Source organism: Notechis scutatus, chromosome 3 (assembly GCF_049901735.1).
Source record: "Notechis scutatus isolate UNSWTSFEM ecotype Mainland chromosome 3, rNotScu1.2, whole genome shotgun sequence".
NCBI lineage: Eukaryota > Metazoa > Chordata > Lepidosauria > Squamata > Elapidae > Notechis > Notechis scutatus.
In genome coordinates, this window is record NC_142011.1 from 173,775,508 (window position 1) to 173,919,686 (window position 144,179).

The 144,179-nt window shown below is 36.9% G+C and overlaps 3 protein-coding genes and 3 non-coding genes across 11 annotated transcripts; 3 read left to right on the forward strand and 3 right to left on the reverse strand.

Moving 5' to 3' along the window:
* The first annotated feature begins 16,532 nt into the window (after positions 1 to 16,532).
* DNAJC5B (DnaJ heat shock protein family (Hsp40) member C5 beta) lies at positions 16,533 to 29,374 on the forward strand. Its single transcript, XM_026689323.2, has 4 exons — positions 16,533 to 16,662; positions 22,041 to 22,254; positions 25,196 to 25,367; positions 29,283 to 29,374. The coding sequence occupies exons 1-4, from the start codon at positions 16,556 to 16,558 to the stop codon at positions 29,372 to 29,374; spliced, it is 585 nt and encodes a 194-aa protein (XP_026545108.1). The 5' UTR covers positions 16,533 to 16,555.
* Positions 29,375 to 32,674: 3,300 nt separating this feature from the next.
* TRNAY-GUA (transfer RNA tyrosine (anticodon GUA)) lies at positions 32,675 to 32,763 on the reverse strand. The gene is given in 2 exon segments: positions 32,675 to 32,710; positions 32,727 to 32,763. It is a non-coding gene; the product is annotated as a tRNA-Tyr (tRNA).
* A 695-nt stretch (positions 32,764 to 33,458) lies between these two features.
* Positions 33,459 to 33,531, reverse strand: TRNAR-ACG (transfer RNA arginine (anticodon ACG)). Its single transcript has one exon. It is a non-coding gene; the product is annotated as a tRNA-Arg (tRNA).
* A 247-nt stretch (positions 33,532 to 33,778) lies between these two features.
* On the forward strand, positions 33,779 to 33,868 carry TRNAY-GUA (transfer RNA tyrosine (anticodon GUA)). Its single transcript is given in 2 exon segments — positions 33,779 to 33,815; positions 33,833 to 33,868. It is a non-coding gene; the product is annotated as a tRNA-Tyr (tRNA).
* Positions 33,869 to 41,700: 7,832 nt separating this feature from the next.
* Positions 41,701 to 84,862, forward strand: TRIM55 (tripartite motif containing 55). Of its 6 annotated transcripts, none has more exons than XM_087961800.1 (11): positions 41,701 to 42,010; positions 42,565 to 42,737; positions 46,053 to 46,218; positions 48,880 to 48,975; positions 56,851 to 57,084; positions 59,576 to 59,598; positions 59,698 to 59,822; positions 61,907 to 62,124; positions 63,808 to 64,086; positions 67,789 to 67,879; positions 84,166 to 84,862. In XM_087961800.1, exons 1-11 carry the CDS (start codon positions 41,843 to 41,845, stop codon positions 84,174 to 84,176), a joined length of 1,584 nt encoding a protein of 527 aa, XP_087817926.1. In that variant the 5' UTR covers positions 41,701 to 41,842; the 3' UTR covers positions 84,177 to 84,862. The 6 variants fall into 6 exon arrangements, with proteins under 6 accessions (XP_087817926.1, XP_087817924.1, XP_087817925.1 ...); XM_087961799.1 differs by having other exon boundaries at positions 41,725 to 42,010; positions 46,038 to 46,218; XM_087961802.1 differs by having other exon boundaries at positions 41,726 to 42,010; positions 46,038 to 46,218; positions 63,808 to 63,972.
* Positions 84,863 to 89,927: 5,065 nt separating this feature from the next.
* On the reverse strand, positions 89,928 to 91,900 carry CRH (corticotropin releasing hormone). The gene is made up of 2 exons (XM_026689311.2): positions 91,573 to 91,900; positions 89,928 to 91,026 (listed from the first exon to the last, which is right to left on the reverse strand). Exon 2 carries the CDS (start codon positions 91,006 to 91,008, stop codon positions 90,427 to 90,429), a length of 582 nt encoding a protein of 193 aa, XP_026545096.1. The 5' UTR covers positions 91,009 to 91,026; positions 91,573 to 91,900; the 3' UTR covers positions 89,928 to 90,426.
* Between the last annotated feature and the right edge of the window lie 52,279 nt (positions 91,901 to 144,179).

Genomic DNA, 144,179 nt, shown 5'->3' on the forward strand with positions numbered 1-144,179 from the left:
GCAGAAAGGTGGATGGACTCGGTCACAGCCTCATCAGAAGCTCTAAGGATCCAACTGATGACAGATGTGCAGAATATATCTACATAGTTGGTAAGCCTAGACACCAACTGTACAGCACATAATCATTAGTCAATGAACTTATTCCTTTTTTTAAAACGTCACATTAGAGACGTAAACACTTTTTACAAACATCTGAAGTAAAGAAAAATGAAGTCGTTTTAATAGAAAATCACATTTTGTCTTAAATTATGTATGCAGCAACCACCTTTTTAATTTTTATTGACTGTATTTAAATCCAGTGACGTTAATGAATTGATTGATACATAATACCGAATAACTAGGTTATAGTAACTAGAGAATATATTTCCCTCCATGAAAGTTGCTAAGACAGCAATAATAAGTTCTTATGCCTAGATATGCAGTAAGATAAACATTTAGTTCTCTGTTTTTTAACCATGATGTTCGTATTCTGCCTATATTGTAATAGTGCATTTGTAAACAATGCATTCATAAGTTCAAAGCCAGTCTCTGAACCCCCTTGGTTGTTTTAAAAGATCAGTCATGCTATGCAGATTTTTGCATTAATGCAGTTATGAAAATATGAAAATATGGCTGTGTGGATGATGTAAACAATGTCCAAACAACCTCTAAATTAAATTCATGTGTGTTGATGGGAGCTAAATAAATGTAAGGGGGAAAAATTTCTCAGAAGAAAGATAAATAATAGAAGGATTCCAAATTGGTATATCCATTTTATTTTACCTACATCCTGCTTCTGGTGCCAAAAGAAATAACTTAAGAGCCAAAATAGCATAATCACAGGTGTGGAAGGCTTAAAAAAGAAAGGGTGAAACAGAGTTCCAGATTGTTCTTCATGATTTCAGGGCATTCTGACACCACAGCTGACAAGGCTTCTTTCTTCATTTTTAATTTTTCCTTTTCATTTCCTTTTCCCTCCATGCCCAGTTGTGCACCTGCTAGCTAGGCCATATGCAACTTTTATTTTGTAAAATGGGAAGGTGGGGGAGAGAAATACTATAATCAATCATGTAATAGTAAAGGTTTGTGGTAGGAATTCTCTGTGCTCAGATACTTTTATTACCCATATCTAACGGAGAATTATTAAATAAATTAATTGGGCAAATGGATATCTGTAAGTTTGGACGAGACTACTTACTTAATTAGTCTATATTTTGTGCTTCCTGACAAAAGCATTTTTCCTAACTCTGCCATGTATATTTGCAAACATTTGAATGGTAACAACATGAAAAGCCATCATAGCTAAATCTAAATCAGTTAATGTCAATTCCCACAGTTCTGTGACTTGATCTTTAATAAATCTCAGAACTCGACCAAGAGGGAAGGAAGAGGGAAAAGAAGAGAAATAAAGGACTTAAGATTTAAAAAAACATTTAAGAAAGGGAAAAACAAGGTGCAAAATCAATATAAGGATGGTAAACAAAAGGGAAGAGGAATACGACAGAGAAGGGAAGCCAGTAAGGCAGAGGCTAGAAAAAGGGGGGGTAGAAAGGTTTGTTGGGAGAAGAAAGAAAGGGAAAAGGTGGAGAAAAGCTACAAAGTTTTGAAATTAAATGGGAAAAAAGGAATTTTTTTTAGGGATAAAGGATAAGTATAATTTCTTCAAAGAGATTTTGCAAGGTACATAAGATGATATTGTAGTATTGTATTAGAAATAGAAAACTTAAATGGCTTAAGAGTTGATAAGAGATTAAAATGTTGAAATGTTAATAATGATTGGTTTTAAAATATAATATGAGAGGAGATTTAGAATATTGAGCTTTAATTAAAGAGTTTAATAAGATTATGGTATTGATGTTATTATAAAATTTTCATTATAGTATTTGTTTTTAATATTTAGATCTATTGTTTAACTATGTATTTAATTATTTTGGATGTATTACTTAGTTAGAATGTACCAAGCAAAATCGGATTGGGTATTTCAAAGATTAATTTGATTAATTTAGTGGGGAGATAGAAAGGCATCATACTCTGATTAGTGATTTCAGGAGAAATTTCTTTTTTTTTTTTTAAAGGAATGAGACAAAGGTACAATAAAGAATGGACAAAAAATACAAATATAATGACTCAAATTAAGATGATTAATTAAGATAGAATTAAAAAGAATGAAATATGGGGAGAAGTTAATATAGAAGATTTAGAATGGTAAATAAAATAAGTAATGATATGTAAGATGAGTATGAATACAGTTGAAGTCCATGAAGAAAGAAATACCTGGGTCCAAGTTACTTTCCAAAAAGATTCTTTTTTATGTTTTGTGTGTTGTGTATATATGTTTTTTTTGGGGGGGGAGAATTAATGAAACCTTGCAGAAATATAGAATGAGAATAATGGTAACTAAGTCAGAAAGAAATAGATGAAATGATAATAATAAAATGGAATAAGAGTAAAGAGAATGAAAGAGAAAATGGATAAGAGGTTTTTGTATGTTTATATGGAAATGGTTTAAAACAGAATTATAGTTTATCTGACTTGTTAAATTTATAATGGAAAAAGGGTTAAATATATAATGACGACTTGTGTGTTTTGAAAAAAACTAATAAAACTTGTTTAAAAAAAAAAGAAAGGGAAGGATGACAGTAAAAGGAAAGGGGAGGATTGTATTTCATTTTCATTTTCTTATCAAAGTTAAACAGTAGCTTTTTTTAATTTAAATATTTAGCAATCTACCTAATTGCTCAATAGGAATAATACAGACAAATAAATATATTAGGCTCTCTGTGTCCATGTTCTGGGTACTCTACACTGTATTCCTAACCTTTTTGCCCTCTTATTGGAGTTGGCTTTAAGAAAAAGGGACAATTCTTCCATTTTACCCAAAATCCAAATGAAAACGTGTGTGTGTGTGTGTGTGTGTGTGTGTATTTGAATGCTTAATATTTGATCCAATCTTCTTTATTTTATACTAGGTTACAGATAACAGTTACAGCCTTTGCTTCTGTTAACTAAATAGGAAGTTCAAAAATACAAAGTAGGCCAAATCATGAACTATATATTAGCTACCTGTATCTTTATGGCTCTCTAACTGCATGATTTATCAAGAATAAAGCATTTTCTTTGGAAATGAGCCAAAACTCAGATTATTTTTATTGGTTAATGAAGTTGCAATAACAATATCTCAAGCTAGTAGATAGCCACAATTATAGTTCTTTCATTTTCTGGTTATTTATTGTTACTTTATAATTATTTGATAGACTTTCCTTTTAAATAGCAGTCCATAATAGTCAGTTGTTGTTGTTGCTACTATCATTTTGGTGATTGATCAGTCTCTAATCCAAATTTTCTACCCAACATCCCAATCAGATCTCTCTTCCTATTGTGACAAGATTAAATGTGGAAAATTTTTCTTAAATAATTTTCATACTTATTCTGATAGTCATAGCAATACACATACATACACAAATATACGAAATATGGACAAGAAAAATGGCTATATGACTAGTAAATTTAAAGCAGCACAATAGTCAACAGAAATCTGGAAATATAAACAGATCATTATCAAGCGAGCCATTTCCAGATTGCATTATTTTAAGTATTGCTTCATTTTTAATTTAAGTGAAGGCTTGAAATACCTAGGATCAATTGATGAGGAAACATTACATGGTTAAAAGAGTGAAGAAGTAAGGGCGTGGGAATGTGTGAAGAACTGCTTCCCCCTTCCTTGGACGGAAGTGAATAATCAGCCCTCCCCAGCATTCTTAGTAAGTGAATTGGAGAAAGAAGGGGGATCAGTATTCTTTCTTTTGTTATAAATGGCAGGATATAGAGAGAGGAGCAGATAAGTTCTTTTTAGTCCCATTTCTCTGATCCCACAAAGTAATTACTTTGTAAGATCTGAGCATTGACACTAGAAGATTGATGGATCTTCCATTGCTTATAAATAATACCAAAATAAGTCTTCTCATCCCATAGTCTGCTTCATTGGCAAAGCAGAATAGAGGTGGGGAGTATACTTAACACTTCTCTAAGTCAGCATGTGTTCTGCTAGTTCCTGCACTGGAAAGCAGCTCTTTACTGTTGCCAGAAGGAAGACAAAGATGGCATCATGTGAACATGTACTTTGAAAATGCTGAGTGGGGCATATTTGTGTCATAGTCAACGGGTTGTGTCCTAAGTCAATTGGACCAAACTACATGTTATGTATGTTCATTTAAATAAGAGGATGGATCATTGCACTGGTGGCAAGATATTACCATCAGAATTATCATTTTGATAATCAAAATGATATCAATTGATATCATCAATTATCAATTATCAACATCAATTGATATTATTATCAATTATCACTCCCAGTATTTTTTTTAGATTTTAATTTTCCTTCAGTAAACTGGTGTTGTCCTGATGCAGAAGAATTAGGTGGTATTTGATATGCAGTCGATATCTGCTATATATTATTTAATGGTTTTCCATTTCTTGCAAATCACTGTGACTCAACATAATACAAGTTGAATTCCAGATTATAACATTTTTAAAACAATTATTGTTTTACAAACAGGTAACAAATGTAATCTGCAACTCTTACACTGCAAAACATATGGACTACACAACTCAATCAGGGCAAAACAATAGACTCAATCTACATAGACTTCTGTAAAGCCTTTGATTCAGTGGTACACGACAAACTACTACTAAAACTAAAATCTTATGGTATCTCTGGACAACTGCATAACTGGATAGAAGCATTCCTGTCAAACACACAACAAATGGTCAAAATTGGGAGTGTCCTATCAAATTCTGTACCTGTCAATAGTGGTGTCCCCAAGGCAGTGTTCTAGGACAAACTCTCTTCATACTCTACGTAGCTTTTTCTCTGGTAATATCACACTACTAACTAGAGCATGCAAAACATTTGCTAGACCAATACTCGAATACAGCTCATCAGTCTGGAACCCACATCACGTATTTGATATTCACACAATTGAGAAAGTCCAGAAATATTTCACAAGAAGAGTTCTCCACTCCTCTACTTGTTGCAGAATACCTTATGCCACCAGACTTGAAATTCTAGACCTAGAAAACCTTGAATTACGCCGTCTTCAGTCTGATCTAAGTATGGTATATAAAATCATACATTGCAATGACCTACTTGTCAATGAATACTTCAGCTTCAACCATAACAACACAAGAGCACACAATAGATACAAATTCAAGGTTAACCGCACCAAACTTGATTGCAGGAAATACGACTTCAGCAACAGAGTGGTCAATGTCTGGAATATTCTACCTGACTCTGTGGTTTCTTCCCCAAACCCCAAAAACTTTAACCTTAGACTGTCTACTATTGACCTCACCCCCTTCCTAAGAGGTCTGTAGGGGGCGTGCATAAGCGCACCAACGTGCCTACCATCCCTGTCCTATTGTTTCTTTTATTTTTCTTATATGTACCCATTTCATGTGTTCATAACTATGTATATACTTATACCTATTATCTTGTAACCAATTGACAAATCAAAATAAATAAATAAAATAAAAAATAAATAAATATTCAAAGACAAATATAAAATAACTATACTGAAAATACTAAGGCCATAATTTCCTACTCTGGCTGGATATTCAGGGGGTTGTATTGCCAACGTGTAAAATACACAATACTGGGAAAGATCACCTGACATTTTTGCCTTAAAAATCAACCTCATAGAATAAAACATCACTTCTGTGAATACAGAATAACACTATCAAAAATTAGACCTATTAAACTCAATAGATCTTTGTTCTGGATAAATAGATTCTGGCTTGTTATATATTAGAGTTGAAGCTACACTTGATGAAATTAAGTACATGCAATGTGCACAAGTAATTCAAATTACTATTGAGTGCCCTAGGAATTAACATACTTTAAACAAAGGGGGCAAAAGTACAAACTCAAAATTAGTTCATCCTAATTCATGGTGACTTCAGAGATGTTTCCATATAGCTTTCTTTGCAATAATACAGCAGCAATTACTGATCTCTTTTTTCCAAGATATTACTTGACTTTCCAGTCTAGGTCACAGTTCTGATATTTTCTGATGATCCTGCACCTAAGCAGGTCCAATGCTACCCAACTTTTTCAGGACCAGCAAAAGGCAGCATTTAGCTGGGCTTTAAAATGAGCTGCAGTTATAAAAGAATAAACGCATGTTTATGAATATATACGTCAAAGTCTGAAGTCTGGTACAGAAAGGGGGATATGACTCAGAGCAGAGTTCAGTTCTTGTAAATAATTTCTAATTTACTAGTTTGTGAGCATGATTAAATAGCATATTAACTGGAAGGCATCAAATATTGAGTTAATGGTTGTATATCAAATAATGCAAAACTTTAAAATGGATAGAGTGAAGGAATCTGAAGAGCTGTTGAGGTTTACTCAAGATCAAAGTAATTTATTTTTGTTAATTTGGAATTTTATCGCTGAAATTTAAGGAAGGAAACATCCTCAGCACACTCAGTGGAAAATGTTGCTAATAAAGACCAGTGTGGTTAATGACACAATACAATCTAAAATGATTCATTTCCATTTTTATTTTGCATCTTAAACATCCTAAGAAATACAATCAATTTAACATTGATAAGATTTATTTGCTCTTTTTTTAAGTTTTTTTCTTATTAAATATTATAATTATAAAAGTAAAAACAAATACAAAGTAAAAGAAGGTGCAAGAGGAAAAAATAGGAAAGACATAAATAGTACAAATTTTGCCATTTTTCCTACAGAGGTTCAATAGGCTCAATTTCCAAATAAGCATGCATAAGCACCGTAAAATATTTTCTATGGGAAACAACTGTATTAGAGACATTTCTCAGAAAAATCTAATATTTTTTTCAGAAGTCACTTATGGTTTAAACTACAATTTGTGTCCCATGAGTGAAAAATCGTTCATCCACAAAAGGCTTATGATTCAATGCAGCATTTCCCAATATTTTTTTCTATTTCCCCTGTCCCTTTAAGTGACCATGTTCCCCAAAATCTGGCCCAGAGTAGTGTATCAAAATCCATAAGTTTTTCAGTTTCATCCCTGGATTTCTGATCAAAATAAAACATGTTTGTACATTTAAAAACACATACAGGATTTAGCCTACTTAGTAAGAATATTGTAATGTTCTTGAACTTTACTGGTGAGGTGTATCTTCAGGTTTCTTTCGTCCACATTAACTTACCCTTCTATTAAGTGCAAGAGATGTGCAGGAGATGGAATGTTTATTTTCATTATATATTTCTAAGAAGTACTATCCTTTTTTTTCTCTCCAGGTAGTGTAGTTGAGAACTCTATAAATCTCAGTTGCATTAGAAAATGCTTCAGTGGGACTCAAATTTTTTTACTACCGGTTCTGTGGGCGTGGCTTGGTGGGCAGGGGAAGGCTACTGTAAAATCTCCAGTCAGAGGTGGTATTTGCCGGTTCTCTGAACTACTCAAAATTTCTGCTACCGGTTCTCCAGAACTTGTCAGAACCTGCTGAATATCACTTCTGCTTCAGATATGCTTACAGATATTTTCTCTTTGAATTTTCTAGAGAATGAAACAGGAACATCATAAATTATTTGAAGAGGTTGAAAAATTAAATCTCAATTAAAAATAAAAGTAATTGAAATGTCTCACTATTCCTTAGAATATTTAAGGTTCTAACCCAAAAATCTGGTTTAAAGTGCTTCTCTGATCTAACAAGTTGCTAGAAAAGTATGGATTTGCTACAGGGCAGTCTATAAAACAAAACTGACAAATCAATGATAGAAAATGACATAGAATAAATAAAAAGATATTCTAAGGTACCTAGATTATTCAAAAAATCTAAAACATCAGAATAGAAAGACAAATTGATGTGTCTGTGGGCTAGAAGAAAATTAGAAAAATAATAACATGATAATTCTGATGGTAAATGAGATTTATGAGCTCTATCCCACCTTTAAATTTCTAGCTCTCCTGATGGAAGAGCTTGTCAGAAATTACTGCAACACTTCACTGAAAGGCTTCAGAAAATTGGAATTTCACACTGAAAGAATTCTGCTGTAAATTAGTAATCTGAAGTTTACTAATCAGAAACAAGTAAATTACGTTTCTCCAAACTTTTCTTATTCCTGTTGGATGGTTCTGTAAAGATATTTTCATAGAAAGTTGCTAAAGAAAGGGAACACAAAAAACACACAAAACAATTAAACAATAATTACTTGAAATTTTCTTAGCTAATAAATATTTCTGTTCTTCTGATGGAAGACTGTATAAAGTATGTCTTTAAACATAAAAGTACTATGAATCTATACTGTATTTTACACATCTAAAGTAGAGTGGTAGTCAAAAATGTGACTTCTCAGTAGACCCATATCTTACAAAACTAAAGATCAGAATATACTATTAAAAGGCTTCCATTTTGGGCCAATGAATGTGTTTGTTTTATCCTTCCAATAACTAACTTTTGAAGGATTTTTTCCTCACAGTTTTTAAAAATTTAGAAAGTGGTTTTAATTCTGGGAAGACACCTAGATAAAGGAGGAACAAATCATATATAAGTGTTCATATAACTTTGGGGGATTCTAAATCTTAAGGAAAAGTATTGTTCATATTCAATTCAATGTCCTGTTTCTTCTGCAATAAATCAAAAATAATATAGATGAAGGAATCGTTTCAATTTCAGAAAGTGCCCCCAAATACTTTCACTTTCAGTGATGATATCATACAACCCACTGACTAGCGGAATGCTTGTCAGAGAATTAGGATAAGCCACTGGATGTGGTGCAGGCTATATTCATCTTAGAACTAGAGACCAGAAGATCAGGAAGCACATATCCACCCACAGATCACCATAAGCCAAAGAATCCATCAAGCACTAGGACCAAATTCCAACCAGGCCATCAGAAATAAATACATGTTTTTCTGGGTTCCGGATGAAAAATACAGAATTTGTTTAAAGAACAGATTTCTTTGGAAGTAAGGACTTTCTTAGGAAATAATCCTGCTTGCAATAACTTTCTTCTGAGGGATTTATGGTTGATGGAACATGATAGAGACCGGAGAATGTTGGCTTTATTAATGATGAAATATTTACAGGCCATTATTAATCTGTTTAGACATCATTAAATTGTATTTTTATACATCAGTTTTTATTTGCAGTTAATTGGCATATTCTCACTGTAACTTGTTTCAGGTCAGTCACATTTAGATGTTAACTTTGTTATTATTACAAGTTTTATATTGGAAGCTATCTTGAAGGCTCCTGTGAAAAGGCAGAGTGATAGAGAAAACAAATAAAAATGACTTAATTATATGCATTGTGTTATCTGTTATGAGTTGGACTGTCTTTCTCATTTCTTAATGAATGTGATCATAAGCTCATCACACACATAGACAATTACACATCTTGATACTTGAATTATCCACCTGTATCACCTGATGTCTGTTGTTTGCTATAGTTTGACACCAGAGGGCGCTGCCAGCTTACAGAATGTAGAATTTATTCTGACTAACAATTGCCAGAACATCTTTTAATTTTCTTGAAACATCATTCAATATACCTCAAACCAGAGATTCCCAGAAACAATATTTACAGAATTTTAATTATACTAAAAACCGTTAGAAGATTATTTAATTCAACTAATGATATGTAAATACTATAGAAATTTTGAGAAAAAGCTAGAAGATTATAGTGACAATCTGCTGTCCTCAATACTATAATGTTAAATGAATAAATCAGTGGATTAACAAATAGCCATCAGAAGGAAACAGACAATTAACAAAACTAAGTTGGGTAGAAATGATAAGATAGAGATAGCATTTGATTTCTTACTTGTAAATGGCTCGTGTGATCTGCTGGAGTGGGTGGGAGTGTGTGGGGGGGTGATTTTTCCCTCCAGATTTTGTTCTATTGTACTTTATTAATTTACTTGATTCTTTTTGTTAGTTTTTATTGTTTGTTTGTTTGTTTGTTTTAAATATGGTTTTACATTCTATAAGCCGCCTCAAGTCGCCATGGGTGAATAGGCGGTAATAATAATAATAATAATAATAATAATAATAATAATAATAATAATAATAATCTGACTTTTCAGTTATAAAACTAGAAGGCAAAGTTGATTTAACTCCTTAGATGAGAATATGCCATTTTATAAACTTCCTTTACAATTTTACCTTCATATGAACATTTTACAGATTATTTTATCGCACATGTGGGAACAGTCCTTCAGAAGAAAAACAACACTAAGGCAGCTGTGGTTTGTTTGTTTTTTCTGTGTTCACTGTCATATTGTAGAGCTGTTTAACAAACAGGGTTAATAATAACATTACACACTGTTCCTTATACAGGTCAGCTGACTTGTGTGGTCCTGTCCAAACTGCAACAAGATACACATTTTGGCTGTCTGGCTCCATAGAACAAAACAATTTTCTTTTTTATTTTCATTTCGGCTGCAATATGATGTACCAGCCAAAAGTGGGTGAGGAGGGTTTTTTTTTTTATTATCAAAACTTGGTGACTACATGTGCAGACATTGGTAATGAGAGTGGTGGCTCTATAGAGAGGCAAGGAAAGGAGAACACTAGGAAGATCAGGGGACAGGTGAACCAGTAGGAGATGCCATGCTGAGACATTGGTGGTAGTGGCTCAAAGAAAGTGCTAGAAGGAAGTGGGAGCCAGGAGGCCAGCACATAGGCCATGTGAAAGAGAAGAGAAAGTGTGTTCCAGTTCTGTCCAGAAATAATGGTATGTGGGAATGACTTTGGGAGGCAGGAGGAAGAGCTGCAGCTTAAACAATCATCATGCAAATAATATCTTAGTTCTCAGAAGGAAAGCAGGAAGCATCTCAGAAGAGATTGTTTCTAGTTTTCTGGAAAGAAAAAAGAAAGGGAAAAATGTCCTCACATATGCAAGATGCTATTATTGTAAACTTACAATAAAAATACTGTTAGTTTTCATAGTTTGTGCATCTTGTCTGGACTGGCTTGAAGGATTGATGTCCACTTGCTCTATAAAAATCACTCTTGAATCTCTGAAGATTTTATTTTGGCTAAACTCCAGAATTAAAACATTCCATGTTTTGTTTCTGTTAAATGTCAGCCAATCAAAATGGTTCAGCAGAATTTCAGAAAACTGATGGTTTCTTTCAGGCTCAAAAGAAAACATATTTGCTATTTTATGCACATTCCTAGCAAATAATGATCAATAAGTTTATTTTCTTAGATTTATCCAATAATATTGTATAACTGGACAGAGTATTGGCCTTCCAGATCATTGCTTCAAAATGCCCATGGCCTGTATAAATTGTTAGTTCTATCATTTCTGTTAGAGATGAATGCTTTAATTGAAATTGTATAAACAAACAAAGTGGGTAACATGAAAATCTGAAAGGATTCAAAATGAATCCAACTGGTGCAATAGGGTGGCTGGTTTCTGTTATGTAGCGTTGTAGCCAGGAGTGAGATTCAACCAGTGTAACTACCAGTTCGGTAGTTACAATGTGCACGCACATCGTAAGCTGTGCTGCCCAGACAGCTTAGCAGCACTGTGCGCAGGTGCGCAGCATTTGAAAAAGCACTTTTTCTCTGCTTTTTCAACTGCAGCTTTGCCACGCAAAGCAGCTGAGGTTGAAAAAGCAGGAAGTAAAACACAGGTAAGAGCCCAGGTGGGTGGGTGGGTGGGCCAAAACAGCAGCAGACACAGAACCAGTTCTGTGTCTGCTGCTCTTCAGAGCTACTGGTTCTACAGAGCCGGACAGAACCAGTAGAATCCCACCCCTGGTTGTAGCCCTTGAATTAAGGCTCCATAACTGATTAAGCAGCTAGCAACTCTCATTTCTTCACTTTGTATTTTGGTTTTGAAAGACTTAGGGCTGTTCCTCACCTTCCCCTAACCACATCTAACACAAAACCTATCACAATAGCCACTTTTTATTGCCTATCCTTATGATGTTGCTTTTATACCATCCCGTTAAAAAAATCATTCTTTCACTTATACCCCGATCCACTTTTTGCTATGAATATAATCTGATATGCTTCATTGCCCATTTTATTGGACACACTGGATCACTACAACCGTGCCCCCTCACCTCTGTGTCATGGGCCTTGACCTTTCCTGGCTTGAGAGATGAGAATCCTGGCTTTTGCAGAGGTAAGGCCCATGTGAAGCCTGACCACATCTTTCCGTAGGGCATTTGAAACATGGGTGAAATAGTTATTCTTTTCAGGTTTAATTCTGTGTGAGGAAAGATTTTGAGTTAAACTGGGAAAGAGAACTGAGGTTCATATTGCTAATTCCGTCGCTACTGGAAACATTCCATATTTTCCTGACTAAAGGCTTCATAGGGCCATTTTTACAGTTTTTGTTACTTCCTTTATTTCTGAGAACTTGAGCCTGAACCCTACAGCTGTAACCCGGATTAGCCAGTTCCCTGAGAAATAGTATTATGCATTTTGTGACTCCTGTTGCTGTTTATACAGGGCACCATCCTTTTGTAATCGCACGCCAATTTCGCTGGAACAAAGTGCCACTGGAATCACAATTGTTGTTATGCGTGGGTAAGTCACCACTGCATTTTTTTCTATTGCTGTCCACCAATTAGTCCTGGATGCTGCCAGTCAGAAGAGCCTTGGCTGTTAATTACCAGCACTTCCATTCCCTCACAGCCTTTATTGAGCATACAGTCACGTCCTCCTGTTTTACCCACACCTTTTATCTCTTAGCCAAGATAGTTTTGAACATTCGAGCACAGAAGTGCATTGGATCCATGCTTAGAAATAGCCTTAGAAGGTCAAGATACAAACAAGTGTTTGCACCAAGAAGGGATAAAGCAGTAAGTTTCCTGATTCTCCCTCTGCCTCTCCCTTGTCCCACGTTCCACCTCTGTTAATCAGGGTATTTTTTAAATAATGGTTTTAGTTGTATTTTAGAAGAACACTAGTCGCTGATCAAATATAGCCAAGTTAGCCAACTGGTACATGGGCTTCAAGAAGCATCAGGACAACTCCCTCTTGCTTCATGTGTACCCCCACTTAGCCACCTGTTAGTTAAACAATTTAACAGGAGGCTAAATCCACTATTTGAAGCATAAGTCTCATTTCAGCCCATCTTGCTCCATCTCACATTAGGAAGACAGTAAGTGGTTGATCTTTCTGCTGATAGATAATATGTGGTGAGGCGGGAAACCAAGCTTTAAAAAGCACCATTCTGTTCCCTTAACTTCCAAACATATACTATAGTTCAGCACAGTTTATTAATCTAATGTGATTGTTCTAAGATTCAATGGTGATTCTTAAGTAGTATTCTGTTTCAAGCACTTGGACCAGAATGAATGGATCAGGATATCTCATACTTCTAAAGACTCCTGCAATTGTTCTGATAATATGTAACAGAAGCTTAATAACAATTACCAGTTAAGAATTGTTACCCTACCTTTGGATGTAGAAACATCTTACTCATAGTACTGAAAGTAAAAAATATATATCTTTAGATGCATCACTTAAAAGATCTGAACACTACTCAGAAACTGTGGTTGTTAAGCAGTCTGGAAATGAAATAAATAAATATTACAGAGATTTGGAGTTCTACAGCTAACCTTATTTGAGCATCCTTACTGAAATTAAAGTCCAATTAGAGATCATATCCCATTCATGAGATGTGAAAACATGTCAACAGGATTCTGTTATCTCCTAAATGTTCTGGGCAGAAAGATCTTCTTCCCTATTGTTTGTTTGTTTTAAATTTTTAATTCTTTAAGAAAACTTCATTGCTTATAGATATTACAAAGAAACATTGATTAATTCTCAAATAAGCTCAACAATACTGATGGAGGCAAAGCAAAGCAGAGCTGAGAATGAAGCATAAGACTGGGATGCCATGATCTCTCTGGTATCACTGACTATTGTGCTATAGCAACCTGTGCACTCATTAATCTTTAATTCACCTTTTCACTAGCCTACAGAAGGGACAACCAATGGAATATTGGAGCAACAAAAAGTAACCAGATGCCACTAACCTCCATTGGTGAAGGAAGAAAAACAGCTTCTTTCTGTAGAAGCTTTTCAAATACAGAGGTGTTTAGCTTTCCATTGCATTTTGCATTTCATTTTTGTCTAATTATTGTTTAAAACTGATTCTTTTATATTTTAAAAATGACCACTATAGTAACTTGCTAATTCAGGGCATTAATATATATATTGTACATATACAAGACTTCTGTTTCAGAAGCAGGTATGTTTTCTCCCTTTTTCTAGAACTTACCTCTTTTGTATTTAGTAGAAACAAATAGTAATATGCTTATAAAATGTAGTAAGTTTGGAATTTTGGAAATATTTTAACTGTGCCTATGAATGTTTGCATTTGTTTTAGAACTATACGCACAAATCAAGGTACGTTCTACGCAGATATACAAATAAGATGCTATTTATTCCAGTTTTAGTAATAAGGCTTAATATTTTGTACATGAGATTATTTTATTTATTTCCCATTTATTTTGATGTGATGTAGAATAGTAAATGTAGAATTCTTATTACAGTTGATATTGCATGTAAGATTAGGAATCCTTGTATGTAGTCTTGGGAGTAATGACAATGGACTCTGATTCTCTTCAGCATAAACTTAAAAATGGATTAGGATATGTGTATAAATACAGTACCACTGAATTTATCATCAAAATAATTTAAACATAGTTATCTCTTCCCCAAATTAAATGATATATATATAGCTTTACTGCATTATTGCCCATAATTAACAATCTGTGTTTTAATAGATGGATGGATTCTAACTAGACAAATAACTGCAGGCTGCTTGAAACTAATAAAACCAGTGTGAGATTGAAGCTGTGATATTCAGTGCCATGCAAGTTTAACTGGAGAGAAGTTCCACAGAGGTTTAGTAGACCTATCTTCCGTGATTGTTGTCTTTCCATGTAATTCTATGCATTCTTAGCCAGAAGAAACTATCAAATTCACTATGACTTATTTTTGTGTAGATGTACACAATGTTGCAATTGTGCATAAAATAACCTATGCATCTTTTTGTTATTGTTATACCAACTTGATTCAACCATAAAATTAATTTCTGACTGCATTCTTAATTTTCTATCATTTTTGTGTTTGGAATAAAATCTATTGGTTTCAGAAACTCAGATTATGTCAAAAAAAATAGGGAAACACTATGTTAAATAAAGCAGTAATTATACAACTGTCATAGGCAGTTTTATATAAAGTACAATGAATAATACTGTCTTTAAAAGTATCTATCTGATTTTTACTGTTGTGTGTTGCAGAACCTGTTTTCTCTAATTTCATTGATAGCAACTCTAGCCCCCATGTTACTCAATTAGCATATTGCAGATACATTATTCTTAATTAACAGCACGCAGTGAAGCCAGAAACTTAATAATTAAGAGACCTGAAATGACCATTCGTCTTTATGATAGGAAAAAAACTGATACTCATTTCTCTTAATGATGTCTTTCAATGTTATTTCTCTTGAGACATTAACTTCCTCTGGATAAAATCAGTATCAATAAAGCATGTGCAATTTTATGTTTGTATATTTGTTTCAAAAATGCTGTTGGGAAAAGAAATGTTAAATGTAAAACAATATATTTACCACTAAAATGGAGAGACTTTTCTCAAGTTATTATGAATATAAGTTGTAATATTTATTGATTTCAAAAGACAGTAGTAGATAGCATGACATGAGGCTTTACTGTTTGAATATCACAACAAAAATTGATTTATTACAATCTGAATATCTAATGTAACATAACCCATTAAAAATTTATAAACTGAAACATGATTCTGCTTTTCGCTGACTAATAAAAGAAAGAAAAGGCAAGGCATTGAATGTATGTGTAATGGAGATATTTCCAGTGCCCAACTTTTATCTTTAAAATCAATTAATGGGGCAATTCCCTAAAGTGAAACACAAGCACAACTTTGCAAAGGACTGGTTGTAAACCTGTGAGATCACATTGTTATCAGCTGCTTCTGGCATCCAGTGCTAATATCCTAAGAATATATGGCTTGAGTTTTAAGCATAAAATCATAGGCTACATGCCTGTCCTGACTGCAGGGATAAATAAGTAAATTAGCAAGCACGCAAGCAGCCATATCTCAGATTATTGCTCAGGTTATACTTCTAAATCAGTAACTTTCCAATCTTAAAATCAAGACAATCATACTTCTTTGGTACCACTAATGGGATTCAGCAATTAATTCCTTAAATGTCAAAAATAAATGAGATGAAAGATAAAATTAGGAAATATCTTTCAAACTTCGCAGCAACGCATGGATGGAAAGGAAGAGCTAACCTGTTCATGCCATAGCAACGGAATGAGTCAGAAACTGGGCGGAGCTACTGTGTTTATGGAATGGTTCAAAACCAAACCGTTGCCTATATTGCTGCACACACTTAAGAGCCAGGTGGCTTGCCACATTGTACACTGATCATCTATGTTCCACCAGTCGAGGCATAAGAAATAGAATATGAGATATGGAGCCCTTTCAGAGTTTCCTTAACCAATAATAAACATTTCTTCTTGGATATCCTTTTTTCACATTAGAGTTCTTGAAAATGCATTGATAAGATGGCTGAGCAAAGACAGAGAAATTTATCTACATCAGGAGAAGCACTCTATGAACTCCTGGGTCTTGAAAAAGGGGCATCTCATGACGAAATCAAGAAAAGTTACAGGTATTTATGAAAATCTAACATACTTGATAAGTACCCACAAGTTTACCTACCCATTCACATTTGTTTATATCTATTCTAAAACATATCAATACCTTCTTTTACCTCAACCATTTCCAGAGGTACTCAGATTATTTTGTCTAGTGTTTGAGGGTTGAAGCTCAAGGGCTGAATGTGAATTGACTGCTTTAAGGGCTGGACATGCTTAAATATTTCATTTTAGGACAATGGATTATAATAGTATCAGTTATGTTTCAAATGAAAACAAAAACAAAATGGCTATTGATGCTATGATAACTCGCCTTTGTTATGAAAACAGTGTTGCAAATGAAAAATCTTAATGTAAACACTGAATTTGCCACTTTTATAAGACCGAAGATTAAAGTTGTGCAAATTTAATTCAAATAATGCATCAACTAATATTTGCATTATATAAATATATATCTAAGAATGAATTTTTAACAATTCCTAATTAAGAAATATTGAAGAGTTAACATGAAATTGTATTCATAATATAAACGCATCATTATGTGAAGCTTACATTAATTCTACAAATGATTAAAATATATTTTCACCTTAAACATTTCTTAAATTATTTATATTTACCTCAATAAATACATCAGTCTTCTTACAATTTGAATGTTATAATGTGTAGGAGATAAATTAATGATAACAATATTTTGTTTATTAAGTAATAATCCAAGAATATGGGATTCAAATCATTTAGAAATTTAAACTTTTAAATGGTTTGAACCTAAAACTATTTTGCACCAAAAATTAATAGATAGCACTGGGAAGGATTTAAAAAACCCAAGAATTCTTGAGTACCAGTTCTTCACCTTCAGAATGACTAGATGTAATGTACATATAAGATAAAATCACAGGACACCAGCCAAAAGCAAGGTCCACTGTTAAAAGCATGGTACCAAAATATTTTCTTTTCACAGCTCTCAATGGACTGAAGTGGGATATTGGGTAGTTTACAGTGCAACACAATGTGGCAACCAGACTATTGGCTTAGTCTGATTCATCAAATATATCACCACATTAAGGCTAAATGTTTTGGTTTTTTTTTAAACTGGATGCAGGTACTGCATTTTAGGAAGGGCGTTGATAAAATGCAAAATGTCCTGAGGAAAACAAGCTAGACGATAAGGATCAGGAAGGGGGGTGGGAAATGTGGAATGCATAGGGCTGCTCCAGGATGCAGATGTTTAAATAGAGACAGAATAAATTATGTTATGAATACTGTAGCAATGGGTTCCTCCACCAAATGAAATTATCTCCAGGTTGCTTCTAACCCTTACTTTCCATGATTCTGTGTGCAAGTAATCCATTCCCTCAAGTCACTACACAGGCTTGGCATAAAACACAAGCTGGTGCCATTTCTTAATAATACAACCTCTATAACCCTCTGCTGCATTAAAACAACATATACTTTACCTGTTCAAAATTGAAATCTTATGGCACCTTCAGGGTTTTTTGTTGCTTTGGCTGGGAATTAACAGAGTTCTCTTGCTTCTGGAACAGTTTCTGAAAATTTAGGACTCCAATAATGGCTACTGGTTTTCCTTGTTGGCTACCAATCAGATGTATCCTTGAAACTGGTAACCATATCTGAATGCTCAATGTTGTTTTTCCATGTGGAAGAGAAGAAAAAGTTTCTCTAATCCCGTAAGGGGAGAGTTGTCATGGAAGAATGCAAAGTGAACTGAATTTCATTTTGCCCTGTACATGAATAGTGATAATTTACATAACAATCTATGGCAAAACTGACAGTGGTGTTTTATCCATCTTTATTAGCAATTATGGTAAAAACAAAGGCTGCTTCTGAATAAAGTGGAAATATCAAAGGGATTCACACTTAATGGAATTGCTGTAAATACTTGCAAGACAAAATGATGAGTCAGACTCTTGGATTTCATTTAATTGATCCTTTAACTTATGTTAATTTGCTTCATGAATCTAAAAACCTGCTGCTGAAGTAAGCACTTGACAATGCAGTATAATAATCATAGAATACCTGACTTCAAATTTCCTATTGTTATTAGTTAGCTTGGTGCTTGCCAGAACATAACCATCTATGTTTTAAATGTCATAAACATGGTGCCACTACATGCTTCTTTTTCATTTTGTTATCATTTTATCTGCAAAACAGTTAACATGTTTTCCCATTAAGACTTGACCTGCTTTGAGTTAGAGAACACTGCTAAGGCACATTGACCCACAGAGGATGCAAAAAGGAAACAACTAATTTGTATAAATGTCCTGTACCCCACAAACGACTTTTCCATTCCCTACTTCCCCTCAGTAGCACAAGTAACTTGGCTAAACTTCCAATCCTAGTGCTGCATGCCAACCCTGATACTCTTTTTCATGAGCCCTGGAGCCCATCTATCTCTCTTACAGAATGTAGTTTCCTTTTATTTTGAGATGGGGACATGAACAATCTGAAGTGTAGATCTAAAATATGAACTTTAAAAATAATCCAATCCTCCCATTTCTACCTACACTGCTCCAGTGGAATATCCTGGTCCTTTTGAATACAAGATACAATTCCATACACTTTGATTTATTGCTTTACCTTCATTGTTCATGAAACCATGAAACACTATCCCCACCCCACCCCTGGATTATCTAATGGTTGCCCAGCACTATATGAAACTAATCAAGAAGTGATCCAGGAAACCTATAGATTCATAAACTAATGACAAATTAGACAAATTCCTTGTGTCTAATCCTCCTCCTCCTCCTCTCCTCTCCTCCTCCTCCTCCTCCTCCTCCTCCTCCTCCTCTTCTTCTTCTTCTTCTTCTTCTTCTTCTTCTTCTTCTTCTTCTTCTTCTTCTTTTCTTTTCTTCTTCTTTTCCTCCTCCTCCTCCTCCTCCTCCTCCTCCTCCTCCTCCTCCTCCTCTTCTTCCTCCTCCTTCCATCTTCTTTCTTCTAATCCTGGATTTTGACACTCTAGGGCAGGGCTGTCAAACTCATGGCCCAAGGGCTGGACATGTCACACTGCCATGCCCACATCCAGTTTAGCAAAGGGAGAAAAAGTTGTGATACATCATGATTGACACCCCTGCTGTAGGGCTTTCCATTCCTGATCTATTTAACAATTTGGAAGGAGCCCAATAAGAACAATTATATCCATTCAGAAATGGACTAGTGAAGTAGTGTTGTCACTGATTTCAAAAACTTCCCAGACTGATTTTTCTAGATAACTAATACCTACTGCAGTTACTGAGTGCTTTTTTCATCCCTCCTCCCCCTCAAATCAAACTCTTCTATAGCCTTTGTTTCATCCCTTAACTTTTCTGCTGCCTCCTATGAGTTCCAGGTTCTGTTAAGCACTCTATCAAGATCAGTGCTGTGTGATTTTTTTTAAAAAAGTAACGAAGTAATATCTAGTTTACAAGTGAACACGCAAGCATAGTTAAGTCTTCTGAGCAACAATGTCAATAATTAAACTGCCTATCTTGGTCGCCTTTGTTAACTGTGGGTATATTGATCATGATCATCATCACCATCATCGTTTTAGCCATTATCTATCCACTGCAGGATGAAGGCCTCTTCTGCATGTTTCCAACCAATATGGTCCTGAGCTTTCTTTTGCCAATTGGGCCCACAATACTTGCTGATGTTATCAATCTTGTTTTAGGTCTCTTTTGTGGACACTTTTTATCAAGTAGGATCCATTCTATGACTGCCTTAGTCCACCTGCCATCAGTACTTCTTGCTATGTGACCAGCCCATTTCCATTTCCATTCTTTTATTTGATAATATCGTATTCAAAATATTTGTAATGTCGTTCATATAAAAATTAAAACTCACAAAAATAACACAATTAGATTCATTTAACATGTTAACATTTCCCTACTCAAGTTTTGAATACACAGATAGTCAGAAGTATTTGAAATAGCATTCCTTCAGAACAATTAGCCACATTCAGTTATAACATTAAAAATGCAAGCATTATTACAATACATTTTAAAACTGCAAGATCCAATCTGGATCTTAAAATACATTTTAAAACTATTTGTATGTGAAGAATTCTTTCAATTCCTGCTGATTTTCCAAGAATGCTTTATTTTTTACACGTGTCCATATTTTGATAATATACAGATACAACAAATCTGATGCTTTTCCAAATGTATCTGATTTAATACATTAACTTTATTTCCAAACTTCTGGATATCTAATTTCTATTTAACATAATATGAAACTCTGAACATGGTTTTTATGGATTTTAAGCACAGTTTTTATGGATTTATTTATACAATGCTATCATGTAATAGTAGTTAATTATGGTGCCCCCACTATAGCTGGCCTCACATGTGATGCTAGGATATAATGCCATTTGTTTGACTTTGTACATTATGTGATTCCCCCCCTCCGCCACAAAAAAAACAACCCTTCATAATTTGAAATATAATTCATTCAAATAAATCCAGTCAGGGAACTGAGACTAGATGTTTTTGTATGTGTGTTTGTGTATGTGTATTTCTCTACTGTGTTGGTCTGAAATTTGTTATTTAACAATTTTTTTTAACAAGATAAAACTTACTATTCTTTTTTTTTACCATGTTAGTATCTCTCTTGCTTTTTTTGTATAGGCAGTTTCTCCAAGTTTGTTATTAAGGCAAAAACTCTGGATAAAATCTATGGCCTCATTCCGAAACGAACTAGAGAGCTAGTGGAGTAGCAGTGTAAATGCCATATTTTTATAAGAGGGAGACTTGTACGAATTTTAACATCAAACTTTATTTGCATAACTAATTTTCGGTGCCATTGAAAGTTCTGAAAGGCTGTGGGAACAAGTTGTTACACCCATGCTTTCAATTTGTTTTGGTCTGCAACAGAATCTTCAAAATATCTGTTATAATGATTGAAAAATGCATTGTTAGATTCAGACAAAATAAAAAAGCAAAATTATTATGTTTAGAGATGAACTATATCAATGCTGTTTTCCATAAGAAATAAAATTTCAGAACAGAATTTTGGTTTTATAAACATATTTTTAAAATTGTAAACATTTCCTTCTCCAACCTTGGGATATCTTTACAATGCCAAATGGAATTTTGGAATAAAAGAAAGGGATGGGCTTGTGATTTTATCAAGACCAACTAAAAATAAAATGACAGTTTGGACAAGTACATTAGAAATAAAATAAAACATAAAAATGAGAAAAAAATGTCAGCTAGAATATTGAACAATTATTTCATGTATAAAGTAACACCATGAAGCTATTATTTCCCCCCTCTATTTACAAGGGATCTAAATCTAACATTAGGAGGATTATACATTCTTCTCAAGAAAGACATTGTCTTGTTTCTAATGTTATCTTCATCTCTTTTTTTGCCCTTCACCCTTTTCTTTTCTATCAAAGGAAACTGGCCCTGAAATATCATCCTGATAAGAACCCGGATAACCCAGAGACTGCAGAAAAATTTAAAGAAATTAACAACGCTCATGCAATATTAACAGATGCGTCCAAAAGAAATATATACGACCAATATGGATCATTAGGGCTGTACATTGCTGAACAGTTTGGTGAAGAAAATGTCAATACATATTTCATGCTTTCTAGTTGGTGGGCAAAAGTAAGTATTTAACTGCAAACCCTGGTAGACCAGAGACTGAAACACCCAGTCATTGGTTTATCATCATCTATTTTGGCCTTTTTATTACAGTTTTCACAGAATTTTCACTTAAGCTTTGCAGAGTTTTAGATCAGTTAATCTAGGAAAGGTTTTAGTCTCAGGAACTTTGATGTCATGGCAGCTTATTAAATGATATATCCGTCTCTTTTATTTGCTAATTAATTATGCTGCGTACACATTTAATTGCCTGAAGACATTAATTATATCTGAAGCTAAAGCTCCAGGTTAATTTTGACTTTTTTCTCAGAAATGACTAAACGAAAATGACTCATTTTTCAAAGAGAAAAGTCTTCTTGGTGTGACAACCAGATAATCAGTTATTAAAGTACAAACCTATCCCTATTTTGGGATATATATGGCGTAGTGTATGCGTAAGTAATAATACGTAACACTATTTATCATTATGGCATACCTTAAGTATCTTGTAAAAGGGCTGGAAAAAGGAAGTAGAAGATTTGAGGAGGACTTTCTGGAACAAAACATAATGGATTGACCCAGGAAAAATTGATCTTGCAATCTGGATGACACTGAAAATCTTACTCATCTTGTTTGTTATGTAATTGTAAAGATTTGGCATTTATACCTATCACATACTTTAGCATTTCCATCACAGTATGACCAAACAAATTAGGCCTCAGGCATCCCAAAAGTGCCAGATTTCACACCTTATGTGTTATTCTCACTGCTATTTCTAGTTATAAGAGCCTTTGGATAAGACAATATTATTAATTTAGCTAGAACATAGACACTCAAGGCTTGCCATTTTGAATAGAGGTGAGTTTATAAAAATATATTTTTATATTTCATTCCTATGATCTAATTTTATAGTATGGCTCTCCTAAGTGTAACTGGCAGCACTTTCACAAAGCATTGTTTTCATTTCTGAGCCCTACCAAAAAAAAAAAAAATTACTCAACTGTCTTAGCTTCTGCAGGTGTTGAGATGCTAAGAACAGGCAGAAAATACATGAATAATCATCACTCCCTGCAGGAGAGTGCAGAAAAGGCAGTTCAACTAATCCTTGCCACCCTAAGCATCACAACACCTGAAATAACAAACTCCCACTCCACACATAAAGGAAGGTTGGAGTTTTTAGTTCTCTCCATCCAGGTTTCTGGTATGTTTTGTGTGTATCTGAAATCTGTAAAAACAAAAGCAGTGATTAATACAGTAATTGCTATGGGGGAATTAAAATTAAAGTTCCTCGTTCATAATTTGAACATGAAGTTCTAAGGAGAGAGAATACCGATTGTGGCCTGAGCTGCTTATTTCTGCAGCTGGGTGAAGGGGAATTCATCACTTGATCCTGAGTTAGAAATGGCTTGAGAATTCATGGCCAGTACTGGACAATTTCTGTTCAATCTCCAGTCTTCCCTTTTGGGAGAAGGTTCTTGAGAAGGTGGCAGGCTTACAACTCCAAAGAAGCTGGGAGCAGCTGATTATTTGGCCCCACTGCAGTTAAACTTCAGGGCAAAATATATACTGATACTGATTGTGTTTGTGCTTATGGGTGACCTCTGGCAGTCTCAGAATAGGGATGGTATATCCACCCTGTTTCTTCTGGATCTTTCAATTTTAGTATAACTGATCATTATATTCTTTTGGACCAGCTGAGACAATAGGGAGAACGGTGCACATTTGTTGGTGGTTCTTCTTTGTACAATGCTGGTTCCAATCAAAATTGGGGGGGGGGGGGGAATCAAGCCAATGGCCACTGATTTATTCCTGTTTAATATTTACATGAAACCATTGGCCAAGGTCGTTCATTAGCAAAGGGTTAAGTACATCAGTACTCAGCATACATCTCTGTCCTTGGCTGCCCAAGTGATATCATTGAGGTACTTTCCCAATGCCTCTAGGCCATGCAGGTATTGATAGAGAAGAGCCAGCTCGAACTCAATGCTGACAAAACCTTAAGTAACTGTAAGTCCCCCATATCTAGTGAGTCTCCATCATTAGTGGTAGGTGGGATTACATTCCTCACACAATCTGTGCACAGGTCCTCCTGGATGTGTGGCTCCTGCTTCAACAGGGAAGACCTTTGCACAATTACATCTTGTGCACCAGTTGCAGCCATTTGTAGATTGAGAGGGACTATTCACAGTGTCTCGTGCCATAGTCACTCCCAATTAAAGAGTTTGTAAGTGCATTTGGAAGTTTCAGTTATTCTGGAATTCAGTGACACATACGGTATTGGGTCTTGAATGGAACATCACATAATGTTACTGCTATATGAGCTGCATTGGCTCCCAATAAGCTTCCAAGGGCAATTCAAAGTGCTAATAGTCATCTTTAACACCCCACATGGCATGGAGTGAAATTATTTGTTGCTTCTTTCCAATAGTTTTTGTCTGCTCACCAAATCAAGCAGACTGAGAATGCTCTGGTTCCTATCTGTAAAGCAGTGTCTTGTGGTGGACTGTAAGAAGCTACTCCCTTATGGAACAGCACGTCTCTGAGATTCGGATGGCCTCTACCGTATTGGCAATAGAATTACTGTATCTCACCTTGTCTTTACAGCAACTAACACGCAGAAGTCAATTTCCTCTGAACCTGCAAGTTCCACTTAGTTTTAAAAAGTGTTAGGGTGACCCTTTAATCAAGCACTCCCACCCTCTTACACACACACACACACACACACCAGAAGCAAGGACAAGCAAGTCACTGATGTCAAAGCCATTGACTTTCTTTCAGCAACAGGGCACATTAGTGCCCATACGGTTTCTTGGGTATCAACACTTCTTTGGTCAACCCTGGAAGACTCCTTTAAAACCATTGTGGTCAACTCATATTTTTTTCCTAAATCAAGCCAGAAAGGTATTTATTTCTCTATTCTGATCTCTCTCTCAATACCTTTCTTTTTCTTTTCTGCTTCTCTAAGGGCCTGTTCACCCTTTGTGGTCTTTTGACTGGGTGCTACTGTTGTTGCTGCCTGTGCTGCTGTTTCAATTGCTGTTGTGGAAAATGCAAGCCCAAGCCCACGGCAGAAGAGCAAGAGTTCTGCATGTCTCCTGAAGATCTGGAAGAGCAAATCAAGACAGACATGGAAAAGGGTACCTGCTATTGTAGACTCATAGATACTGTTTAACCAAAGAAAAAAGAGGGGGAAAAACCCCTTCTTACTTTCTCAAAATAATACCCAAGGGCTTTATTCCAACTGATCAGGTTTGGGTATCTTAATTTGAGAAAGGACATCCTATACAAAGAAGTGTTAATTGAATTCTTCTCAAACTACAGTGCAGGTCACTTTAAAAGCTCAGCAGGTGGTAATTGATTAATATCATGATTTCTTTCTATGTGATTAGTTAATTTCTAGGGTAGAAGTTATAACTACTGTATTATAGAGCACCAAAAGGAGAAGAATATTATTATTTTCAGTGTAAAATGAAGTAGAGTGAAGAAGTATAGCAATGGAAAGGAAGAGTCTGATTTACACAAGAACTTTAGCCATATGCCACCCAGAATTATATGATAGCAAGATGGGTGATAAATGCATTTTATAAATAAAGAAGGGTTATAAATGTATACGGTATATGTTTGAATGTGTGTCTATTAGGTGTGTGTCCGTTTAAAAGATTTATAGACCACTCAAGTCTGCTACAACTCTGCAGGTCACAAATGCAATAATTAAAAAAACAGTAAAAACAAAGAATTATGTCATCAAGAGAAAGTATGGGGGAAAAAAATCAACATTCATTTAATATCACACAGCCATCTATCTACCCACTTCTCTGATTCAGAGCCAGGTGTTAAATGTTCATTTAAATAAGACTAAGTTGGACACAAATTTATTGGGGGGGGGGGGGCAGGCACCATGACCTGTATGAGTGTGTGGGTATAATATATGCAAAGCCTCTGCCCAACTTTTAGCAGTAATAAATATATGAAATAATTAAATAATAATAATCTGACCAGCTTCTCACGCAGAGAAATCAGCCATTAAATGATAGAAATTGAATGCTTGATTTCCTTCTGCTATGAAAGTAAGAATAGAAAGCCACTAGCGATAGACTCAGGGAGAGGACTTGACCACTACAAAGGCACACTAAAAGTTTTCTTCCTCTGTCAAATTTTCCTTCTCTGACTAACTGAGCATAAACAGGACAATGAGCCATTACAGCAATGAGTGGGAGGTTTTAACTAGGCAACAATTCTCAGACTTGTGTTGGTTTAGGTATTATGTTGTTTGAGACTGTTTGTCATACAGGTAGCCCTTGTTTAGTGACCAAATTAGGATCAGCAACTTAGTGTTAAGTGAAGCAGTGCCAACTGGAATTGCATTGGGATCTTATTTCAGTTTTACTTTGGGATGCTGTCTCCCCAGTTCCTATTCTTGTGCCATACATTATTTTCCCAGCTATTTAATAATTGGGTCCCATTTTACTGCCTTCTTACTTATAAAGTTAAAAGTATAGTAACTATCAGTTTTTAAATGTGCAGAATAATTGTTATAATACTAATTTTACTAGCTGCACTGCAAAGGAAACAGGAGATTCAGGATTATTTCAAAAGATAAAGCAGAGTAGAAAATTGATAAATTAATAATGTTTCCTTTATAATGCTAATGTGAGGTTTAGAAGGAAGCATTTAGATGAGAAACATGATAAATAGAATACTACATTTTAAAAAACCCTATTCATAAACAGATTCTGAAATCAGAAATGAATCTTTTTATTTATTTTTTTAAAAAAACTTTATTGATTATACAACTAAAATGTCAAACACTTTTACTCTTTTTAAAAAGAGTAAAATTTCAGGTGCCTGATCTCCTAACCCAACAAACATCAGCAAAACACAAAAAGCCCTTTAAAAGAAAAGTTCAGTCTCTTGTTAACGCTTCCATCAAGTGTGAACCTCAGGGTTTCTTGACTCACAACCACAATTGAGCCCAACATTTCTGTTGTTAAGCAAGACAGTTGTTAAGTGAGTTGCGGCCCATTTTATGATTACATGACCCTAGGACACTGCAACCGTCATAAATATGAAACAAATTTTTGATATGTGACCATGGGGATGCTACAACAGTCATACTTAACAAAATCGGTCATGAGTCACTTTTTTCAGTGCTGTTATAACTTAGAACAGCCATTAAATAATGATTGTAAGTCGAGGACTTCCTGAACGCTATCACATATTCTAATACACTTGGAACCCTGGAGGGAACACCTACAAGCAAATCTATTCAAATATCAAGCTATTTAGTTAGGCATGGTGAAAACGTTGGTGATTTTTATTCTGGAGAATCAGTTTTGTCAACCCTTGTGAATATATAATAGCCAATATGCTTTGAGGAGAGGTGTGTCATTTCAATTGAAAAAACAATGGAAAGAAAATGAATTTTATCCATTGCAAATGTATGGTAGTTGAAACAATATTCTTGATTGAAATATTGAACTCTTTGCAGGGCAGTTGGAAATCTGTTCTTTATCACAGGATTATTTCTTGAATGTGCAAACTGTCCACTGACAATATGCATCCATGTTTTATGCATATATACACTTCTAAAGAATTTTAAATGCCTCACATGGCATTTGAGTTAAAACAAATGAAGCCCAGATGGCAATTTTATTTTATTTCTAAAACTTCCTAGGCTAGAGCTGAGAAACATAGGATTTCAAGGAGACTGGCATAACATTTTGGGGATGATAAAGGCAACAGTTGGTAAGAAAATGAAGTAAAACGGAAACAGCCAGGATTTGGGAAAATGGCATGGGAATCAATCACTGTTTTTAAACTGTGTTAAGCATATTTTGTGAGTCAAACTACAATTTTCCAGTTTCTCACACAAAACTGGGAATCTGTGCCATTATTGTTTGGCAAAGGAATTCAATAGTTCTAGTTAGACTGGAGCACATCATAAATGCCTATTCCACTACTAAATGTCCAAGTTCAAATCCTTCTGAATTCCCAGGAATAGCTTTCTTTTAGATAGGTATATTTTTTAACAGGTGATTCAAACCATAATTGTGAAATCCCTTGTATTTAGTGCTCTCAAACCTTGCCTATTCTGCCTAGTTCTATATTGTTATTTTAAATAACAGTACTTCATCTTCTGTCTAAATAAGCATATAGACAATTTGGAGATAATGCAATTATGTAATGATATTTAGTAGGCTGAAGGATTTTCCTGTACTGTAGAGCATTGGATTTTGAAAGAGGATCGGAATGTGCTAATTGAGTTGGGTAGGAACAAAGAAAGTGGAAGGAATTAAAGAGAAGTCTATCTTGGAAATGGACAAGAAATAAGAAAATAAAAATAAGAATTCTAGCTCTGAAGCTTTTCATTTCTTAAAACTAGATACATTTTCACAATAATATGTAGTTAAAGCACTTGTCAACTGAACAGAGAATGTAAGCATCTGCTTGGATCTTTTTAGTAAGAATTAAACATAGCTGATTTAAGGGGAAACTGGATAAAGAGTGATCTTCTCCAACTTGGTACCCTCCCCAAATGTGTTAAAAAAACACATGGATAAATATGGTAGCTGAAGATAAAGGGGGGTATAGTCCAATATATTTGGAACAGAGGTGGTATTCAGCAGGTTCTGACCAGTTCTGGAGAACCGGTAGCGGAAATTTTGCGTAGTTCGGAGAACCAGCAAATACCACCTCTGACTGGCCCCATCTATTCTCTGCCTCCTGAGTCCCATCTGATTGGCTGGGTCTTCTTTTGTTGCTCTGCACAGGAGAACGGAGCTGGAAACCAGGTTAGTGGGGTGGAGAGGGAATGGGATTTTGCAGTAATCTTCCCCTGCCGTGCCCACCAAGCTATGCCGTGCCCACCAAGCCACACCCACAGAACCAGTAGTAAAAAAAAATTCATTTCATCACTGATATGGAAGGCAGTAGTTGCATCTTATGTAGGAATAATTGTGTATTGCCAAATATGAAGTAATTTCTTACTACCTATAATTGTTAAAAGAATGGAAGACTCTCAAGTATTCAATTCCTGATTCTTGCTGTTTTAGATGGGGAAGCTCCAGTTCTGCTTCAGCCAACAAATGCAACTGAGAAAACCCAGCTTATTGGTGACAGTCATCGCAGCTATCGCACAGAATAATAAATCAGCAGCTCTTAGAATTTGAAGGAATATGAATGACAAGCTTTGGATTGTAAAGTATCATTAGAACATGAAAGACATTAGGACACTCTGCATGCCATGTACCATCAAATTGACTTGAGCCCTAATTCTGAGAAGATGCTCCACCATAATATTGTTTCCAAAACTGTGTTGTCACATGCATGAATGCTACAAGCATAGTAGGAACCAACTATTTTTAAAATACATGCACTTCCAATATTTCTAGAAACAGATGAGACACAACATGCTGTTCTCATAGTATATAAGAAAGTCCCTAATATTCTGGATACTTGCATGCGGTCTCTAGTGAATTTAAAACCATTAAAGTTGTTATAGTAGTGTTTCTTCGGAAGTCCTAGAAGTGTATAAAATGACTGACATCCTTACTTTTCTCTGCAGTGTTACAATTATTTTGATCTTAGTGTGCTTCTTCACCTATATAATTTTTCTTAAAAGCAATACTCCTTTTACTATTCCTTCAGTAGATTGTTTCCCCCAGAGAATACATGTATAAAACAACATATAATGTTAATAGGTTTGTTTTGTCCACGGAGAATTATTGCACAGTTCTGCTACTCTCAGGAATGCAGAAAACTCAGAGTTAGGGAATAAATCAATTTGCATTTGGATATGTTGTAGGTATAAATAATTGAAAAGTTACCGTACCCCTCTTCAGCAACTGAAAAGCCCATGACTTTATTTTTGTTCAATGAATATGTGATTCATTAATACATCAGATTTCGATTTGACATTTTCAAGTTTCCTTGCAAAATACACTACAACCAGAAATCTACACTGCAATAGTTTTTAACTTATTAACTTACCAGGTATAATAACCGAAAACCAATAGAACTGTACACCATATCTGTGTTTCTGATTCCAACTTGAAATCTAACTCTTAGAATTATATTTAAAGGTTAAATTATATATATTTTCAGATAAATGTAGGTAGATTTGAACTTTAAAACAATATTTTGTGCATGCATTTTGGATTTAACTTCTGCATATCAATTATTATCGTTATGCTCTTGTTTAATCAAGGAGAGATTAATAATGGCTGGAAATCTGTCCCCAGTCTTTGGAATGCTATATCTTTTTTTTTTATAAGAAGGACAGTGAAGCAAACTTTTAACAATATGAATTTGTACAGAAATAGTAAGACCAACTTTAAACATCCTACTCCATGGAAAGTGAATTCAGACAACCTCATTTTATAAAACTTAGGTTGTGTATACACAGAAACAGTTTTGAGAATGGTTTAATTGAAAGATTTCAAGCAGAGCTCAGTTTTGTAGTAAAGACTATGTTGTACAGCATGAGATATGAACTGAGTTGTGCTTATGGAAAAGAACAAGTTTTCCAGTTGATGAATGCAAATCCAATCATGGCTGTTGTCCTGTGGGATGCATATTTACTGAGAAATAAAATCTTAATGCATTTCTTGGATTTTACATCCAAACAATCATGGACATAATTAAGCTAGAAAGTTAATATTTTGAAAGAATGACAGAAAAATATAGCAGGAAATAAGTCAGGATATCAAAGACTAGTCTAGTGATGTCTAAATTAACATATAGATGTACAATCTGTACAAGAACAAATGTATTCCATTTTAGATAATCTAAAGTCATACAATATTCATTAGCCATTTGACAACACAGCATTTGCTTTTCGTTACATGGCTAGTAGGACAAGGAATATAAAACAAATCCTGTAAAATGAAAAATGTACAGTATTATGTTAATTACATGTGTAGATATTGTTGGTAGTCAATTCAAAATGTACTTTGTATACTGCATTTCACTTTGTGCTGACCAATATATTACTTGAATAAAAAGTCCATATAAAAGCTAAATATCCACCTTTTTCATGAAAAAAATATTGTTTTTCTAATTTCAGAACAGTATCATTTTCTTCTACTACTACTGTGTCTTTTTAAAAGGGGTTATTTGGCTTTGCAGTGGCACCTGGAAGACTATTCTCCTAAGAAGCCATATATCCAGGATAAAAACAGAAAATAATTTAATTTGAAATGATTGAAATATTAAATACAATTAACTCCACATGTATTTAATAATTTCCCATTTATCACATTAATTTCTGATTCTGCTAAATCTTTGTTTGTTCAGTCTTTCTAAAGTCTAGCCCCCATTTCAATGTTTGTGATCCTCTCCCCACTCCTCCTCTCATTGTTGCCTTTTATGTGGTTTCTATCCTTGCGTGGTGCAATTGCCCAGACTCTCCTATGCAGGTGTTAGATCAGGTTTTCTCCTTTCCTCATTTTCTCTGCCTAACGGAGCACTCTTTTTCCGCTCTATCCGTTCTTCTTCCTTTCAGTATCTCCCTTTTCGTTCTTTTAAAATGAAAACACAGCTCTTTTGTCTGATATTTTGGTTTAAATGTATATTCATTACCTATTTCTCATGAATGGTTTTTTTTTCCCCTCTCCGGATTTCTGTTCCTCTTCCTCTCCCTTCCTAGCCCTCGACTCTGTGGGCGTGGATGTGGAAGCACACACGTGTATCTTCCTCAGGCTTGCCTGCGGTCCGCACAACTGATGCATGGACATGAGCTACCAAAGTACAGGCGATCATAATATTAGTTAGATGCTTAGCAAAATGCTCCTTATCTAAACATTGCATTTTCCTTCAATTCCTAAAGTAACAAAAATGCTCCAACATAAGCTATCTTTTCCCACCATGGATTTTTTGTTTGCTTTGTTAGAAGAACACAGTATTAAATTGCACTGGCTTGAGAAGAGATAGGTGCCACAGCAATGAACTCTTCTGCATGGCACGTATGTAGGAGCTGCTACAACAGATTATCGCCGTCACCCCAAAGAAATATGAAGAATCATGCAAGAACAGTAGCCAGCAGAGAAAGGGATAGAAAGAAGAAATAAATCTAAAACTACTTTATGCCAATAAGGATTCTCGGTTTGTTTATTATTTCAGCTGGGCTTTAATTCACACATATACACACACACACAAGTTTGTGAGTTCCGCGTAATAGCGCACTGTGCTACTACTATAAATTTAGCAATTCGCTGTTTTCCCGAGAAGCTCCTTCTCAAATGAAATCCGTTTGACAGTAAACTTAGTTTTATTAAGTAATGGCAGCAAAAGTGACTTATTATTCCTAACGCCTTTGTGTTTCTTACCGAAATCGTTAGCAAATCCCAAACAAGGTCATAAATTTTTGTTTCCTCAAAGCATGAATGGCAATTTCAAGAAACAGTGACAAAGAAAAAATTATGGAAGAGAATTAAAAAAAAAAACCTCCTTCGAGCCGGAATCGAACCAGCGACCTAAGGATTTCAGTATGAATAACTCTACAGTCCTCCGCTCTACCAGCTGAGCTATCGAAGGGATACAGTGAGACGTTTTTTGTTACTGAGTGTAAAGAGCGTAAAGAGTGTAAAGAGAGTTAAATTGAAAGAACCGGTGAGATCGCAAGATGGCGCTGAAGATTGCGTGCTTCGAAAATGCGCTGGCTTCTTTGGTGAAATCATGGCTTAGTGTTTCTGCAACTCCAAAATGGGAGAGCGTGTCAGGAGACAACTAGGGCCCCGGTCTATGGGGTTCATAAGAAAAAGAGACAAAAATGCGAAGCGTATTTTTAATATCTATTTTTAAAGGAGATAAATGCGCTAGTATCGAAGAGTTTGTAGGAGCTCAAAGCGAAATGGCCGGCTTGCACATCCTATGTTTCTTTATCTGTTTTAGGATCCTTTCAAAATAATTAACAGCTAAAGTCTCTAAACAGAAAACAGAAAATTATAAGTTATTTAATTTATTTTATGCGATTGCAATAGAAAACAGTCTGATTTGAGATATGCCGTTTGTACATGTAAAATATTTTAAAGTAATTCAGGAGTCGACTCCTAGGAAGAAAAAAATCTAAACCCAGTGCACTGTGTTACTAATGATCTGTTACGTTTGTTCTGAACTAGATTCGAGATTTGCCTTACCAGATTTGGAAAAAAAAATATTTCATTGATATTGTTTAATGTTAACATTAACATTAAAGGGCTTTCGTCAAAATAAATGCAAAATAAATCTTCCGAGCCAGGCAGGAGTCGAACCTACAATCTTCTGATCCGTAGTCAGACGCGTTATCCATTGCGCCACTGGCCCTCCGTGAGAAATTGCTTCTTGTAAAAATCTAAAATAATAAAAATGTATTGGTTCAGTGAGCTTTTAGATTTGATTTGAGCTTCTTACATATATCAGATTACACCGGTTGCTGTAAAAATTGATTCCGGAATGTTTCTGTGCTTTATTTATTTTCTGCAAATGCGGTTACAATGATGTAGAAATAGTTAACACAAAGTCCGCTCTATTTTGGCAGCTTATATATCTCTTTCGAAACAGGTTTTTTGTTCCTTCGATAGCTCAGCTGGTAGAGCGGAGGACTGTAGATGAATTGGAAGAGGTTATCCTTAGGTCGCTGGTTCGATTCCGGCTCGAAGGAGGCTTTTTGGGTTTTTTTTCCTATGCACAATGTTATCGGTGGCATATACCTATTGAAGAATATGTTTTGAAACCAATTTAAATTTTATGTTTTAGTGAAAAAAATAAGAAACCATTTCATGTGAAACAAATTCACATCTGCCACCCAACTGGATTAATGAAGAACCATGTCAGATACACAGTTAGAGAAACAAGGAAAATAAAAGGAATGCCTTTTCTATACATTTAATAAGAAACTCTATAACATATTGCAGTATGTTAATACTTTACCTGATTAATCAAAAATATATTGCAGCCTTCATTCCCACTGTTGCTTTAATCATAAATGTAAAAAATGTCTACAGTGTAAAAAAAGTAATTAAAATGGGATGAAACATACAAAGGGGGGAGGAATTAGTCCCTTATTTTCCTACCTGTACAGCCTCTTTAAATTGTTTTATGTTCTGGCTAGTGTCGGCTTTGATTATATCCAGTCACCTTAGTTTGTTGGTAGTTTTTTTCTACGATTGACCATTCCAAGCATAACTGCTTTAGCTGCCAGGCTGATGATTTAGCTTTTCTGCACTCGATTCATGTTCATCATTGTTCTATGACCCAGTACAATTCAATACTTTAATTCTAGATTGCATTCACTGCTTTGATCAATCTATGATCCCACAAAGGCAAATTCTTTGCATGCAGTCAGTCTCTTCACCATAAATTGTTATTTTAATATTTCCATTCTTCACAATGGTCATGAAAGCTTGGTCTTTTTGATGTTCAGTAAGAAGCCAAATTCCCACTTCCTTCTTTAATCCTTTTAACCAGATGTTTCAGACCTTTTTTTGTTTCTGAAAGGAGAGTTGTGTCATCGGCAAGTCAAAGACTGTTTGTGTTTCTTCCCCAAATCTTTTCTCCAATTTTTGATGCTTCGGGTTCTAGCTTTCTCATTATTATTTCCGAATACAGGTTGAATAAGAAAAGTGAAATAATGCAACCTTGTCACACTTCTTTCTCTATCTTGAACCAATCAGTGTCTCCATATAGTGTTCTCACAGTGGCTTCCTGGTCTGTGTACAGCAACTGCATCAAATTGTCTAGATGTGCTGTCACCCCTAGGACTTCTAGGGTTCTCGAGAGCTTGGTCATTGTCAATCAATCATGATAACCAAAGGCTTTCTTTTAGTCAATACAGCAGATGTAGAAATACTTTTGATATTCTTCAAATCTTTCCATGATCCAACACACATTTACAGTATGATCACAAGGGCCATTACCCCATCTGCAGTCATCTTGAACATCTGCTGCTTCCCAGGAGTGGTATTCAAAAATCCCAACAACTGGTTCTCTGCCTGGTTGCTGGGTGGGCGTGGCCATGGTGGAACTTCCGGAAGGGCTGCTTTTCACCTTCCCCAGAGTCCGGAGGCTTCCCTTGGGCCTCTGGGAGGACGAAAACAGCCTCCCCCAGGCTCCGGAGGCCCTCTGGGAGCCGGAAACAGATCCGTTTCCAGACTTCTGGAACTTCCAGGAGGGCCATTTTTCACCCTCCCAGAGCCTCCGTGCGGACCCTGCACTTACCTGCATCCAAAATGGACTGTGTGGAGACACCTGGGAGGGGAGGGGCGGGGTGGGGTGGGTGGGGCCAGCCGGTCAGTTCAACAACCAGGTCTGCAAACCAGATGTAAATTTAACATCTGGTTCGCCTAAACTGGCACGAACTGTCTGTATCCCACCCCTGGTACTTCCCTTTCAATGGACAGTGACAATTGTTGTTGTATAATATTAAGGAAAATCATGCTAACATGAGGGATGAAGGCAATTGTACAATACTTGGAGCAATCCCTGCAGTAGCCTTTTTGGCAATGGAATGAACACTGATCATTTCCAATCCTGTGTTAGTTTCTCTTATTTTCTGTCAGAAGCCTATAATGGTTATGGGTGGCATAGGCCTCAGCAATTTTGCAGGGATAATATCAACACCTGGGGCCTTTTGGTTTGGCAGTTGGTTCACTGCCCACACATGTTCTTCCTTAAAGGATGGTTGGTTTTGTTTCTTCTTTTCTTTCCTCATCATTCTGAGGAGGCAGAACCTCTTTGCTACCATATAGCTCTCCTCTCTATTCTCACTAAAGTATGCCAGCATAAATTGCTCATTCTTAGTAGCTGGTCTCTACTCTGCCTTGTTTAAGGTGTATTGACTGGTGGATTCTGTGTTAATGGAGAAAAAACATCTACCATCCACTTTCCCTAAGATGGACTGATGCTATGGCTGGGGCTAAGGCTGTGCAAAGAGGCAAGCTTTCCCAGAAGGTTAGTCTCACATCTGATGCAAATTCAGAGGTGCAGCATTTGCATGATTGTGTCATTACACACATTTACCCTCCCTTTGTTCCCCACAGTCACCCATGTGTTCTATGACTAAATTTCTCAAAGGTTATTACAAAAATGTAATGTAATATACAGGCATGAAAAATATTTTACAACCATAAAAACATCCTGAAGATTATGTCAGATGGTTCATCTAGTTCAACGTTATGCCTCTAGCAATGACACAACACATAAATCTGGACAGCTTATCAGGAAGGTATAACAGGGCCTGCCAAATCTCCCATGCCATTCATTCTCACATCTGATCAAGTGATATTGCCTGTAGCGATAAAGGCTCAGTTATCATGGCTAATACTGCTGTGCATTTGTTCAAAGGATAATGTGCTCATAGCCTCCATTTGGTTGGCTACACTGGTTCACTGACATTCCTAGTGCTCAAAGAATAAACATAGCCAAATAGTCTCAGTCCAGCTTCCTTAACTTTTCAGGAACCTGACAATTTGATTTTAATAAAACCACACAAGGTCTGAAAATGTTAAAACAGAAATGTTGAGACAGGTTAGAGGCAAAAGACCACTGTGGTGGTTCTATTGTTCACTGATAATAATATTGTTTGTTGCAGAATTTGGCAAATGCATTAACTGAACGTGATTACTTTATTGTTTGAAATAGTAAAATATTTTCTGTAATCTATATTAAGAAAAGGCTCTTCTGGTACTATGTAGTCATGCAATTAAAGGCAACATAGTCATAAAAAATCCCATTACTCCTAGGTCTAGGTCATGTTTCACATCCCTTCTATTTCTCAACCTGAGCAACTTCAAGATGTATGGACTTCAATTCCCAGAATTCCCCAGCCAGAATTTATGGGAATTCTGGGAGTTGAGGTCCATACATTTTAAAGTTGATCAGGTTTTTTTGTTTTGTTTTGTTTTTTAAGAAAAACGCCACATTAAACAATGTCTTCTTGTTGGACCAAGGCTTTTCCCCTTATCTTGGCAGAGCCAGTACTCTGGAATATCCTCCTCCTAGGGAACTGGGTCATTTGGAACCTATTAGCTTTTTATAAGGCTCCTAGGTTTCCTTAGAAGTTTGGACAACTCGGCTAAGAATAGGATTTTGGGATTGGAATGTATCATTTATATTGGGCATCACAGACTATAGTTTTTAAATGTTGAGTTTTTAATTCAATGCCACCCAGAGTCATTTCTGTGAGACTGGCAGCCATATACATTATATACATAAATTTAGAATAAATAAGTAGACAAATAAAATTATGTTTATGTTAATTTCTGAATACTAGCATTTTAATATTAGCATTTTCTTTAAATTCACCATTTTACTACTATCCTGTAGTAGTAAGTCTGGAAGGGCTTACTTTCAACGCTGTGTAAATTTACCATTTTTGTCATACAATAAAAATGCAAAGTACTAAGTAAATAGAAAATGTTTGTGGAATACAGTTTGCTACAGTAAAGCATGGTGGATATTTGGCCTAAAGTTATGATGCAAACTGCTCTTACTTACAATTTTCTGTGATGAAGTATTAGCAAATAACTGCACAGATGGTTTTACCCTAAGATTAGGCCTCACATGCCAGACGTGATCAGGAAAACTGTCATTTTAAAAATAACTTTCAAACAAATGCCAAGTGTTGAGTGATGCATATGTCTAATAAACAGCTAGAAACATAGCAATGCCCAGGGCTGGAACTTAGTCCTGGAAGTGAAATATGGCCATGGAATTATCGCCTAGATTCAGCCAACAATGGCGGCATGCCATCACCATTTTTCTAAGTAACCAGGGATAAGCCTCCAATTTTGGGGTGTATGTGTGTGGGGGAGGAGGGAGGGAGAGAGAGAGAGAGAGAGAGAAGTCCAACTGTGTGTGTATGTATGTATGTATGTATGCATGTATGTACCAAAAATACTATCCAAGCTTATGTACATAGAATATTGCTAAAGAGTTGGTATTGGATGAGAATGATGTTTGTTAGTTTCAGCTTTCTACCCTGCTGTTCATATCTGCTCCAGATTAATTTGCAAACAGTAATATTAACAAGAATAACTCAATAAAAATGCCAAATTTAATTTAAACATTTGGCTGACTGTGATATGAACCACAATAATAATAACTGGGGTGGTAATTGCTGCAGTCCAACAGCATCCAGTTGAAAACAAGCTCTTTCTACACTTGAACAGAAAGGAAATTGCTCAACAGCAGAAGAACAAAATATCAGCTCCTAATTGACAAGATGATTTTGGAATACTGCAAAAGAAGGAAGACCAACTTGAACATAGCTTGGATTAATTAAATGAAGGCACTTGACTCCCTGCCACATGCTGCTGTCTCTGTCCTCTCATGATGCCTGGAGGTTGTAGGGATGTAGATGAGAGACAACAGATTTAGACTGATTGGCTTTGGGTGCATGGAACCTCAGAATCCGAATGTTTCTCATTTTTAGTTCTGGATGGGGTTGCACTACCCTGTTCAAACCCAGTTTGCAACCTACAGGTTCTCCTGACTCACATTATCTTACTCAAAGAGCAGGTGGCAGGCATGATCAGGAGAGCTTTTCCATGGCTCCTATTGTACACCTGGAACATGACTTCATGGGCTCAGTTACTCAAGCCCTGGTCACATCTCTCCTGGACTATTGCAATGCAATCTACAAGTACATGGGGCTACACTTGAAGTCCATTTGGATGCTTCAGCTAGTGCAAAGGGCAGGAACAAGAGCAGTCTTTGGGGCCCTAGAATGGCCTGTATTATACTTCTGCTCTGCAAACTTCACTGGCTACCAGTGCCCTTCCAAGTGCAGTTCAAGATGTTGGTTATGACTCTTAAAGCCCATGATGGCATCGGGCCAGGCTACCTGATGAACCACTTGTCCTGCCAGGACAAGCCCATCCTACTCATGCTGGCAGAGAGGGCCTTCTTCAGATCCTGTCGATTAAAGAACTCTGACTATCAGGATCCAGAAGAAGACCCATTTCTGTGATAGTACCCACTGTTTTTTGGGGGGAAGAAAAATACATATTTACTCAACTCCATTTTTACACATGTCTGAAACAGAATCAATAGGGAGTTTTTAACTTTATCTCAGGAACTCTATTTTCTTCACTGCAATGCTCTAAAAATAATGAGGGTTGTCAAAACTGGACTTTTCTTCATTATTTACCAGTTTCCTTCGGTGTAAAGGTAGCACTCAAGTTACAATCATTCATTCAGCGACCATTTGAAGTTATAACAGCATTGAAAAATGTGATTTGTGACCAGTCCTTGCACATATAACTGCTGCAGCATGCCCATTGTCACATAATCAGAATTCAGGTGCTAGGCAACTGGCATGTATTCACAACAGTTGAAATATTCCAGGGTCATGTGGTCACTATTTACGACATTTCCAGCTGGGTTCCAACAAGCAAAGTCAGTGGGGAAAATTCAGATTTGCCTAACAACTGCCTGATTCACTTAACTGCAGTGATTTACTTAACAATCATGGCAAAAAGGTCATAAAATCAGGTTCAACTTATTTTAACTGCCTTGCTTAATAACAAAAAATCTGGTCTAAATTATGGTCATAAGTCAAGGATTACCTATACCACAGTCCCATCCCCATCCTGGTAAAATAAAGTATGAGATTGTATAATGGCTACTCAGTTGAGATATCCAGCTTTAACTAACTGAACAATCATTGCAAGGACTGTCTCCTTCTCTAGGATTTTTTCTTCTTCTTGTATCTTAAGTGTTGTATAGTTAAACATTTTTTGTAGAGATATTTATATGACTGGGATGCATCTTCCTATAAGTTTATTTATTGCACATTATCTTGAACTTGTGAGATTCACCAGCTTAGAGAAGTCCAAGCAGAGTTCTAAAATTATGGAATTCCATAATAAAATCACCCAATTCATTGGACGGTGTCCTGATTAATAAATATTTTCCCATTGAATAAAATAGCGAATGTGAGCAAAGAAAAAAGAAAAAAACCTATGACTTCATCTACAAAAATTCTCATTAGTCAAGCAGGAAGTTGCAACAAACACATCAGAGAGCTAGGGATTGTTGATACATCCGTTGTCTTGCCTGTCATACACTCTATTTAACCAACTGAAAGTAAATGTCAATTCTTAAAAATAAATGTCAACTCCAGTCAGAATTGAAGAAGCTTCTTGAATGAGAAGTGAAAGTGAATGAGAAGTCTTCAAAGAAAAATAAAAAAATCCAGTTGCCTCTTGATAAGGCCCCTTTGGGTCAATTCTTAATAGAACCATTTTTTCCTAACTACTTCAACTGAATGTCAAACAACATGAAAATATACATGAGGTTACTTTAATTAAGAGTAAGCACTACTAATAATGCCTTCATTTTCTCTTAAAATGCAAGTGATCAAACTACGTATGATGATCATACAATGCTTGTAATCTGTCACCTATTTGAATACTTTCTTTGACCCTGCACTTTTATTTGGAGAAGGCTATCCTAAGACAGGTGATCCTTGTTTAACAACCACTCCTTTAGTGACCATTTAAACTTATGATGGGACTGAATGAATAGTACTCATGACCACTTCTCAAAGTTCTAACCATCGCAGTGACAGGATTGCAATCCGAGCACTGACACTGGGCTTGTCTTTACAACACTGGAGTGTCCTGCAGACACATGATCACTATTTGCAACTTCTTTGCCAGTTTCCTACAAGCATAGCCAATGAGGAACTATAAACAGTGACCAGCTAACATTTTCATTTAACAACCTGTGGTGATTACCTTAACAATAGCAACTGTTGTGCAGGCATGAAATTATGCTTTATGACCCATTGCTTACCAAAGGAAATTCCAGTGCCAATTACTGTGGTTAAGTGAGGTTTACCTGAAATATTTTTGTTCAGTTAAAACTCAGTATCTACAGTATTTCCTTGTGTCACAAGGTGGCTTACAATGGTAAAACCCTGTGCAATTAAATTATATATATACATATACATACACACACACACACACACACACACACACACACATACGTGGAGGAGGATATTTAGGAGGAAAAAGGAATATCTGTAGTTTTGTTATGCACAAAACTTAATACTGAATACCATTTATTTTGCAGCATCTTGTCCTTTCCTTATTGGAATGAAAGCTTTAAAGCAGAGGTCTCCAAACTTGGCAACTTTAAGACTTGTGGGCTTCAAGTTGAAGTCCACAAGTCTTAAAGTTGCCAAGTTTTTTTTTTTGGGGGGGGGGGGGTTGTTTTAAAGAACGATAAGAACAGCTTCCATTCACTTGTGACTTTAACACACTAGTTTTTCCAAAGACAGAGTTGTACATCTGTGGAGACGTTGCTGGCAACTGTCAAAATCTTCCTCCTTTTCCCCTTTCCCTGCCCCCTTCCATTCCAAACACAAGAATGTGGTTCTCTCACTCTTGTAGGCTGTCACCTGTCTAAATCTGTCCTTGTGTCAGAGGCATATATGGAGAAAGTGAGTCTGGCAGCCAATTGAGTCCTGCTTCTAAAATAAACTCCGCTCCTTTTGCTCTCCATTAAAACAATGTCCTCCAGGGAAAGCTTTTCAAAGGACATTTGATCTTGCTAGCTTTGGAATTCTTTTGAGCGACCTAACCCGGAAGCACCCTGATTCTGAGCCTGTGCGCCTTGCAATCGGCAGGAGATGAGCGCCACTCTGAATTATAAGTCTTTTTCTAAAGAGCAGCAAACTATGGATAACTTGGAGAAGCAGCTTATTTGTCCCATCTGTTTAGAAATGTTTACTAAGCCAGTGGTTATCCTTCCATGTCAGCACAACCTCTGTAGAAAATGTGCCAGCGATATCTTCCAGGTATGTTGATTTAAACATTTACGCCTCCAATTAACATTATATCTAGCTTAGTGATCTCATACTACAAAACCAGGAGAATATTACAGTGTTGATTTAATTACCAGGATTTTATTTAAATAAGGAGAAAATTAATTAGAGGAAAAGTTGTTTGTTATTTATCTTATGTGTGATTTTGGATCCCTTGCATTTGGAAATGTCCCTTTTATTTATAGGAACTGAACTGTTATTTCAAGTATTTAGAGCTATTAACACTTAAACTCATTCCTGTTGTTCCTCAACACCTCTAAAAATGGCAAATTTCTCTCTAGCTTACTTTGCATATTATTAGCTTCCAAGCATTGAACAAAATGATACTGAAACTTATTTATCTTTTTTTCTACTTTTTTGAGATTTGATCTCATGTGAAGTCCACTAATACCATAACAGTGACTACATTAAACCATTAGATCATACCTTAAGTAGATGGTCTGATAGGCATCTTGTGATGTGCAGAATGATTGAGAAATAATATACAATTAGCTTTACAATTTCGTTTCACTGCTTGGCAAGAACAGGCCTCCAATCCATATCTACCAATCAGAGGAGGTACCACTGTGGCTTCAGGAGGTCGATTTCGCTGCCCCTCCTGTAGACATGAAGTAGTTCTTGACAGGCATGGAGTGTATGGCCTTCAAAGAAACCTGCTGGTGGAAAATATAATTGATATATACAAACAGGAATCTTCCAGGTAATTAACCATTTCTATCTTTGAAAGATCATTTAACAATCCCGTTTAACTTAGTGATGTTTGCCTTTGAAATACATGGAATTAGATTTCTCAAGAGTCAAAAGCAGAGAATTCTGGAAAATTCAGGCCTGGGAGTTTTAATGCTAAGCAGTTATAAAGGGAAACTTGAAATAACTATGAACAGCAGTCTTCATCAGGTCTTTCTAATTGCCCAAGAAGTAATTCTAGACACTAAGGTTTTTTTGCTATTGTTATGTGTCCTATAGGCCTATCTTGCCGAGCACTACTTTTTAGGGGGTCCTTTTAAAAAGCTAAAAATTAATAGCAGCAAAAAGAGGCCTAATGCCTGCTTCTGTGCTCTTCTTTTTTCCACTTCTTGGCATCTACCTGACCCCACAAATTGCTTATGTTTCGGCTACAAGCAGAGGTGGTATTCAGCAGGTTCTAACCAGTTCTGTAGAACAGGTAGCAGAAATTTTGAGTCGTTCGGAGAACTGGTGGTAATCTTCCCCCTGGAATGGGGTGGGAATGGAGATTTTGCAGTATCTTTCCCCTGCCACTCCCACCAAGCCACACCCACCAAGCCATGCCATGCCCACCAAGCCACACCCACGGAACCGGTAGTAAAAAAAAATTAATCCCACCACTGGCTACAAGCCTATCTCTTGTGTTGATCAAGAAGCTTAAAACACAATTTGACTCATGCCAAATTTTCACAAATGGGAGAAAATACCCTAAATATATGTCTGAAGTTTAGCAACTTTAGGAAGGGGTTCCAAAGGTAAATACCTTATTTCAGCAGTTTGTTATATACACTAGACTTTTTTGTCCAGGTCAAGACTATTAGACAGCAATAATATTTCGACAACTGTAATAATAATACTTGGAATTATGCTATACTACTGTATGGGAATTTTAAAAGACGCATGCAGACATTCAGCATTGAGAAAGGGGAGGGGAGGGGAAAGGAGAGTGGAATTAGAGAGTGGAGGAGTCAATATAAAATAGGATTTAAGGATGTTGTCTCCTTGTTTAACAACTACATAAAGATCATTATTATTGATATTAGTCTTTTATATGAGTCTTTACTTTATTCTGCTGTATTACTAGCCTGGGTCTCAGTTTGTAAAGAACTTAAGGTCACTTTTCTTCAGACATTTTAATCAGGGTAGTTTGATATCTATTCCTTGAGTTTAAGATCAAGAAAAATTCCTTGTGCTTTCAAAAATGGCTCATTATATGAATGGTATGTATCAAATTAGACCGTGCGACCCAAGACAATTATATAAGATTCAATAGTAAATTGGTCATGCTGATTTCTTTCTTTGAAGTTTAAATCAAATATGTAATAATTTATAAACATAGTAATATTTATGGTTGTATATTACTGTTCTAATTAATTCAAAGCAATATAATAGATATTATATGAAAGACTTATTCTGAAAAATGGCTATCATGAAAACAAGGTCCACTGATTCTTCAGCAAAAAATTATCTTTGTGCTTTTATTAACTACATTATAAAAATGACTTATTCAAATGAGTCGCAATGTTGCAAATGATGAAAGTCCACAAAATTAAACAATTTGCTTAATTTCACAACATGTATTGTGGGTCTTGCTTTTAGGACAGTTTGTTTAATACGAATGTCTAATAGACTCTGTATACTAAGGAGATGTGGTAGAATGTAGTCTGGATTCCCAGGAGAGAGGAGTTGAGAGAAAGAAAGTAAGGCAGCTCCGCCCTAGCAATTCTCAGAGTATATCTTTAATGATGTGAGTAGTTGCTTTGGTTTAGCAAGATTTCTGTCTGTAGGTGAGGAACAATAAAAGAAACTGTTTAAAACAGACTTGGGCATTTTATGGCCTATGGACCACATCTGGCAGTTGGTAATGGCTCAGGGAGATGGTCACTGACCAGATACTACTGTATTCTTTGTATTCTACTATTAATCTGACAGAAAGAAATATTGTGATGTCTGATTGGTTTATGGCATCCCATATCTTTGTCTGAATTTGACTTCTTCCCCTGTTGAGATAATGCTTTGTGACTGATGGAGAATGAGGTGGAACCCAGAGGTGGTATTCAGCAGGTTCTGACCAGTTCTGGAGAACCAGTAGTGGAAATTTTGAGTAGTTCGGAGAATTGGCAAATACCACCCTTGACTGGAGATTTTACAGTATCCTTCCCCTGCCACGCCCACCAAGTCACGCCCACAGAACCGGTAGTAAAAATTCCCACCACTGGGAACTGCTCCTGGTATGGGAGTGCTGCTGGTATGGGAGTGGCCTTAGACTTCCCTTAGGTAGAAGATGCTTTAAGTTACTTCCCACAACTGGGCATAAAAAATGTTTTATATTGGTGCTTTAGCATAAGGAGGCAAATTATTTGGGATATTTGCCAAGTAACATTTACAGAAAACAGCCTTTTAACTTTTCATAGAGGCCTTTCCAAATATTCATGTCCTTTCCATTTTTCGCTCCATTACAGGATAGCTTGTTTTAAATACATTATTTGTGGCATTTTTCAACCCACAAGTCTTTTATATTTTTAATGAGAAACAATTCCTTTAGATCAGTGGGACTTTCTCCTTTATCCCCAGAAATCTTTTCATTCTCAGGGCCTTTATTTCCTTATATTGCATCCTGTTCTATTGGGGAGAGACCAATTGTTCAATAGGAAGCATACACTTGCATGCAGGTTGTCACAGATTCACTTCCTAACATCTTCATTGAAAAGAATCCGTTGGGTAAAACTGTTTAGTGGTGGTTAAGGTGCTGGCCTAGAAACCAGGAGACTGTGAGTTCTAGAGTCTAGACCAGGGGTGTCCAACCTTGGCAACTTTAAGACTTGTGGACTTCAACTCCCAGAATTCCTCAGCCAGCACAGCTGGCTGAGGAATTCTGGGAGTTGAAGTCCACAAGTCTTAAAGTTGCCAAGGTTGGACACCCCTGGTCTAGACCTTTCTTAGACATGAAAGCTGGCTAGGTAATGTTGGGCTTGTCATTCTCTCTCTCTCAGCTCAACACACCTCACAGGGTTGTTGTTGTAGGGTAAATAAGAGGAGGAAGGAATATTATATATGATTGCCATCTTGAGTTATTATTAATGTAACAAAAACAGAATTAATACCTAATTAATAAATAAAATAATAGGAATTTGTTTGCTTCCCCTATGATGCCAGAGACCTGCTATCAGTCTCATAGTTACCTTCCAAATAGAGAAATATTCTTATCTGCCTCTTTGATTTGATCTTTAGTTTTTTAATCGTTTTGGTTTGGATTTGCTTTTTTCTCCTAAAGTAATTCCATTCACAGGCCTGAAAGAAAAACTGAGCAGCCAATGTGTGAAGAACATGAAGATGAGAAAATTAATATTTATTGCCTGAATTGTGAAGTGCCCACCTGTTCCATGTGCAAAGTTTTTGGTGCTCATAAAGACTGTCAGGTTGCTCCCCTCTCGAATGTGTACCAAAGGCAGAAGGTAAAAAAAAAAAATATTCTTTTTTTAATGGCTTTTCATTTAGAGTATAACTCTCCTGTTTATAAAATTAAGTTATAAGAATGCATTACTGAAAGTACATAATTATTTTCTACTGAAGTTATCTTGTTTGGAACTTAGGTCCTTGAAGGGTTTTTAAAAATCTACTCAATCTGTTGCTCCAGCTGGCAGGCACACAATTACAATTAATGTGAAATATTTGAGCCTATGCTGCCATTCCAAATATGGTGCCTTGAAGCGGTAATGGACTGAAACTCTCAATGTCACAAATAATCATGATGGAGAAAAAGTGAAATTTTGTTTGAGGAATTTCCAAATTAATTCAATTTTTTGCCAGAACAACCACTATATGTTATTGGTGTACAGATCTCCCATGCCACATAATCAATCCGAGTGGTTACTGGAGAAATGGTCTAATTTCATGGCTTCCAAATTGGTCTGGTATCATAGAAGCATTTCTTTTTGTTTTTCACATAGTTGCCATCATGTATTGAGCATCCTTATAATAAATACCGAATTTCTTCCGTCTTTGTTCCCTATGAAATGAAACTCCTAATATAAATTTCATTTCCATATTAAATGCAACGCACCATAAGCATAAATTCTTAACCCTAGCAGCACCAAAATGATGAAATATGTATCATAACATCAAGAAGGAGACAGTGTCACAATGTTATGCCATACATTTTACCACTTTTCCCAACTATACATCCCTTCCAATGACATGTCTATACAGCCCACAACAAAATATCTTCTGGAGAGTTCTTCAGATGGCCAAAATCTGCAATATGGTGGGCACAGCATTACAATCAAAACTTGCCCCATTTCCAGCAGCTCTGAATTTGTATACAAAAAAGGCAGGGCTTCTATACCACACCCACCAATTTGCAACATACCCAAAAGATGCACACAACCCCTCCATGTTAGCCTCACTTGGAGTGATTGGAACTCTTGTCTGACAAACAAAGCTACTCACGTAACTCTGAAGCAGCAAACATGTTCCTTCCAGATAGGCAACAAACGGTGATTCCAGTTAAAGCCAGTGAGTTTCCCTGACATTTCAGACTAACATAGTCTGCATCAGTGGAACTCCTTTTTATCTTTTCACAATGTTCCTAAATGTGACATGAAAGCAGTATAAATAGTAGAATGCAGATGTTTTAAATTTTTCACTGATAGCTTCAAGTGCTAGCAATATACATGGAGTAGTCTCAGTCTTCATCCGATTGAAGTCTGGGTGCCACACAGAGGTGGCATTCAGCAGGTTTTGACCAGTTCTGGAAAACCAGTAGCGGAAATTTTGAGTAGTTTGGAGAACCGGCAAATACCACCTCTGACTGGTCCCGCCTCCATCTGTTCTCTGCCTCCCAAGTCCCAGATGATCGGCTGGGTCTTCTTTTATTGCCCTTCACAATAGAACAGAGCTGTAAAGCAGGTTAGTGGGGTGGGGAGGGAATGGGATTTTGCAGTATTCTTCCCCTGCCATGCCCACCAAGCCATGCCCACAGAACCGGTAGTAAAAAAATTTGAATCCCATCACTGGAGCCACAGGGCAAGCTGAAATACTTGTTCCACCCACTGTCAGCCGGTTGCTGTTGGCCACTGTCCTTCTAATTATATTTGATTACTGTTGTTTTTCTTCTACTCTGAAATATTACTAGTCTGAATCTAGCAATTCTTTAAAAAGTTATATACAAACATTTTCAGTCTTTGATATCAGATTCTGGCTATTATTCTGAAGATGCTTCTATCTGCAAACCAATATATTTCTGTCTGTCTGTCTGTCTGTTATTGTTGTTTAGTTATTAAGATTTTTTATTTTGCCAATAATTTATTGGACATGGGATAGAAAAGTTCAGTAATGCTCCCAGAATCCTTTGCTGCCATCTGTTAAAGGTCTATTTATTTTTAACACAGCATTCATGAAACAGCTGTTTATATGGAATATCCTCATGAGAAATGCAACACAATTTCTTGAAAGCCTTGCTGAGGCTGCCATGATAAAGAGCCAGTTTATAAGCAGAGCTTTTAGAAGAAGAAGCCCATTATTATATTTATCAATATTAAAGCTGTACATGTGTACTGATAAACATTATGTTCTCCTATTCTGAAATAACACATGAAAAATAGTGCTTAGAAAAAGTATCCAAATAGAAAGTGTTATACTTATGCATATCAATCACTAGATTTCCTGTCACAAGTGACAATTAATATTTCTGTATTGTGAATATATAGACGCTATTCTTATTGTATGTTTATAGTAAAAGATACTGTTGTATGTTCTAAAAATCACAGGACACAATATGAAAAGATGAAAAGGACAGAATAATTAACATGAAACTGTCTAAAATATTTTAGTTGGAGAATTAAATCATGCAAATCAGATTTCAATATGAAAAGAAAAAACCTCAGTTAAATAAAATTGTTATAATAACTTCATATTTTGCAAAAGTATTATATTCAGCAATTTTATTAATGAGGAATTTTGAAAATTAGGTTGCATCTCCTTAGTAACTAAACATAATATATACTTTTTCAATACCCTTTTAGGAAAGTTTTAATGATTATAGAATTTAAAAAATTAGATTAGTACCATGCTTTATATCTTCTCAAAGCACCACATATGTTTATTTTATTTCGCAGTCTGAACTTAGTGATGGGATCGCTGTGCTCGTGGGAAGTAATGACAGAGTACAAGGAATTGTAACTCAGCTGGAGGAAACCTGCAGAACAGTTGAAGTAAGCAAACACTATTTAATACAATTAAACCAAATTATTATTATTATTATTATTATTATTATTATTATTATTATTATTATTATTAATAATAATAATATCTTTTCATAACAATTTGAAGTCATAGTTGCCAGTTCTTTTAACTGGCCTTCACATGCATCAAGATCTCCCCAAAAATCTAGGACATTGTACTATACTATATAATAATATATTTATTTACAAATAATAAAAGCTACAGGTTTGTGACTGTGCAGCTTAAAAGTGGTATTTTGGTTTTTTGTTCCAATGTGGTCATCCAAATGGTGTGTAGATGAGGAAATCCACAGTTTTAGGTTGCATAAGTCTTTCTTTCTGAGAAATAGTTCTTATTGCTCAAAACCCACTCTACGCAACTTCCACTTATGTTGTCTAGAGCTGCCAGTCTTCTGGAACCAGTAGACATTTTTGAAATTTTTAGTCTCTGGGGTTGGTGTTTGCTGCACTAGTTAACCAGGCCAGGAAATCAACTCCACAGGAAGGCTAAAACTACTTTTATGGAGAACCTTGCAAGTTGGATTGTGCTGTACCTTCTCCCCTTCCTTACATTTCAATGAATCACGACAATCTCTGTTTGTCAAGACTTGAAAAATGTTTCAGCCCCTATTGCTGACCTGAAGCACTAAGATCCATGAATCTATCTTCCTTGCTCTCTATAATACAGTATGTGCTCTGCTCCCACGAAAAGCTAGCAAGCATAGGGATTTGCAAGATTCTGCTGCTTTTATCATAATGACAAAGGCAGCACTGCTTTGCAAAGCGCTGCCCTTCTGGATGTGAAAGCAACAACAGAACCTCTTTTTCTCAAACTGACCATTTGCCCTGTAAGCCCACAGACTCCACTGCTTCCAAAGGGATTGTCCCACTTCCCAGTCACAAAATAGCTGACATGGAAGACTTAACCAGTTACAAGGTATTAGTTAAAGAGTATGCTACTTGACACCCATTTAGTCCTTCCCCATTCTCTTTTGTTTCACTTCCTGTCTTTAGTTTTTTTGGACAAATAGACCAAGCACTAAACTGCAACTTCCCATTTTTTTTTCTAAAAATGCCTTGGGTTTGAAGCAAAAAAAGAAAAAAGAAAAAAATCCCACATTTATGGAAATTTTATCCCCAAATGAAAGATTTAAAATAAAAAAAATGAGGTAAAGAATCCTTACATCTCAATATATCATTCTAATTTGCAAAAAATCCATCAGAGTCCTTTCCATAATCAAAACGTACGAGAGGAAATAATATAGCAAACATGGTTCAAAATTGCTGAAAGTTCTGAGCCAAGGAATGTATGAAAATATTAGCATTTAAAAGTTAAGACGTCACATATTGCAAGTATGCATAAAGGAAGCCTACATATTGCAAAGATGAAATGTGTCAGTATCAGGAGTTTGCAGACCATAGCAAGCCTTTCAAGTATACCTTCACGGTGAGAATTAAACACTCTCCAAAGGAAAGATGCTGTAATATTGAAGTTTTAGCAACTTAGGACTCTTCCTTACTGTCAAGCTTAATCCCCGAGATGGCAGAAATCTATTAGGGCATAAAACTATCTATATTGACATAAAAATTGCTATCCCCATTGATAATCCTTACTACCATCGAAACAATGCCAACAAATAGTGTTGTCTATTTACAGTGTACCAAGCATTTAAGGATGGGGCTTGCCATATTTCACTGACTTTCTTTTTCTCTCTTCCTACCAAATGTCAATAGCTGGCAGGAAAACATTCATCATTCATTTTCCTTAATATGGAATAGAATGTGGAGGGAAGAAAAGAAAGACAAGTTTTAAACAGATAACTAGATTGCTAGGTTTAGCCATCTGCCAAAACACGACTTTCTACAAGTGCTGTCTGTGGTTGTGTTCAAAGCAGCCCAATTCCCAGCTGATATTCAGAAGAGCACTAAGTGCATGCTGAAAAATAACCCAAGCAAAGATGACATTGTGATGGGAGTTGTGCTGGAAAGCAGCAGAGAGACAACCAGATCTGCCTCTACCATTCACCCCCTGCTATGGCACCTCCACTATTAGCTGTTTTTCAAGGTGACTTATGCTTCAGAGACCAGGTGCAGTTAGTGAAAACTCAGTTTGAAAGAAGTGGATTGTTCCTCTGCTCAAAGCAATGCCCAGGAATGAGTTGGGAGGTCTAACAGGTGAATCTAAAAACCAATTGCTGTTGGGCTGATCCACCTTTTAGGGATCACCAAATTGCACTATTGATAGCATGGTGATAGAAATGCATGAAGTTTTACCAACTGCAAAACTTGTGTCAGAATAAGGCAAAAATAAAAGCACTGGTAAACCTATGGAGATTTGATGCCACCTCAGATATGGTTTAAGGATCAAATGAACACAATGGTAAAAAGCAGAACACTTGTACATCTCTGTGCCATAATGAGATGCAAGCAAAGAAAAATTCTTAAATAAATTCAAAACCTTTGTTAAATGTTTTACAAAACAATCCAACCGGAAATGGAAGCAATCACCAAGACTGATATTATATGTTTTCAATAATGACTTACTTACATATAATTCCCACTTTTTCCAAATGCTAAGCTGAGAAATGCAGATTCTCATAAATCCTTTCATTTTCATAGCATTTAATAGGTTTGGCCTTCATTATGTTTTTAATATTTTGTTTTCTTTGTTTTTGTTATCTTTCTTTATTTAGAAGGGCAATACCCCAAACTTCTTACATGTTTGCACAACAGAATGATTTTACCAATTAAAAATGCCAAGTGCAAGATTGTTTAAATGTAATTAATGTAAAACTGAAAACATGAATATAAGAAGGTTATATCTAAAATCTATGAAATCAACAGGAAACACATTTTTCTGCTCAACAAAAAGCAATACGGTAAAGGAAGATCCAAAACAATTTCACAAGGACACATCTTTCATAGTCTGTGTGAGCCAAAGAAGCTCTTTTTCATAATTCTGACTAACTTTGTGTCCCTCAGTAATAGAACATAAAGATCTCAGCCTTTCTTCTCCCTATAGTAATAGCTCAAATATTTTTCTTAACTTCATATAATGTTTGTGCCCATTAGACACCACTATGACATCAAATAGACACTTGGCACTTAAATACAACCATTTTCCTATTGAGTAGAAATGCAACTTTTCTTTCCCCATCTGGAACAGATAGCATATTTTATTACCTTTCTTAAATTGGCCTGCTGAAAACCTTAAATAAGGCATAGCTATTAAAATAGTCTGATTATTCACTTGCAAAAGCAAAGTATATCTTACTAAACTATATTTAGTTCTGGAAATTTTCACAGGGTTTTTGAGGCTTCAATTTATGGAAAGGGAAAACTTATTTCAGGGTATTTAAAGTGGCAAAACTGTATTACGTACCTGGAAAGTAATCATATTTCAAAAGAGATAACCAGGACAAAGCTATAATTGGAACCTAAGCAAAAATAAATTTTGATTTAGTTTAATGGTATGTAATTACATTGTATTAAATTAGTTAAATACAATTATTAGAATTACTTCTCAAGATTCCAATATCTTCTATTGCAATTATAATGTAATAGAAGATATTGCAATCCAGGGAAATAATTCTAAAGTAATTTTAATAATTTACAAATTACATTACATTATTTATTATTTATAATGTAATGTAATTGTAAACATTATAAATGGCAATGTTTTGAGGGGTTTGGGGGAATTTGCAAGTCACCCTGAAGACTTTTGGTATAAACATTTATTTTAAAAGCTATTACAGTTTATATTTTTAGAATATTTATTCTAAAATTAAAATGATCTTGAGCTTAAATAGAAATGTTTAGAGCTCTACCATCAGCATTTGAAAAAAGTTTCATTATTAGTACTAATTATGAGGCAAATCTAGTTGTGTGTTAGTTTGGAATGTTCAAACCTTAAATTTCCTTTTTTTGTTCAAGTCATAGTTGCCAGTTCTTTTAACTATTACCTTTGTGATTTGTCTCAATCAATGAAGTTTGTTGGTTTCTGTGCACAAGATACTGTGAAGGTTTAAAATGTGGTCATCCAAATGGTGTGTAGATGAGGAAATCCACAGTTTTAGGTTGCATAAGTCTTTCTTTCTGAGAAATAGTTCTTATTGCTCAAAACCCACTCTACGCAACTTCCACTTATGTTGTCTAGAGCTGCCAGTCTTCTGGAACCAGTAGACATTTTTGAAATTTTTAGTCTCTGGGGTTGGTGTTTGCTGCACTAGTTAACCAGGCCAGGAAATCAACTCCACAGGAAGGCTAAAACTACTTTTATGGAGAACCTTGCAAGTTGGATTGTGCTGTACCTTCTCCCCTTCCTTACATTTCAATGAATCACGACAATCTCTGTTTGTCAAGACTTGAAAAATGTTTCAGCCCCTATTGCTGACCTGAAGCACTAAGATCCATGAATCTATCTTCCTTGCTCTCTATAATACAGTATGTGCTCTGCTCCCACGAAAAGCTAGCAAGCATAGGGATTTGCAAGATTCTGCTGCTTTTATCATAATGACAAAGGCAGCACTGCTTTGCAAAGCGCTGCCCTTCTGGATGTGAAAGCAACAACAGAACCTCTTTTTCTCAAACTGACCATTTGCCCTGTAAGCCCACAGACTCCACTGCTTCCAAAGGGATTGTCCCACTTCCCAGTCACAAAATAGCTGACATGGAAGACTTAACCAGTTACAAGGTATTAGTTAAAGAGTATGCTACTTGACACCCATTTAGTCCTTCCCCATTCTCTTTTGTTTCACTTCCTGTCTTTAGTTTTTTTGGACAAATAGACCAAGCACTAAACTGCAACTTCCCATTTTTTTTTCTAAAAATGCCTTGGGTTTGAAGCAAAAAAAGAAAAAAGAAAAAAATCCCACATTTATGGAAATTTTATCCCCAAATGAAAGATTTAAAATAAAAAAAATGAGGTAAAGAATCCTTACATCTCAATATATCATTCTAATTTGCAAAAAATCCATCAGAGTCCTTTCCATAATCAAAACGTACGAGAGGAAATAATATAGCAAACATGGTTCAAAATTGCTGAAAGTTCTGAGCCAAGGAATGTATGAAAATATTAGCATTTAAAAGTTAAGACGTCACATATTGCAAGTATGCATAAAGGAAGCCTACATATTGCAAAGATGAAATGTGTCAGTATCAGGAGTTTGCAGACCATAGCAAGCCTTTCAAGTATACCTTCACGGTGAGAATTAAACACTCTCCAAAGGAAAGATGCTGTAATATTGAAGTTTTAGCAACTTAGGACTCTTCCTTACTGTCAAGCTTAATCCCGAGATGGCAGAAATCTATTAGGGCATAAAACTATCTATATTGACATAAAAATTGCTATCCCCATTGATAATCCTTACTACCATCGAAACAATGCCAACAAATAGTGTTGTCTATTTACAGTGTACCAAGCATTTAAGGATGGGGCTTGCCATATTTCACTGACTTTCTTTTCTCTCTTCCTACCAAATGTCAATAGCTGGCAGGAAAACATTCATCATTCATTTTCCTTAATATGGAATAGAATGTGGAGGGAAGAAAAGAAAGACAAGTTTTAAACAGATAACTAGATTGCTAGGTTTAGCCATCTGCCAAAACACGACTTTCTACAAGTGCTGTCTGTGGTTGTGTTCAAAGCAGCCCAATTCCCAGCTGATATTCAGAAGAGCACTAAGTGCATGCTGAAAAATAACCCAAGCAAAGATGACATTGTGATGGGAGTTGTGCTGGAAAGCAGCAGAGAGACAACCAGATCTGCCTCTACCATTCACCCCCTGCTATGGCACCTCCACTATTAGCTGTTTTTCAAGGTGACTTATGCTTCAGAGACCAGGTGCAGTTAGTGAAAACTCAGTTTGAAAGAAGTGGATTGTTCCTCTGCTCAAAGCAATGCCCAGGAATGAGTTGGGAGGTCTAACAGGTGAATCTAAAAACCAATTGCTGTTGGGCTGATCCACCTTTTAGGGATCACCAAATTGCACTATTGATAGCATGGTGATAGAAATGCATGAAGTTTTACCAACTGCAAAACTTGTGTCAGAATAAGGCAAAAATAAAAGCACTGGTAAACCTATGGAGATTTGATGCCACCTCAGATATGGTTTAAGGATCAAATGAACACAATGGTAAAAAGCAGAACACTTGTACATCTCTGTGCCATAATGAGATGCAAGCAAAGAAAAATTCTTAAATAAATTCAAAACCTTTGTTAAATGTTTTACAAAACAATCCAACCGGAAATGGAAGCAATCACCAAGACTGATATTATATGTTTTCAATAATGACTTACTTACATATAATTCCCACTTTTTCCAAATGCTAAGCTGAGAAATGCAGATTCTCATAAATCCTTTCATTTTCATAGCATTTAATAGGTTTGGCCTTCATTATGTTTTTAATATTTTGTTTTCTTTGTTTTTGTTATCTTTCTTTATTTAGAAGGGCAATACCCCAAACTTCTTACATGTTTGCACAACAGAATGATTTTACCAATTAAAAATGCCAAGTGCAAGATTGTTTAAATGTAATTAATGTAAAACTGAAAACATGAATATAAGAAGGTTATATCTAAAATCTATGAAATCAACAGGAAACACATTTTTCTGCTCAACAAAAAGCAATACGGTAAAGGAAGATCCAAAACAATTTCACAAGGACACATCTTTCATAGTCTGTGTGAGCCAAAGAAGCTCTTTTTCATAATTCTGACTAACTTTGTGTCCCTCAGTAATAGAACATAAAGATCTCAGCCTTTCTTCTCCCTATAGTAATAGCTCAAATATTTTTCTTAACTTCATATAATGTTTGTGCCCATTAGACACCACTATGACATCAAATAGACACTTGGCACTTAAATACAACCATTTTCCTATTGAGTAGAAATGCAACTTTTCTTTCCCCATCTGGAACAGATAGCATATTTTATTACCTTTCTTAAATTGGCCTGCTGAAAACCTTAAATAAGGCATAGCTATTAAAATAGTCTGATTATTCACTTGCAAAAGCAAAGTATATCTTACTAAACTATATTTAGTTCTGGAAATTTTCACAGGGTTTTTGAGGCTTCAATTTATGGAAAGGGAAAACTTATTTCAGGGTATTTAAAGTGGCAAAACTGTATTACGTACCTGGAAAGTAATCATATTTCAAAAGAGATAACCAGGACAAAGCTATAATTGGAACCTAAGCAAAAATAAATTTTGATTTAGTTTAATGGTATGTAATTACATTGTATTAAATTAGTTAAATACAATTATTAGAATTACTTCTCAAGATTCCAATATCTTCTATTGCAATTATAATGTAATAGAAGATATTGCAATCCAGGGAAATAATTCTAAAGTAATTTTAATAATTTACAAATTACATTACATTATTTATTATTTATAATGTAATGTAATTGTAAACATTATAAATGGCAATGTTTTGAGGGGTTTGGGGGAATTTGCAAGTCACCCTGAAGACTTTTGGTATAAACATTTATTTTAAAAGCTATTACAGTTTATATTTTTAGAATATTTATTCTAAAATTAAAATGATCTTGAGCTTAAATAGAAATGTTTAGAGCTCTACCATCAGCATTTGAAAAAAGTTTCATTATTAGTACTAATTATGAGGCAAATCTAGTTGTGTGTTAGTTTGGAATGTTCAAACCTTAAATTTCCTTTTTTGTTCAATATTACCTTTGTGATTTGTCTCAATCAATGAAGTTTGTTGGCTTCTACAAGATACTGTGAAGGTTTAAAAGAAAAAAGAAAATGCTTTTTCAGTGCAGAGGCCTTTCCCTCAATTTATAGAAATAAAAACAGATGTAGTCAACATAATTCTTTTAACACAAAGCTAATGATTCATTCACAGGAATGCTGCAAAAGGCAGAAGGAGCAACTATGTGAAAAATTTGATTATTTGTATGCAATATTGGAAGAACGAAAAGGTGAGATGACACAAATAATCACTCGGAGCCAAGAGGAGAAATTGGAACATGTCCGGTCTCTGATAAAAAAGTACGCAGACCACTTAGAGACAGTATCAAAACTGGTGGAATCAGGCATCCAATTTATGGAAGAGCCAGAAATGGCTGTATTTTTACAGGTATGTTGCAGAAATTTTTTTTAAAATGAGAATAGCTTAGTACTGTGGAAAGTACCATTTGAGTGTTCATCATGTACCGTATTTATCGGCGTATAACACGCACTTTTTTCCCCCTGAAAATAGGGGGCAAATGATGTATGCGTGTTATACGCCGATATAATGTTAAGAAGCCTTCGGTGAATGCTGCTGGGATCGGGGATCAAGGACACAAATGAAAGAAGGGGGGAGGAAGCAACCAAGCCTGTCCTTCTCTCTGGGTCAGCTCTGTCAGTCGCTCTCTCGCTCCTCCACCAGCACAGGAAGAAACTGCTTCAAAGAAGCGGGGGCTTCCCTGAAGCGCCCGTTTCTCCCCCACCCCCACCCGCCCGCCCGCCCGCCCGCCCGCAGTGCTCCGTTCTGCCTGCCTGCCTGCCTGCTCGTTAATGGTTGAATCGGAACAGCTTCGGCTGAGTAAAAGAGGCGAATAGTTATTATTCTCAGCCGAAGCTGCTCCCAAACAACCAGAAACTAAGGCAGGCAGGCAGGCAGGCAGAATGGGACACTGTGGATTGAAGCGCGGCGGGGGTGGGAGTGGGGAAACGGGCGCTTTCCTGAAATTTCCCTCTTAAAATGAAGATGCGTGTTATACGCCTGTGCGTGTTATACGCCGATAAATACGGTACTTCTCAAATGTAAGTTTTATAGAATATCTACTTGTACAGTAGTTTTCCATATTCAATCTAAACATTGTATTTTTGCCCATCCCATATGGGATTTATGGGATTTTCTTAAAGTCGGAAGAAATGAAATGATCACTTACAGGAAAATAAATTTTTCAAAGTGATAAATGATATGCATTTGAAACAACATTTATTCTAGGGTTATTAAATAAAGATAATAAAAACCTTTGGAATGTAATACAACATATTGTATAGGGAAATAATTAGGTTATATTATGTTTTATGTCAAAGTGACCCAATTTTTTCCCCAAAAATTAAGTTTAAATTTGAATTTTGATAGATCATATTCAAGTTCCTTCCGATTTTGCAAAGGAATCACAGTGTGTCATATTAGAGCATGTATTTTTATTTTAAGCTGGGAGCTCTCCCAAACCAGAAAGTTAGAATTTGATAATTCATTCTGTTAAGTACATCAGGTAAATTGAATATGAAAATGCACTAATTCTATATTGCTGTCAGCTTATAACTGATGCATATCTCAGTCATTAAACTATAGTGCAAAAGAAGCAAGAATTATAGGTACAAGCAATTTGTGATATTAATTGGCCTACATTATTGCTTAACCCAAGGAAAAACTGATTTGCTGTTCTGTATTGAACTAAATGTTCAGGCTGTGATGTAGCAGACAGGACAAACCATAGCAGATCATAATCATCACAGGCATGATTTTAGAAATGTGTACATGTATAACAAGGATGGGAAACATGTAATTGTTTATATGTTGTCAAGATATATGTCTTATAACTCTTAGCATCTATTATGGCTATGCTAACTGTAATGCTGGAAGTTTTAATTTAACAACATCAAGAAGGTCTCTTGCTGTCCAATGTGGCCTAGAGCAGTGGTTGCCAACCGGTGGGCCGCGGCCCACTGGTGGGCCATGAGAAAATTTTGGTGGGCCGCAGAGAAATCTCACCCCCAGAGCACCCCCACAAAGCAATTAATCAAGGCTGCACAGAAACACAAGGCTGCGCTGCCCACATGGCCCGTGGGAACCCTCCCCACTCACTCATTCTTTACCCAGTAAACTTGCTTGCTAAGTTGCTATTTTTCCTTTTTCCAACCATCATCTGTTCTGCTGTGCCAGGAGATTTAGATTAGCTAGGAAGCAGGAAATGGTTAGATTTCTTGCTTTCTAGCTAGTCTTTAGATCTTTGACTCAGCACAGCCAAACCCTCCCTTAGGACTGAAGGTTTGCTTGCACGTAAATTCAGTGCAGGCTCACAACAAGCAAATTTGAGAGACTGAGCTAGCTGATGGCAGATAGATAGATCACTAAATGATTCTGTGAGGAACTCAATCTGCCTGCTTTGCCTGGTTTTGGGTAAAAGTTGCTCTTTTTTATAAAAAATTCAATATTTATATAAATATTTATAATATTTACATACAAGCCATGCCCAGCCAGTCACATGACCACCAAGCCACACCCACAAATTAGGCCATGCCCACAGAACTGGTTAGTGGTCCCTGCGATCTAAAATTATGAGTTTGGTGGTCCCTGAGGTCCAAAAGGTTGGCGACTCCTGGCCTAGAGAAATTAACAGTTAAAATATCTTTCTGGATCGAAATATACTTTCTAGTTTGGTTTACCCCAAAGGGGTAATTGCATTATCTTGGTGGAATATCTTGTTATGGTTAGAATTCCAGCTATTATTTGTTAAAAAATGCATTCTAATATTTTATATATGAATTAACTTTAAATGTATATGCTGAAAAGAAAAGGAACAAGTTATTAAATAATGTATTTTATTGATATATTTTGTTTTTCACAGAATGCTAAAACATTGCTACAAAAGTAAGTAAAGATATGTTACCATTTTCATTGTAAACGAACAATTTTTAAACAGTTCCATTGCAAAATAATGCAGATGACACAATGGTGTTTCTATTTTAGAATTACTGAAGCTTCTAAAGCATTTCAGATGGAAAAAATAGAGAAAGGCTACGAAAATATGACCCACTTCACAGTCAATCTTAACAGAGAAGAAAAGATAATTAGAGAAATTTACTTTTACAGAGGTAGGTTTCCCTTTCTTAAAAAGCTTATTTTCCTTTTAGCTGTGAAGTGTTCAATTTTTGTGAAGACATCCTGTCATAAAAATAATCGAAAGACCTTTTTGACATTCTACAAAAGTGAAAGATATATTTTACATGTCTAATAATCAAAAGTAAACTCATGAAGACTAAGATAGTATGCTGAAATATATGTTTTTTCATAGAATCTGAGTGTTGGCATTAGTGTTGTAAATCTTTCAAGATTCCAACATTCAGGATACATCAAAGCTATTAACCTCTGTCTGATCTGTTTATATGACTAGCAGAACGTTGGCAATGATTACCAATAGTGATTCATGATAGAACAGTTCCTTGAATAAAGGTAGTCATCAAGCTTGATTTTGTGTATTTTTGTACCCAAAAGATGTTAATTACCACCAAAGTTATACTGAGAAATATTGACAGGTTATTTATGTGTGTTCACATGTGTATCTGTGATCATGTATATGAATTTGTATACAGTAACAGTAGTATTTATCCAGTGTTTACAGCCATTGTAAAGAAAGAATGTCAATTTTGTTGTTAGTCAAAGTTCATGGAATCTTATTGAAAAAGTGATAATTGAAAGCTTCTCATTCTCTACTCTTACCTTGTTGTTTTTATAAATGTAGTGGTAAATGAAGAGTAAGAAACAAAAGTGTAAACAACTATTTAAAAAAAATTGGAACAAATATAATCAACATAGAAAGGCAACTTTTCCATTAAAATAAGCTAAATTAGGAGTCTGTGATGCTATGTCACCCTAAAATAATGTGTTTGTGTGACTCTCTGCTTAATTCGAGACCCAAGGCTATGTGACAAGTTGAGCTCCTGTTCTTGCCTCAGCTCCTGCCAACCTAGCAGTTTGAAAGCATTCAAATGTGAATAGATAAACAGGTACCATTTCAATGGGAAGGTAACAGTATTTAATCACATTTATATTAGTTAGACCAAAATCAGTTCAAGTTCACAAATACTTCTTTATAAACCATCATTTATCAGAATTTGGTATTTTGTGGGTTTACTGAGATGTTTATCACCAGAAAGGTGAAGCTGGACCCAGTATTTAAAGTATGATGAAGTCAGTTCAGAATACCCTTCTAGAAAAACAAAAGTACTGAATGCTAACAAATCGTTTCCACATAGCCCTGAGATAATCACTTGCATCATAATCTGTCATATTCATCATAGAATATTTCATTTCAAATATTTGATCCAATAGTGTACAAAATCATGTGATAGGCCTAGTTGTTATATAAAAATTGAGAGTTTAAGGAAAGAAGTGGGACGGTATCCTTTAGCTTTTTTAATTGCTACTTTATATTGCTGTTAAGTAATATATATCTATATTTCAGCACAAACTTGAGGCAGATTGGGAAGAGGGATTATAGCACAGAAAGTTTGATGGCAAGGGGAATCATTTCCCTTCCCTTTTTTATACACAAATTGTGTAAGCATATGTTCTTGATACCCTTGGCAACTCCATACGTCTAACGTATTCTTAGACTGTTCCACTGGAGACCTTTTTTATTTTAAGTAATATACAATTGCAATGATTAATAATTTATCCATGGACCAATGACCATATCCTGACTATAACTGCACTTCCCATTTTTCCTAGGAATAAAGAACTCAGTGACAAAAATCAAAGGACTCAGGAGTGAAAGTCAAAAGCCTGCTATGATAGTTTGTCTACTCTCTACACAAGCTACTTCCTCCTATTCTGTTCTGATTATTAGATGAATAGTTCTGCTTCTAAAAAAAACAATGTGCCAACCATTCTAGGAAATCTCAAACTCCTTTGGGAAGGTTTCACAGAAAAACAAGTTGTTAATTTTATTATGTGTTGAGAGAAACATCTATGAACAGGAACTGAGGCAAAAATACTATTCTGCTCAGAGTGCTGGCTGTGTTTTTTTGACGCAATTCAATTCTTTTAATAAGGCCAGAGACAAATATTCCTACTTAGAAAAGCAGAAACCAGAACCTTTAGAATCAAAGATTCTCTATTAACAAATTTTATTTTAGGGGAAACCAGTTAGTGTATTTTCTCTTTTATGTAACAATAGAAGAAGAGGAGGAGGAGGAAGATGCTACAGAAGGGAAAACACCAGATGAAATCCACACTGAATCATCAGGTGAAGAAGATGAAATATCTGAACAAGCATCCACTCAGCAACTTCAACAGGATATTGCATTAAAAGACACACTAGCAGTATCTCAGAGTAGTCTGGCACCATCATTACCTTCTAACCCACTAGTTAATACTCCTACTACAGCAAAAGAGGTAACAAATATTCTCATATCACTTATGTTAAATATTTTATCACTTTGTTAATCCCTTTATTAATTAAATATGCTAATTCATTAGGTCAGTCTTCCCCATTTTTTGGTAATTTGAGTTTGTTGGTCTACAACTGCTAGAATTTTCTTGCTCTCCAGTAAATCTGGGAATTGTTAATCAGCATATTCTTACCCTGAAGGTTGTGGTAGGTAAAGAGATCAGTGAAAACTGGACCCTTCATCTAGATCAAGGGTGTCCAACCTTGGCAACTTTAAGACTTGTGGACTTCAACTCCCAGAATTCCTCAGCCAGCAAAGCTGGCTGAGGAATTCTGGGAGTTGAAGTCCACAAGTCTTAAAGTTGCCAAGGTTGGACACCCTTGATCTAGAGCAAGGTTTTCTGCAGAAGGCCCTTGTTGGATGCAGCTCTTAAACTTTTACTTAGAGCATACTAAAAAAATCCAATAGCAATAGAAAATAAACCTCACCTAGCCTACCTCTTCTGATACAATACTTTTAAAACTATAATTCCTGTTAATGTCATCTTAAAATAACCTATTGCCTAGAACAAATAAAAACCAAAAGAGGATTTAAAAAGTAACATTATGTACAATAAAACTAACATAATAATAATTAATAAAACAACTAGTAGAATTCAGAATTTAACAAAAAGATTCACAACCTAAGTGTTTCTTTTTACTTTGGCTGCAGATGGTGTATTTAACAAACAACTACCAAGCTGAATTTATCGTTTCCTTAGCATGAACTTTAATTCCCCACTGCTGAGTTAAAAGTGTAATCCCTCATCCTTGAATTGGCAGAATATTATACTGGCTTGACCTTGACTGTTCCCGTTTTCGATTGCTGTGCTGTCTCTATTTCTTCTGTTTCAAATCACTGAAGTCACCTGCATTCCTTGAATGTAATGGGAAGTGATAGCTAGCAGATTTTACTTTTTTATTTAAAAAAATGTCTTTATTAAATTTCAAAACCAAACATTAAAATACAAACTAACATAAAAGAAAAAATAGAGAGAGGATAACAGGACAAGTTAAAAAGTGACTAAAAAACCCCTATCAAATAAATATATAACACTAGTGACCTCCAACTTTTTCAGTAGAGATAATAATACAACAATAGAGATAACTATACAACAATATCTAAGTTTAAATAATCATACCAGTACTTAAAATATCCTAAAATACTAACACTTAATATTCTAAAGAACCAATCTTCATAATATATTATTCAGTTAATTTTATAAGATATTGTATATTGTCAATAACAACCATATAATTATAAATCCAAAATATTTCCCTGGTCACAAATTTTACACTCTGGAGGCTGCCCTTGTGTGGTGTTGGAATAAGGCAGAAAGTACTCATGGATAGGACCAACATGAAGCAAACTTCATGGGAAGACAATAGAAAAAGATGTTGCCAGGACATGTTTGTGTCGTGTGATGTGTTCTGTTATGGTTGGGGATAAGTATGGAAAAGCCCTAAGATCTGCTGCACTTTTCAGTAATAAATAAACATAGTTTAGAATATCAAGTAAAGAAAACTAAAATATAAGTTTTCATGATGCTGCCCTTTCAGAGAGTAAGATGAGAAGAGATGGTGGACAAAAAAACACCTCCAATAATTTGCATTCTTTTTTTTTCTTTTTTTTAATCTTTCCTACTAAGGATGAAATTGTACATACTACTACAGCACAGCCTGCAGAACTAGTAGAGACTGGACTACAGTCAAATGGAGAGCCATCTGATCCCTTATTCTACCCTAGTTGGTACAAAGCATCACCACGACAAGCAAGCAATTCAAATCCAGCTCCATTGACCGAAAGTAGGCAGGTAGGGCCCCTAGAAGTGAATGTCAAGAAGACAGAGGCTTCAGAAGCAGCTTCTGCAAATACAAATTCTGCTGTGTGTGGTAAGGAAGTTAACCCATCTACAGATACTTCACAGGTTAGTATAATTCTTTGAATATGTTGCATTCAACCATGATTTTCTATGAAATAGTACCTCTAAGAAGGAAATTATGTTAGTACCTCATTAACTCTAATATATGCCAATTTAGCCACATAGAATCCCTACGAAATCTTAAAAGAAAATTGGAAGGCTATATTTTTAGACATAGACACAGTTTTGTAATTTTTTACATCAAATGCTGCTCATAGTACTTATATATACTGGCTTTTAAAACCTAGTACAGCCTTTCTTGGCATAATATTCCTGAAAATACCAAGGGATACTCGGAACTGTTATTTTACACCTCTATAAGACATGGGCATTCGCAAGACAGGGCAATGACATCAGATGTATCATGATATCAGTGTGCAGTTAATGCCAGCAATGTGATGCCAGCAATATGATGCCAGCAATGTGATGCCAGCAATGTGATTTGTGTCTTTCATACAATGATGCCTATAACATTCTTGCTTATTGTGCAATACCTTTACTGGACAGCATTATTTTGGGATTAGCTGACGAGGCAATTTCCTCACTCATAATTTATAGTGCCATTGAAATACCTCTGTGCATACATACTATAAGTAGCAAACACAACACTACAGTATCTGAGGGACACTGGCCAATGCTGCAAAGTTTTAATAAGGATGTATCCCTAATCAAACACTTTACAAAAAATTTACTTCCACCCCTGTACCAAAGAAGCTTGACTTTCCAATGCCTCTCTTAGGTCTCTGATTTCCACTATCATCTGGGATCAATTTGCATCACTTTTAGAAAGAAGCACAATTTTAAGCTATTCCTCTTTTATGCTTGGAAGAACTGAAGTTGCAACAAGTAGGAAGATGAGGAACATGTCTTGATTATGAGGTCTCCTTTGAAATGCTTGCCTTGAGAGTTGCCTGATAGTTCTGACAAGAGAAGCCAGTTTTATTCACAGTCTATGTGAAACAGATCTCAAGCTGGGATCTCAAGAATGTGCAAATGGTTCTATCAAATCAACAGATCTTTAAATATACATTTGAGAAATTCTAGGCAGCCATCCTCTCTCCATAAACTCCTATATAGGAAAATTATATGGGAATTCTAGAAAAAAGTGACTTCCGTATTGAGGAGCCATGGTAGCATAGTGGTTAGAATGAAGCATTCTAACTCTGTCCATAGCCAGCAGTTTGATCCTGGATAGCTCAGCCTTCCACGCTTCCGAAGTCGGTAAAATGAGAATCAGATAGTTGGGGGTAATATACTTGTTAACCACTTAGAAAGTGCTGTAAAGCACTATGGAGCAGTATATAAGTCTAAGTGCTATGTCTATATTGATAAAAGCTATCTCAATAAAAGCTTTAAAAACAATTCTAAGATATGCAAAAAGGCAGGTGAGAACTGAAAGTACATAATAATTCATGGTAATCATGGTAATGAAAATACCAAAACAAATTTTCATTTAAATCACGTGTTTTACATTTAAATTAGACAAATTAAGTAAGTGTGCCCTGCTGGATATGTATCATGAATTCCAGTTGTGCAATCGTGTTAATCATACAACTGGAAAATACTTGCTTAATTCTTTCCACATTTTGTATTATTTATATCATGATGGTTGAAACCTTATTTTCTTTCCTATTCTTAGTATCAATTAAAGAAAAACACAGTGAGCTTTAAATCAGAAAGCAGTAAGTACTGTACATAGGTGGGATCTGGATGTGTGCTTAACTGCATATCACTCCACAACAACAAGAAGAAAAAGATGTAGCTTTCTTTTATTCTTTGCAATTCAGCGGACTACTAAAATATTGCTCTGGAGACTTTCTCACCTCTAAAACACTACGGAAAATACTTCTGGAACTGAACAGAGCTTTAGCAGAATCTACACTAAGCAGGGGGCTGGACTAGATGTTCTCTAATGTACCGTTCCATTACAGTACATGATTCTGTAAAAAAACAAATTAGCAAAACATGCTTCCCCATCATTTTCTTTAAATGGACAGCCTTCCTTGGATTCAATTGGCTCTTTAGGTGGAAGGAATAATTTTCATTGTCAAATTGGCATGTTCGGATCTAATCTCATCAAATAACTAACGATATTAAGAGAAAATCACATTGAGTTCAAAGAGGCTTATTTCAGAAAAGAAATTATTCGCTTGAAGTGTAATTTAGCACATTTGCAAATGTATGGTAATGCCTTTGACACTGATGGTATCTGAAAATCATGACTTAATAAAATCAGCTGCATTGGTAATCAAAAGTTAACATTTCATCTCCACTAATTCCAAACAAATCTCCTTACGTAGTTCTCAGATAAGAGAGTTATGCTGAGACAAAGTTCCAAACAGTTCCATATGGAAACAGTTACTAAAATACCATAAATTAATTTTTGTATGGGTAAAGATCTTGAGACATATTACTTTAAATCAGGGGTGTCCAACCTTGGCAACTTTAAGACTTGTGGACTTCAACTCCCAGAATTCCTCAGCCAGCTTTGCTGGCTGAGGAATTCTGGGAGTTGAAGTCCAAAGTCTTAAAGTGCCAAGGTTGAACCCTGATTTAAATGATTCACTAACAGTTCATTTATGTAGTGCAGATAAAGATTAAGGTAAAATATAATCCAGCAGCGACATCTTTAATCTTATGTGTGTTTGCATTTACACTTCATGCCAGAGGATTTCAAAGCCAGGAATAGAGCAGAGTACCAAAGTCGCCACTATGGATAGCCTCTGGTTAAAAACAAAACAAAACACCTCTTCAGCTATGCCTGCTATCGTTGCTGAACAGGATTCTCTTACCCAAAGCAAAGATGTTTTGTTCCTCTATCCAAGAGTATTGAAAGCAAAGCCACTTACTTGCTTGGCCCTAAGACGTGCTTGTGTCAGTGTATTTTGGCAGATGAAGTGGCTAGCCACCATGCTGCTGGTGGACATCTGGTCTTCTCAGAGTGGGACACTGAGAGCAGCTTTTGCCCCAAATAGCCTGCTTTCAGGTACAGCCCCTTTGCTGTATTTAATTTACTTTTATTTATTTATTTATTTATTAAATTTATATGCTGCCCTTCTCACTGTCCAAGTGAATCTGGACAGCTTACAATGTAGCACAGTATATTGTTATATAATTATACATCTTTTTGGTGCTTATGAAATCGCCATATAAATGTGTTAGGGTCCTGTCATTGCAAAGCTCTGAATCCAGATCCTACTGAGGTCAGAAACAGAGCTAGGAGGGACTTTTTGTGAGGAAGGTATCCTTTTTTATGCTCAGAAGGCCCACGGTATCATTTTGGATGAGTGGATTCAGCCAAACAAACCACAATAAGTGTCATTTCAGTTAACTTGAGGCTCTTTCAATGGCATGTCCCCTACTGAGCCAACTCACTCCTATTCAGAAAGCTCACCCTAATCACTGCTGGCACCTCAATCTGTGCCAGCATTTTAATTTCTTTAGCTCAAACAGGGACAGGCAAAGACTGAATAAGATATTCTAAGTCAGGGGTCTTTATTGTTGCCTAACATTTTAGTTTGTACATGCTTCTTACAAGGACTAATCTGGCACAAAGTTTACTTGATATTGCTTATATAACCACCTGGCACTTTAAAAACTGGGCTCAATGTATACTGAGAGTGGAATGTCTTCTTCACCTGGCTCAACAGTTATGAGCAGATGATTTTGGCGACATTGGTGAAATCATGTTTTATTATTTCCTCACAGGGGTTGACATTCTGCATATCAGTTTTGGCTTTTCTTATCTTACTGCACCATATCTGGAATCAGATTCAGTACATGGTTTTTTCTTTGAGGGGTAGGAACTGTTTTGTTTTATCTCAACTAACAGCACCAGTCTTTTTTTCTAGCAATGCCTGCAGGTAGTTTAAGAAACAAAGATCCCATTTTTTTCATCTAAAAGGACCATACTATCATGTCATTAATGCTCTAAAGCTTTTCCTCATCTTTCCCTCTTCTGAAATGTTATCCTGGATGTTACATCGCATGATTAAAAAATGAGAGCTTGTAGTGAAAAGGCGGGGGGGGGGGGCAAAAGATCTTGGAGATCCTATATTAATCCCACAGACATATATTTCAGCATATCTGGAGATGTTTAACAAGGCACAATTTCCACATAAATAAGCATCTTAATGATTGCCCACCCCAAATGCAAAATATTTTCAGCCGAGAAGGCCCAGAGAAGCAACATTGTTTGTCCCTTACAACCAACTATTTCTGTACTTTTCCTCTTGTCATGAAAAAAAAAAATCAAAACAGAAAGAGGGGACCACATGATTAAAAATATGACTGGTTTCACACATCACACTAATTACATTATGGCTTAGCATGTTAAGTGAACCCAACCAACATGTCCTAGCTCCCTGATTTTAAACCTAATCTTCTCCTTAGTACACTAATTTAGTATAAGTAGGAGGTTTCCTATCAAGGGGAAGTATTGAAACATGTTGTGCTTTGCATGCATTTTACATTCCCATATGTGTGCCACCTGATTTCCCTCCAAATTTTATAGATCAATTTTTTTGTTATAGTAACCATGAAATCATATTGTCAATATACTTTACTGATTTTCCATTGGAAACTGGAGATCAGCTTATGTGGGATTTTCTGACAGTCTCCCATTCAAATATTAGCCAGCCTAGATATCTGTGCAACATCACAACATACACAAAAAAGGGACAGAGCTTGCAACACAATGCTTATGTGACTCTGATCTCCCTTGCCAGTCAGGTATTGCTGATTGCCAGGATAGTGTCTCCCTTGAGACACTAACATTCTCTTTTATGGCAAGAATTGACTAGAATCAATTCCTTCAGATGCTTTTTGATGATGACATTTGGTGGCTTGGTCCATTTAAAAAAAAATTAGAATGTCTAGATGGAGGGGATTTTTCTACTGTGCCCTTCATTTTAGTTTAGTTCTACTGTGCCCTTCATGCATTTAGTTTTGTCCCAAAGGTGCTTTTTCAAGAGGCAACTGGTCTTTCTGGTTTTTCTTTGAAGTCATTTCGCTTCTCATCCAAGAATTTTCCTCAGCTCTGACTTCTTTAGTTGCCTCTTGAAAAAGCACCTTTGGGACAACCATGACCTGGATGACTGAGAATCTCCATAGACATTTAATTAGTTTTACTTAATAACCTTTGCAGGGTTGCTAAATACTTATCACTGTTTGGTAGTCTTCTGGCTAGCCTTAATAATGGTACTATTTTATTATTACCAAATGATTTTCATGTAGTTGACCAACACAATTATTTGAAAAGTTTATAGCATTTCAGAATTTTATTGATTTACAGTATTGCTATTGTGGACTCAGTTCAACTTACATTAATATTTTATGCTCCTTTTCAGTTTTTGAGAATTTTGGACTTTCTAGATAGATGGAGAGTGGAGAGGGAGGGAGGGAGGGAGGGATAAAACAGGAGACTCCACAGTTCAACCCTGAACTATATACTGTATATTCTCTTCTATTGGAGCTATGTTTTTTCTGGGTTTATTTCAAGCATAAGAGATGGCTATTCATAAAGCTACAGGTTTAGGAATTTATTATTCCATGTCTCATGGTGATATAGTCAAGTCTCATTGATTGTTTGACATTAAGAGTAATGGAAGTGCCAGTTGTATAATAGATACAGGCATTGTATCTGCCTGCATAGTAACAATAGTAGATGCATTGAATGGCATGTTTGTTAACCTCTTAATGGTGTCAATTATTGGAAGAGATCAAATTTATGTTACAGAGGTTTTAAACATGTCTTTTGCAAAGTCCACATCACTATATAAGCATTTTAGAGGTGGTATTCAGCAGAAATTTTGAGTAGTTCGGAGAACCGGCAAATACCACCTCTGACTGAAGATTTTACAGTATCCTTCCCCTGCCACGCCCACCAAATCATGCCCACAGAACCGGCAGTAAAAAAATTTGAATCCCACCACTGAAGCATTTCCAAACCTACTAAAATTATAAAGCAAATTATACATTCATTAAAAATCAATATGAAACAGTAATTCTATTAGAACTGTGGTTCTATTTATGGTTCACATCACTTTTTTGTTACAATTAACTGTCCAACAAGGAAACTAATTTGTTTTGTTAGTGTTGTTTTCCATTTTATTGTAAGCATTCCCCATTCTAAACCCATCTTCCCATTATAATTTTTCCCTTGGTCATATAGCGTAGTAGATATTTACCACAACTGCAAAATGGATATTTTATTTGGAATTAACATTTTAAAAATGGGTGACTAAGAGATGGAACATGCCAAATGTCAAAGGAATCAACTCTATGCTAAATCTCAGACAACTGCTAACCGTGTGGTTGTACTTCAAGTGCATGCTGGCTAATAAGATCATTAAAAGAAAGGACTGAAAGATCAGACAATGAATTAATACCAGGCTACATTTGAGTTTCAAGAGACAAATTGTGATGATATTTTTTACATTTTTCTAAATTGCTAAATGGCTCTCGATTCCAAAGTCAGCTCAAATAAGTTCACTGTTTTAATGAATCATTTTAGGGTTCAACTTTAAAAAAAGCTTTTAGGACTTCAACCTTTTCAGACTTAATCCATCAAAAGTGTTTTATGAGCGCTTTATCTTTTTTGCATATAAAAAAAAATGAAGAACCCTTTTAAAACCCTGGTTGCTTTTAAGAGTCTCAGCAGGAGTAAAACTTTATGAAAGTCGGTTTTAAAATAAATAACACAGTAACACCATACCGCATGGCATGGCCATAAATTTTGTGGCAATTAAGTATAGCAGGATCCCTACCAGTGCTTTATAGCTTGTTCAGTATCACTGAACCATCAATGTGCTGATCTAACAATGACAAGGTTTATATTCCCTCAGCAATATTTTGGTAATGCAAGGAAACACTCTAAATTGTTCATAGAGAAACAATCTAAAGTAACATTGTGTTCCTTCTTCAGTAGATACTAAAATCAAAATTCTGGCTCCCTCTTTAAAATGGAGCTGCCCTTTCATTTTCAATTTTCTTCTTATCTCCAGAGGTAGAGATGGTCATTCTGTGATGGAATGGAATACCTTATTTCAAGCTTTAAGGTGCACACTACATTTTACGTAAAATCTATTTAACTGTAATAATCTTTACTCAATCTTTAAAAGACCAACATAAAGAGGTAACCAAGGGTGGGTTGCTGGGGATTTGCAGGGGTTCGGGAGAGCTCCTAGCTAAGATTCTGTGTAGATCCAACTCCTGGCTGCCCCCACACACTCCACCCCTCCCAGGAGTCTCCACGTGGCCCATTTTGGAGGTAGGTAAGTGCAGGGTGTGTGTGGAGGCTTGGAGAGGGTGAAAAATGGGCCTCCCGGAAGTTCAGGAAGGGTAGAAATGGGCCTGTTTCCGGCTTCCAGAGAGCCTCCGGAACCTGGGGAGACCATTTTTGCCCTCCTGGAGGCTCGAGAAAAGCCTCCAGAGCCTGGGGAGAACAAAAGCGTTCCCCTCCACGCCGTGGTGCAGAAGACCTATTAGGCCAGGGGTCCCCAACCACCGGTCCCCGGACCGGTACCAGTCCATGGATCATTTTTTACCAGGCCACAAAGCTTGGGCGCCGCCATCTTGTTTCGACAGCGCTTCCGGGTTTTCGGTTGCTTCCGGGTTTTTGGTTGGAAAGTGCTTCCGGTTTTTCAGTTGGAAAGTGGCGTTTGGGTGCTCGCGCCTTAGTTTCGTCGAAGGGGGGGCGGCTTCGAACGAAGAGCTGTCCTGATGGCGGTGGAGTCTCACGTTACTCAGGTATCGGTCCGTGGAAGAATAAATAATAGTGAAACCGGTCCCTGGTTCGAAAAAGGTTGGGGGCCACTGTATTAGGCCATGCCCACCATGACCAAGCCCACCCAGCAACCAGGCAGAGAACCCTTTGCTAAAAATTTTGAATCCCACCCCTGGAGGTAACTATAGTCTATTCCCCACAAGCAGAGGAGGGATAAGGAATAAAGTTCATTTACCATTTGCCTGCTTTATTTGCATCCTAATTTTTTTTTTTTTTTTTCATTTCTATATGGAGTTCGAAAGTTGAGCCTGTTCTGGCTATATAGATGATAAGGGAAGTAATGGGAAAGAAGATACTTACAGAGAACTTTTCTTTCCCATTTCTCTAATCCAACTGCCCCTCTGAAGATTTTCAGTTTTTGAAAAAATAGTCACATGTTGGTGCTCAATGTAGCATGTCTTTTAAATCTGGAAGTGTATTCCTCATTTTTTCTTTTTTTTAATTTAGTCTTCACTTTTGATTTCTGGAAATTGCTCGTATGATTCAATAACACCAGTGAAAAGCTATTGCAAAGACAAAGCATTTTGTAACATTTCAAGGCAATGGTGTTGCTGTAATTAATTTTGTCAGTGATTCTTTCCTTTAGCATTTAATAGTTACCTCTACAGACTATGAGTCATAGCATATCTTCCGGCATCTGAGTTTAGAACTTTTTTAGTAATTTTATCCAGAATAATGGAAGAGAGGGATTTCCTCCTAAAATGAAATTGCAGCCAGGCTGACCTTTCCTTTTTATTTTATTTCATTGAAATCTGGTCTCTGTTAAATTGCTTCCTTAAAATAGCTTGTCATCTCCTAAATTGCTTGTAAAATAATGTAATGTAACAATAACAAGTCTCCTTTTTTAATGCCACATCTTTCCCTCAGAAATGTTGATTTCTACATTTTGCCTTAAAATCATTTGTATGTGGGTATACATTAGCCCTCTTTGGCCTACTCTTCACTTTTTATGTCATCGCTCAGGCAGCTGTTTTATTGTGGTACACTTATATTTTCAAGTATTCCAGCCTCACTTATTCATTTGCCATTTCCTTTGGGATGTTCCTGCTCCAGTTTCAACCACATCTGCTGGAGTGACATTACTTTCCTCCCTTTCTCCCTTCCTTCCTTCCTTCCTCTCTTTCTTCCCCCCTCTAGGTTATACATATAATACAACTTGGGTATGGAAAACAAAAGTCAGTTAGATCAGTTTGTTTTTTAGGAAGACATTAACAGAAGATGAAATTACTTATAATTAACCTATTGACTAATTTTTTACTTTGCTTTTTTATATTTGAATGCAAGTCGGTTGTCTCTGGATATTCACTCAAATGGTTCTAAGAACTTAGGGCATCCTTTTTCCTGATCACAAAGAGCTTTTATATATTAAAGCTCTTCCTTTCTTCAGGACAAATTTTGTCATTTTTAGGCTATTTCACATTGTTTGCACACTGATTGGTGACTGTACATCTAAGATCCTGCTTATTCCTCCTGTTCACAATAGATTACAATAAGACATTTTGGTTTATTTGTTTGTTTTATTTGTATGGCTATCTACATAGGATGTTCATATGATCCAGGGCGGCTAACAATCCAAAGCATCAAGAATAAAACAAACAAACAAACAAACAAATAAATATTTTTTTAAAAAAACAACCATCATCAGAGTACAAAGCCTTAATGAATTTTTGATTGAAAACCTCTGAATGTAGACATCATAAAAAAACAAGCTTTGAGCAAACAGAGGGAAATGTACAGGAAGCATGAGAAGGGATCTGTTATGCTTAATTTTGCTCCTCAATTATCAGTGGTATTGAAAAGGGAAAATCAGATCATCTTGAGCACACTCTCCAATTCCTTTATTGTATAGCCATCCTCAATGATTCAAGCATAGCTATTAAGTACAAGTAGTCCTCAACATACAACAGTTTGTTTAGTGACTGTTCAAAGTTACAATAGCACTGAAAAAAAGTGTCTTATGACCGTTTTTACACACTCACAACCATTGCAGCATTCTCGTGCTCCCTAAATTCAGACACTTGGCAACTGATTAATATTTAGGACAGTTGCAGTGGGGTCAGGTCATCATCTTTTGCAAGCAAAGTCAATGGGGGAAGTCAGATTCAATTAACAAACATGTTATTAACTTAGTAACTGCAATGATTCATTTAAGAACTGTGGTAAGAAAGGTTTTAAAATAGGGCAAAACTCGTGTAACAAATGTCTCACTTAGGAACCAAAATTTGGGTCCCAATTGTGGTCGTAAGTCAAGGGCTATCTGTACGTTAATGTGTTTCCTGCAGGGAGAAGAGTCCAAATTTAGAGGAGACCTCCGTTCCAAAGCTTTGCTACCTTTGTGGAAAAGGGGAACAGGGGAAGGAATAGTTTTCTTTGCCTCCCTTTTAACTGTTTGCCTCTCCTTGTGGTGCGTATTTCAGGAGTCTGTGACAGAGTCGCAGAAAGTCATCGGTGCTTTAGGTCCAAGTCTTTCTTAACTCCTCCTGTAACTTGAATCACTTCTCCTTATCTCTTTTGGCAAGAATTTGAGCGGCATCAGAGAGCAAAAGAAACTTTTCAGGCATTTGGAAGGAAGTTTTTTCTCTAAAATAGGAATTATCTTCTCCCCGCCCCCTTGTTCTTTAGTGGGGGATTTGGACAGGGGTGGGATTCAAATGTTTTAACAACCGGTTCTGTGGGTGTGGCTTAGGTGGTGGGCGTGGCTTGGTGGTCATGTGACTGGTGGACGTGGCTTGGGGGTCATGTTATTGGCTGGGCATGGCCAACTCAATATCATTCACATTGAGGCACGCATCTCCTCGCCTCGCCTCTCATGACTGTGGGGATGCTGCAACAGTCGTAAATATGAAAAATGGTCATAAGTCACTTTTTCAGTGCCATTGTAACTTTGAATGGTCACTCCACACAAGCAAAGTACCCGCAAAGGAGGGGAAAATACTCCAGAGATATTCTTGAGACAGGAAGTCTAGTCCTGCCAAGAATGTAATAAGGATTAATGGAGAGGCAGTTTCTGTCAGCAATACCAGAATGTTTCCTTCCTGCCTTCCTTACAGGATTAGGCCAGTAATTTCTTCTAACAACTGGTTCCCCGAACTGCTTAGAATGTTAACAACCGGTTCTAGCGAATAGGTGCAAACTGGTAGAATCCCATCCCTGGATTTGGACATTTCAGAAAATTCATCGAGCATCTACCAGGGGCCTGTAGACAGGGGTGGGATTCTACCAGTTCACACCTATTCGCTAGAACCGGTTGTTAACATTCTAAGCAGTTTGGAGAACCGGTTGTTAGAAGAAATTACTGGCCTAATCCTGTAAGGAAGGTAGGAAGGAAACATCCTGGTGTTGCTTACAGAAACTGCCTGTCTGTTAACTCTTATTACATTCTTGGCAGGACTAGACTTCCTGTCTCAGGATCATCTCTGGAGTTTTTTTCCCCTCCTTTGCTGGTACTTTGCTTGTGTGGAGTGACCATTCAGAGTTACAATGGCAGACTTATGACCATTTTTCACACGGCTGTTGCCACATCCCCACAGAGGGATGCTGCAACAGTCAGGAAGGAAGCCAGGCAGAGAGATGCATGCCTCGATGTGAGATTGAATTGGCCACGCCCAGCCAATAACATGACCACCAAGCCACGCCCACCAACTAAGCCACACCCACAGAACCGATTGTATGAAAAATTTGAATCCCACCCCTGCCTTTAGACCATAAAACTGCAGCCTTAATCAACCATCTTATGTTATAATCCATTCTGACCATAACTGCTGAGCAAGGATACAATTCTTGCATTTCTCATCTAGCAATACTCATATCAGAATAAGAGAGGGCAGAGAGCACATCTCAGGCAAATGAGATCAAAAATTGCAAATAACTGGAGATTAGAGAAAAATCAATGTACAGTGTATGGTGAACTCTTTCTAACTATTGTGTGACTTCAAGAAATAAGTGATTGTAGCACTGATGCTTCAACAAGATGCTCTATTTACATAGCTCTTACAAAACTGGGCTGATTTCCACAGCGTATACAGTGTCTCTGTGGTTGTTGTGTGTCCCTCCTAGAATAGTTTAAACATCTCAACTCGGTCATTCATTCATGATCAAATGATCCCTGCATCCAAACGCAACAAATTATTCAGTCTTTGTTATTTGATCCAATGAATCCATGGTACAAACTCTGCTATGAGTCATAATCTGAAATGGTAATGGGTCTCATTCATCAGGCCCTTTCAGAGAGCAATCTATATTTTAAAGTGCTGTCTGCTTCCTAAGTGGCAGGCATAGACTTTGTTCTGCGTCACTGCAGGAATATCTGCCCTTCTTTTCTTCAATGAGAGAAAGTTTCTTCTTGCAACTCTTTGCAGTTGACTTCAGACAACACAAAACCCTCTTAATGTACATTGCACAACCAGCCAGAGTAATCCACCAATTAGTCCACATTAATTTTTACAGCAATTGATTTGCCAATAGTTTCTAGGCATATTCTGTGAAATAGTTAATGGGCATAGACTACAACAGGAAGTTTAATTCAGTTTTGATTTGTCAAAAATCAACAGTAAAGACCTATTTGAAAATAACTGGATATGGTTAATTGATATGTTTAAATTATTGCAGTGCTAAAGAATTAACTTTAATCAGTGTAGATTTATCAGTAGAATTAAATATACTCAACTGAGTTTATTTCTAGACATTTTGTTGGATTAAAAATATGAATAAGTGCAGGTAGTCCTTGACAATTAAGCTCAAGATTTCTGTTGCTACACAAGACAATTGCTAAGTGGGTTTTGCACCATTTCACAACCTTTCCTGCCAAAGTTAATAAGTGAATCACTGCTTTTGTTAAGTTAGCAACATGATCGTTAAATATATCTGGCTTCCCCATTGACATTGCTTATTGGAAGGTCTCAAAGGTGATCACATGACCCCGGGACATGGCAACAAACGTGCCAGTTGCCAAGCATCTGGATTTTGATCATGATGCTGCAATTAAGTGTGAAAAACGGCCATAAGCCATTTTTTTCAGTACCATTGTAACTTCAAATGGTCACTAAAGCAGTGGTGATAAGTCAAGGACTACCTGTACCATAAAATTATACTCCCTGTCCATCTTCCCCACGATGTATTAAAAGCATATGATTTAAGTCTTTTACTTAATTCTGGATGGGAACAAAGTGCTTAATAATTATCTAGCAATTGTGGGATTTATTTGTTTCATCTGAAATTGCTTAGAGAGCACATCAACCAACTAGAGACTGATTTTCTCCTGTCTGGTTCCCTTTGGATACAGTGCGCAAAGGGTAAGGCAGTGGAAGGAAGCAGTGCATAATGGCAAACTACAACATGGTCATGGGAACAATTCAAGTCCTTGCTCTCCCTCTCAAACTCCCTTTCTCAAATGGAAGTCATCCCTGTGTGGCAAGATGTCCCTGGGGCACCAATGTATTATACTTTCATAGATATAATACAGGATACAATATGATTATTAGCAGAAATATTCAAAATTTTATTTTTAGTGACCGTATAGTACGTTGAGCAGGATTAGGAATTCAATAAATGGTACCATTTTCAGGTGACCTCCAATGGGATTTTTCGCATTATACAGCCTTTCTTAAGAATTCTCTTCCAAGGAAAGAAAAGAAAAAGATTTCTGCATTAGTTTAAGTTTCCTAAAGAATGCTTGACATTATATCCTTCAGGGAACTTACCCGGCCTACACACAAAGAGCAACACTGAATTCATTTGCTCTGAACTATTTTTGGAATTGTTAAGGTTGTGTGAAATAAACAGCATTACATTATCCTTTTGCCACATGGCTCTAATTGTAATAGAATGAAAATCTATTTTGGTGAGACAGTCAGTCCCCATGGGTGCGAGAAGTTCACGACCAACCATCTTGCTGAGAACTGAACAGCTAATCTCATGATGGATGGAGTTTGTGGTGCATATTTTACCTGCCTGCAGTTATGTAGTTGAACAATTTATTTCATAAGAAAATAATTTCAGTTGGCTTCTGGAGAATTAAAAATAGGCATAAGGAAAGAAATCTTTGAGCCTCTAACTATGTTGTTTCGATAAAAGTTGAAAGCTATAGGAAGTTGAGCTGAAGCAAGGTTATTACACTGCGATATAAACAGAAACTATATAAAAATTCAAAACTATTTCAAAATAACTTCTACAGGTACTCTTTGTTAAAAGTCCGCTTGTACAGCAATTGTATTACGATGGCACTGGACAAGGATGCTTACAACAGGTCCTCGTATTGTAGCTGTGATTGGCACAGTATCCCTGTGGTCACATGATCATGGTTTAGGGGTTCAGCAAACTGCTCATAATTATAACATTGCAGAGTCCCACAATCCCACCAGTTCCATTTGCAACCTTCCCTGTTGGCTTCTGATAAGCAAAGTCAATGGAGAAGATAGCAGGGGGTCACAAATGCTAATCATGCGATCACAACTAATACTGGCAACTGTAACTGCCAAAACTGTTTTTATAGGTTGGCATGGTTATGTGGCATTGCATCTTTTGACTGCATCACTTAGCAATAGAGTTCTCGATCCCAATTACTGTCAGTAAGTGAGGACTGCCTATAGATCAGATTTTCACATCATTCCATTCCCTGTAAAATGTTCAGTAGCCAGAAAACAGACCCTTGCTAATTAAGAATAAGCTGTTATATGCACAATAAATTATCAGGGGATAATTTATGTTATTATAATGCTGAGACATATGGTATATTTGACAGATAAGATTTGATTTCATAGCTAGGTCTTCATATAATGTCTCTGAAGTAAATTAATTTGAGCCTTAAGAACTTAAAATCAAGAACTCTGGGTTGATTGGTGTGAGGATGATAAATTAGTTTGTTTCTTTGGCTGTCCATTGTATCTTCAGGATTCTTCTCCAACAGCAAAGTTCAAAGGCATCAATATTCAGGAAGAGTCTTGCTTCTTCAAAGTCCAACTTTTGCTTCCATAGTGTCAGAAGGAATACTACAATTTGTGTGATTCCGATCTTCGTAGGTATGGGCACATCATAGCTTTTTTCCAAGACTTTTCCAAGGTTGCTCTACCAAGTGTTAGCCTGCAGCATATTCCCATGATTGCTTGTTCCTTTACTGTTGAGGGTTGATTCTAAAAGGCATAAGCTACCTTCCACTTCTATATCTTCATTGTGAATTCTGGTTATTCTATTTGTTCTTATTAGTTTGGTCTTCTTTATATTTAATTTTACTCAATTGTTTTACACTTTGCTCCTTGATGTATATTATTAGAGCCTGTAGATCTCTTGCATTTTCAATTATCAGGGTCTGTTATCAGCAGTGCAAAGGTTACTGATATTTCTTCCTCCAGTTTTAAAACCATACTCATATTCCAATCCAGCTGCCCTTAATTTATATTCAGCATATAAATTTACAGATGTCACACTTCTTTGCAATCTGGAGCTAGTCTGTTTTGCCATGTTCTGTCTATGTTGTACCTTCCTAGCCAGCATTTAAGTTTCTCATGAGCATGATGAGATGTTCTGGGATTCCCATTTTTCTGAACACCTCCCACAACTTGACACAATTGACATAATCAAAGGCCTTTCTCTTTCACATTTTTTGACTTTTTCAATTATCCAGGGGGTATCAGCAGTGATGCCTCACGTTCCCCAGGTTTTTCTAAAGCCAGCTTGAACACCTGGCATTTCCTTTTCCATGTAGGGCTCTAATAAACATTATTTTGTTATAATTAAGTCATCCTCTTTCGTTCTCCACATACTTGATAGATGAAATTCAAATCAAAGTAGCAAAATTTACTATTGTTTCATCTGTGAACTAAGTTTGACACCAATACTTTTATAATATTTGAATTCTTTAATATAATAGCATTTGTAATATTTGTTAATGTAGTAAAAGAGTCCCTGGACACATATTCAGGATTTGGCATTCCTTTTCTCCTTGTTAATAAATTAAAACACACTGGTCTATGTGGCTCATCAGCACGTACAGTTTACATTCTTAATTAAGGATAAATTATTGATGACTTTCTAAAATAATGTTGTAGCGCACTTACCAACTTAATATGCTTAAAATGAAGTGTGACGACAGCTCCCGGTTACCTAGTCATTGGCTATGGCAGTGAAAATTCTAGGTGTTTAATTCTTAATACAACCTAGAAGACACCAGGCCAGGGAAGACTCTTAGTATAATCCAAGTGACAGTTCTGTACAGACTTGAATATATGCTTATTATGCTGATATCTCCCTTCTGCCAGACACACAGAGTTTGCTTTACATCAGAGTCAAGATACACATTCATCCAAAGTGATGTGGTAACACTTTTGATGGTCTGATAAAATATTATGAGTTGCATATTACTTATATCAAAAAAGTATGTGAAAATTAACCCATTGAAATAAAAAAAATCCAGAGAGGAAACTCTTCAAACTAATTCAGAGTGCAAATGTATCTGATATGTGGTATCTGTATGTTTCTGCTTTATTGATTATTGAAACAACTGCCAAATAACCTAACTTTAAGCACTAATTCTGACTTCTAAAAAGCTTATGGTTTTATTATGCGTGAATAAGACTGAAGAAGTAAAAGGGTGAAGGATTGGTGAGGAATGGAGTCACGAAGCAGACTGAATTGTTAGTTTTTTTTTCCTGGCACTAACATAACTTAAGTTAGCTATGAATAACTTATGCTGTTTCATTTAAAATATGGTCTTAGTCAACATTTTCATGACAATTGTCTGAGGACAGAATAGTCTGAGGACAGAATGCCTTCTGCTTTTACTCTTAAGAATAAATAATGTAATAAATCATCCCAGAATATCCCTTTGGTCATTTGATTATTATTAATTTCAGCTAAACTGCATGTAAATCTCTTAGTGTGAGCTGAATTAAGTATAAAACTAGTAGTACAGTTGTTCAGTTTTACATTCCTGGCACCTATAGTAAAATTTACCATTAATTAAAAGTGCGTTTTGCTCTACAGTCCAGAAATAGTTCTGATATTTAGCTCTTTGTGGCTTGCAAGATCATCTCTCCGAATTAGAATTTGCCTATCCTGTGCATTCAACTCCAAATGGGCCCTTTCAGAACTCCATCCCACATGAGCTTAAAGCGATAGGAACCTGGAGTTGGACCTTCCTATTGGCACTCCCCGTGTTAAGGAATATTCTGCCCCTTGAGCTAAGAGACATCTGATCTCACATGTTGCAAAGCAATGAAAATGATTTTGTTTCACTGGACATTTGATGTAGACAGTGGACTTGGGCTGCATCTATATATTTTTTCTGTATTGTGTGTTATGTTATTATGAGTTATGATGGCTTTAATATTTCTATTATGTAAATCTGAGGGGATTTAAATAATAAAAATATTAAAGCCATCATAACTCATAATAGAAGGATAAAAGTTTGTTGTTAATCAACACACTGCAACTAGGGTAATAGCTGGCCAGCATATTCCTGGGCCATCATCTAATGAAATTACCACTCAGACTCCCATATATGGTGAGTTCACAAAGGTAGGAATCTGAAAGTACATGATGGGCTTATTGGGGCAGGGTGGGGGAGAAGGCTGTCAAATCAAGATAGAGATCATAGTCATGCAATTTAACCCCCCCCCCTTTTATATATATTTATGTCATGCATGTAACACATGTTAAAATGGGCTTTGATTGCACACTAGTGGCTATCGTCTTGATTTTTTTAAATCTTCTTCCCTTCTTGCAGATGCTTCTTTATAGCATTAGCAAAATGAAATAAATAAATCTGGGTTGGTCAATGCCTGGATGGGAGACTGCCTGATAACTTATGTACTTTACTTTGGTTTCAAATCAGTCCTATAATAATAAATGTAATTAATAAATAAAATAGCAACTAAAGTCACAAAAAGGATGTAACATTCAGTAGGCCTCAGCAGAATCCAAATTCTAGAGCTAGTGACTAACCAAAATCAGGGCACCAAAATACAATTTTAGGGCAAGTAAGCTGGTATGAATATGGGAACGTTTTAAGTGCTCCAGTTCCAACTTTTTCCATGTAAAAATTACTTCCCTTTGTAAGAATCCTATGCTTGCGATGTGTTATTAAGAGAACATCAGAAAGAAACTCACATATTGAGCTTTGCTGGTTTCTGTTCCAGCCTTATCACTATCAAATTGAGTTAATTATATTCTAAGGCTAAGTTTAAAAAAAAACACATAGAAAGTTATAGGAAATTTCGGATTCAGAATTAATGGACATGCATCAGGAGATAAAAAGATGCACTCAAAATTCCCAGTTCATCTTTTCTTTTTACTGCTGTTCATTTCCACTGAGATTCATCCCAATATCTGAAATTTCCACCTGTACAATCAGCCTACAGCAGACGTTAGATCCAAAGAACAAAAAATAACATTATATAAGGGCTTCTTAAAAAACCAATGTTGACTGCCTAGTGGAGGTAGAAACCTATTATTACCATTAAATTCAGCCACATTTTATTTCCTAATCTTGAGCCCTTGGTAGTAGGACAATCATTTTTTCTCTGCCTCATCCTCATCGATAAAAATGGCATCTTTCAAAGATTAAGAACATATTTATTATTTTACTAACTCTCTGATGGCCCCTTATTTTCTTAGTCAGTTTGAATGGATGAAACTGTCTTGGTCATGAATGTGGATTCCAAGACTCAGCCTTGGTGCTGAGAAAGAAAGTATAGGATTCAGTAGTGATAAAAGTATAATTCCAAAAATTTTGTCTGTAAACGTATACAAAATTTGTATATCAACTTTTATTACCAATAATTTTACCACTGCAAAAGAATAATCCACATTAGGATGTATTTGTATTTTAGGGGTTAGCCCCAGATAACAAAGCTGCATAATGCAGCAACTCAAATAGAAAAGCTCTGATTAGACAAAAACATTTCTATTTTTTTTTTTTTACAATCATTAGACAACAGGACCTGTCATACAGTAATATGGCTTTGTCCATTTGGCATGTGAATTAATTAATACCTAACATATCATCATTCCTTACTAATTCAGCTTTGAATTTTAACATAATGCATTTACAAAAGATGCTTGGAATACGCCAGATCATCTTCTATTTCATATAGCAGTTCTTTACAAGCATCTGTGACAGTTCATAACTGTATATTTTTATGATTTGTGGTTATGGATGCTTTTGGTAAATATGCATTTCTTCACAAAATAAGCATGTAATCTCAATTCATGGGGAAATTAAGAAGATATTTCCTTTGACTTTATATTGCTTAAGAAAAAAATGTATCACAGTTAGAAATTTTATTCTGCCAAAGCAAAGTAAAACAATCTGCCAAAGCAAAGTAAAAGTCATATTTATTTATTTTATTTTAACTTATTTATTTTTATCTTGCCTTTATTATTTTCATAAATAACTCAAGGTGATGAACGTACTTAATATTTCTTCCACCTATTTTCCCCATAACCACAACCTTATTAGAGGAATTGGTCTGAGAGAGAATGACTTGCCCAAAGTCACCTACCTGGCTTTCGTGCCTTAGGTGGGACTAGAACTCACAGTCTCCTACTTTCTAGCTTGATCTCCTAACCACTATACCAAACTTGCTCTCATTCAATTATATTTTCTTTGATATGTTTAAGAGGAAGCAATATATAATATTTGTTTGCTTTCAGATGTAATTCCAAAAGCTCAAGAATATTCAATCAAAGTAACAGCCCATGGGCTTTCTGAGAACACAAGCAGAAGCACAAACATGGCTAGTCTCATTTTTCTGCCATGTTTCATTGATTCATTATCTATGAATCAAGTAAGCTTAACAGGGCTGCCCTTGTGTCCTAGCAGTTTCCACCTTATTTTGACACCTGCCTTATTTTGAAAATGGGAGTTTTTGTCACCTTGGAGAGAAGTAAGGGGATGGGCCCTGGGTGGAAACAGAGGCAACAGAAGCAGGATAGGGATCAACCATAGATACGTGAATTTCATACTTGTATAGTGTCTTCTAGCTCAAGAATAAGCACCTTAACCCAGTATAACAGTACTGAAAAGTTTAAATTAACTGGAAATATCCCATTCTAGATGTATTTATGAATGTGTGGGTTTTGTTCCTAAAATATATACGGTAATTTAGGACAGTTCTGTGCAAGCTCTTTTGAAATGAATCAAGTAGTGTGTAAGATCAAGTAGTCTAAAGTGCTGCTTCATCTCAGCAGTCTTGTAGACAGATACTTTCTACTGTTTTCTAAATATTTTGTGTTCTCACCCATAAAGTACCTAAAATGATCAAACGACATTGGTATAAAATATTTCAATTTACTTTTTTCCTCAGACTGGGTCTGAGACCTTACAAGGACATGTGGAAGGACAGCCCGGGAGTAACGAAAGAGTTGATGAGCCAGCTCGTCATGTTTTCTCTTTCTCCTGGTTGAACTCATTGAATGAATGATGACTCCTAGTCCAGATGGCATCTGGTGAACTCAATAGCAGGAAATAACAACAAGAACCCATTATAAATAATAGCGGATCAGATTTTATTTCAAGACTTTATTTTGAAAATCGTCACATTGGATCTGACTTTTGTATAATTTGAGCGAGAGTGGTAGTGGTGGGGAAGAAAGAGTAAGAGTTAACACCTTGTCATGAACCCTTTGAATGTCAAATTCATACACATTTTTTTAACTCATGCTAAATATCAAATGATAACATTTCTTGTCCAGTTTGCCTCTAGGTACTGGGATTTGGACATAAGGCTCCGTAGTATTTCTAATAGCTGATCTGGGTTATGCCCAAATTATTATAGGAATGAGGCAAATGCCCCTACTTATGTTCAAATAAAATTAAAATCAGAAGGAAGGAAGGGATTGAAAAGAATAATATATTTACAAGTAAGCTAAAAACTAAAGTAAAAGTAAAAATTCATTATGCGTATTTGTAAAATGCCTTAGGTATATTCTTAGTTTCATGTTTGTACTTTATCATTTCTTCACTAAAGACATTGTTGTTAATAAATTTCTCATTATTTGGAAGTTTCTTCACTTGCCTTTTTTTTGTAATTGACTTCAGTAATGCTGAAATTAAACTTTTTATTAAAATATTCATAGATTGTTTAACTCATAGAATTTTACTGCATATATATAAAATTAATAAATCTTACAATACTTTTAACAGGATCTAAAAAGGAAACTATTGCAAGCAATAACAAAAGAAAAAGATAATTAAAATTGATGAAAAGCATAATGAAACAGAAATATTTTTATCTGTTACTTCAAAATGAGATTGGGCCCAACTAGTATAATGTTCTTCAGCAGAGAATTCAAAACTCATAATGCTACTACAAGCCCTATTGCACAAAAGGGTGGGATATTATAGCTGGACATTTACAGAACATTAAATGATGAGAACTGACATTTATAACCAAAGTCATCGATATTAATGAGGCACTAATTTTCCTGATGACATTTGGATTCCAGTTAGGTTTTTTAAATCAGAATTGCCCTATATACTGTTAGAAAACTGGTTTTGAATTTTTGGAGTTTTCAAAGTAATGTTTTCATATAGTATAAAGAATAACAATTCAAATCAATGTTCAAAATCTTTGCAACAATGACGATGTATAACGGAGTATCCTAAATTGTGACCTAATTTCTGGGATTCTGTTATTTTTAATTCATAGACTTTATGTTACAACTCAGTTGAATTCTCATTTTCTACATTAATAATGAATTTAAAATGTCCTACACTGAGAATTTATCGCCCTCTAAATATTGGGCTTCAACGCCCATCCACTCTAGCTTGATTAAACAATGATAAAAGATTATGTGAACTGTGTCTAAAATCAGCTACAGTGCAGCACATACCTATATGTATGCCACACCAATGATTCCTTAGAATGTTAAAAGTTTATCTCTTTCAAAGTTTCCATGACTTTTAGTGCAACATCATGGGACCTCTTTAGTGAGTAGTAGCTCAAATATTTTTCATGTCTGTGTACAACCTATTTGTCCATCAAGAAGAAAAAGAATAAATATTTGATTTGAACTTTCCTTTCCCTTTTGATAAAAAATAATGACTTCCTGCTGACAATTCTGCCTAGAACTTATCTCATACATTTATTCATTCATGCCACCTGCCAATCTAAATTTTGAATTTCATTTTAACATAGTCACAGTGATGCTAAAAAATCAAAAAGATCCCAATTTCTTTTTGAGAACATCCAAATATATGGGGGAGTGGGGTGAGTTCAATGACGTACAAAGAAAAGAACATGTTGGCTCTTCCTGTGTCTTCTGCCAAATATTAGTGTCTCTGTTTTACAGCATTGACACAGAGCTAAGCCTACAAGTAATTCAGACAAACTTAGATGTATTGAGAAAAGACACAGAAGCAGGTGCTGATATCAGGAAGAACTGTTACTTAGTGAAAAATATGTGTTATGCATGCAAAAGTTTTCAGATTCAACTCATATCCACCATATACAGAACTGGGGTAAATTCCCATTGAAACTTTGGACAGTCACTGTCAAATAATGTAGAGTGGGGTAATAAGTACATCTTCCCAAGGCAAACTTGTTAAAAGCCTGCTTTGTCATACAAGGCCTTGTAGCCATTTAGAATGGACTGGAGCAGTGGTGGGATTCCAATTTTTTTTACTACCAGTTCTGTGAGTGGCTTGGTGGATGTGGCAGGGGAAGGATACTGTAAAATCTCAGTCAGAGGTGGTATTTCTCGGTTCTCCGAACCACTCAAAATTTCCACTACTGGTTCTCCAGAACTGGTCAGAACCTGCAATACCACCTCTGAACTGAAGAGAAAAGGAAGGTCACACATCTACTTCTTTATTGCCACTATGGAATGGTATGTGGGAATGACTTTAGAAGTCAGGAGGAAGACCCACAGTCTAGTCAGCAGAATGATAAAAGGAATATGAGTCTGAAAGTAGACTCTTCAAAATTTGGAAGGACCCCTTCTCAGACTCTTTCTTCACCCCACATCCTTTGGATTCAGATTTTGTTCATCAGAGAGTTGTCAACTTCCTCTTGTTTCCCAAGGTTGTTCCACATACCATTATGCTATCCTACAGTAGACCTCAGGCCTAAAATGATCTCTCCTACCTTCCTCAATCACCCAAATGTCCTTCCTCATCCTACTTGACTTTTTGCAACCATGGCCCTCTCACCACAAGTCCTCCATGAACATACTAAGCCAGCAGAAATATATTCTTTCAAGCATACAATATCTACAAAAATCTGAAAGATTACTATGTGCTTTTGTTGGGGTCATGAGGATGAGCTGCTGTTTCTGGGCTTTAAAATATTAGTTATGTCAGCAAAGTGAATCAGAAAACTGACATTGCTGCTACTGTATCTAGTGATCATCCAGATTTTTGTAGCCCACATATGGGGGTTATTAATTGCATAAAATATGCTTACATGTCCATGGGGCAAGGAGTTGATGACAAGAAGAACCTGAGTCAATCTCCTGTACCTGCAGATCCCAAGGAACATGCTTCCTGTATTTTCATTATATTTGCACCACTGAGTGTTGACTGTCATTCCAAAGGCCCTGCTGGTTGGAAATATCCCTCTGGACGGGTATTAGTTTATTAACAGTTTATTTTTACTTTTTTATTTTAATTGATTTGACTCCAAACAACTTTGATTGGCTTACAATATACCAGACAATGTAAAACCAATATAATAAGTAACAACAAACACAAAACCGCTGAAGTCCCAGTTGTTCCTCAGTACTTGAGTTAGAGTCGTTGGAACCCCTTGTGAGTGTTATTTTTGGCCAGTTCACCATCTACTTTTTTTAACCTGATTTCTTCTTTATTTTCTGGTAATTTGTTTTTGGATTATAATCCATTTTATTCTTTTGGTTATACTGTGAACTGCTCAGAGATATTTGGAATCAGGTGGAAAAAAATTAAACTGAATAAATTGACAGATCTTCTGTTTTAGATTTTTCTTGGTCTGCTGATCCCTACATATACATAAATTATATCTCATAGAAATTAAAGACAAAATTCTGAGAGTTGTCATTCCAGTCTTTCAAGGGGGCATAATTTGGGGAAGATTACTGTAGAAGAGACACAATGTCAGAAGGAGATGGCCAGTGCCTAGGAATGAAAATCTGTTGCTGATTCAGAAGCGGATGATAAGATCTTTGAGACTAGCAATCTTAACATCATTGATCCTGAGCAGGGGTCTCCAACCTTGGCAACTTGTGGACTTCAACTTCCAGCTGGCTGAGGAATTGTGGGAGTTGAAGTCCACAAGTCTTAAAGTTGCTAAAGTTGGAGACCCCTGACAGAGAGTAACTGGGTGTTATCAGGCTGGAAGAGCTCTCTATCCCTTTCAGGGTTGCTAGCGTTGACTAGACCAGGGGTGTCCAACCTTGGCAACTTTAAGACTTGTGGACTTCAACTCCCAGAATTCCTCAGCCAGCAAAGCTGACTGAGGAATTCTGGGAGTTGAAGTCCACAAGTCTTAAAGTTGCACCCCTGGACTAGACCTTCTATTGAAAAGCACATTTAAGGCACACCAAGAAGTTTATTATTCAACAAGAGCACATGTAGATATCCAGAATCATCTGCTTAACATTTTTTATCACTGACAATCTCTCCCAAAACTCACAGCTTTGTCCCCCATCTTCACTACCACCACCATTTAATCTTCATCACAAATTAGTGATGTCAATTAAGCTGATAAACAGCAGACCGGTTGATACCCACTTTCTCCTGGTCCCCACTCTACCTTTTTAAATGACTATATCTCACTGGCTTAAATGTTGGGGTGGAAGAACACATGCTCCATTTGAAAGATGACAGTCATTCATTTGGGCTGATTTTGAATTAGCTACCATCCTATGGTTTCCCAATGGTTTCTCACTGTCAGAAATGTCCGGGAATTATGGAAGTTCTGTTCCACTATCTTGGTTTTCTCTTCTAAACATTCTTGAGAGTTCTGTCCCCTTGTCTAAATATGGACACAAAATAAGACACTTTGCAAAGTCTTTGACGTGAGAAATAACCCAGCAGTTCACTCAAACATCTATATTCTAGCCACCAGTCTCTTTTGGAAGGATTTCTGAAAGAAAATCCTACTCTCATCCCAATCCAGGCCAAAAAATGTGCCACATTTCTTTCGTAGTTTCCTCTCACTCTTCCTCACAAACCTGTAAGCAAAACTCTGATGAAGAAAGATGGTAAATGTTTGAAGGATGTTTGCCGTGTTGTTAACAAGAATGGAGTTTTGCTTATTTTTTACATTGTTTGAAAGATAAGAATATATAGTATCTTTTTTATTATCTGAGGTGACAATGAACACTGCCTGTATTCCTTTAATGCCAAAATATATTGAAAGGAAAGGGGGAAAGCACTGCAGTTTGATTAATATATTTCACCTGGAAATCCATCTTTTGGTTGGATTGTAGGTTAACTGGGTTAACTGGAACAGGGCACCAAAACAGTTACTGCCTGAAGGAAAGAATAGGCAGATGGATACACCAAATGGCAGTTTTGCACATGCTTTACTCTGGAATAATATAAACTGCAAAGAATTCCTTGAAACTTAAGGGAGGATGAACAACCTCACTCCTTCCAGAAATTCTCTTTTATCGATTCCAGTTAGCACAGCCTGTTGTCACAGTTTTGACCTGCTGACGTTTCAACCATTCAGAGACTAGCAAGTTGCTTACCTTTATGCAGGAAACTTAGAACCCAGTCATTTTGTTGAATCAGGAACTTTTTTTATCTTTTTTACTCAAAATCTATGGAGATCATTGTATCTGTCAAATGTATCTCTCCGTTTTTAATTGCTTGTGTCTGAGCTAATCTGGAGTTGATACGCTCCATTTCAACACCATTTCTTCCCTTACAGGCAAATTGAGCCTTGACTAGATGGGTGCACAACCATTATGCCCCACGATCGGATTCTGTGCGTGTCAGTGTGTTTTTCTACCCCATATTCCACCGTTAATCCATTTAACAGCCCCACCCCACCCCATCGAAGGTCTCCAACCCTCCCTTTTTTTGAAATTTGACGTACCGGCAATCAAGGAAGTGTATGCAAACCAACGTTCCTTTGCAGCTTTTATTAAAAATATAGATATTATATAGATATAGATAGATATTAAACGTTCTCTTACACAACCAAGTTGACCGAGCGCTGAAAATATGTTTTATTTGTGGAAAGAAATGTTTACAAAGAAAAGACAAAGAGAAGTGAAATCGAAATAGCTGAGTACAGAGAGGCTCCGGCCCCCTTCCCCGCCCACCAACCTCAGAAGACGCTTCTCGTCCTTCACCTGCTTCCGATGGCCAGACCAACGGACCCCACCCTGAAACGCCTAAACCTGAATCTTGCCTGGGACAGGACGGGTGAGAAAAGAAAAAGAAGTTACAAACGACGACACTTTGGGTACGACGCCGGACATGCTATTCAAGGCTACTTCGATAAAGCTTTCGAATAAAAGAACGAGGAGGGAACGGGAACGGGAAGGGCGCGAGGGAGCGGTGTAAGTAGATCTAGGTCGAAGGGCTGTGCTAACTGGAGGAGCTCTTTGGTCGGGGCCAGGCAAAGGAGAGCGCTTCACTTCCCGATGATTTCCATCAGTTTCCTGTTGCTATGAGCCTGCTGCGCCAACTGCTCCGCTCGGGCCATCTCCAAGACTTCTCGGAGGAGGTGGAAAGTCAGATCCAAGGAGATCGGCGGCTCCTCGGATCGTTTCTCCTTCTCCGTGGCCTGTAGGTAGGCGCCGTCGTCTTCGCCGTCCCAGGAGTCGGGGGCGCCCTCTAACGAGCGTTCTTGGAAGTGCTGCAGCTGCTGCAGCTGTTGGACGACGGCTCGGAAAAAGTTGCCCGCGGACGCGGATGCGGACGCGGCTAGGTGGCTGCTGCTGGTGCTCGTGCTGGCAGTGGAGGAGAAGGATCCGGATCCGCCGGCGGGAGCAGCAGCGGGGTTCTTCCGAAGGCTGCCCAAGCGCAGGAAATATTCTTCTCCCATGCGGAGCAATACGGGGAGCGATTGGGGTTGTTCTTGGAAATCCAGCTGCTGCAGAGCGCTACTGGCGGCGGGAGCGGCCGGGGCTCCCTTGCTGAGGGTTCTGCACTCATGGCAGGGCTGGAGAGCAACCAATAAGATCCCTGTAGAGACAAGCAGCTGGATCTTCATGATTCAGGATGGCCAGATCTGAAAATGTAACAGGAGGGATGGTGGGAAAAGGCACAACTCTCTTATCAAAGAACTGGGCTTTTTTCCCCCCGGTCCGTACAATTTTCTGTCCGAGGTGCTGAAATCTTTCAAGCAACCCTCGCCAAAACTCTTAACCAACCGAGAGCACAAATCAGACTTTTTCCCCGGAACGATCAACCCAACTCGAATCAATTTTTTTCCCGTGAGAAGGATCTGCATTCTTTCTCTGCCTGAAATCCACCCACTCTTCCTTATTTAAAGGCCAGAATAGACGGAGTCGTACTTGATTTATACGGCTAAATCGCTATATCGGGGGCTTCCTATAAATCACATTTCATCTTTTTAAAACAGTAAACCTTGTCGTGCCAAACAATGTCTTCTCCCTCCTCCTCCCTGATCGTCACAGTTATGACATGACCTCAGGACAATGATGTTTCTTAGACCAAACTACATACTTCCACCACAATCCACAAACATGCACACACACGGACACGCTTCCTGAGAAAAGTTTGCAACCTGTGCTTGTATCCGTCTCTTCCCTACCTTAAGAGAGACCCACGGAGCAGTCTGGGAGAAGTAGAGCCAGTCAGTGGTCGGTGCCCACTTTTTCTCTCTCTTTCCTTCTTGGGATGTGTACCTAACGTCTCCTGCCTGTCCTGGTGATCCGTTGGCGTCCTAACCAGAGTCTGGCTGTGTGATTTTTATAGGTTAGACCCTGTTCTGGAATCACGCAGCCCTCGCTTAATAAGCTGACGCTTCCTTGACAGCTCGCTTGCGTGCCCCGATCCACCGCTGAATCAATCATGGGGGCCGCTCTATAGCAGCGGTGGGCAACGTCCTGCAATCACAACCCAAAGGCTCACATCCAATTATAACAAGAGATATTTATTGCTTCGTTAGTGACATCAGCAAAGCCTGTGGTGGGGAATTATCAGCAGGACACTCTTTCCCATTGATAAAAACTCTTGAATGAAAAGTTCCCAGACTGGAGGGGGTGGGGAGGACAGGACAGAACATCAGCAAGCACCACCTCCTACTATCCTCGGTCAAGATGGTCAAAACTTTCCACTTGGTTTGTTCTAAGGAAACCATAACTCAAGGAAATCAAGGCACTGGAATCACACTTCTTTAAGGGAAAACTTCTGAAAGTAAGTCTGGTTTATTGCCAATAAAGCCATTCTTTCTACTTTCCTCCTCTACAGAGTAGAATATCCATAGAATTTCTAATATTCAAGGGCACAAATAACATCTTAAAAATTGAGTAGCCTTTCCACTGAGTTTTGCTATTGATATAGGAGAAGAATTCAAATGAAATACTGAAACTGGGGGAAATAATCAGGTAAAGCAAGCATATGCAACACACCTTTTACTCCTGCTTTGCTTCTAATAGTGGAGGCAAGGGGAGGAGGGCTGATATGGTAAAGAGTGATAAAGTATTATCTTAAAATAGTGAAGTTGACAAGTTTGCTAGTCCTAACCTTCTTTTGGAGCATAAAATTTCATGAATTACCATTGAACTTTCTCTGCTGAATAACTTGGAGTGTGGCATGAAAAGAGTTCCAAAGACATTATGGGGAGGTGAAAGTCCAGCCCATCTGGTTAGCACACAAAACACACACAAAGGGGAAGAAGGGAGAAATAGGGTTGTTGTTTGTCATTGCTACTGTGCTATACCTCCATACACAGTGGATCCAATTTAAAATGTGCTGTTGGTCTTATTGGAGATAGACCTGATGGTCTTTTCTTTCTTTGCAGCAGCTAAGAGTCTGATATACAGTATAAAGCTGAATCCAAGCTGTTCCTTCTACACCTCTGATAGCCTTTGAAATGATCTCAGGCTTTTATCTCTGGCATGCAGGAAAACAGTAACGCTGGGGGTAATCCTACCTCTAATTTCCTTTGATCTGGGTAACTTGATATTGCTGAATGGCCCTTTTAATTTTACTGGCCCCTCCTTTTGCCTGTTTGTGTCTGTAAAGTTAAGTCTTCTTCAAGGACACTTCAACTCCTATTGACATCATATGGGCAACCAAGTAATTTTCCTGTTACCAATAGAGGAGGATATTTGTAGCTCAGGGTTGAAATGAATGGGTAATGAAACATCTGCAAGAAAACAAGTAAGCTCAGAGAGCACCAACGACTCTTCGGTTTTCTTGTTAAGAATATATGGGATTTTTGTTTGTTTGTTAGATTTATTTGCTGCCTATCTCACCTCAAGGTTTTTTTCACCTTTCCAGTCTAATTATTATTACCCGTAGAATTTCTTGGAGTCCCACCAAGTACCAACCAGGCATTATTTTGTATATCCTCTGTACATGGAGTTAGGAAGCAAGTTGATCTGAATTAGTTCTTTAGTTTTAAATTTTTATTTACACTTGATTCTGTGTCACCCTTGCCATTTTTGTCCTTAGTCTTATAAGCATAGAATAGTTTGAACACATTATATGACCAATTGGTTTTCCTCAGTGCAATCCAAGAGCTTCAATATGAGAGATGAAATACACACAAACTTACATACTATACTGTTTTTTTATTTTCTCACCCCCAATTGCTGATAGTTGAGCATGGACCCCAGAACAGTTGCTGTTGTGAATGCCGTCACTGATCCAGCTTCTTTCCTCTATAGGAAAGAAGTCCCAAAGTCAAAAGCACTCTTTAATTCTCTATTCTCCAGTTGCTCTCAGACTAAGTTAAGAAGTTGGTTTGCAGTAAGAAGATGTATTTACCTCTCTATGGCTGATAAATGGGAGGGGATGAGAAAGAAGAAGGGAGGAGGGGAGGGGAGAGGGAGGGTGAGGAAAGGAGAAGGAGATTGAGAGGAGAGAAGGGGAGGGGGAGGGGAGAGGAGGGAAGACAAGAGAAGAGGAGAGGAGAGAGAGAAGAGGAGAGAAGAGAAAGAAAGAGAGAGAGAGAGAGAGAGAGAGGAAGGAAGAGAAGAGGAGAGGAAGAGAGAGAGAGAAGAGAAGAGAAGAGAAGAGAAGAGAAGAGAAGAGAAGAGAAGAGAAGAGAAGAGAAGAGGAGAGAGGGAGAGGAGAGAAGAGAAGAGGGGAGGGGCAGGTGAAGAAAAGAAGGGGAGGGGAGGGGAGGGAAAAGGAGGGGGAGGGAAGAGAGGGAATAGAATAATAGAGGGAAGAGGAAGGAAAGGGGAGGGCATGGGAGGGAAGGGAAGAGAAGGGGAAGGGAGGAGGGAAGGAGAGGGGAGGAGGGGAGGAGAAGGGAGGGGCAGGTGAAGAAGAGGAAGGGAGAGAGGTGGGAAAAGGAGGGGGAGGGGAAGAGAAGAGGGGATAGCATAGTAGAGGCAAGGGGAAGGAAAGAATAACATAAGAGATAATCAGACTTGGAAGATCATCTAGTCCAACCCCCTGCTCAAGCGGGAGACCCTACACCATTTCTGACAGATGGCAGTCCAATCTCTTCTTGAAAGTCTCAAGTGATGACGCCCCCACAACCTCCAAGGGCAAGCTGTTCCATTGGTTGATTGTTCCCACTGTCAGAAAGTTTCTCCTTATTTCCAGGTTAAATCTCTCCTTGTTCAGTTTCCATCCATTATTCCTTGTCTGGCCTACAGGCACTTTAGGAAATAGCTTGCCCCTCTCTGTGGCAGCCCCTCAAGTATTGGAATACTGCTATCAAGTCTCCCTGGCCCTCCTCTTCACTAGACTAACCATGCCTAGTTCCTGTAACCGTTCTTCATATGCTTTAGTCTCCAGTCCCCTAATCATCCTGGTTGCTCTTCTCTGTACTTTTCTTAAAGTCTCAACATCTTTTTTATAGTGTGGTGACCAAAACTAGATGCAGTACTCTAGGTATGGTCTTACTAAGGCTTTATAGAGTGGTATTAGTACCTCACTTGATCTTGATTGTATCCCTCTGTTAATGCAATTTAGGATTGCATTAACTTTTTTGGCTGCTACTGAACACTGCTGGCTCATATTTAGCTGTCAGCCACATTCATGTTAGTATTATAATATATCTGGTGGGAATCATATTAAGGAAACCTTTTCCTTGGTTAATGATAAAGCAACAAAGCTATGGGACATGTGTTATATGTGATAGTATTCTGGTTTAAACATTTGGCAATGTTACATAATTCCATGCAAATGTTCAGTTTCTAGCTATGAATATTGTTGTATTTTTACTAGCATAGAGTGCACTTCTGGGATTTTCTACTTCAGATGGTAAAATGTCTACATATAGTCCTCGGTTAATGCTACAATTGGGACCAGCAACTCCATTGTGAAGTAATGTGGTAATTAAGTGAAACATCAAATGATCACAATGTATTTATTACGATGTATCAGCTCCCAAACAGTCATAAAGCAAATCATTTGTAGTCATTAAGTGAGACATCACAGTCACGTGATTTACTGCTAGAGATTGCATAATGTCTAGAGATTCCATTTGTCTAAAATGGTATAGAGTTTCCTGCCTAAGCAGGGGGTTGGACTTGAAGATTTCCGAGTTCCCTTCCAACTCTGTTATTCTATTCTGCTGGCTTTTCCATTGACTCTGCTTGTCAGATGCTGGCTATGAAACTTGCACATACAATCACATGAGCATAGGATGCTGCAGTGGTCATAAAATCATCCCAGTTGCAAAACCTCCAAATTGTGAGGATGTGACTGTGAGTACACTGCAACTGTCTAATATCCAAACACTGGTCATAAAGTTACTATTTCACCACTGTTGCAATTTCAAACTTGTCTCTAAACAGGTGTTGTGGTTAGCCGGCAGCAGGTGTGGACGGCTGAGGAGAGTGAGGACTCAGATGAGGAGCCAGGACCATTAGGGAATGGATTGCTGCCTTCAGAGATTGTGGGGGCTGGCAGCAGCAATGAAGAGGTTCCCGAGGAGCCTGTGCCAAGTGCACGTGCGTGCAGGGCTGCTCGCAGGAAAGAGCAGCTGCAGCAGCATGGGTGACTCAGGAGTAAGGCTGCAAGGTAATGGCCCCTCCTTCAAAAAGATAGAAGCCAGCTGTGAATTGGATGTTCTTTGCAGGAAGCAAAGATGTTTTGAAACTTGAGCCTTGTGGACATTGCAGTATCTTAGTTGGTATTTGAAGACTCTTGTGTTGTAAAATATTTCTAGGTAATCTTATCTGTTATTCTTGGCAGTCTCGCACAGCTTTGGCGAGACTCATGCTTATCAAAGTTAATTAGTTTGCAGCAGCTTTTTAACCAGGGATTCATTAGAATCATTAAAAGGTTTCTGTTCCCTTTGGTTCATGTTTGTTTTATTGGAAAAGGGTTTGGGTCAGAACAACAGGACAGTTGTTAACCAAGCATTACATCAGGGACATCAAACTCAAGGCCAGGGGGCCTGATCCAGTGCTTAGATCTGACCCACGAGGCTGCCCTGGAAACCGTAAAGGACTGGCCTGCACATTCAACCCTCCTGAGCTCTGTTTTTGCTGGAGTGGGTTGCAGGAAGCCATCACAGCCGAAAACAGATCTCGGGAACCCATTTTTACTGGCAGAGTGCTCGGACCACCACACAGCCCCCTGACATGAGTGATGCTGAGCTGGCCATGCCCACCTGGCCACACCCACCCTGGCCCCCAAAGGTCAAACACAACCCTGATGCGGACCTCAATGGAATCAACTTTGACACCCCTGGATTACATATACCTTGATTTGGGGTGTCGTTATTTCAGCTAGCAAATGTGTTGGGCCAACACTGAATATCTCCATATGGTTCTCCTTTCTGAGGTGTAGTTGACATCATTAAGGAGAAATGTTTGGTTATATTCCAAATGTCACCACTTACTGACAATTCTTCTCAAAGTGGTATGTTAATATTTTTAAAGAAACAAATGAAAATCTGGACATTTAGTTATTGGGCTATTTTGCTCTTTTATTACTTATTTTCTCCCTTTGGTACATGTTTTATTGATTTATACTGAAGTTTTGTAACCTCACAACAAGGGTAGCACTTACTGTAAGATTACATAAAACACAATCTTGAAAGACTAAAAGTATTTTCCCTCTTTCTTTTTTAGTCTCCAGAGAACTAGAGGAATATTTTCCATGATTTCCCACCATGTGTGGACTGAGTTATCTCTTATCAGATTGTTGCCAAGGTTACAGCTCTTACTCCTATCTCCCATGACATTCCCACATATCATTCAAGTTTCAGAGGGCCATGGATGATGTGGATTATTTGGGCCTTTTCAGTTGAATTTTAAGATGGGTTATAGTACTGATTGGTTGCACTTCTAGATGTTATATAGAGGGCTTGAGATGGGGATACTGTGCCCATCCTGGCCCTCCTGGATCTTTCAGTGACTTTCAACACCATTAACCATACAATCCTTCTCGTGTGATTCAGACTTGGGAATGGAGGAATGCTCTTTTCCAGTAGTTCTGCTCCTTCCTGTGTGACAGATTCCATTTGATCTTGGTGAGACTGATACATCCTTCTCTAGGCCTGTCTTTTATGAGGTGCATCAAGACTCGGGTCTTTCAGCTTATCAATTTAACATCTACAGGAGACTTCTGGGGAGGTCCCTCAACACCATGGCATGTGATATCATCCATATAAGAATAATGTTCAGCTGTACATCTCCATCCCAGGTGGGGCAGATGATGCCTTTCAGGTGATTACCCAGTGTCTAGTGGCTGCGAAAGCCTGCATGTGGAGGAACCAACTATGACTCAACTCTGGAAAGACAGAGTGGCTTTGAGCTCAAAATAAGAATGATAAATATTTGGAAACTTTCAAACTCATTGGAAATTCCAATTGGACTGGTAATTTTACATTTATTGGATCATCAAGAGATCCACGTCGCATTGGAATGATGTGCATTTATTTGTTTTTACTTTTGGTTATATTTTATAATAAGAAATTACCAGCCATGTACTTACAAACTGGGAAAGTCGCAAAGCAATTAGTCTTCCCCAACCCAATGTACCCAAGTGAATTAGCCCTTCGTCTTTTTTAAACATTATCTAAATGTTGCTTACTTGGATCAATGCTCAAACATTAAAAAAGCAGTTAGGGAAAGCAGTATTTATTCAGAGCATGTTCGGAGTCTAAGAAAGAAGACAGGTGAAATAATTGGGAAAATCTAGACCGGAAATAAACAGCTGGTTAAATCAAAAAAGTGTCTTGTTGATGAATGATTACCATACTAAATATAACCAAGAAAGAACTGGTCTTAATTAGAAATATATTGAAGTGTTATAATAAGAATGCCTATACTTAACCAAAATAATTCCATAACCATTATATACAATTTAATTTAAATTTTGTCAGTACCATGGGAATCAACTACCTTATGTGTGCTGCCTTTACCAATAATGTTGATCTTTTCCTTAAAGAATTTATACTATATAACACAGTAATTGCAAGCTGTTGTTTAGGTTTCATGTACACAAATGCCATTGGGATAAACATGTTGCCTCCAAATGTTGGTTTCAACTCCCATTATCACACCCCATTGCCTATGCTGGACAGCAATATCTGAAGAGTTACATATTACTTAAGTAACACACATAAAGATGTTACTTGATAAAGTAGCTCATGAACTGAAACCATTCAAATGAATTCATGCAGACAAATTAAGCACTTTATAATTTGGTTTGGATTAATATTTTCTGTTCTGAAAATCTAACTGACCCTAATTATCTTTTAATGTGGGCCTCGTTCACTTAAGTGTGTTAATTAGGTCATCGGGAGAGGTTTAAGAATGTCATACAAACAAGAAAACCTAATTAAAGTTAGCCAGCCACAGGTTTGACAAACCAGATTTTTAAAATACTTTATATTTCTTTCTGTCTGGAAGAAATTAGATATATATTCAGATATGTTGCAGAAATATGTTACAGGCCCTCCCCTTCCATCATTTTTTTCAAGGTAAAAAGGAAACCAAATTAGTAGGACAAGAAAGTTTTTCCTGCTTTAGAGAAAAGAAACATTGCATACTGTACAATGTTTGAGATTTTAGCACAGATTTCCCCATTAGAATTGCCCAAGTTTGTTGAAACTCTCTGGGAATTCTTGAATTATAAACCCATCCCTAAAGCATTGTTTCTCAATCCCAGCAACTTTTAGGATGTGTGGGCTTCAATTCTCAGAATTCCCCAGCCAGCATGCTGATAAGAAATTCTGAGATTTGAAGTTCACACTTGGTAAAAGTTGGTAAAAGTTGAGAATCACTGCCCAGGGCACTGAACACTGAAAGTCTATCAGGTTAAATACCTCAAAAAAGAGGTAAGCGTTGACACATTTGTATCTAAAGTATCTAATATAGTTAAAATATTATTGTAAGACAGGATTCTAAATGCTTGTTTTAGGAATTTTTAGAAAAAAGGATTTCTAAGTTCCAGGTCTTCTTGTAACACCTAGCAAATGAAAGCAGTTTATATTCACTGTGGACTATCAAATGCCTGAATCTTCCAAAACCAGAACCACATTTTTTATTAACTCTCAGCCAGTCCACAATACCCATGACTCCATTTGCCTTTTCTAAGCATGAATTTCTTTAACAATATTCTTATTTATCAGTTTGTTATACAAGAAACCCAGTTTGCTAATTGTAAATGTATAGAATCAAGCTGTTGTTATTCAGAACTTGGCTTTAGTTACTTAATACTAAATTTCCTTAGCATTATGATTGCAGTCACCATTATTTTAGCAAAGAACTAGGGACAGTATTAATGGCACCTTTGCCTTTCATATTCATAATACTGCTAAAAACAAAAAGCAAATAAATGAGATAGCAACAGCCAATTAAAAAACTGCATTCAATTATTTCAGTTACAGCAGTGTTTATCCTAGTCCTTTTCTCAAAAGTGTGTGTGTGTGTGTGTGAAGAGAATAGCATGGAAAGAGAATTTCTGCCTGGTGGAGTAAAAAGGGATTTCTCACACATCTGAGGATCATATCACAGAAGGAAAGGATTAAATTCCTCTGCAGAACTAATGCAATCTCAAGATTGTAATTAATATTGTTGACATTTTAAAAGTACTGCAGTTAAATGCATTTTATGTCAAGTGTTCCTTACTTTTTCTAAAGTTGTCAGCCTTGGATTTCCAACAAACTCTATGGCAACGGGAGGAAAATTGACTTTCTCCCACTACTTTGGGTTCTCCCAAGTAACCATCTGTTGCAGTTGTTCAGTCGCTAAATTGTGCCCCACTCTTCGCAATCCCATGGACCACAGGACCACAGGTTATCCTATCCTCCATTGTCTTCCCAAAGTTGTGTTCACTGAGTCAATGACACTATCATTCCATCCTCTGCCATCCCCTTTTCCTTTTGCCTTCAATCTTTCCCAACTCAAATACTTTGACTACCAAATGGGAAGAGAGAACTAATTGAAAACTAATTTTTCAATTAGTTCTCTCTTCCCATTTGGTAGTCAAAGTATTTGAGTTCAGCTTCAGCATCTGTCCTTCCAAAAAACAGTCCATGTTTATTTCCTTTAGGATTGACTGATTAATTATCTTCTAGTTGGTAGCTACTGTATTCCTGATACCAGATAAGAATGGGAACTTTAAAAAATATAGATGGCTCTCCCCCTAGGAAAAAATGATCCTATTCTTCCATTTCCATTCTATTTTCATGATGGAGTTAATTGTTCATACAGAATATTTCTCTTCAACTGTTCATATCCTTATATTTGATGTTTATCATCATGATCTCATTTACTGTGAATTGGAACACCACTGAGATTTCAGGTACAGTATATGCTGCCATCCAATTAGGTATTAAATAACTTGATTGCCTTAAATTAATACTAACATTGTCAGTGATGAAGTGTTCATGTGCTTTCTCGACTTGTACTAATTCAGCTTTACTGTGATTAAGGCAGAGGTTGGCTCCAGACCCATCTCTGCCTATTAGCGGGATTTTTCTTCCCTTCTTCTGCTTCTTAAGTCATGTAAACATATTTCAAAATCAAATAATATTTAAGTGCTAGTTCCATGGTTGTCTAAAATCTGAACTTTCAATCTTTTTCTCGGTCAAATAATATATATTGTTCTGCATAATAGAACTAATCATAAAGTATATATTGTAGCATCACATAATACCCAATAGTACTATCCTAAATCAAAGATGTATTAGCTAGAGAGTATAATGTATTTATCATTTCACAGGCAAAAATGATTAAATAATAGGAAGATAATCCCATAGATCTCCTCAGCTGGACCAAATATAACAGTAGGGGAGCTGAAAAAAAGTTGAAAGGTGGAAGCAAGAGAAAAAAAAACTTCTATGAATATAAGCTTCCTCCATATTAAAAACTTTCCCACATTGCAAAGCTGAAGCCAACCCTTATTTTCAACACATTGGGCACATTCATATAAAGGTCTCAATCAGGATATGTTTATTCAAAGTTAAGGAAAAAAAGTGAGTCTGTTTTCATATAATTTTAAACCATAGTCAAAATGTTTTATTAAGAAAATAAGAGTTGGTCATGATTGAAAAAGCCTATAAACCTAAATAAATATATACCATATCACACCATAGTATAATATTTTACCAACATAAGTAAATCAATCAATTTGCTCTAAACATATTTTTTATCACTCTCTTCCTGAGCAAAATGTTAAAAAGCTGCCAATGCTACTTCAATCACCTTGGCTAGTCATAGGCCAGTTTGAAATTGGCTATTCAAAGATGGCCCTCCCATAGTCCCAAGTTCAAATATAAGTTTGTATATTCTGGTGAAATATGGGAAGAGGAAGCATGGAATGGGGCATCAAGACATTAATCCTCAGGCTGCAAAGAAAACATCTGAATCATATGAGAGTGAAATTCCACATCCCAAGCCACGCTGGTCCCCTATTCTTCATTATTGCTATTGCACTGTTTAGCATGTCTTCTGCTGTCTTTCAGAGTAACAAGGGGGAGGGGGGGAAATCCATCCCCATGTCAGAAATTATTCATAGCACGGAGCCAGATGGAAGATAGGAATAGTACAGCTTTGGGATAGAATTTTACAATACTTTTATTATTGATATTGTATTTATGTGTATGATAAGTACACAGGGTTCATTGGTTGATTGATTGATTGAACTATATACTAGATCACATACCTCCACTTGTATCCTTATGTTGCAAAAGAAAGAAAACTTCTTTTTCAGAAGCCATTCTGGTTCAGCAAATCTTGTTCCTCTCCTTAAACTTAGAATAATTTAAAAGTTTAATTTAGTGGCACTTTCTTCCATTTAAAACTCAGTATTGGAGCAATGTGCTTGTAATGTCTTAGCTTCTCCTTAGATTTTATATTGGACATAGCATTGTCTGTAATGAGCTCATTCACTTGAGGTAATATTAGAAATAGTATTGAGATGTAAAAAAATTCAGTAAACAAATTGTAAACAGAATTTTTTAATCTTTAGATTGACAGCCTCAGAACTTCATTTCTCATCTGTTCTGATTAAATACTGAAACTGGTTAGTTTAAAAATGGATATGTGGTTATTCAGTGTCTTCCATTGATGTAATTATTCCATTTCTTTGTATGCCTATTCTCAGTTAGCAGTCTTTCAACTCATTTATATTTGGCAATCCAACCAGTTTCATAATTAGTTTCCTGCTTTGCATTTGTAGTGCAATGTTATATATGCTATTGAGAAGTATGTTGCTATATGAGCTCACCCCCAATAAGTTGAAATACACACACAATGAGAAATATATCTTCATTGATTGTAACTTAGTCACATACTCTTCAATCCATTCTTAACCTCTCTTATTGTCAGTTTTGCTAGAATTAGTTTCCTCCTAAATCTTATATTTTTGTCTATATTGTGTCACTTTTGAAGGAATCATCTATAAAAAATATAATACATAACTGCTTTGAGATGAATACTAATCAGAAAAGATTTCTTCTTCTTAATTTCCCAAAGATTTTTCTTGCAACTCTTAATTCTAGTTCCCAAGGTATATGCATACATATATGCATACATATATTCATACCTCAAGCATTTTCTCCCCATGGTTTTTATTTACACTTGAATCCCTCTCTAAACTCAATTCAAGATGAGTTTGTCTATTCAAGGCTGACAGAATTTCAACCAAAAACCTCTTGTGTATCTATCCCAATGGGTTAAATAGTGTTTTGTTCTTAAATGCTTTATTATCAATGCTTCATTAGAAACTATGTCACAGATTATGTCAATCTGGACTACTCTTTCTTGCCAAAAAGTAAAGACTTTCAAGCTGTGCATTTCTTACCTTCAACTTTCCAATCTGTTTTTGGAATCTCAATCAGTTCTTTAAGGAATGCAAATGATACTTCTCCCTTTAGCCCTGTAACAAGCTACTGGGAAATTCACTTGCATAATCTCCGCCTGTTTGTGCATGTATTGTAATAATAATTGGCACTAAAAGAATAGGAAACTTATAGATACATTTTCAAAGACACATAGATCTTCCTGGCCTTTCAATCAATTCTTATCTCCAAAATAATCAGTAACATAAATGAAATTAGATTAAATGTGTTAGTGGTTTGAGTTTTTAACTGTAAGTAGATCCTACATCAGCAGTTATAGATTCACACTGAGCCATGATTTCTCGAACAAACCAACATTGGTGAGTCATTTGTAATATTAAGTGTACACCATGATTATAAGTGTAGGTTCACAGTATATTTAATACCATATTGGCCTATTAAACTCCTATGGGGTCTGTCCCATAGATTAATCATATGCTTTGTAAATATGTCCTTTGTGTTTTAAAAGCTCCTTCCAATAGTTAAATGATAATCATTCTTATTACTACCTTTATTATTGCTGATGCAAGCCATTTTGAAACATTTTAGTAAATATGTTTATTATTTTTAGAAGTTATGTATAGTAGATAAAATATGTATTCTTGCCACCACTATCCTCAGCTATCATTTCTCCAGCAGCACTCAATTTTATTTTGGTACATATTTAATAAGAAGTAACTTATTAAATGCCTAGCACTAATGCCATCTTAAAAGAATGGCTCATTATTCTTATAGGATGTAGGTAACTTTTGGAAGAAGCCTTAGCAGCTACCTAATATCAGGTTATCTCATGGGCTTGTGATAGAGCAAAATCACTATAATGTTTCTCTATATGTATGATGTAATGCTTCTTTTTAAGCATGCATAACTATGTTTGAATGCTGTGGGTCTATTAACTTGTGTTTCCTTCAAGTCCCTGGACATTGGCATCACCTCCTGGGAAACCCTGCTACAAGATCGATCGACATGGCCCATGTTGATCACCAAGGCTGCCAGACATTTGAAGGCAGAAGAACAACTGCAGCACAAAACAAGTGAGCACTCCACAAAGCCAGAGCTGAAAATGCTGCAACAATGGTGCCCACATATGTCTGCCCGATATGTGGCAGAACATTCCATGCCTGTATAGGTCTTACCAGCCACCTGCGGAACAGTGGTGGGATTCAAAAAATTTTTACTACTGGTTCTGTGGGCGTGGCTTGGTAGACGTGGCATGGTGTGGTGTGGCTTGGTGGGCATGGCTTGGTGGCTGTGGCAGAGGAAGGATACTGTAAAATCTCAACCCCACTAACCTGCTTTCCAGCTCCGTTCTCCTGTGCAGGGCAACAAAAGAAGGCCTAGCTGGAACTTCCGGTTTGCCAGGCTTCGGCGGCGGCGGGGATTCGCGATCCTGCGCGATCCCTGTTGCGCTAGCTGTCTTGGTGCCTCCGATCCTGATGGGTCTGGAGGATAAGGCTGCCCCGTAGAGGCAGCTGAAGATAGGGAGGATCCGGAGAGGGGTTTGGGGGTATTGCAGACCCCCTCCCCACCCGGCATAACCTCCTTTTCTCAAGGCGGTGGAGCGGCGGTCAGCAATGGCCGCCACAAAGAAGCCGGCAGCTGGATAAGATTGTGCTGGAGGAAGAAGGAGAAAGAAGAAACAGGAGAAGTGAAAGTGCTGGCTGAGCCGGGAGAATAACAACTTTTAAATACCCTGGAAACTGAATTGCTTGAATTGCCTGAAAGATACATTGTATCCCTAAGAAGATTGGAAAGTGGCGGAGAAAGCTGTCAAGGGAAAGTTTGTTTTTTTTCTTCACTCTCCCACCACATATAGTTTTTTTTTTTTTTTTTTTTTTTTTGTTTTGTTTTTGGTTTTGGTTTTTTTGTTTTTTTTTTTTTTTTTTTTTTTTTATGTTATTATGTTTGAAGTGTTTTTTTTTGTGGTTATGGGTTGGGGAAGGTTGGGGAGGGGGGGGGGGGGGTGGGGGTGTTTTATGTTTTTTTGTGTTTTTTTTTTTTTTGTTTTGATTTTTTTTGGGGGTGTGTGGGTTTGGGGGGGGGTGTGTGGGGGAATGTGTTTTTTTTTTTGTTTTTTTTTGGGGTTGTTTTTTTTTTTTTTTTTTTTTTTAATAATATTAAAATTTTTGGAGGGGAGGGGGGGGAGGGGTTGTTTTTTATTTTGTTGTTTTTTGTTTGTTGTTTTTCTTAATTTTTTATAGATTTTAGGAGGGTTGGTGTTATTTCTAATAAAGCCAAGGGATAAAGGATTCCTGGACATTGGATTTAACAACTTAAGAAATTGGAAAACCTGTATTGGAGGTATGGATTTCTGAACAATTAAAGGAAAATTGTTGTAAGTGGGAAGGGAGAGGGGGAAAAAAATGGAGCAGAATTTGAAAAAGGAGGAGATTGCCTAGAACTTTAAAGAAAGATATATCTTAATTGGAACTTTTTGATTAAACAGTAACCCCAGAAAGAGAAATACAAGAAAGAAAAAAAAGTATTAAAAGAAATAGTTTATTTGGATTCTTTGGTGACTTTGGAACTTTTTGGAATTATTCTTGATTAAAAATACTTGGGTGGTTGTTTTGGAAAAAGTTTTTCTCTTCACGATGGCATTGCTTGTGGATGAACTAAAAATTGAATATCAAAAATATAAAAAAGAAGAGCAAGATGGAAAAGATACTTTGGGCACTCTTTTTCAATTCCTAGAAATGGCGGTATGCACTTATGAAAAATTGACTACGCAGCAGGATGACTGGGACAAAGAAGAAGAAGAAGCCATATTTGATGAACAATGGGTTCCTTTTGGGGAGGAGGAGAAAGAGGAAAAGAAAAAGGGGATTTTAAGGTCTGAAAAAACAATCAAAAAAGAGAAAAATGAGATGAAAGGTGGATACAAGGTTAGAAAACAACAGAAAGGGGGTAAGTAGAAGAAGAAAAGGGAGGAGGAGAGACAAAGGGGTAAAAAGGGCAAGGAGAAAAATAAGCAAGAGAGAAAGGAGGGGATGAGAAGCCTTAATGGTGGGAAGCAAGATTTAAAGAAACAAAACTTATTTAGAGACAATGGGTAAATCTAATTGAAAAAGGGATTCTGGAAGGTACATAAGATTGTGTTTTTATATGTGTATTTAGAGTAAAATGTTGAAGATATAAATGAGTATCAATATATATGATTAGCATTTTAATGGTATTGATAGTGGTTTTATATGCTTTTATTTTGTTTTTTGTTTTTCTCATAAAATTTATTGTGTAATTTTAGAATGTACTAAACAGAATCCCAATATAAACTAAGTGTTATATTAAGTATTATTAAGTTAGGGAAAGAGTCAAAGGCGTCACTCCAATCAGTGTACAGGAGAAGTATATTTAAAGAGAAAAGATGAATGGATAGCTGGAAATAGAACAGACAAAGAATGATAAGTATTATGAATTGAATTGAGATAAGATAAATAAAATAAAAATAAGAAAGATAAAAGAGGGAAGAAGCTATATAGAAAATTGAAAATGGTAATAAGATATGGAATGATATATAAAGTAAATATGATTTTTGAATTTGTGTCTGTGCAAAGAGTTTTAACCCGGGATCAAGCAGCTTTCAGAAAAGATGTTTTATGTTTTTTATGTTTTATGTTTTGTATGTTTGTGTATTGTTTTTGAAAGGCAATAAAATTCTAATTAGCAAGAAATATAATTTGGATAATAGAATGAAAAGGAGAAGTTGGGATAAGATACGAAGTTGAACAGATAACGTAAATATATATATTACAATTTGGAACTATTTTGTATGTTCTATTGGTTTTCTTAGAAAAGATCTTTTATGTTATTATGCCTTGATTGTTTGTGCATTGTTTCGTAAAACTAATAAAATTTGTCTTAAAAAAAAAAAAAAAAGAAGGCCTAGCCGATCAGCTGGGACTCGTGAGGCAGCAAACAGAGGGGGGTGGGGCCAACCTGGTTCTCCAAACTACTCAAAATTTTTCAGAACCTGCTGAATACCACCTTTGCTGCGGACACACTGTGGACAGCCCACAACCTGTTAGATGTCAGGGTCCTCTTCGAACATGATGGCCTAACATCATCATCTTGTGTTTACAGTAGCCATAGCAATCAGATGATGAATCTTCAGTGCTGTGAAATGATTTTCCTATTACTGTCCATGCCCTTTCCCCCAATTAACACCCACTCCCAGTTCCTGCTTGTTTTTTGCTTAGAGGACAGAGGGCCAAAAGCTTTGTTTTTTCTTTTTTCTTTTGCTTCATCTGTTACCTTATGAGGCAAATAGCAAATTAGAAGAGTGATTTTTTATCAGAAAAATTATCTGGAATAAAGGCCTTTCCTTCAGGCTCTGTCCATGTTGTTATTCCCTTTATGCCGGAACGTTCTGAATGCATTGGAATTCTATTCACATCTGACTTTTTCTCCTGCATCACATATAATTTGGCCCCAAATTAATCATCAAAGTCTTGAGATACTACCAGAAAAGCTGCTTATTTCCCAACCTGTCTGAATTCTTTTCAAAAGAACATTTAAAATGGATGTGTGTTGGCTACTTTCTGATGTAGAACAAGAAACAAACACATTCCTCTGATGAAATGACATGCTCCATTCCTCCCTTCCTATCTGGTGGGGAAGAAAGATACATTTCTAAGGCATGAAGAAAAAGAAAAAGGAAGGCAAATATTTGAGGGCTTCTAAAGCTTTCAGCGTTCTCTGTATTCATGACTAATAATATCAGGTTGACATTTCTTTTTTCCCCCACCCCCCTTTTTTAATTTTCAAACTCCAAGTCTGGATGTTCCCAGGAACAAAGTTTCCAGCTGCAGGGACTATTTTAACTCTGCCAGAAATCTCTTTTCATTGGCTGACTTGAAACAGCATTAATAGTGCTATTGAAGAAAACAAATAAGTTTTATCAGATTTGTTCGCAAAGTCATGTCCCATATTACCACATCATCAAATTATCAAGGGCTTATTTCACACAAAAGCCAGAATGTACCTTCAAAAACATCTTCATCTGGAAATGTTCTATGGCCAAAGAAAATCAATGACAGGAAAGGACTTTAATGCAGATAGTGAGGTGCATGTATTTCAGCAAAACAAAACAAAACAAAACAAAAAGACAAAATTTCAGTCTCTGCCAATTTGATTTCAAAGAATTCTGGTACCAGTAAAATGAACCACCCTGCCTGGAACCTGAAGAGACATGTCACTTGACAATGCCTGAGGTAATCATTGGACTGGTATAAACGTTAATTAATACACTTAGATAGAGCTCTATAATCCTGGATTTTATTCTGGAAACAATTTTCAGTTGTTTGTTGATCTGTATTAGGTATTAACTGTTATTGGGACTGAACATCTCATTAAACTACCATGTTTGTTTGGTTGTGATACTGTATACTGCATTAAATCAGTCATTGCGATTTGAACAGCATGATTTATGATTACTATGTTATACAAACTCATCTGATTGATTAATTACATTCTGTTAAATAAACCACAATGGTGTAGTGTGATATATGAACAAAATCTGTATGTTGTTACTCTATAATGAATCACTGTCTATAGCCAAAGATATTATTCATAAATACATATAAATAATATTGAGACTTAATACCTATTCTCCCTGAACCAAATAAAATACTATGATAAAAACTTCTTCTCTATTTTCTCTCCATGCTAACTCAATTTAATGGTCAAAACATTTGATAAGATTTGCATAATATGAGCCTCCGCTTATAGAGTAACCAAGGAATGTGTGAATATAGTCTTCTAATGGTTGTTTTCTTCATTCTCCCAAGCTTCCTGCCCACCCATTGTATTTCATAAGGAAACACCATGTTGGAAGTATAGGAAGCATCACAATGAAGGAATAATGTGCAACAAACAAAAACATTGAAGCACCTTACACCATTCTTCAACAATAAAGTAAGGTTAAAAAAAAAATCACTGAAAGAAATTCTAAAGAGAATTTCTTCTAAAGAGAGCCTGAGAACTAGGTAGATAGAAATATTTTTCTGTAGCAAAAGAACACTACTTAAAACTCCAGGGCACATTTCAACATAGCAATAATTTTATGTATTTTTATATTTCTAAGCAGATTGTGTAAATTTGACAAGTTCTTTGCATCACCAGCTTTCTTATCCAATCAGAACAATGCCTAGTAATCAATACTGAACATCCTTCTGGATAATAACTGCAGGAAATATTCATTTTTCCTCTGTTCATATCTATCAAACAATTTCTTAAAAATGTCATTTACCCTCAGCCATATTTGAACGAAACATTAAATATTCCATCTTCAACAAATAGTTATAAGATACACAGATACACATATACATACCACTAAAGGTAACATTTCAAACATGTTCTTTTAAACCATTTACACATACTTAATTAATGGAAATTAAAGAGAAATTTAATTGCTTCATTAGCTATATGGGAACAATTCTGCCCTTGTTAAGAGAAACCTGTTGGTTCAAAATGATTTGTTAATTAACTTGTCAGTCAGCTGTGAATTAATTTTTCATATCAATTATAACAATAAACCTTTCTTTCTCTTCTTTCTCCAAAGGAACATATAAAAGGACAGTTTTATAGCTTTCAGAGAGGCATCAGAAATGTGGCTTAAAATTAGATTCAGAATTTCTTATGAACAATTGTAACATTTGGAATAGGTTTAAAAATAGGTTGCAGAGATAGATTTAGTTTCTTTTATAATATATCTCAACTTGTTATCACAATGACTATATTAACACAGAGTTTATTTTCTTCAATATTATAGTTTATTTTCTTCAATATTAGAAAACATTAAGCTTATCCCTCATGCTAAGAAAAATGGACTCATTCTCTGTCACCCTGGATAGCAAGACCAGAACTACAGGGAAATATACAGTGGTGGATTCAACCAATTTGCACCACTTCGGGAGAACCAGTTGTTAACTTCGTGAGCAGTTTGGTGAACTGGTTGTTGGAAGAAATCATTAGGGCAGAGAACCGGTTGTTAAATTATTTGAATCCCACCACTGGAAATATACATATGAAATTACAGGTTCAGATTAGATATGAGGAGAAATTTTCGTATAGTAGGAAGCCATCAACCAGTGAAGTAGGTTGCGTCATGAAGTGGTAAGTTCCCTTTTATTGCAGAGCTTCAGACAAGAAGCTGGAAAGCCATATGTTCAAAACACAGATCAGAGACTTGAACAATACTTACATTGTTTTCATATAGCACATTACGCTTGCAGTATAATTTGTTTCATTTTGCATATATTTTGTAAACTCAGCCACTGGAAGCTGTGAATCATGAGCAATAGCTTAGCCTACGTGAACTCAGCCAGTTGTGGCTTATTCAATAAGGCATGGCATTGCATGATGTTAAGTTATAATGTGGATTTTGAATCATTAAAGAAAATTAAATTGGCCAAGTTATACATACCAAAGAGCCATGCCAATATTAGATTCCTCATAGCAGAGTAGGACTTTCTGGAGGTCCTTATCCAAAATGTCAAGAACTATTTATAAGCAAAGCAGAAATCTAGCTTTTCTGGAGAGGAGAGTAAAAGTCGGCTTGTTATTGTTTGCGATCTTGAGCCTGATGAGTCTGTTTGTTCCTCGAGAAAGTTAGAAACAGAAAGTTCACTTGTGGGATTGAACTGAAGATATTCCCCTTAAATATCTTATACTGAACATTAAAAAATAGTCTATTATATAAAAAGGTTATTTATTGCCTGCAAGATAATTCCAAGAGATCAAGAAATACTGAGCTTTCAAATTCTATTTATTTTAGCTTAACACATATGCCATAAGCAGTTACATTATGTACTTCACTTGCCAATACTTACTCCTAAGTAAACTCCAGGGAATCCAGTGAAAGTAATGACTTGGTACTCTGCTAGCTACGTTTTGTGGAAGGCAAGCAGCATGATTCATCTCACTTAGAGATGCTGGCATGTATCCACTCAAGTCCTGACATTCCATCTTACTTTAATGCATTTCTTTTTATACTTAAAGGTTTCACTAAATCTGCTACAATTGGTAACAACTGAGAACCACTGTCCATTTATATTATTTTCTGCTTGACCATTGGACCAAATGGACCAGCTTTCAAATGGTTTACTTACCATAAACTGAAATTCATCATCTTCCAGCAACAACATGAATACAATGTCAATCAACAAAAATCAACAATGTTAAAAAATACTGAAACTGTTTTGTGAATTTGTTTGATACCCATTTATATTCTACAAAAGGTGGCAATTTATCACATCATGTCAGAGGTGGTATTCAGCAAGTTGTGACCACTTCTGAAGAACTGGTAGCGGAAATTTTGAGTAGTTCGGAGAACTGGCAAATACCACCTCTGACTGGTCCCGCCCCATCTATTCTCGGCCTCCCAAGTCCCAGCTGATTGGCTGGGCCTTCTTTTGTTGGCCTGCACAGGAGAATGGAGCTGGAAAGCAGGTTAGTGGGGTGGGGAGGAAATGGGATTTTGCAGCAACCTTCCCCTGCCACGCCCGCCAAGCCACACCATGCCCATCAAGCCATGCCCACAGAACTGGTAGTAAAAAAATTTGAATCCCACCACTGCATCACGTGCATATAAATTTGGGACTGATCTTCCAGACCTATGATAAGCTTAACATTCTCACCATTCACAAATCATATTACCAATATATCATAATATCCATGAAGCTATTTTAATTGTAAACAAAATGAAGCTCAACTCTGACTAATTTCATGGACACATCCATGTAGTTACTTTGGAATTGGTATGGCTGTAGCTAATAATCATTGCCTTCTTTCAGCATTTTTGTTTTATTCCCCAGTATATTCTGCAGCTGTTATTTCAAGTAATATTTTTTTTCTCACAACTGACTCCAGTGTACTCTACTAGTACAGCATCTTCATTGCCATTTTTCAGATTTTGTAGATAAATGTCCAATAATTATGTGATTATTGCAAAAATTTGAACAAGGGTTGAACTCTCAAGTATTGGTCAATTTCCAGATTAGGTAATTAAAGTTAAAAGCATGGCTCTGTAGAATTCTCCTGCTGTTTTAATTAATGAAATTATATTTCACTTCCTTTCCTATTATGAAAGTGTGGAAGAAAAATGGAAGGAGCAGGTTAAGATTGCTTCAGTAGATTGTTATGTTTCATCTCTGATTCTGCTTAATTTGGGCAAAATATGAGAAATGGTGCTCTTGTATCTTGAAAGTTATGGGGAGCAGATATCAGCAGGGAGAAATCATTCAAGAAGGAAAGTAAAAATCTCCTGTACAAACAAGTTAATTTTTATTTTTTCTGTTTTGATTAATTATTCATAAACATTTTATTTAAATGCATTGTGTAATTTAATTTTATTTAATGTTATTCAGTAGAAAGTATTTTATACAGTTTCAGGGCTTACCTTCAACAGACACAGACGAAACAAGGGATTTTCCATTGGAACCAAAAGATAAGTATTTGTTGAAAGCCTTTCCTTTCCATAAAAGTGTATGCCGTTTACATCTTCCTTCAGTCCTTTAAACTTTTAAAACCAATTTTAAACTTGGCCTGCCAACTGTCAAGAAGTGGATACTATACACCATACCTTTGGCATATTTCACTACCGGTAGGTAGGTTGTACTCTTGACATCAGACTGCTTTATAAGAATGCACCCAGTGTGGCTTCCTCAAGTGAGTCACCACCATGATGCATTGGCCAGGATATTTATGGAGTCACTTTACTTAGGATCTATGATTAAAGAAATTGAGATTTTCAACCTGAGAAGCTAAAATATGAAAATATTACTTAAAACTAAATTGTATTTTCCCTTCCTTTTCCATCTTTTCCCTTTTGTTTCTCTATTTGTAATTAGCAATTCTATCGTTCTATCAATGATTAAAATAAGCAATCTTTATAAAAGAAGTATAGAAATTAAATATATTCTTGGAGCTGCAGCTATCGACTGATTCATCATTATGACTTCTATCTTGCCTTCACTGATACCTGCAGTCTGAATGGCTGCAACACAAGGGCTTGTCTATTATGTGAATATCTTAGTAGGATGTCTGCAGCTGAAAAATGCACATACTTCATTTTAGAGTATTGCATTATCAAAGAAGCAAAGATTAAATGCTACCATTGTGTTGAATCACAATATTGTTTGATTGCTTCACACATACATGAACACAACCACTGTGGTTGGTAAAGCACAGTTAAAGACTTAGCAATGTCTGTGAATCTAATTTAAAAAAACCACATGCCAGAACTCATGAATCATATTTCCACCTCAACTAAATAATATAACTCACTTGCACTTGCCCTAGATATCTTTTTATTCTGTAAAAGGTTTGTCATTAATTTATTGAATAATAACATTGCCTCTCTATACTGAAATAAGCAAATTTTGATTATTTAGCTTTCCTGTGCAATTAATGAGCCCAAGTTAACAACAGTAGCTATCATTGATATCTATCTATATGGCTGCCAAGAGTTGACAATGACTTGATGGCACATAATCGGTCAATCAGCCATCATTGTCAATCAATCAACTGTGAAAGTCGCTAATATTGGCTATCTCTATTGGTCAATGAGTGACTTTTCCTTGGTGGTCCCTTCTTGACTTCCCTGTGTTCACCTTTAATTTGTTCTTCTTTAGTGGGCAGCAGTTTGACCTGGAAAAAGTTGCCTTGCCTTCTCTCACTCTAGGGAAGACCCAGAGAAACAACTAAAAGTGCTTTTCTAAAAGGCAACTGGACTTTCCTGAACTGAACTGAAAAAGCTTCTTGAATGAGAAGCTGAAACATTTTCAAAGAAAAAAACAAGGAAGTCCAATTGCCTTTTGGAAAACCACCTTTGAGACAATCATGACTTGGATGATTGAGAATCTCCATAAGCAACCAAAGAAAAGATTAGAGTGAATGAAAGGAGGAAAGGAAGCTGGAAAGAAGGAAATGGAACATGTCCCTTTAGCATGGAGAAAGATGTCACATCAAAGCTACATCTTTGGGTTGGGACCAGACAATCAAATGATAAGTCTAAGTAATTATAATATGATGCACTTTGTGGCAATTCCCCTACACACACACACACACACACAGTTTATACTTTGTTCCATCTTATAAACAGCGCTACCAGATATTTAAGTTATACCTACCTTGACATCCTTCAGAAATGCCTTGAATAAGGATAGAACCCTCAGGGCATTTGGAACTGGATGGTGGATTGGTTGGTTTCCAGTCAATGTTTAGGATGGTATTTATAGTTTTATGGCATTATTATTTTGTTGCTTCTTTAATATTCTAATTGCATATGATTATTTGATAAACAACCAGGATACAGTTGAACCCAGCAGCATAAACTTTAAATAAATAACTATATACATAGAGACATTCACCGAAGGGGTCTGAGCAGTGTGGAGCTAACCAGGAAAAAGGTATTCAGATCACAGTGGATAGTCAATTTATGAACATGTCAATTCATTGTGTAGTACTTGTGAAAAAGCAAATGCCATGCCTCAGATCATTAGGAAAAGGACTGAAAATGAACTGCCAACACTGTAATCCAGAGTAAGGAGTGCAGTGGTTCACATATTTAGGATGTTGGGCTGACAACTGGCAAGCTTGTGTTTGAGACCCAGTTACTGCTGCAGGATGGGGTGAACTCCCATCGCTCACTCCAACTCCTGCTGACCAGCAGTTTGAAAGCAGGCAACTGTGAGTACATAGATGGGTACCATATCAGTGGACAGCTTAAAGAGGACATTAAAGGAGCCCACAACTGGGCATCCCCGGGCAACCCTGATGTCACTGCCAAATCCTTTCAACCTGGAAGCACTTTGGTACTCCCAACATGACTGCAGTAGTATCCAGATTAGGGAAACCAGAAGTTTGAGCAGAAGTTTGAACACCTCTTATTAAAATTAAAATAGATTTTTAAAAATGATATTCTTTCATTTGGGAGAAAAGGCATGATAAAATCAAAGTGTGATTATGTTACTTTCAAAGGGAACTGGATAAATTCAGGAAGGATCGTTCTATTAAAACCATTAGTCTCATATTACTTTCAGCATACACAGCATGCTTCAATACAGTACCAGCTGCAGGAGAACTGAGGCAAGAAAAGGTTACGGCTTCCCCTCCTCTTCAGAAGGACCACAGAACATCTAATGGGTCATTGTGGAAAAGAAAGTGCTGGGATAAAAAGAATCTTGCCTTAATCCACCAAAGCTATTTTTAAAACAAACTAGTCCTAGACCTTGACGTTGAATATGAATTTGTGCAAACTCCAGGAGACAGTGGAGAATAAGGGGGATCTGGCACGTTATGGTCCATGGGGTTGCAAGGGATCGAATATAACTTAGTGAGAACAAAAGCGAAGTAGTTTAAGTCTAAAGACTTTTCCTAAAACAAACTGGCATTATACGGATAGGTTGTTGTGTTCAATAAAGAAAGGCAAGAAACAGGAATGTATAAAAGAATAATCTAGAATTGCTTCCTAGTGAGAGCTTTTGGAATTAACTCAGATCAGGGGTCCCCAACCGCCGGTCCGTGGACCGATACCGTCCACGGAACAAGTCTTACCGGGCACGCTGGTTGCTGGACGCCGCCATCTTTTTGGTAAAGTGCTTCCGGTGAGCTTTTCCGGTAGAAAGCTCACCGGAAGCACTTTTTCATCAAAAAGATGGCGGCGCTGGCTGCTTCGGTGAGCTTTTCCGGGTAGAAAGCCATTTCTACCCGAAAAGCTCACCGAGCATGGCGCACTCATCTTTTGACGAAAAAGTGCTTCCGGTGAGGTCACCGGAAGCACTTTTCGTCAAAAAAGATGGCGGCGCCCAGTTGATGCCGCACCGGCCGCCGCACCCAGCTGATACCGTACCGGGCCGCGCGCCAAAAAGGTTGGGGATCCCTGAACTAGATAATGAAGCATTGGCTCTGCATTCTTATTGTTAGCAAATACTTTATGCTTAATGCTTTAACACAGCTTGTAGACTTAGAATGACTCTTTACCATTTTACTCTGTACCAAAATATTTCAGTGTGTGAAATGATTTGCTCAAGAATTATCAAAATATTGGGTTTCTGAGTTGTCTAAAGATAAAACTATAGAAGCTTTGCACTAGAGGAATGACATCACTGGCTGCAACCCAGATTCAAAACTCAAAACTGTACGTACTCCTTGGCTGCTATTCAGTGGAGATTATTACATCTATAAATCTTTTCTACTCTCTCCATATCTGTAGAACACACTATTAAGTAAACTACAACTATAAATATATGAAGAAATGTTCATCCAACAAAATTTCCTAATTGAAATATATCCATAGTTAACTCATGAGATTTCCTATGTATCTGTATTATAAAATAGAGAGATCACTCTAAGATATAAAATCACATTTAGGTTCTATTTATAGCCCAGAAGAAGCTTACGTTGCAGTTTACCAGAAAAAAAATACAGTTAACAGCTATACATAGTCAAATAGCAGGTGGTAATTCTAAATGAAACTTTTAGAATTATTTTAAAAGTAACATACAAAACCCAGAAGCCCTACATAAAAGGAGTTATTTTTTTATAATTTAAAATACAAGTGGGTTAGCCAGTTTTATGTCCCTAGTACAAAAAATAAAAGGAAATTAAGATCAGTCTGTCCTTTTTATGTCTCCTTGAGTAAGAAAACCACAACACCTCTCCTTTGAGAAACACATAGCCTGTGAAAATGTACCTGGGGCACTCCTTTCAATAGCTTGTGTATAAAATGACTGCCTAAAGTGTAGATATGTAGTCGACTCTGCTTTTTTATTCAACATTTCAACAGGCTTTCCCTTTATGAGAAAAATTCTGTTATAAGGGGGTGATCCTATATAATTCCAATCCTGGGGTGCACTGATAATGTAAATCCATTTCAAACTGGATTTCCAATTTGGAAAGTTGAAATTCACCTAATGAGATTATTTATACTTACAGAAAAATATTGCAGTGAAATTGCTATCCATCTGATTCCTTCTGGACATCTTGATGATTTTCAGTATCAGCTACTGTCCAATATCTTCCCAGGCCAGCCACCTGGACAGGAGGCACCAGTGATTTCAATTCTTGTCTTGCAGATCGGTTCTATAAAATAAAGCATTGATCTGTTAGATATTTTTTAAAAATCCTTCTGAAATACAGATAGCCCTTTAACAACTACAATTGGGACTGGAATTTTGACTGCTAAGCAATAAGGCTGGTTAACTAAGTCATCACATGACCAGACTTGATTTATAGCCATTTTATCATGGACGTTAAGCAATTCATAAGGTCATTAAATGAATCAAGCAGTAGTTAAGTGAATATGACTTTTCCAGTTAACTTTACTTGTTGGAAGCTGGCTGGGAAATGATTATGATCATGTGATTGCAAGACCTTGTAACTGTCACAAATGTGAACCTGTTACCAAGTACTTGAATGGTAATCATATGACTGTGAGGGTAATGTGACAGTTGTATTACTGAGGATGGGGGTCATATGCGGCTTTGCTCCGCATTAGGAAGGCTTCTCACTGGGTGGTCGAATGCATCAAGAAAGACACCAACGCAAGTTCTATCTTGGGTGAGCTGCCCCGATTACAAGTTCGGGAAGCTCTTTTATTAAAAACACACAGTGATACGTCACAAGCAGTGAAGTCTATCCAATCATTAAGTTACATGAGTAGGAATATTAGTGCACACATAGTAACATCCAATCACAGTTACATGGTCAGTTTAAAAGGTACTAAGTAGCAAATCAGCGCTTACATTCCAGTTATTTGCCCATGATGACGTGTTTGTTGATTGATGTTCTCTGTTCCTGGTACGCGCTTTCAACCTATGTGAGGCCTAGCCTGTACCAAAGCTGTAGAAACTAATTTATTATTGCAGTCATAAGTCACTTTTTTTGAGGCCGTTGTAACTTTGAACCATTGTTAAATGAATGGACGTAGATTCAGGACTATGTGTAAATGGAATTTATTTTCAGTCACAATTAACTTGTTACATTTAAGTTTGTGTACTCTAACCATTATTATGCCTGGATTCTATGAATTTGTTCTGCTTTAGAGATAATGCAGTTACTATCAAACATATTTTGGAGCTAACTTTGAAAACTTGATATAAATTTTTTCACTTGATCTAAACACAGTGGATAGACTAAATGGGCCATCTCTATGGAATATATCTCACCAATCCTACAACCATTTTATTTATTACCAATGTCCACTGGAGTACAACACAAAATGATGGGTTTAAGCCTTACATGGAATGCAACACAACCATGTAAAATCCTATATAATCTATATGAACTTTTCCCTTTAATGGTCCCATCATTCTCCAAAGCCTTTCTCTAGAAATCTCCTCCTTCTAAAATTAGGTTGGTGAGAATAGAAGGGTTTTTTTCTGTTATGATGAATAGAATGCTATCCTTACAAGAGTGGACTTTGTATCACATAATGATCTATAATGCCTACTTTCACAATTTTTAATGTATTTTATACTCATTATTCCACTGAATATTTTAAGTATTAACTTCTTACTTTAATCTTTGAATAGGGGTCTGCCTGCGACTCATAAATCTAGGATATAATATTCAGTACTGCACATCAGGGGTGGGATTCTACCAGTTCGCATCTATTCGCTGGAACTGGTTGTTAACATTCTAAGCAGTTTGGAGAACCGGTTGTTAGAAGAAATTACTGGCCTAATCCTGTAAGGAAGGCAGGAAGGAAACATTCTGGTGTTGCTTACAGAAACTGCCTCTCCGTTAACCCTTATTACATTCTTGGCAGGACTAGACTTCCTGTCTCAGGAACTTCTCTGGAGTTATTTTTTTCCTATTTGCTGGTATTTTGCTTGTGTGGAGTGACCATTTAAAATTACAATGGTACTGAAAAAAGTGACTTATGACCATTTTTCACACTTACGACTGTTGCAGCATCCCCACAGTCATGAGAGGCCAGGCGAGGAGATGCATGCCTCGATGTGAGTGATATTGAGTTGGCCACACCCAGCCAATAACATGACCACCAAGCCACGCCTACAGAACCGGTTGTTAAAAATTTTGAATCCCACCCCTGCTGCACATACATATATGATTAGAACAACAAATATTTTAATATACATAAGTATAAAGTTACAGAGACATAAAAACTACAATAAAAAGGTCTAATTTTCAGAAAGTTCTAAGTTTAAAGTATTTGCCATAGACATTAGCTCCACCCCATGACATTTGAAGAGAGAACTATTAGTCAACTGATGTCGTTAACTAAACCTCATTATGTTTTTGGATGACACCAAAAATCTAATCGATCAGCTTTATTAAGCTAGCATCCATCATCTTAAAGACAAAAGGCAGCCTTCAGAAAGAAAAATCATCTATTCTAATCTAAGAAGCACTTCTTAAGTCAGAAGTGATGGTTTCCTACATTATAATTCCTTTGCTCACTCAAAATTGCTCTCAGATGCACCACTACCGAGTAGAATACTTTTAATAATTAGAAATGCTTGGATGTAAAAAGACTTGGCAGTATTCCAGGGACTTGAAATTTTGTTTGCATATCTACAGACTCATGAAAGGATTAACTGCCTCACATTTGATAAGAGTTCCTCTCATATTAAGAAGGACACTTCTCAATTTTGAGGAGAGTATTTGTAACTCAGAGTTGAAATCAGAGATGGTATCCAGCAGGTTCTAACCAGTTCTGGAGAACTGGTAGCAGAAATTTTGAGTAGTTCAAAATACCATCTCTGACTGCCCCTGTCCCCATCTATTCTCTGCTTCCCGAGTCCCAGCTGATCAGCTGGGTCTTCTTTTGTTGCCCTGCACAGGAGAATGGAGCTGGAAAGCAGGTTAGTTGAGGTGGAGAGAGAATGGGATTTTGCAGTAACCTTCCCCCTGGAGTGGGGTGGGAATGGGGATTCTTACAGTATCCTTCCCCTGCCATGCCCACCAAGCCACACCATGCCCACCAAGCCACTCCTACAAAACCCACCACTGGTTGAAATGAGGAGATCCTTGGTGCTCTCTGAGCTTGGTTGTTTTCTGTACTTTAAATAAGCCTAATTCTGAAATAACTTTGCAGGCACAGAGCTTGTAGATAAAAAGGATTCACAAGCCCAAGATTGGTCTCAATAAATGCAGTTGGGGATCTTTTTATTACAAGGTTTACAAGCAATTCTTGCATTTCATCATCTGGGACAGGAGACCATGATAAAGCATAACTAAGTCCAAGGGATAATATATTAAGCTGCTTTTGTATACCAATAACATGAAGAAAGAAGATTAGAATCTATTGATAGAACTCTGGGTGATTTGCAGTAATTGCTAGGCACTTTCAATTTTCAGCAGTTAACAAGAGCAGTTAAAATAATGACATTTTTCTACAGAAATAGAGCTGTTGAAATTATGAATATATAATATATCTCAATATAATATTGAAATAAAGGATGTTTGGAATATCCAGAGGAAAACTTTTGGGTTCGTGGGCAGTGAGATTAGTTCAGTTCAAGTAACTTATATGTGTGGAATGTGCATTGAGGCACCGCCCACTGCTTCATTCTAAATGTTTGTCTTCTGCAACTTATATTATGCACCCATGTTTGTGGGGGTGTATATTATTTTTTTATTTTATTTATTTTATTTTGATTTGTCAATCGCTTACAAGATAATAGATACAGGTACATACATAGTTATGAATACATGAAATGGGTACATATAAGAAAAATAAAAGAAACAATAGGACAGGGACCTACGGTAGGCACGTTGGTGTGCTTATGCATGCCCTCTACAGACCTCTTAGGAAAGGGGTGAGGTCAATAGTAGACAGTCTATGGTTAAAGTTTTTGGGTTTTGGGGAAGAAACCACAGTCAGGTAGAGTATTCCAGACATTGACCACTCTGTTGCTGAAGTCGTATTTCCTGCAATCAAGTTTGGTGCGGTTAACCTTGAGTTTGTATCTATTGTGTGCTCTTGTGTTGTTATGGTTGAAGCTGAAGTATTCATTTACAGGTAGGACATTGCAATGTATGATTTTATATCCCATACTTAGATCAGACCGAAGATGGTATAATTCAAGGTTTTCTAGGTCTAGAATTTCAAGTCTGGTGGCATAAGGTATTCTACAACAAGTAGAGGAGTGGAGAACTCTTCTTGTGAAATATTTCTGGACTTTCTCAACTGTGCTGATATCAGATACATAATGTGGGTTCCAGACTGATGAGCTGTATTCGAGTATTGGTCTAGCAAATGTTTTGTATGCTCTAGTTCAGGGGTGGGCAAACTACGGCCCGTGGGCCACATCCGCCCATTGGTCTTTTTAATCCGCCCGCTCGAAGATTGGTACAGAATTAAGGTTTGATGTGAATGATTGAATGATTGCATTCATTTGATTTTGACTTGTAATGACAGGCATTTCGACACCAGGTGGCGGCCCGTCTGTCAAATTTTAAAAGTCAATGAGGCCCCCGAGCCAAAAAGTTTGCCCACCCCTGCTCTAGTTAGTAGTGTGATATTACCAGAGAAAAAGCTACGTAGGATTAGGTTAACAACTCTTAATATTAGTTAATATCAAGCAAAGCATGGCATGAGGATGGGGAAAGGAAGGAAGTCAGCTGAGACCAACTTTGCTTCTATTTTTTTAAAAAAGTTTTTCATACAACATTGTAAAACACTGTAAAAAAACACAAGAGTAAAATGTAGAAAACCAAAAAAATAAAGATCACGATATAAGAAAATATAGAACTATTTTATATCTGCACTTTTTTCTCTTTTGTGTATTTTGCTTGGTTTGTATTAATTTTTATCCCTGTATTTTACACTTCAATAAAAATTATTACTTAAAACACTATTAGCATTTTTACTAAAGTACACAAATGCTCTTGATTTTTACAATTAATGTACAACTTTCAATAGTTTGCTTCATTTTCCCTCTCCAACAGATCTTAGATACATTAATTTTCAGATCCATACTCCTTGCTGATCATACAATTTATCTAACATTTATTGCAAATCATTCCATTTCTCAGTCAGCAACAGGGCATTATCCCAAAGGTGCTTTTTCCAAAAGGCAACTAGATTTTCTTGCTTTTTTTTTTCTTTGAAAAGATTTCACTTGTTATCCAAGAAGCTTTTTTAGTTCAGAACTGAAAAAGTTTCTTGGATGAGAAGCGAAACATATTCAATAAAAAACCCAAGAAAGTCCAGTTGCCTTTTGAAAAAAGCACTTTTGGAACAACCACAACCTGGATGATTGAGAATCACCATAGACCACATGATATTATCTGCGTGCAAAGATTCATAAACATGCATGACTTCTAATGTCGCTACAAGGATACCTAAATACGTCAATCAATCAAGGAAATAACCTTGCTTTATTCCATCCACAATAATGAGATATTGGCTAAATATTCCATTTATTCTAATTCACATATCACTTCCATCATTTATCATCCTTAGCACATTCTGCAACCATCTTTCAACTCCATATTTGCACAAAGTATGCCTCTGTTCAATCCTATTCCTTTAATCATACACTTTCTTTAAATCAGCAAACTTACAATAAATTTTAAATCAAAAAGGTTCTTGGGGGGGCCAGGAGGCTCCTGCAGGGCTGAGAAAGAGGCTTCAGTGCTGCTCCCTGAAGAAAGATAAGAGTTGCCTGATCCACAAAGAATTCTCACCCCAAGATCCCAAGGGTAAGATCATAGCAATCCTTAATAGGGACTCAGCAAAGACAAGTGTCTGGTGTGAAAGAAAGAGAACAAGCATAAAAAATGACTTAACTGAGCTTTTAAAAGTCTGGCAATAAGATATATTCAGATGTTGTTAAGGCAAAAATCATTCAGTTAAAGTTCAAATGCAAAAATGCAAAGGGGGAGGGGGAGGGGAGGGGAGGAGAGGAAAGGTAAGGAAAGGAAAGGAAAAGAAAAGAAAGGAATTGCCAAACACTTTCCCAGCCATGCTTAACAAACTGATCCCTCATAGTTTTGCATTCAATCTTTATACCTTTTCCAGGGTATTGCATAATAACATTATTCCAATCATCACACACAGATGAAATCTTCCCGTACAATGTCAGTCAACCACTCCATCAGTACACCAAATCAATATTTTAACATTTTTTTCAGTTATACTCCATTCTTACAGCTTTATTGTTTTTTCTGTAGAGTGCTATAAAGCACTATGAAGAGAATTATAAGTCTAAGTGCTATTGTTATCCTCAGAACATTTATTAATTCTTTTAATTTTTTTTTCTACAAGCTAAAATTTGTAGCCTTTGACGTATCACCATCTGTTCTACCATATTCAAATCTCTAAAGTATTCCCAACTTCCCCACACTTCAGGTGCACTCAAATACACTCTTAATTTATCCCCATTCAGTCCACCAAAGTCCCTTGTTGGCCCTCTTTATCCACTGAAAAAGGCTAAATAATGAAAAAAAAAAATTTATTGAACTCATTGCCTTTTCTTTGCCATTTTTATTCTTAATCATTTATTTCTCTCTTTGACAGCATTCTCTGCAACTATCATTTTCTTTCTATACTCTCTTTCTCCTAACATTCCTTACAGGAATCATTATAGCATGCATCATTCTCATCCACAGCCTCTTTCACATCATCATTCCACTGGGTACTCTTTTTCACTACTCCCATTGCTATAACTCCATGCAGTTCAACAGGCCTCTAAAACATAATTCTTTTCATACCCTTTTTATTTCCACTTTCCATGAGCCAATACACCATTGTCCATATCTGATTAACTCAAACATATATGCAATGCTCGAAGTTATATGCAATGAAATACACAACATTGATGATATTAATATTCTAAAACAATATATTATTATAATCGATCTTCTGTTGTTATCATGGCCATGTCATATTCCATTTGTGGGGAGGGAGATAAATGTAGGAAGGAACACTCTTGGCTGTAAAGTTTATTAAAAGAGATCTTCCTACAAATATAATTTGTGCATAGCTTTATTTTCTTAGCTTTGATGGGCAGCTGCAAAAACAAACGAAGCGGCTACCGCTCCCAAGTCTCTTTCTGACTAATGCTAGATCCGTGGCAAACAAGATGGATGATTTAAGGTTACAGGTCTCTTCAAGTAAGTTCGTGAAAAGCTGTTGTGTGTTGTTAATCACTGAAACCTGGTTGAACCCCACTATTCGGACATTGTTATTGAGATGGACGGTTTTTTATTACATCGTCTGGACAGAGACAGAAATGTGGGGAAGTGCAGAGGAGGTGGAGTGTGTATGTTTGTTAAAGAGACTTGGTGTACAAACTCAGAGGTTATAACACGTCACTGCTCTTTGGAGCTGGAATATCTGTCTGTTAGATGCAGACCCTTCTATCTTCCACGGGAATTCAGCATTGTTATTATTCTTGCTGTTTACATTCCGCCGGATGCAAATGTAGATTTGGCTCTGGGCTTCCTGGGTGATGAAATTGGCAACTTGCAAAGCAAATTTCCAGATGCTGTATACATTATTGCAGGAGATTTTAATCATGTAGATCTTCGTGTGGTCCTCCCTAAATTCTATCAACATATAAGGTGTGCCACTAGGGGTCGAACACCTTGGATAAGGTCTACACGAATATTGCAAATGGATACAGGGTATTACAATTACCACATCTGGGCCAGTCGGATCACTTGTCCCTGCTTTTAGCCCCGGAGTATATTCCTCTGAGAAAACAGGCAGGGTCGGTAGTCAAGACGGTGAAAAGCTGGCCAGAGGGAGCAATGGAGCAGCTAAAGGACTGCTTCGAACAGACAAACTGGGAAGTTTTTGATTATCCTGATCTCGACAATCACACGGCTGCGGTGTTAGGGTATATGGCACACTGTATTGATACTGTCACGGTGGATAAAACGAATCCGGGTTTATCCTAATCAAAAACCTTGGATGACCGGGAAGGTTAGACGCTTGTTGTACGCAAGAAATAAGGCTTTTAAGTCTGGGAATGATCTAGATTATAGTGCTGCAAGAACGAACTTGAGGAGAGGCATTAAGCAAGCTAAGGCCGAATATAAGAGGAGAATTGAAGATTGCTTTCTCAGTAATAACATGAGGCAGGTTTGGCAGGGGGTTCAACAACTAACGAACTATAAAGCAAAAAAGGTCTCTTCGGATGGTAGTGCGGCGGTGGTTGAGGAGCTGAACAACTTTTTGCTCGATTTGAGATCCATCAAACTGAAACTGTCCCTTTGCCATCATCTACTCAGCAGAGCCTCCCCTTCATTGTGAATGAGCAGGATGTGAGGCAGAAAATGAAGGCGGTTAATTCCAGAAAGTCAGCTGGGCCTGACTTAATTCCTGGTCGGGTGGTAAAAGACTGTGCTGATCAGTTAGCTGGGGTATGGACCGAAATTTTTAATCGATCCTTGACACAATGTGTGGTTCCTGTTTGTCTCAAGGCTTCCACCATCGTTCCACTGCCTAAAAAGTTGCCCACAAATGGTCCGAGCGACTATGGGCGGTGGCACTAACTTCCATCTTAATGAAGTGCTTTGAGCAGCTAGTTCGAAATTATATTATCTCCTGCCTTCCCAATTCTTTTGATGGGCTTCAGTTTGCTTACAAAGAAAATAGATCAACCAAGGATGCAATTATTACTGTGCTTCACATGGCCTTATCCCATTTGGAAACACCGGGAATTATGTAAGAATGTTGTTCGCAGATTTTAGTTCTGCTTTCAATACCATCATACCGCACAGATTAACAGCCAAGCTCAAAGATCTAGATTTTCCAGATTCTATTTGTTTATGGATATTGGACTTTTTAACAAATCGTCCACAAAGAGTTAAACTGAATGATTATATTTCTACTGTCAAGACACTTAGCATTGGCACTCCACAAGGTTGTGTCCTTAGTCCACTACTGTTCTCCATCTATTCATCTGATTGCACAAATAAACATCCCAACAATAGGATAATGAAATTTGCAGACGATACTACGCTTGTAGGACTTATTTCTGGGGATGATGAGTCTGCATATCGGGATGAGGTATTACAGCTATCCGCTGGTGCAAAAATAATAATCTTCTATTTAATATTAAGAAGACCAAGGAGGTTATAGTGGACTATAGGAAAAAAGAGCAGACATTCAGCCACTGTATATAGAGGGAGTTCGTGTGGAACAGGTGGTTGAATGTAAGTTTCTCGGGACCATCATTACAAATAACCTGACCTGGAGTGCAAACACCGCTGCTTTAATTAAGAAGGCACAACAACGGTTGTATTTACTAAGGATTCTTAGGAAACAACAACTGGCTGAGAGTCTACTGACTACCTTCTATCGGAGTTCAATTGAGAGTATATTATCCTACTGTCTCTGTGTATGGTTCTCGAGCTGCACAGTGGCAGAGAAAAAGGCAATTCAGAGGGTGATCAAGACGGCCCAAAACATCATTGGCTGCTCACTCCCCTCTTTGGAAGAACTGTATAGGAATAGATGTAAGAGGAAGATACTTAATATATTGAATGACTCCTCTCATCCGGGACATCAGCTCTTTGAACTATTACCATCGAGAAGGAGATTTAGGGTATTAAGAACAAGGACGACCAGATTTAAGAACAGTTTTTATCCAAGTGCAGTTTTGAGTTTGAATGCAGGGTCATAAGATTTTTGTAGAATTAAATGGCTGAGAGTAATGGGGTATTTACATTTTTAAATTGCATAGAGATGATTGTATGGTTGGTTGTGTTTAGTTTAATTTTTTTCTTTTTAGTGGTGTTTGTCCAGTTTTTACTTTGTGGAAGAGCACCTCATTTCGTTGCACCCGCTTGTGAGTGTAATGACAAATAAATTCTTATCTCTTATGTCTTATGTTTTATGTCAGCCCATCTTGAGGCTAAGATTATACTGCTCCTGTTGAATTAAAAAGTTCTGGAAGCGAACTTAAAAAATTTCCAGGCTAAATAAGGGCAGCTCTTGATAAGAACAGCAACTATTGCTCACCGGTTTCTTGATATCTTTAGTTTTGAGGGCTAAACAGTTATATAAGAAACCTTGGTCAGTTTGATTTTCACTTTCAAAAAAAAAAAAGTGTAAACATTTGATTTTTATTCTGAACAGAAAGCAAATATGCCATAAAATAATATTTAATTTTCATAGCAGATTGGTTGAGTTTTTTTATATCTACACTTTTAATCTTTCAATAGGTGATTATTGCTGTTGGAACTGAGTGTGCTAACCATCTGTTCCATGTTGTGTGCGTACTTCTAGTTTAAGAGAATAGTCGTAATCATGTGGGGATGCAGCCCTGAAAGTGACTCATATGGTTTCTAGCCCAGCAGGCAATCTCTATGTAGATTACCCTCACTGCAATTCAAAGTAGGGTGTAAGAACAAAAGGCTAGGAAAAAGTCACCTATATAAATTTAGACTGGAGCTCAGAGTGTGTGTGAGTGTGTGTGTAATTTAACATGAACAAATACCCCTTTGAGTCGATATCTAAGAATTGTTTGCAGACTCTGAAAAGAGATGTTTTTGATGCCAAATAGATGAGAAATATGGTGCCTTTTAAACTGAGATAAATTCTAAGTCTTTCATTTATGGCCCTATGAAATAAGCGAAATATTATGAAATAATGTGTGTTGTACTTTAGAAATAAAGGGCTTTTACTTTAAGGCTGTAGCTAGTCACAACTGAAGGAGACAATTTTGGGAAACAATAGATTATTATTTAATAACCAAGAAAAACATGTACAAAAAGGAACGGCACCAAATATCTTGTTTCATTATAGGTTCAAGGCACATGTAATACGATATATAAATAATATTTGGGCTTATCTGGACATACTGAATTATATTAAATTTCAGGATAACACTGCTAATATAATCTATGGGTAACAGAAGTCAAACTTGTATATAAACAAGGCACAAAAAGTATATAAAACTTAGCTTCTAATCTGTGATTTTTTAAAATCCCTTTACCACAATGGCTATAGAGCTGTCTATATACATCTTATGTGTAACAAAATAATGTTTCTGTGTGAGCAGAAGTTGATTTCTCTTCTTCTTTCAAGTTTTTCAGAAGAAACAGTGGCTTAGAATTCTGAACCCCTCGCCGGATCCAGTCATTTTCAAACTCCATCTTTCTTTTGCAAGCTTTTGCCCCCATTCCCAAATTTGGTCCCATTCTGTTCAGCTTTCAGGAGATTATCCTTTTGGTAGACAGATTGATAGAGACCCAAGCTTCTTTGCACTTCTTTTCAACATTGTGGTAGGCTATAAGGTATAGAAAAGGTGCTAAATCTTTTGTTGAAGGCTGGCTTTGGTATGCATGTTTCTGAATGTAAAAGTATTTGTTACTCTAAACAAAAAAAATAATCAAATCAGTGACCTTTTGCTTAAAAAGAACTATCATGTCTGTCATTAAAAGCAGAGGGGGTATTCCGCCGGTTCTGACCATTCTGGAGAACTGGTAGTGTAACTTGAGTAGTTTGGAGAACCAGAAATGCCACCTCTGACTGGAGATTTTACAGTATCCTTCCTTTGCCACACCCACCAAGCCACGCCCACAGAACCGGTAGTAAAAAAAATTGAATCCCACCACTGATTAAAAGAGAGTTGTTTTACTTGACCTTCCTACATAGTTAATTTGGAACTAAAGATTTTACTTTTGGGCATAAAGACTTTCAATAGTTATTTTGAAAAACTTTGATTTCCAGCTGTTATGGCCAAGGCTAAGGCTTAGACTTTTGTTACTGAGGGCAGTAGTATATTGGCTTACAAGGTGACCTCTAGATTAAGAGGTCCTGCTTTATAGGTGTGTAAGATGTGCATCTGTTTGGGGGGAAACTGAGCTTTAGTTGTCTTTATGGAATGGTTAAATTGTGTCAATGTTGCCCCGCTAGCAAGGAATATTACATGTGCACAGATTAATATAATTATGTCTGGTAATCTAAAACTACACTTTCTTATTTTACTAAAACAGTATAATTGAAAGATTTGATCGACCAAAGGCAAGGCAGATCATGAAGTAATGTCTATGAGCCCATCCAATAACAATTTGGCATACAATTACAATTTGTAATATAAGAGAAATAAAATATATAAATTAACAAAGCAAAGGAAATAATTGCAGTGTGTTCTCTGAAAACATCTACACTGAATAGTGATAATACAGTAGAGGGGGGGGAAACTAAATATGTTAGTTATGATCTGATAGTTAAATGAACTCAACATAACAAGAAATTAACAGAAAGAAAAGATTCATATGATAAATGTAGCTATCTACAGAAAATTAATTCAGTTGTTGAGCTTATTATTAATGGACAAGTAACCTGATTTATCACATATGTGATGCAGACTAAGCATCTCTGTTAGTCCAAATAAAAATAGGTAACATTTATTTGCAAACCTTGTAATCTGCCAGTCCAACTGTTCTGGTTCATCAAAGTACTAGACACTTCAATTATTCTTCTGCAGACCACTTTGGCTCCAAGCAGTAAGACATTAATGCCAATTGCCAGTTTATAAATTGCAACTTGTAAGATCAAGCTCTGAAATAACAACTCACATACAGATATTGATTCTCCTTCCTCTTACAATTCAACCACGTACATATACCAATCCAGTTTAACCTTATACAAAGTGATCAGAGGCACAAATTATTATTCAGATCTCCAACTATCAGATTCTCCTGAAAGACGTATTCACCCTTATCCTTCTCCCTCTCTTCTGACTAATAATTCTGCCTCTGCAGATTAAAAGCACCCACTTTATAAGAGTTGCATATACAGCAGAATCTTTGAATCTGGGTGCAAATAAATACTCATGTTTGTGGATAGTCACAATTTACTCTGGTTCTTCTACCAAAGATAATTCAGTTTATATGGATTCAAATATTCAAATATTTCAATTTGTATGGATATTAATTTCTCCATACAATTAATTCTTCGTATTAATAAATTGGCTACTCAACAGAAGTTTGATGACTCAAGCCCTAGTCACCTCTCGTCTGGATTACTGCAATGTGCTTTACCTGGGGCATCTCTGAAATGCATTCAGAAGCTTCAACTAGTATCAAGTGTGGCACCACAAGCCGTCTGTGGGACCTATATTATAACTGGTTACATCACTGTTCTGCAAGCTGCACTGGCTGCCCATTTTCTCCCAAGTGCAGTTCAAGGTGTTGCTTATGACCTTTAAAGCTCTCCATGACATAGGTCCAGATTACTTGATGATGTGTCTCATTCCAGTAAGTCAAGTCCACCCTACTTGTGCCAGCAGAAAAACCCTTCTGAGGATCTCATTGATCAAGGAACTCTGACTGGCAGACTGCAGAAGAAGAGCTTTCTCTGCTTTAATGCTGCCTCTCTGGAGCATCCTGCCCTCCAGGGGTGAGATTTGCTCCCACTATCCTATTGTTCTGCAAGGACTTTGAAGACCTGGCTCTGCCAGTTAGCTTGGAGACCCAACAGGGGAGTACCACACTGCAGGTGCCTACTAATTAGCTGATCCCACCCCACCTCCTCTACTTCCTGCTCTCCCTCCAGCCATCTTTTAATTCATATTATTGTACTTTCATTGTTTATTTTTATTGTTTCATTGCTTTGCTATTGTTATGCTTATATTTTTTATCAATTGTTTTCCATTTTACCATTGTAAGCTGCCCAGAGTAGTCCCACAGCAAAATTTACAACAAATAAATTTAACATGTGTGTGTGTGTTAGCACCTATCACGCGCACAAGGGCTAAATTGATTAATGATATGTAAAGGCAGAGATCTCTGTAATGATAGCTGGCGATGTCAGCAGAGGCTAATGAAAGCTTAGTAAATACAATAAATGTAATTTTAGGTTTCAGAGATTGCAGGATGTTTGTTTCTTCTTTTACAAGTATACCTGGAACTCACATTTTTAGAATAGTTTGTAGTGTGTGTGTGTGTGTGTACATATTTAGTTTATATCTTGCTGCAATCTTGCTGCATAACAAAATTGGATTCTAAAAAACTAGCTTGATGCATAACAAAATTGGACTCTAAAAAAAATTGCATTATACATTGGTAGCACTGGAATTCTCTGCAGAAAAACTCCATTTTCAACAAACTTTTCAAGGCCATCAAGGAAATAGCCAGCCCAATCTCTACGTGGGAAACCTTCCATAACATCAGCACTGCCACTGAGAAGGGGTACCTTCCTGCTTTGGCTCCCTCCCTTCCTGGAAATGTGAAACTGCAAAGAAAGTGTCCCTCAAAGATCTAGAAGAACAATAGAGTAGACTAGTAGACAATACAGATTGGAAAAGGCAATTCTGCAGATACTCAACTGCCGAATTATAAAGGGGTTTATGGATAAAAACAGCACTTTAAACTGAACTTGGAACTGAATTGAGATTCAGAGCAAGGTCCACACTATTGGCATTGCATGCCTTTAGCCTTAAGTGCCTATTAACATAAGATCACTGAATTCTGACCTAATTGTAATTTATCAACAGTATTTAAAGGGAGTGTCATGTACAGCTGGGTGATAGTAACGCTGTGAATACTAGCCAGGTCATCTTGCACTAGAAAAAGTCACAATTGGTGCCCAGCTGAACCTACTATTCAAATAGGGGTCTTGATTCAATAAGGACCCCCAAATCACAAACCTGCTTCTTCATGCCCGCCCATCCAGAAATAACAAGTGATCAATATCCCCAATATACAAACTGCAACTTAGTCTTGTTGAGTTTGTTGTGCCCTATTTAGACCCCTAAAGTTTCCAAGACCCAAGAAAGAACTTCAATAAGATTTCCCCTACCACCAGGGTAATGATGCAAAATTAGGTATCAGCATCATATAGATCAGTGGTCCCCAACCTTTTTTGTACCAGGGACCGGTTTCAAGCAGAAACACTTTTTCAAGGACCGGGGGGGGGGAGGAGGCTTCGGTTTCCTCCCGCCTCGTTCCTCTCTCAGTCGCTCTCTCGCTGCTCCACCAGCCCAGGAAGAAACTGCTTCAAAGAAGCCGGGGGGGTGGCTTTTCCTGTCGCCGCAGCTCCTCCGAAGCGCCCGTTTCACCCCCACCCCCACCCCGCCCGCCCGCCCGCGGTTCAACCCAGTGCTCCGTTCTGCCTGCCTGCCTGCCTGCCTTAGTTTCTGGTTGTTTGGGAGCAGCTTTGGCTGACAATAATAACTATTCACCTCTTTTACTCAGCCGAAGCTGTTCCGAATCTACCATTAACGAAGGCAGGCAGGCAGGCAGGCAGAACGGGGCACTGAATTGAACCGCGGGCGGGCGGGCGGGGTGGGGGTGATCGGGCGCTTCGGAGGAGCTGCGGCGACAGGAAAAGCCACCCCCACCCCCCCCGGCTTCTTTGAAGCAGTTTCTTCCTGGGCTGGTGGAGCAGCGAGAGAGCAACTGAGAGAGGAACGAGGCGGGAGGAAACCGAAGCCGCTGAGCCAGAGAGCAGGACAGGCTTCAGTTGCTTCCTCCCTCCCCTTCTTTCATTTGTGTCCTTGATCCCCGATCCCAGCAGCATTCACCGAAGGAGAAGAAAGCCACCATTTTTTTTTTAAAAAAAATTCTTTGCGGCCCGGTACAGAGTGCTCCACGGCCCGGTACCAGTCCGTGGCCCGGTGGTTGAGGACCCCTGATATAGATAATACCACCTCCCAACAGTCAAATGGTCTGCCCCCGCAGCTTCATATAGATTTTGAAGAAAAGGAACCAATTAATACAACATAGCTAATTGGAATTGTTCACTGGGGAAAGAGCAGAACCACTGAAGACTGTGCCTCTTACATCTGAATGTTTTTGAAACAGCAGCTCAAATGCACTGACAAGAATGTTGATACTCATAACAGATATTATTTGAAAATGTCATCCAGTATTTTTTTTAGACACTGAAGCAATGAAATACTGCCATTCTCCATTAACAGAGTTTACTTGCAGGTTATTGAATTCAATGAACCTAGTAAGATGGAATTAAACCTAAGAGGCTTCAAATCTTTTAATTTCATTCTGCTGTGATGAAAAAAAGAAAAAGAAAAAAAGAAAGATATTTACAGAGGAATTTTACCAAGTCTACACAGTCCCTCTCCTATTAAAAAGGAAGTGTGGTTTTTGTTTATTCTTTTAATTATAAATGAATAAATGCAAAAAGTCAAAATTCAATTTGGAGAAATAAACTGTTAAAATCCCTATTCCTGATTCTAAGTGTTAATACTTATCATATCTTGAATGGTCATAGTGCAGAACTTATTCACAAATGGATAAGAATGCTACTTATGCTCCAAACTCATTTGTCTTCCTGCTCAGCTATTCATAAACCCTCACTATTCCAACCAGTATCTTTCTGGCAGTGTCATTTGTTCCAACATAAAATGGGAGAAACAGATAGTGGACAGTAGGCTTAATTAGTCAATTCAACTTCACTATCACACACTTCCTTTGATATCATGTCTGGTCTGCATATTGCTGTCTTCCTTTTTCTCAGCACTGAATCACCCAACCCAAGAGAGAGGGATACATGCATGCATGCATGCATGCATGCATATGCATGCATGCATACTCACACACAAACACACACATACACATGTATACATATCCATATATATATGTCTAGGTGTGTTCGGGTCTTTTCCCGTGTAAGATTAAAAGTATCTTGGCGACGTTTCAGTGAGGTCCACTCGCCATCTTCAGGCTGGTGCTTTCGGCTTTGTGCCAGTGCAAGCAGTGCAAGATCGGAGCTGCCGTCTCTCTATAAATACTGGTGGGGGGGGGCTGGTGTGCTGGGCTGGTTGGCTGCACTGCTGCCTCTTGATTGGTTGATAGAGTTGATGTTAGTATTGGCTGTGTGATGGCCTTGTGAGTTTTGTTGTGGAGATATCCTGGATCTTGTGCTGTAATCTCCTGGGTCGTTTGTTTTGTAGTGATCTTTTTTCCATTAGCCTCTTGTGTTTTAATGGCTTGGGTAATGGGTTGTGTGATGGGCTTGCGAGTTCTTTTGTTGTGGTATCCTGGGTCCTGTGTTGTAATCTCCTGGGTCGTTTGTGTTTTGATCTCTTTTCCATTAGCCTCCTGTGTAGTAACGGCTTGGGTAATGGGTTGTGTGATGACCTTGTGAGATTTATTGCTGTGGTATCCTTGGTCTTGTGCTGTGATATCTTGGGTCATTTGCTGTGTTGCAACTTCTTCAGTTCTTGTGGTGTAATTTCTTGAGTTTTCTGATGTGATATCCTGAGCGGGTGGCTGTGATGTAGCATTCTGGGTTTTAGTCTGGCTTTGAGTTTTGGGTCTGGGTCTGTGTTCTTGGCGTGTCTGTCAGCTTGTTTGGTTTGGGGGTCAGGGGATGCGACAGCTGGCGCAGCAGCCGTGGTCTGTTTTCTGGATGGTGGCTGTCCTTCGTTTATAGGATGGGCTTGGGCCTGGGTCTGATGAGGGGGATTGGCGGTGATGTCCCATGTTGTTTTGGGTCTGGTGTTGGTTTTTGTGGCTGGGACTCGTTTGTTGGTGAGGGCTAGCTTCCAGATGTCTGGTAGGTGGGAGGTATTGTCCCGTCTATTCATGTTATGGGGGTGTTTCTCTATCTCGATGGCTTCCCTGATTATTCTCTTGCTGGAGTGTTTAGTGTTGGATATTAATTTGGTTCCTTCGAAATTAATTTCATGTCCTGTGGCTTTAAGGTGCTGGAAGAGGGAGGAAGTATTTTCTTCTCTTCTGACTGCGTTTTTGTGTTCTGCGATGCGTGCATTTATTCTCCTGTTGGTTTGTCCAATGTATGTGGCTGGGCAATTGTTGCATGGTATTTCATAAACTCCTTGGTTTTCTAGCTGGATCTTGTCTTTGGGGTTTCTTAGGATGTTGGCTATTTTTTGGTCAGTGCCGAAGGCTGTCCTGATACTGTGTTTGTGGAGAATTTTGCTGATTTTGTCTGTGGTGCCTTTGATGTAGGGGAGGAGTGCAATACCATTGTCTTGTTCTGTGTCTTGGCTTTTTGGGGGTATCTCTTTTCAGATTAGATTGGTGATAGTATTTCTTTGGAATCCATTGGAAATTAATGTGTTATATGTTAATGTGTTATATATATATATATATATATATATATATATATATATATATATATATATATATATATATATATATATATATATATATATATTTGTTTTCTGAGGTTCTCGGGTATTTGTATGTGGATCTTTGGTTATTCGGGTTTTCTCCCGCGTAAGATTCAAAGTATCTAACAGCGTTTGATGAAGTCTCATTCATCATCTTCAGGCTTGCTTCTTCGGCTCTTGTGCTTCTCAGAGTGATGAACATCACTCTGAGAAGCACAGAGCCGAAGAAGCAAGCCTGAAGATGATGAATGAGACTTCATCAAACGTTGCCTAGATACTTTGAATCTTACGCGGAGAAAACCCGAATAACTAAAGATCCATATATATATATATATATGTTTTCTTAAGTTTTCATGGGTATCTATATTTCGCGGGTGGTATTCAGCAAGATCTGACCAGTTCTGGAGAACCAGTAGTGGAAATTTTGAATAGTTCAGAGAACCGGCAAATACCACCTCTGACTGGCCCCACCCCCATCTATTCTCTGCCTTCCGAGTCCCAGCTGATCGACTGGGTCTTCTTTGGTTGCCCTGCACAGGAGAACGGAGATGGAAAACAGGTTAGTGGGATGGGGAGGGAATGGGGATTTTGCAGTATTCTTCCCACAGGAGGGGGCGGGAATGGAGATTTTACAGTATCCTTCTCCTGCCAACCCCACCAAGCAAAGTCCACCGAGCCACGTCCACAGAACCAGTAGTAAATATTTTTGAATCCCACCCCTGGTAGGATGAAACCAATCTGGAAATTTTAATTCACTTGTACAGCTCATGCTGCTGCAAAACATTCCCTGTTTATTTAAATTGGTTACAGGTAGTCCTCGAATCATTCATTTAGTGACTGTTTAAAGGTAAAACAGCACTGAAAAAGTGTCATACAACTAGTTTTCACACTTACAACTGTTGCAGCATCCCAATGGTCATGTGATCAAAATTGTGGCACTAGGAAACTAGGATGTATTTAAGAAGGTTGCAGCATCTTGTGGTCTTGTGATCACCATCTGTAACCTTCAGCTGCCTTCGACAAGCAAAGTCAGTGAGGGAAGCCAGATTCACTTAACTGCATAATTTGCTTAACAATAGTGGTAAAATGGTTGTAAAATAGAGCAAAACTCATTTAACAACTGTCTTGTTTAGCAACATAAATGCTGGGCTCGATTGTGGTCATAAGTTGAGGACTACCTGTATATGAATCTGCAGAGAACAATAAGTATAAAACACAAAGATGGAAAATGCTATAGAAGAGTCATCCTATGGTTTCCAGAACTTCATTGAATTGCTTGTGTACATGTTCAAGAGAATATGCCATCACTTGCTAATAGATGACTACAGAGATTGCCAAGCAATGCTCAGTTATTGTGCAGTTACTGACAGTTCTGTGCAATGCACAATAATGAAATGCTGCTAGCTTTGGGAAGTGACCAAGTTGCCCTACATTTCACATCTGCTGCAGAGAAAACCCGAGAAGAAGTTTAGTCTCTATCAACAGCACTTTCTGATCCGTAGGAGATTCGACTCACCTACAAGCAGACATGAATCTATGGCTAGTAATGCTCCATTGTGAGTTGAGTAATATATAGTGAAAAAAGCAAGGTTCTAATGAATGAATCATGGTTCATTCTTATGCAATCAGATATACATCATAAAACAGACATGGAAGAAAAAATATATGAAAAAAACCAAAAAGAAATATTTCAACACTATTTGAAACCAAATGAAAAGAATTATTTTATGGAATGTTACTGACATTAATGGTAAGAATGAGAAATAATGCTCAATGAAATAGTGAAATGAAAGAGGCTGTGGATGAGGAAAAATACATATGAGAGAATAATTGCTACAAAAATGACATTAAGAAAAAGACATAGGATAATGTTCTTATACAAACAAGGGGGTTGCAAAGGATATAGCCAAAAAGAGCAAAGAATAGTTAAGAGTGCAAGGAAAAAAGAAAATGCTGAGCAATTTTGTTAGAAATTAAAATATGCTTTAGAAATGGGTGAAGAGGCTAAATCAGGAACCCCCACAGAATAAATGGAATTAAAAATAAAAGTAATGTAATAATTTGGGATCAAACTAAAGTAAAAGACTATTTTAAGAATTTGAATAATACTGATATATTAAATGCTATAAATGTTAGTCACCCCCCGACACACAAAAATCAACGAAGTAAGGAAATTATAACTGCTATGAGAACATTGAAATATGGTAAAGCTAAACAAATGGACAACATAATTAAGAAATGTTACAAATGGACCTGATTTCCTTGTGGAGTGGCTGTCTGATTTGATTTAGTATGTGTGTCTTTGTGTGTCAATTGGAAAAAAAATGCTACAGTTCTCCAATATAAACAGAAAGGTAGCAAAAATAAATGAAAACTTTACAATGTATTAGTTTGTTAAGGTTCCCTAGGAAGATATTTGGCAGGATTCTTTGAGATACTTTGCAAATGCTTCAACATTGAGCAGGCTGTAATACAAATAATATATTTATGAATAAAAGTAAAAAGAATGTTTATAGTGACATTGAAGTAGTATGGATGGCAACTGCAATTACGTTTATACGCAGATTATCCCATATTTTTGACTGAATCTAAATTATAATTATACAATTCAATCCAAATCTAACAAAATTAGATTGCTTGATACAATGAGAAGCATAGATATGAAAATTAATATCTCAAAGACCAAGGAGATTATATTTGATTGGGAAACTCAGGTTAATGACTGCAAGTAATATATAAATGGTGAATAACTAGAACAATAGATGAACTTGTGTACTTTGGTGGAAAGTTATGTAAAGATATAAACTGGAGAAATTTTAAGTTGTGCAAATGCTGGTAGAAAGTAGAAAAGTAATAGGTAGTAAGTATATTAACTGCCGAAAGGAATGAATGTTTCTTGAAAGAAGAGAATTCTTAAGTTTACTTTGCTACATAGAAGTTGGGTATATCAGGAAAGACAAAAATAAATTTACTGCAGGGTTTTTGGAATGTAAGTGTGATAAAATAAGAAGCAATAAAATTAAGAATGGATAGGTGCCAAATGAATGTTGATTTGAATATAAAAATGAGTGATCATGTGAACGTAGTACATTGAAGTGGTTTGATCATATAAAGAGAACTAATAAGGACTGAAGTGCAGAACAAATATATTATGGAGGAATGAATGATGGACAACGTGCATCTGCAAAAAGGCAAGTGGGAAGTGTTGTCATATATGTCATCCTGCAAATTAAGTACTGTGTGTCATTTACATCATAATGCAGCTTGTGTAAATTATGCAAATTGATGCCAAGGATGCATCATTGGCATGATAAAATCATGACATTTATGATGTACTCATAGCATCTGGCAGATTCCAATAATTAAGAGGAAGGGAAAGACAGAGAAGAAGGTTATGGTTGGATGGAATTGATAAGAACTTCTGCTGACTCTGCCAGCCCTGCCATCCTGTGCTCCAGTAGCCCTGAGCTGGGCCTGCTGCCCACAGCTGACCTTCGTCTTCCTCCTGCTGCTGACAAGGCACCCCTGGCCTGGCCCTTCACAAAGTAGCTGCTGGCCACACACACCCTTCTCCAAGTAGAACACGGCCTTAACCAATTTGTGCCATTGTCCAATCTGAAAGCTTCATGTGAAGACCCCACGTGATTTGGACAATGCTGCATGCAATTTGGAAGCCTTGCTATAAGGCCACATGCAATTTGGACAAGGGTGCACATGGCCGTGGAAAGAAGGCCTGGCATGGGCAGCAGCTACCCCACAAAGGCCAGGCTAGCTGCAATTTCTTAGCAGTGGAAGAAAGAAGATGGTGCAGTCAGCTGGGGGTGGTAGGCCCAGCACAGGAACAGCGCAACACAGGGACAATACAGTGCAGGGCAACAAGCCCAGGTTGATACAGCTAGCAGAGTACAGGGCAGCAGGCTGGCAGAGGCAGCAGAGTGCAGGTTGCCCAAAAGGACAGAGATGGTTGAGAGGCAGGAGGTTTGGGGAGCTGAAGAAGAGGCAGTCCTTCACCTTACCAAGGCTCAGGGCTGGAAGGGACCAAGCCAGAAATGGCTTGGATTGAGGAAACCAACTGGATAGGATTCCATTAATGAAGCTGCTGGACAGCTGGGATTGCCATTGCTAAGCAATGTGTTTGCATGACATCATGTTTAATACTACATCACTTAGTAGCAATTGAAATTATAACGGTAACCCAAGGGCTACCTGTAGTTTAATATGCCAGGGGGAAAGAACTGAATGGTATTATAACCATTGCCTACTACTTGTTCTAGAACAAATCAACCACCCCAGATGTATATTAGAACACATATAACTGTAACTAAAAGTTTGTTAATTATGTCAGGGTCTTCTGTTGGGCTTATCTCAATCCTATACCAACCTGTGATCAATTGTATATGTAAGGTTTACATATTGTAAAGTTTACCCATTCTTCTCCTCAGCACTAAACAAAGTTACGAAGGCTGAAAATAGTTGCTTCAATCCTTGAAACCAAGGAGAAATCCCTTGTTTTATATTGCTACACAGATGAACAGAAACATTCAAAAAGTCACAGTAGTTCTGTTGAACTCTTAACCAAGAAGTACAGACTGATTGATAACACGTGCTTAGACACAACATTCAAAGTATTAACAAACATATAAATAAGAATAAGCTGCATTTTTCTAGGATTTGCATTTGTTTGGAATGATGCCAATGTGAGTTTCAGTAATGAAGTCTGAAATCAAAATGCCATAACACTCCATGTGCAGAACACTGTAATGTTACCAAGATGCATTAAAGCAGTGGCCCCCAACCTTTTTTGTGCCACGGCCCGGTACCGGCATCACAAAATGATCCGCGGCCCGGTACCGGCATCAGCACGCATGACAAGGCAAGGCGAGCCGAGCGACCGGCCAGCCAGCCGTCCCCCGCTTCTCCCCGCCACCTTCAACTCCTCCTTTGTACCTTTGTCGATGGGCTTCGCTTTGGGACAGCTTTGGGATGGTCGCTCGGCTCGCCTTGCCTTGGGTGCTGAAAGAATCCTCACACCTTAGTTTTGTTCGAAGCCCCCCCCCCTTCGATGAAACTAAGGCACGAGGATTCCTTCAGGACCCAAACGCCGCTTTCCAACCAGAAAAGTTCACCCGGAAGCACTTTCTCATCAAACAAGATGGCGGCGCCCAGCAAACCGGCGGCCCGGTAGGAAATGTTCCACGGACCGGTACCGGTCCGCGGCCCGGTGGTTGGGGACCCCTGCATTAAAGCATACGGATGCTACTGTTGTTGATCTCTCCCAGCAGTTAAATGTTTAAACAGAAGGGGCAAAAGGTAGAAGCCCTGAGGCATCTCATATCGCAGGAGCCTCTTACCCCCAATCCCACTGAATGGAATAACCCCCATAGCCAGTCGATGGTATCAACCACTGAGAGATCAAGGAAGGCCAGGACAAATGCCCCAACCCAATCCTTGGTCTTCCACATAGCATTCACAAGTGTGGTCTGACTTAACATAAACTTTGTTCAAGCTTATATCTGACCTGGCCTGATTTTATTCTGATTTTATTGCTTTTGGCTAGATAATTTTGTATTAAAAAAGAAACAGCATTTATTCAACTGAAAGTTTATGTGCTGTAATTCATATTGTTTTACTTTTAATTTTAGTATTTTACCTTTTTCTTATAAAATGCCACAAATGTTTTTCTACATATAATACATAAATACTAAGCAAAGTTTTTACAAATGAAGTCTACAGAGTGCAATTGTATGGTCCTGGGATTTACTCCTCTTGGAGAATTTGTCTTCAAAATTCCACAAATCATGGAGGAAATGCCAGGCAGGTCCTACTGCATATACTGTCCACTCAAATGGGGAGCAGAAACTATGCAAATCAAAGGCTGGAGTTTCCTAAAACTGCCTGTCTGCTCTTGCAAAATCAATAATGATGAGTTCAAGAACAGGAAAAAAAAGAAAAAAAAAGAGTTTCCAGTTGTCCTTTTGATCAGTTTCACTCTGGCAATAGTATTACACACCTGGCTCCAGATGCAAGCAGTTCCAGGCAAAATATAAACAGTAGCCAGTTGAGCAAGACATAAACAAGAATAGCAGTATAGCTTTCTATGTCTCAAAACGGAGTTGAGGCATTTTTAAATGTATGCTTTATCCAACACATCCCAGTCAATAGAGATTGGTTAATTAGACAAATGTTAAAACAATGAATGGTATTATAATATTTTATCATAGAAATATTTTAGGAAAGCAATTAATGTATACTTTTTGTTTTCTACACAGAGATATACTATAGGTACATTGCAAACTTTACTCTAAATATATATTGTAGAGATTGTAATAGTTGATGATTCATATTATCTAAATTTAATATCAAAATGTAGCCAGTGTTTAGTTGACACCTCCTACACATCTACTGAAGCTCTGGATAACCTATAATATCCTAATTATTTTGAGAGCATCTTCATGAAGGAAAACATGGTGGAAATTCTACACTATTATAAAAACAGGAGAAACTTTTTAAACTAATTTAAATTCTAAGCATAACTTTCTTTTAAAGGCTGAAGTAAGCCTACGTGAAACAAAAATTGCAGTATATTTTTCTCTCTCTTCACATATAAATTTATCATGAATATATGCAGAAATTTCTCAAATAACATACAAAGGAATGCACAAAATAATTTGAAACAGAAGTGCCATTCAAATTTTGCCACTTGGTTTTCTTTTTGCCAAGTTCATCCAAGTTCAGGACTAGTTAGAGAGTAAAAACTCATCTATAAATAGATTTCAAATTCTGCAGAGTTGAAAGGAATCTGTGATTTTCCAGTGTGACATTTAAGTTAGCAGCACAGAAAAATCCAGGTGTAAGAGTTGCTAAAAGACCAAATTGGAAAAGATACCATTCTAATGTATAATCTCAGAATGAAACAGGGCAAGGCAAGGAAATAGAAAACTCCCTCTTTTGTATTTATCCCCTTATAACTTTGACCATAACTACACTAGATTGAAGTCTGATTGTCTTGTTTCCATTTCATGATTTGACTTCATTATTCTTACTAAGGTTACCAGATATGCCGATTACAACTTTTAAATCCTCCTGCATTTGATTGAACCATGAGCACCCAAACTGCAGAGAGAAATGAACTTGCTATCCTCATTTCTGCAGCCAAAATTTGGAGTGTTCTGTGATCACAGATTCTGACACGATTGTGCTGTTTGTTGCACTTCATAAAACTGACACTCATCTTCTTCCCACCTTATTTTCAAAAGAGCAAAGGGGCAGTTACTCCATTGAAAATGCCTTTGATACCAACCTTGTACTAGTCCTGAAAGAGAAAAGTTTATTTTCAGATGAATTGCCTCCATCTCTCTAGTTTGGTTATTTCTGTGCACCTATCAACAATACTTTGCTAAATCACTTATTTTGCCAAGAATGCAAGACAGCAGCATTACAGTAAAGAAGACCTTGTGAAATAAAAATAAAAATTCCTTGCAAGAGCATTATATTTTCATATGCTGAGGAAAAACATTAAGAAAAGGTCACAGGATCAATGTATTTTTTTACCTTTTTTCAGCTTGAAAGGAAAGAAAACTGTATGGTGGCTGATTTAAATTGGACTGGGCAATGTAGCTTTGCTTCAAGCTATTACAATTTCAGCTAGCAAAAGCTAACTATTCTGTCATATTTAAGGAGACATCCTTTTGCTGGAAAGAGAATATGTTTGATTTTAGAATCATGGTGTTTCATATATGAGGGAAGGTTGCCTTAAAAGATGCCAAAATATTAAGATTTGAAAAGATGAATAGTGCATTAGAATTTGCACATTTTGTAGAGTAGGATGCTATTTGTATCAGAAGTAAAAATGAGCAGATTTAGTAGCATGTGAAATTCGTGAATGATTTTAAGGAAATTAATATTAAATAATCTCCTCTGTTCTTTTGAAGCACAATCGTCACTGTACTTTTATGATTAACTAATACCAAATAGACAATATTAGGGAACAGATACAGAAATAGTGTTGAAGATAAAAGGGAAAGCCGAACATCAAACAGTGATAAACAGTAATCATTCTCATTAGATACACAGATATGTTTTATGCCAGAAAGGATGGAAAAACATTCAGAAAACAAAGGTTTGACAATAATATTCTTGTAAATCTTCTTAATTGGCTGAAATGTTTTTTCTCCTCTCCCAGCGATGAACAGTATATCCATCTATAGAGCATCAGTCAGTCACCAAACTCTAGTCACATCATAGCTTGACCACAACAACATGCCCTACGTGGACTTGTCTTTGAAGACCACTCAGAAGCTTCAAATGATTCAAAATGCAGCAGCACATGTTGTGGTGGGCATGCCACAATATGCCCATGTGACACCTCTGCTTTGTGGACTGCACTGATTGCAATTAAATTCTGGCTATTACCTATAAAGTATTATATGACAAATTTCCATAGTTTCTACCCAGCAGGTATGTGCTCCAAGTCCTTTAAACAGCGCTATCTATCAAGATCTAGGAAGCATGATTTCTACTGCAACACTTGGTCTCTACAATGGGATCTCTCCTGAGATCTATGTGGCTCTCACCCTAATGGCGTTCTGGAAGGACTTGAAGGCCTGGCCTGATTCTCTCAGGTCTTGGGTGAGGGTGATTGTTAAACATGTTTCTTTTGCATTAAATGGTCAAATTCCATCTTCTTTATCTATTTTGTGTGGTGCTTTTGTCTTGCTTTTTACTATACTGTGAGCCATCCAGAATCATTTTAGAGTCAGGCAGCACCAAAATAATTTTTAAAGATTTTTTTAATTATTATTCTGTTAAGACCTTTTCTTGAAGAAACTTTTGTTTGAAAAATGAGACAAATGACTCCAGTGAAACATTAGTAGAAAATGATGTAATTAAAAAGGAACACAT

Bases quoted from the DNA above. Each gene is read 5' to 3' on its own strand.
- DNAJC5B (XM_026689323.2), top strand. From the start codon at position 16,556: ATGGCTGAGCAAAGACAGAGAAATTTATCTACATCAGGAGAAGCACTC. The intron at 22,255-25,195 runs GTAAGTATTTAA...TGCTTCTCTAAG, and splicing joins TTTCTAGTTGGTGGGCAAAA to GGCCTGTTCACCCTTTGTGG. The intron at 25,368-29,282 runs GTACCTGCTATT...TTGCTGTTTTAG, and splicing joins CAAGACAGACATGGAAAAGG to ATGGGGAAGCTCCAGTTCTG.
- TRIM55 (XM_087961797.1), top strand. From the start codon at position 41,843: ATGAGCGCCACTCTGAATTATAAGTCTTTTTCTAAAGAGCAGCAAACT. The intron at 46,219-48,879 runs GTAAAAAAAAAA...TTTATTTCGCAG, and splicing joins ATGTGTACCAAAGGCAGAAG to TCTGAACTTAGTGATGGGAT. The intron at 59,599-59,697 runs GTAAGTAAAGAT...TTTCTATTTTAG, and splicing joins GCTAAAACATTGCTACAAAA to AATTACTGAAGCTTCTAAAG.
- CRH (XM_026689311.2), bottom strand. From the start codon at position 91,008: ATGAAGATCCAGCTGCTTGTCTCTACAGGGATCTTATTGGTTGCTCTC.